Genomic DNA, 144,179 nt, shown 5'->3' with positions numbered 1-144,179 from the left:
ACCTGGCTTTTCCTGTGTGTTCCTCCTGCATAAGTCCTGGAATCCAACAGTGATCAGAGGATTTGCCGAAGTGAAACATACAAGTATAAGGTAATCCTATATTTTAAATTTTGTTACAACGATTAGGTAGTATAACTACCTAACACAGGGTTATATATTTGTATTCTGAAAGGTGTGAATCCCAGCTCATTTCCTAGCTGTGTGACCCCAGGCAAATTGCTCAATGTCTCTGAGCCTCAGTTTCTTCACCTGTAGATAGTAGAGATGATAATAGTAATTACCCTCATGAGCCTGTTGTAAGGATACCATCATAGGTGTTAAAATGCTCAGCTCTGTGCCAAATACATAGGAAGCACTCGGGGGAAGCTATTATAATATAGTCTCCACAGAGCAGATGGTAGAGCCGTGGTTTGCCCTGGATCCCAAGGCCGTGTTTGGCAGGAGAACACATGTGCACATCTTTACATAAAGCCTCGAAGGTGAGCAGAAAGATCCCACCCTCCATTTCCAGCTGGTTCTGGAGAAACAAAGCTGCTGACGTAACCAGGGAAGCGACCGTCTTCACAGCGGCATCAGGCGCATCACCTGTGGAAGTTTGCGTTGCCAACAGGAAATGATGACACTAATTACGTTCCACTGTGGTGGTCCAGGAAGTTTCCCCGAGCACTTTGCCTTCCATTTTCTCGTTTAATCACACTATGAAAACGAGGGACTCCTATCTCGGGAGCTCACAGCTGGGTACAAGGTTGGGGACCACCTCCCTCCCTACTATGGTCATTTTTTCCCCACAGGAAAGGGAGAGCATGACTTCTTTAGAAGGAAGCTTTCCCTCATGGCTCAGACGGTGAAGAATCCACCTGCAATGCAGGACACCCAGGTTCAATACCTAGGTCAGGAAGATCCCCTGGAGAAGGGAATGGCTACCCACTCCAGTATTCTTGCCCAAAAGATCCCATGGACAGAGGAGCCTGGCGGGCCATAGTCCATAGGGTCGCAAAGAGTCAGACACAACTCAGCAAGTAACACTTCCATTTTCACTTCCTGCACTGCAGTGGGAAGGCAGTTCTGCTCTGGATCTGGGGGGTAGGGCCCTGTCCTTAGGGCCTGGGGAGCAGAGTCCCTAAGCAGTCACCGTGTCTGTGTGACACCCGGAGCCTGGACATCATTCTCGGTGTTGGAAGACACTTCCTCCCAAAACGGGGCTGCTGGACCAGGCCCCACTAAGCAGGGGTTCCTGTGACTCATGCGATTTCGTCTCTCAAGTTTGCAAGGGGGGCCTGCCATTCTGCCCACAGCCCCTGAATTATTGGGATAAGACGAGGGCCTGAAGTATAACCACACCAGAAAGTGAAAGTGAAGTCACTCAGTCACGTCTGACTCTTTGCGACCCGATGGACCGTGGCCCACCAGGCTCCTCTGTCCATGGAATTCTCCAGGCAAGAATTCCAAAGTGGGTTGCCATTGCTTTCTCCAGGGAATCTCCCTGACCCCAGGGGATTGAACACGGGTCTCCTGCATCACAGGCAGATTCTTTATCATCGGAGTCACCAGTCAACTTCATCCTAATCTGAAACAAAGCCAGTTTCCTGCCAAGTATCTAGAATATTCTGCCAGGTCCTGTTGGTAGCAGAGGAAGCACCGTCTTCAAAATACCCAGATGGGGTGCCCCATCTCGGGTTCCATTTTGGTGTTTGAGAGTTCCCCTCTTCATTAAGAGAGAGATTTCATTTTAATGTTAATATATATCCTTTTTCCCTTAACAGTGAAAAAGAAGGGTCGGGAGCCTTCGCCTGATGAAGGTATAAATATTGCATTTCAGAGGTGGAATGGTTTGCCTCCCACTTTGCAGGATCCCCTTGGGTAAAATCTCCATAGCAGCAGTGGCCTTGCTCTCTTGACGGGCTCGTTTGCAAAAATCTCCCAAGAAGTAATGTTGGCCCTTTCATTTCAGATCCTGCAGCAGTTCTCAGGGTGTAATTGACTAGCCTCACCAAAGGACTGCTTAGCGAGGGCCCTCTGCTTCACCGTCACTCTTCACGTTCCCTTTCTGTGGGCACTCCGAGAAACCCTTTTTGACCTTTTCCTATTTGGGGGGAACAAAATATCTTACCAACAGATGAGGTACTCTTCTCAGGGAACATCCCCCCACCCCGTCTCTCAAGGAAGGCACTATATTCTTCATCCAAGAGATTTTTAAATGCTAGGCTTCCTCTTCCTCTTTCTCTCAATTTTCAACAGTCCACATGGCCTCTGAGAACAGCTCTTCCGGAAACCTCTCCCAGCCCTGATGGAGCCTACTTGCTCCTATTACCTTTAGCATGCTAAATGGCGCTTTTTCATTTTGTTCATTTATAGGGCTACTCTTTTATCTGAGGCATGTTTATTAACTGGTAGCTGTTAATTATATAAGAAGATAATTTCATGTAAATGTTGGATTTAAAAGCAGCTGTTCGAGCATGCTTAGTGTTTCACAAGAAGGCTTTGGGATTTGTTTTTTGTTGTTCCTATGTGAGTAAAGCAATTAATTGATTCAGTTGATTGAATGAAAAATGCATCGTAATTGCTTTACCCCATCAAGCAGCTACTAGAATGATTTAGCGCTGGCAGGGGGACAAGAGCCTCTATGATACACCATCTCTGTTTATTGCCCTAATAAGGCACAGGAGCTGGGCCCTTGGTGAACAAAAGGCTACTCAGATGAGCTTCTGGTGGTCCCTTCTCTGAGAGCAGGGAGAACAGCCCCAGTGACTTGGACTATTCAGGACCCAAAAAAAGAAGAAGAAGAAAAAAAAAATCTACTTTTGTTTCAATGATCCAGACAATCGGTGCCCCTCTTCTTGTAGATACAAGTCCACACTTCAGCCTCAGTCTTCTAGAGGTCTCAAGGCCAGAACCAAAGGAGAGAGTCTTGCCAGATCCATCAACATCACCCAAGGACCACGTAGCTGATTCACCCCCAAGTCCCCCATACCCAGTGGGGGTGCCGGCCCTCCACACTGGCTCAGGTTGGACTGGACTGAACAAAACCCACCAACCCAGACCCCCTGGTGCTACAGCTGCAGCGTATCAAGCTCAGGCCAAACCATGCTGCCAAAGCTGATCCAAGCTCTGAGTCCAGGCACATTCAGGGGTGGAATCTTGCAACATGCACAAACTGAGCTCCATTTGACATTGAGAATCAGCCCTCGTAGAGTCTCCCCATAGAGAAGAAAAGTCCCTAGTAGGCACCTGCTCTGTGCCAGGTGCTCTGGGATGAGCTTGGGACATGTCTTGGTCTCACATGCATGGACTTATATTTGACAATAAACTTACAAGGAAAATTTTAATCTCCATTTGTGGAGGAACAAACTGAGGCTCAGAGAAGTTGGGTGGTTTGCCAGTGAATGTGTTGATAGGAGGAGCAGAGCTGAAATATGAGCCCAGCTCCCCCTGTTCCAAAGGCCAAGTTCTCTCCATAGAAAGTGCCCAGTACTGACTGCGTGGGGCCACAGAGAAAGAGCCTCTTTCTTGTTAGTTGTTATTGTTGTAGTTGTTATCTTATCGTAGCTGTTTTCACTGTATATCCTGGTTGCCTCTACAGGGACCCACAACAGCATCTAAGATGTACTTATCCAGCCATTGTTTAGTTGCTCAGTCATGTCTGATTCTTTGTGACCCCATGGACTGCAGCACGCCCGGCTTCCCTGTCCTTCACTATCTCCCAGAGTTTGCTCAGATTCATGTCCATGAGTCAGTGATGACATCCAACCATCTCACCCTGTGCCGCCTTCTTCTTCTTTTGCCTTCAGTCTTTCCCAGCATCAGGATCTTTTCCAGTGAGTCGGCTCTTCACATCAGGTGGCCAAACTGCTGGATTTTCAGCTTCAGCATCAGTCCTTTCAGTGAATATTCAGAGTTGATTTCTTTTAGGATTGACTAGTTTGATCTCCTTGCTGTTCAAGGAGCTCTCGAGTCTTCTCCAGCACCACAATTCGAAAGCATCAATTCTTCAGCACTATCCAGCCATAGGTTGCTCCTATTCCATATAAGGCTTCTGACTTCCAGGTGGACCCCCAAGATGGTCCTCGTTTTCTTGGCCCTTTTATGATGGGTGTTCTGGCCAACTGATTCAGATCCACTCCTGAAAACTGTTAGGGAATGGCATCAGGGCAACTAAACTGGAACTTTCCCAACTCTAATGGCCTTTCTGGCCTCTCTATCTAGAAACTCTAAAGAAATATTCAAATAACCATCTTAGGACACCACCAATGAACTGCATACACATATATGCATAAATATAAGTAGTACTTTGAGAAATACTGACTCAAAAATTTTAATCTTTTCTTTTGTCTTGGACATGGAACAACAGACTGGTTCCAAATAGGAAAAGGAGTAAGTCAAGGCCTTATATTGTCATCCTGCTTATTTAACTTATATGCAGAGTACATCATGAGAAACTCTGGACTGGAAGAAACACAAGCTGGAATCCAGATTGCCGGGAGAAATATCAATAACCTCAGATATGTAGATGACACCACCCTTATGGCAGAAAGTGAAGAGGAACTAAAAAGCCACTTGATGAAAGTGAAAGTGGAGAGTGAAAAAGTTGGCTTAAAGTTCAACATTCAGAAAACGAAGATCATGGCATCTGGTCCCACCACTTCATGGGAAATAGATGGGGAAACAGTGAAAACAGTGTCAGACTTTATTTTTCTGGGCTACAAAATCACTGCAGGTGGTGACTGCAGCCATGAAATTAAAAGATGCTTACTCCTTGGAAGGAAAGTTATGACCAAACTAGATAGCATATTCAAAAGCAGAGACATTACTTTGCCAACAAAGGTCCATCTAGTCAAGGCTATGGTTTTTCCTGTGGTCATGTATGGATGTGAGAGTTGGGCTATGAAGAAGGCTGAGCGCCGAAGAATTGATGCTTTTGAACTGTGGCATTGGAGAAGACTCTTGAGAGTCCCTTGGACTGCAAGGAGATCAAACCAGTCCATTCTGAAGGAGATCAGCCCTGGGATTTCTTTGGAAGGAATGATGCTAAAGCTGAAACTCCAGTACTTTGGCCACTTCATGAGAAGAGCTGACTCATTGGAAAAGACTCTGAAGCTGGGAGGGATTGGGGGCAGGAGGAGAAGGGGACGACAGAGGATGAGATGGCTGGATGGCATCACTGACTCGATGGACGTGAGTCTGAGTGAACTCCGGAGTTGGTGATGGACAGGGAGGCCTGGCGTGCTGCGATTCATGGGGTCGCAAAGAGTCAGACACGACTGAGTGACTGAACTGAACTGAACTTAGAAAAAAACCCTGGGTTCTGCACTGGTGTTTTCCTGATTTGAACAGCAGTTTAGTCAGTCAGTGGGGTTGCAAAGAGCCAGGCACGACTGAGCGACTGAATGACAACAAGCACCATCACGAGGGGTCTCCTAATTTCTCACCTGCAGGAGAACAAACGAAAAACCATTCCACTGTTTTCCTCTAACGTTCCACAGCACCAGACAACCACAACAGTAATAAGTCAAAATTCACTTTGGGCAAATTAATACAGACTGGCCCTGAATTTTTTCTCAGTGGCCAATATGAATTATTTAGTGTTCCTAAAATTAGGGGGCATTTCCAATGCCTATAGTGATGACCTCCCAGATGAACGTCCATCACCATCACAGACATTTGGCCAACTGGGTGCCGTAACAGTGGCCATACATCACTAGACCACGCTCTCCGGGGGCCCACCACGCTGTTAGAATGCTGTTAGCATGAGATGAGCATGTACTGGTGAAATCCGTTTTAGACCTGGCCGTTCTGGGCTCCAGCCAATGCTCTCCTGTCGTTGCCAGAGACACATACCACCTATGCTCAGAGCCAGGGTCTTGGCAGCCAGGCATTCCTCGTCAAGTCTGCATATTTCTGTTCTGCAACGCATTTGCAAGAGAAAAGGTGAAAGGCCCCAGTTTCCAGATCAGACGATAACTATGTTCTAGCTGTGTAGCTTCAAAATCCACGTCTCAGCCACTAATGTACTGACTTGAGCTACGTTACGATTGTGCAGAGCCCATGAATTTTAAAAGGCTCTTATGTTTAGGGACTTTCCTGGGGGTCCGGCAGTTAAGACTCGACACTTCCACGGCAGGGGGGGTGGATTCAATCCCTGGTCAGGAAACTAAGATCCCACTCATTGTGTGGACAAAAATAAATGAATAAAAGACTCTCATGTTTAAATGTTTTAAGAAACACTGCATTCTCTATTCCTCTTGCAGACTCGCACTTCTTAGCAGTGTAAAGGCTCTGAGAAGTCCTGCAGTGAAGACGCTGGTTAAACAGCTTCTTTCATCCACCTTTTCCCGTTGCCATGACCACCAAATGCTTTTTCAAGAACTATCTTTTAAATCCCACGAGGCTGCTGTATAGGAGGCACAGCCCTGGTCCTTTCCAACAAGGATGCTCTAGAATCTTTGGAGCACTGTATCCCTTCTGAAGGTGTCTGTGACATGTTTCAAGTAAAAGACATTTTCTGTTTTGTGACTTCCCTCCTCAGATTAGTTAGTACTCCTTTGTTCTCAAGTGAGCACAGCCTTCTTCAAACGACTGTGCAAATAAAGGTCTATGAGAATACGGGAATATTCGGAGTAATATAAAAACTAAGTCTGGGCTAAAGAATCAGTACCTTGAGGGGGAGAAGGAAGGCGGGGGGATGAATATATATACACTATTGGTACTATGGGATTGGAATTGAGATATATATATACATATATACACACACTCTTGATACTATGTATAAAATAAATAACTAAAATGAGCATACTGCATAGCACAGGGAACTCTATTTAATGCATTGTGGTGACCAAAATGGGGAGGAAGTCCAAAGGGGAGGGCTATGTGTACATGTCTGGCTGATTCATTTCCCTGTACAGTAGAAACTAATACAACATTATAAAGCAACTACACTCCAATAAAAATTAATTTTTAAAAGTCACCAAGGGGGAAAAACATACAGCTTCCCAGGTGGTGCTAGTGGTAAAGAACCCACCTGCCAATGCAGGGGACATAGGAGACATGGGTTCGATCCCTGGATTGGGAAGTTCCCCTGGAGGAGGGCATGGCAACCCACTCCGGTATCCTTGCCTGGAGAATTCTATGGACAGAGGAAGCCTGGCAGGCTACAGTCCATGGGGTCACACAGAGTCCGACACGACTGAAGTGACTTAGCAGCAGCGGCATACTCAAATAAAAACAGAACTGGTACCTTGGGGACTGAATGTGCACCCCAGCTGAGTGCAACTGGAGGGGTGAGGACAGCTGGAGGGGCTTCCTCGGCTTCTGTGCGTCTTCCTTTGTACCTCTCTCCATCCTAACGCCCCCAGCCAGCCACAAGGCCTCTGCCTCTCCTTGCTCCCCCTCACTCCTGCCACAATGGCCCCTCCCCACAAGTGGGGAACATGACCCCCGGCAGCCCCAGCCAAGCTAGCCTGACAGAGAGAGACAGACAGAGTTTCTCTTTTCTCCCATTTTTATATCAGCGCTGGGGCAGGACCTTGGGGCAACCAGCCTTACTCACACGTCCCCTGCTGGGATTTATCACCTGTCAGAAAGGTCCGTCTAGTCAAGGCTATGGTTTTTCCTGTGGTCATGTATGGATGTGAGAGTTGGACTGTGAAGAAGGCTGAGCACTGAAGAATTGATGCTTTTGAACTGTGGTGTTGGAGAAGACTCTTGAGAGTCCCTTGGACTGCAAGGAGATCCAACCAGTCCATTCTGAAGGAGATCAGCCCTGGGATTTCTTTGGAAGGAATGATGCTAAAGCTGAAACTCCAGTACTTTGGCCACCTCATGCGAAGAGTTGACTCATTGGAGAAGACTCTAATGCTGGGAGGGATTGGGGGCAGGAGGAGAAGGGGACAACAGAGGATGAGATGGCTGGAGGGCATCACTGACTCGATGGGCGTGAGTCTGAGTGAACTCCGGGAGTTGGTGATGGACAGGGAGGCCTGGCGTGCTGCAATTCATGGGGTCAAGAGGAGTCGGACACGACTGAGCGACTGAACTGAACTGAGAAAGGTACATTGCCACAGCTGGACCTCCTGGGTCATGTACTTCCCCCCATGGCCAGGAGGGGGCAGCACTCAAGGGGTCCCAGCCCTACTAGGACTTCAGGGAGTGTGGAGAAGGGGATCCCTAAAGGAAAGACTGTTTCCACAAAAGGAAAGTGAAGGAAAGGAGGTGGACAGACAACCAATAATCACAGCTGACCACTACCCCTCTCAGGAAACATGTACAACGAAGCCTCATGGTGACTCATCACTTCCGTTTATCTTAGCTTTTATTCAAACAAGACAGCGAAAATCTTGAATTTGCACATAGTAGGCTATGGGAGTGGAGAACGCAATGGCACCCCACTCCAGTACTCTTGCCTGGAAAATCCCATGGACGGAGGAGCCTGGTAGGCTGCAGTCCATGGGGTCGCTAGGAGTCGGACATGACTGAGCAACTTCACTTTCACTTTTCACTTTCATGCATTAGACAAGGAAATGGCAACCCACTCCAGTGTTCTTGCCTGGAGAATCCCAGGGACAGTGGAGCCTTGTGGGCTGCTGTCTCTGAGGTCGCACAGAGTCGGACACGACTGAAGCGACTTAGCAGCAGCAGCAGGCTATGGGAAGGATTCTGTCCTTATGTCAAAGACATCTGCTGGTCTGCTTCCACCTATAGTATGTTCTCCTGTAAAAGGGGAATTTAGACAGTGGTCCATATTAACTCGGGCACCTGCTTGCAGTCCATGGGGTCGCAAAGATTGGGACACGACTAAGGACTGAACTGAGCTGAACTGAACTGGATCACCAGCTGCTAGCCTGAACAAACAGGTCCTTTTCCTGAGTCTTCCCCCGTGAGTATTTCTGTTTGGACAAGGAGGATTTATGATCAAACCAGCCATTCAACGGCACAGCCCAGAACCCTGAACTCACCAAGGCTGTTTGCATCAGGGCAGAAGGTCATTCAAGACTCAGTTCTTGCTTCTCCTGGAGTTTTGTCCATACCATGCCAAAACAGCTAATTTAAAAGTGAAAAATTAAGTTCATCACACAAAAGCATTGCCTCCTGAGTGCCAGTCAGCTGTGACCAAGGGTTTCCTAACTGTCATGGGTTGCTTAGGCATCAGGGTCTGAAAATATATCAAGTATATATGAAAAAAAAAAAAGATGATGATGCTCAGGTGGAAACAGTGGGACCACATGTATGTGAATGAGGGGATTTAACTACTCATGCTTAATTTCTCATTATTCTTAGAAAGAAAAGGGACTCAGTGCCACACATCAGCCTGGTAGTTCCCTAGCTCCCAAATGGCTTGGAAACATGGCTCAGAGCGGCCTTACCACTGTGAACCAGGCATTGCTGGAAGACATCAGCACACGTCTAACACTGGCCCTGACCAGACAGGGTGTGCACACCATGGGAAGTCGTGTCTTAAGAGCAGCTGTCTACAACAGATTCTCATAACATCCATGACACCTGGGGCAGGGTTCAGCGCACAGGTAGACAAGGGGAGGGGGTGACCTTTGGGCTGAGAATTGAAGGATTCTGAGGATCATCCAGGAGCAGGAGCTGGGATGAACGGAGAGAGGAACATTGTGGGTAAGGCTGTGGCATGCATGTGTGCTCAGTTGCTCAATTGCGTCCGACTCTTTGTGACCCCGTGGACTGTAGCCCCCAGGTTCCTCTGTCCATGGAATTCTCGATGGGTTGCCATTGCCTTCTCCAGGGGATCTTCTTGACCCAGGGATCAAACCCGCATCTCTTGTGTCCCCTGCGTTGGCAGGCGGGTTCTTTACCACTGCGCCCCCTGGGAAGCCCAAGCCTGTGGAGTTCTGAGCATCGCTGAGGAGCTGTAACCACAGGCATGTAGCTGAGGGCTTGTTTTTAGCCGCAAAGGCACCAGACAGCTTGGATCCAGTGGTAACACACACAGGAGAGGCCACGATGGAAGCACCCGAAGCCCTGAACTGACCCCTCCTTCCGGTCCCTGACGGGCTGAGCACTCTCTCCAGCAGTCTCTGCACCTCCTCTGAAGCAGGTCTGGTTTCTTTGGATTCTTGTCCAGTTCAGAGAAGGGAGAACTCCAGTAGAGACACGGGACTTAGAGTGGATGTGCCCTGTCCACATTCATGCCAGCTTTATTTTGAAAAATTAGCCACCTAATACGATCCTTTCAAAAACTATGTGTACAACAAGGCCTTCTGAAGTTAGGATCTAGATGGGGGTCACCCATCTGACTAAACTGAATTAATCTACTTTCAGCCTCCAACTTTTTTTTATAACATGTCCACCAGTGTGGGCCCCCTTAACAGCAGGAAATGTGGGCTGACCATTAGGGATTTAGAAATACTGGAATTACTCCCATCCTCCTCTTTCTCTCCCAACTTGGTTCAACGTCCTTGGCTCTGGATATCTGAGGGGCCAGGGGCAACTCTCAGGTCTGTGTGGAGCTCAGGATGGAGATGTGGCCATGCTCGCCCTGTACCCACACTTAGAGCTCAGCTTCTCCTACCACCAAGAAGCAACCCCAGGGTAGAGCCTGGGAGTCAGCAGGAGCTCAAAAAATAGCTTTGCAAAATGAATGAATGGCTGGTTGTGGTTGGTTGTGGTAGTGGTTCAGCCGTGTCTGACTCTTGCAACCATGGACTGTAGCCCTCCATACTCCTCTGTCCATGGGATTTTCCAGGCAAGAATACTGGAGTGGGCTGCCATTTCTTTCTCTGGGGATCTCCTGGACCAGAGATCAAACCCACGTCTCCTGCATTGCAGATGGATTCTTTACCACTGAGCCACCAGGGAAGCCCTGAATGAATGACTCTGTGTGTCAGTTGCTCAGTCATGTCCGACTTTTGCATCCCCATGGACTGTAGCACACCAGGCTCCTCCATTAATGGGATTTTTCCAGGCAAGAATACTGGAGTGGGTTGCCATCTCCTTCTCCAGGGGATCTTCCTGACCCAGGGATTGAAGCATGGTCTCCTGCACTGCAGGCAGACTCTTCACCACCTGAGCCACCAGGGAAAGCAGGGAATGAGTTGCTGGGCACTCTTCAAAAGCAGAGACACGTTGGAACATGTTTGCCCTTCAGCACCTGCAGGCATGAGTCACCAACACGGGCCCTGCTGCTGATTCCTGTCGTAGGATGAAGGAGTCCGCTGCCTGGCTTTGCAGGTGAGACCCAGGCAGAATGCCATTTATCATCACTCCCCTTTTACTAGAAAGAGGACACTGTGACTTAGAGATGCTCTCTAGCCTGGCAGTCAGGTGGTCTGTGGGGCAGCTACTCCTCCCCTCCAGGTGGTTAAGGACAATCAGTTAGAAATAACTGCCAAGGTCCCTCCACCAGCATAGTGTCATTGCTCATGACAGTCACAGAAAGAATCTAATTTTTCAAAACAGATGTTCTAAAGCCATTAATTACAGCATTATGCACTGTAATTACCCAGGTCAGGATTTTCACAACTCAGCCCTAACTAACTATATTATTAAATAATTAGCATACAGTTGGGATATTATATTTTACATATTAAAAGAGGCATGCTATGTTAGAAGCTCTAGAATGTCAATTCCATGCTCTATCACTAGGTCAGTAAAAGGGGTATTGTTGTGTCAGCCGTTGGCAGCTTTTAGTTTTCACACCTCCAGTACAATAACCCTTTAATTGAACATTTCCTCAAGAAATGAAGCAAAGTCGTCACTGGAGAGATTTCCAGAAGCTCTGGGCTGTGATGCAGAGACAGAAAGATATCCAGGGAGAGGATTCTGGCTACCAGTTCCTCCCTGCATAGAGCTTCCCAGCCACAAAGGGTCTAAGGAAGGCATGGAGTTCCAAAACGTGTCAAGAACATTCTGGAAGATTCAAACAGCCAAGTTCAGGAAGTGTGGGGAAAGGCAAGTCCATCTTCAAACCTCAGAGAAAGAAGCAGGAGTCTCCAACAAGGACCAGGCTTGAAGCGAGGAAGCAGTGGCTGTCTTTGCTTAATTCCTCAGTTATGCCAGGATACTTCTCATCTCTGGGCCTTCCCTTTATTCTGTTCCCTGTGCCTGAACAGCTCTCTCTCAACAGCCCCCTCCAAAATCAACCCCCCTCCATTTGCTGTTTCTCTTCCGAAAGTGAGGCTATCAATTCATTCAGAGAAGCCAAAGGGGTGGACTGCCCATGCCAACCGAGAGTTCAGAAGACCTGCGTGCCTGGAGCCCATCTTTTCCAGAGCCTTGGGGAGCTCCCAGCTGACTGCTTGGTGGCCTTTGACGGGTGAGCAGAGGAGGGAAGGGAAGGAACAGCGACTCAGTGCCTGCTTCCAGAGCATCCCAGAGGGAAACCTCCACATCAGGAAAGGCAATGAGAAAAGACCTCTTAAACAGAGGGGAAAGACCAGCAGCAGATGCTTCTGAAACTTCTAGAACTACAAATGGATGACATCAGCCCAAGAGAAGTCAGCTGTAGGCCTGCACAAGAGCCTCAGGGAACTGCTGAGTCACTCCCTACACCCACCTTCCATCCCTCCCACCTCCAATCAACCAGCCTTCCAGGTTCCTGAGCTTTCTAACTGGGAGCAGAGGAACGAGCTAGTCCACAGCGGAAATGAACCATCGGAGCCTTAACGACTGGTTTCTGGAATGATGTATCAGAGCAGCAAGGCCTTCAGTCAGAAGCATCTGCTTCATCTATGTTTTTCAAATCTGTGAACATTAAATTCACCAAGGAATTCACTGCTCCCTCTACCAGTCCTGATTTTGCTTCTGTGCAAGAGTGGCTGCTCTAGTCTGCAGACTCCTCTTCCCTGCCCTCCTAAAAGCCCAGTCTCTGAAATGAAAGATCTGGTGATCTGCCTTCCTATCAGGAGGCAGAAGCAGGTATAGAAAGTCAGCATGTTTCCCTGCCTCCCAGAATCATGGATTCCTATGGCCCCAGGCTCCCCTGTTTGGGACCAGCACCCTGGCACACACCTGTAGGCTGAAGGTCATGGACACACAGAGAAAGCCAAGGAGGCCAACCTCTCACTCTCTAGAGCAGCAGTCTCCGCACTCCGGGGTTCACCAACTGGTCGGCCTTGCCTTTGCCTGACCCCCTGCCCCAGACTCGCTGCTCACTCTGTCCTGAAGCTCTGACTCTCAGGTTGTGTGCAGACATCCTAGGCTACAGGACTGGCCTGAAGGCCCAAGCGCTGCTCAGAACTTAAACTCTGGACCCAAACCTCCCTGAGAGCCCTGCCTAGGGATCCAACCCAAGATCTAACCCCTGCTGCATGTGCAAAAGCACATTCCCCGTAAGTTCTCACCTACATCCTCTCTCAACACCCGTGAATCGTTCATGGCAGCCCCTTCTTTGCCTTCCCCTCCCCTGAGGCTCCTCCATCTTCCAAATGAATCTTGATATCAAATTGTTACCAAGGAGTAGAAAAAAAGAATAAAAACAATCAAAGTAAAACCCCACACTCCAAAGCAGCATACTATTCATGCTTCTTAATTGTAAGGTTCACGTAGATATCAGTTTCACTTTCCGCTGACTTTCTAGGAATATGGGACATGAAGGGTTTCGCCCTGTAAAGCACTTGTTTATATTAAAAATTATGTTGGGGTGGTAAAGAGCCCATCTGCCATGCAGGAGATGCAGGTTTGATCCCAGGGTTGGGAAGATTGCCAGGAGCAGGAAATAGCAACCCACTCCAGTATGCTTGCCTGGAGAATCCCATGGACACAGGAGCCTGGCCGGCTACAGTCCAAGGGGTTGCAAGAGTCAGACTCAACTGAGCGTGCACACACACACTGTGCATGTTGAGGCGAGGATGCATCAGGATGGCAGAGCAGGAAGACCCTGGGCTCATGCCATCCCACAGTCATACCTAAACTACAATGACATGTACATAGAACAACTGTGTCTGGAGCAACCTGGAGACGAGAAGGACAGATTCTCTGCAGCTAGGGGTACAAAGAAAAGGCCCCAGGAGATGGGTAGGGAGGGCAGAGAGGCAGCCTAGTCAGAACCCACATCCCCATGGTGGAAACCCACGACTGGGAGGGGTGTCAGAATCACGACGGTCCCTGATGAGCAGTGAGGGGTCCAAGCCCCGTGTCCGGATCCCCAGCTGGGGATGGTCGTATGAATACCCACCAAACTTGGGAGAAGAGTGGATGAACTCAGTGAGAACTTCATAAAAGAGACAGGAAATATTAAGAGAAAGTAATCGTAACTGAAGAATACATCACTGAAATGAAAGATACGCTAGAGGGAATCATCAGAAGATTATAGGATCTATCCAACACAGAGGAACAGATCAGTGATCTGGAAGACAGAGTAGCAGACATCACTCAATCAGAATAGTGGAAAGAAAAAAATAATTTTTAAAAACAAGGATAGTTTAAGAGCGCTATACAAGCGTACTAACATTCACATTATAAGGGTCCCAGAAGAAGAGAGAGAGAAAGGGACAGAAAACCTACTTGAAGAAATAATGGCTGAAAACTAACTTGGCAAAGGAAATGGACATGAAGTCCAGGAAGCACAGACAGTCCCCAACAAGATGAACCCAAAGAGACCAAAACATGGCAGGGTGAAAACGCCCAAAGTTAAAGATAAAGCATAAACAATAAAGTTAATGCTTAAAAACAGCAAGATTTAAAAAAAAAAACAGTTATGTACAAGGGAACCCTCATAAGACTATCAGCTGATTTTTTCAACAGAAATTTATCAGGCCAGAAGGGACTGGCATAATATATTCAAAGAACTAAAAGGAAAAACTTACAACCAAGAATATTCTACTTAGCAAGATTATCATGCAGAATTGAAGGAGAGATAGAGTTTCCCAGACAAGCAAATGCTAAAGGAGTTCATCACCACCAAACCAATCCTACAGGACATATGAAAGGGGCTAATTTAAACAGGCTTCCCCGATAGCTCGTTGGTAAAGAATCCGTCTGCAGTGCAGGAGACCCTGGTTCAATTTCTGGGTCAGGAAGATCCGCTGGAGAAGGGATGGGCTACCCACTCCAGTATCCTTGGGCTTCCCTGGTGGCTCATCTGATAAAGAATTTAAACATAAAAATAAAAGGCCACAGCTAGAAACAAGAAAACTATGAAAGAAAAAAAAAAGTCTTGCTAGTATGGGCAAAAATACAGTAAAGGGAGTGGATTAACAACCTATGAGACTAGCTTGAAGGTTAAAAGACAAAAGTGGTAAAATCATCTATATCTAAAACAGTCAGCTAAATGGTACACAAAATTAAAAGGCATAAAATATGATGTCAAAGACATAAAATATGGAGGCAGAGTTAAAATGTAGTGATTTTATGGTACACTCCAACTTAAGCAATCATCAATTTAAAATAGACAGTTACATACATGACTTGTTATATATGAAACTCAAGGTAACCACAAACTCATAACCTATAACAGAGATGCACCAAATAAAGATTAAGGAACACAAACATAACACTAAAGAAAGTCATCAAATCATAAGGGAAGAGAACAAGAGAAGAGAGGAACAGACAAGAATTAGAAAGCAACCAGTAAGTCAGTAAGTACAAGCACGTGTGTGCTCAGTCAGGTTCAACTCTGTGCGACCCTGCGGACTGTGGCCCACTAGGCTCCTCTGTCCATGGAGTTTCCAAGGCAAGACTACTGGAGGGGGTTACCGTTTCCTACTCCAGGGGATCTTCTGAACCCAGGGATTGAACCCATGTACCTTTGGTCTCCCGCATTGGCAGGCCATTTCTTTACCACTGCACCATTTGGGAAGCCTTAAATGGACTAGATGGTCCAATCAAAAAACACAAGGTGCTTGAATGGATTTTTAAAAAGTCAAGACTCATATACATGCTGCCTACAAGAGACTTACTCCAGACTTAAAGACACACACACAGAGACTGAAAGAGAGAGGGAACAATTATTCCATGCAAATAGAAATGAAAAGAAAGCCAGGTAGTAGTACCTGTATCTGACAAAACAGATTTTAAAACAAAGACTGTAACAAAAGGCAAAGAAGGGTCCTATGCAATGATAAAAAAATCAGTCCAACAGGAGGATATAACGCTTGTCTATGCACCCAACATAGGAGCACCTAAATATATAAATCAAATATTTAGAGACATAAAGGGAGAAATTGACAATAATATTAAGGGGACTTTAACACCCCACTTACATCAATGGACAGATCATCCGAACAGAAGATCAGTAAAGAAACATTGGCCTTAAGCATGTTAAATCAAGTGAATTTAATAGATATATACAAACCAATGGGTCAACAAAAAAATCAAAGAGGAAATCAAAAAATATCTTGAGACAAATGAAAATGAAAATACAAAGGAGGTAGCAAAAGCAGTTCTGAGAGGGAAGTTTATAGTGATGCAGGGCTATCCCAGCAAACAAGAAAAATCTCAAGTCAACAATCTAACCGTAACACCTACAAGTGTTAGCCATTCAGTCATGTCCGACTATGTGCGACCCTACGGACTGTAGCCCTCCAGGCTCCTCTGCCCATGGAATTATCCAGGCATACACTAGAGTGGGTTGCCATTTCCTCCTCCAGGGGATCTTCTCAATCCTGAGATCAAACCGGGGTCTCCTGCATTGCAGGCGGATTGTTTACCATCTGAGTCTTCAGGGAAGCCCCCATTGTCCAGAAAGTAACTAAAAAAAGAGCAAACAAAACCCAAAGTTAGATGGCACTAGTGGTAAAGAAACACCTACCAATGCAGGATGCAGGAGACATGGGTTCAATCCCTGGTCGGGAAGATCCCTTGGCGAAGGAAATGGTAATCCACTCCGGTATTCTTGCCTGGAAAATTCCATGGACAGAGGAGCCTGGCAGGCTACAGTCCATGGCGTCCCAAAGAGTAGGACACGACTGAGCAACTGAACACATAGTAGAAAGAAGGAAATGATAAAGATCAATTCAGTTCAGTCGCTCAGTTGTGTCTGATTCTTTGCAATCCCATGAATCACAGCACACCAGGCCTCCCTGTCCATCACCAACTCCCAGAGTTCACTCAAACTCATGTCCATCGAGTCAGTGATGCCATCCAGCCATCTCATCCTCTGTCGTCCTCTTCTTCTCCCGCCCTCAATCCCTCCCAGCATCAGGGTCTTTTCCAATGAGTCAACTCTTCCCATGAGGTGGTGGCCAAAGTATTGGAGTTTCAGCTTCAGCATCAGTCCTTCCAATGAATACCCAGGACTGATCTCCTTTAGGATGGACTGGTTGGATCTCCTTGCAGTCCAAGGGACTCTCAAGAGTATTCTACAACACCACAGTTCAAAAGCATCAATTCTTCGGTGCTCAGCTTTCTTCACAGTCCAACTCTCACATCCATACATGACCACTGGAAAAACCACAGCCTTGACTAGACGGACCTTTGTTGGCAAAGGGATATCTCTGCTTTTCAATATACTATCTAGGTTGGTCTCTATTTCATTTATTTTCATTGATTTTCAGAGAGGAAATAAATGAAATAGAGACTTTAAAAACAATAGAAAAGATCAATCAAACTAAGCTAATTCTTTGGAAAGATAAACAAAATTGATAAAATGTTAGCCAGACTCATCAAGAAAAACGAGAGTGGGACCAAATAAATAAAATCAGAAATTGAAATAGGAGAAACCAGTGGTAGCCAGAGGGGAAAGGGTGATGGTTGGGCAAAGGAGATGAAGGGGATTAAGATGTAAAAACTTCCAGTTACAGAATAAATAAGTCATGAGAATGTAATGAACAGCATAAGGAATGCAGTCAATAATATTGTAATAACTTCGTATGGTGACAGATGGTTGCTAGACTTATCGTGGTGATCAATTTGTAATGTACATAAATGTCAAATCACCATGTCGTACACCTAAAACTAACATAATATCGCATTCCAACTCAACTTCGATTTTAAAAGGACCATTTTACACAACGTCCTCAGTCCATTCACATTGCTAATTGGCTTAACACACTTTGCCAAAATTATAATCTTTTTTTAGTAAAAGGATATTTCATGTCTGCAGAAGCCAGATTGCCACAAACTATTGGCCATACTCGGAACTGTCCAGAGAGCCCCCACCCCAGCCCCAGATTTTGCCCCTGGATTGCCATCCTGGTCTTGCCACACCTGGAGTAGGGACTGCAAGCAAGAATGATGGCAGTGAGGGGCGTGTGAACCTCAGTTATCCAAAAGGTTCTCGGAGTCACACTCTTCCCAGGATTAAGATGTCTTGCTTATGTGACACCTTTTAGAGACAGACAAAAAGAAATCTTCCCAAACTGGGAGCAAGAAATGTTTGAATTTTCTTAACTTGTTGTTGAGGGTTAAAGGGAGATCATATCTGGAAAGTCTTTTGCACATAGTAAAGCTCAACCAATCATGGCCAAGATGATCATGACTGAGTTAGGACAGTTCTGATGACAAGGGAAGCAGTACAGATGCTAATTCCAGGGGCAGGGGAGTGGCAGGGTTGACACGTCCAGGTGGGTGAAGGGCAGGGAGAAGGCTCTCCTCTGCACGAGCGATGGTGCTGGCTGTGCTGGGTGCTGGGCCCATGGCACAGGGAGCATCAAAGCTGAGGTATGCCAGCCCAGTTCCTGGGCCCAGCTTCTAGGAAGCAGGCGCCTGATCGACATACGACAAGCTCTACTTTCCCACCACTCTGGAAAATAGGGAAGCGAACTCACCTGCAGACATGAACATTCGATCGAACACCTCGCTATTTCACAAGCGCCTCGCTCGCAATGACCCAACAGCAGCAAGACACATCATTGTCACCAGTCCTCAGGAAGTGAAGGGACTTGCCCAAAGTCATGCGGTCCAAATTCAAACTCAAAATCATAGGTTCCTTTCACCATGCAGCTAAGAAACAGGTTGCCTCTAAAATCAAGGTCATTCTGTGACTTCCCTTCCCAGTGGTTAAGACTCTGACCTTCCACTGCGAGGGGCACGGGTTTAATCCCTGGTTGGGGACCTAAGATCCCACACGCTATCCGGTGCAGCCAAAAATAAGTAAAATAAAAAATAAAATGGAGGTTATTCTTACTATTTGATGACATTTTTTTAATAGATGAGCATCGGATGGATTCTATTAAAGCCATGGGGATAATGAGAGTCATCTCATGGCCATTGGTCTCTCTGAGAAGCAGACGGGGGCCCCCCCAGGCTGTGTCCCCGCCCTGTCTCCCAGCCCCAGCACACCACGTGTACCATTCATCCATCTCCAGGCACAGGCTCTTCAGCTCTGGTTTCCAATGGCGCCGTGCACAGCTTGCCTGTAGCCCTGATCATCCCCACATGTTATCCTTTGCCTTTATCTTGTTAGCATAATGTGCAGCTTCATTAACCAGCCAGATGAATCATTTAGTAATTGGAGCAAATGAATTTAATTTTCCACTTTCTATTTTTTATAATAAAACAAAGTCATAATTTGCCCACAGGTCAAGGAAGGCTCCGAGTTGCTGTTTTTGAGTCAGTGTTCGGCCAAGAGTACAAAATGGGAGACAAGGATGGAGTCGATCCCTCTCAATAATCCCACCAATGTTACTGCTGTTTCTCGAGCACTAAACCCAGCTGGATCACTTTCTCAGTTCTACAGAGAATGCAACTCAGTGCCTGGACAAGAATTCATTTTTCTTTTTACCCATGAGATATTACCACGGCGGTAGCATTGCCAATAGGTCAACACGAAGAACAGGAGTAGCTCATACAAAAGAATGTGTAAAGTTATCAAGGTGACGTCATAGAATCAGTTAGATGTGGAAGTATAAGAGAATCAATTTGTCTCGGAAAAGTTTCCTCCCAAGAACTGTACTCCCCTCAGTCAAGTGACCTGGATTGATAATACACACCTGCCTTCTCACTACCCTGTTATTGACAGACACGAACCCCAAGGATGAAGCAGTATTCGGAAATATCAAACGCAGAAGGAAGACTAATTAGTGTGGACCCCTACCCTCCTTCCGACATAGCTGAGATGCACCAGTTGAAGGCTCCTCGTAACTTGACTACCCGCTGCCTCATCCCTGATTAAAGCCTGGCTGCAAACTAGAATGCAGTTAATTTATTATAAGTTTTATTAGGCATATAAAAGGAAGCAGGAATGACTAGCCCTTCGTTGCTCGAGATACATTTCATCCATGACTCAGAGCAGATTCCTCGCAGATTAAGCTTGTTAATTTCCCTCCCCGCCAACATTCTTCTCTGCATTGCTGAAGCAAAAGCTACGGGGCTCTTGTCTGAAATGGATGGGATGAAAAGGGCTGGGCCCCACCCCCACCCCCACCCCCACAACAGTTACATTAACCACTTTGTCCTTTTAATTCATCTAATTACATGCAGGGAGAAAGCTGCCGCCTTAGAGGCTCAGCTCCTCTGCAGAGCACGAAGCTGCTGGGCCATTGCTTGGGGCTTTTTGTTGTCTTATTAGGGGTGCTTTTGTTCAGAGAGATGGTTAAAGCCATTTTCAGCAGTCAGCGAGATGAAGCAGTTTCAATAAGGATACAATGTACTTGTTTAAATTACCTTTCAAAATGCTCAAAACCATTAAGGGGGAGGTGCTGCAAATAAAAGTTGGATTTTTTGTTATAATGTTTTACCCTAATAACAGCTTTTATTTTATTATAATCCATTAGTTGACAATATTATTCTATAGATTATTAGGCAGCAATTTTGTTATTTTATCACACTTTCAGCACTCACTCACCCGGCCAGGATCCACAAATCTCAGTATAATATGCTTTCAATTTTGTTAAAATCTCTATTTAACTGGTTTGGCTGCGGAACATCTTGGCAAATGTGTTTTTAATTTCGTTCTAATTAACTTGACAGTTGACAGAACTCGACAGTGGCATGATGGTGTCCCCTTTTTCCAAGGTCTCTGCAGCTCTGTTCCTGGGGTCCATTTTTTTCTCTCTCCGGTCCTAACAAGCAAGATGTCAGAGGTAACACCCAAGAGAAGGGTCTTTCGTCTCTGTCAAAAGTACATGCAATTTTTTAAAAACCAATTAAAAAATCTGGCTTTCTTCTTTATCTGTAAAAAAGAAGGTCTCTGGCTCTGAGGGGTTTTCAGAAATGGCTTGTTCCTAGTGGATTCTGAAAGATGAAATCAAGGCAGAGCAAGCAGAGCAAGGGTTTGTTTTGCCCATGTCGGGCTCTTTCCGAATAGATGTTATGAAAGAGAAGCCACGTTCCTTCCATTTCACCCATACTTAGTGGGGAAGCAGCCTTAAATGCTCTGCTTTTGTTGGGGGGTCAGCCCTGGAATAGCAGCTTTAAGACAACTTACCCTTGTTTTTTAAATAATTCCAAATTTCCTCTCTTTGGGGAAATTTTTCCCCGGTGACCACTCTCAAGGTACCATCTGCTTCTTTACTTCCAGAATCTTGCAACATCTCAGAACCAGGCATCTTCCCGAGCCTGTGCAGAGCTGGCAGGGATGTGGGTGACCATAAAGAAATAACGCATTGTTTTGTTTATTTGTTTGTTTTCTGAACAAGTTATGCCTTCCTGACAGAGCAGTAAAGTGAATCTCTGTAAAGTGAACCCCATCATCTGTACGACATTTTTTATGCAGAGAGATGTGGGCATCTAGGAGTCTGCATGGAAATCTTGAGATGATTGGAGCCCAGGTTCTTGAGTGAATACTCATAATTTGTAGTGAGTCTGTGATGCAGCTTCTCCCATCAGTGAAGTCCATCTCTCTCCTGCCCTTCCCCCACCTCTCTCCCTCCTTCCCTACCTCTCTCAGACCTTATGAATCTTGCCCCTAGTTGCAAATTCCCTGATTCTACATTTATCCTACCCATATGCTTCTGTTCAGTTCTTAAGGATGTCAGTCCTACCAGGACCCTCAGGGATGAATCACTACAACATCCTCCTCCTCTCATGAATGACAAAAACTCATGGCACCAGCAACTCGGGACTCAATCCCAACCAGCTGGCGATGGAGCAAACAAAGGCTGCACAAGGCTTCCAACACTTGGTCCGTGCTCTTCCCCGAACATTTCCTTGGAGAAGCTCCTCTGTGCGTGCTTGCTAAGTCCCTTCAGTTGTGTCCGATTCTTTGTGACCCCATGGACTGTAGCCTGCCTGTCTCCTCTGTCCATCAGATTCTCCATGCAAGAATACTGGAGTGGGTTGCCATGCCTTCCTCCAGGGGATATTACCAACCCAGGGATAGAACCCATATCTCATTACATCTCCTGCAGGATTCTTTACCACCTGGGAAGCCCAGAAGAAGCTCCCAAGGTCCATCCCCCCCAAAAAATCAGAGTGGTCTTCTTTATAGTCTTTAAATCTGAATTTTGACTTTCCATTTTTATTTAAAACAAGGATGTTGCTCCACAATTATTTGGCATAGGCCATTAGATGAAAACAAAGCACTTGCTGTGCATGTTTTTAAGTGGTCCTGTGTTTCAAGCAAATGAAACATAGATGTCTAGACCAGTGATTTTCAAGGGGGAGCTCTTTTCTTCCCCTGGGAGACATCTGGCAACGTCTGGGACATCTCTATTGTCATGTTGGAGGGTGTGCTCCTGGCATCTAATGGGTTGAAGCCTGGAGTGTGGCTCCTGCTGCAGCCTACAGAACAGCAAATGCCCCCCCGACCACCGAAATCTAGCCCCCCAACCCTGCCTCAGCTTACCCTCAGGGGGCTTACATCTTACTCACGAGAGGAGAGGACTACATTGTAAGAGAGAAAGGGCTGGGCCATGTCACCAATGCCTGGAGAGCAACCGGCTTATACCCTCTTTCCTGGCCTCTGCTGCAGAGCTTTAATAACTGTGTCGACTTCCCTTGGCCTGTTCACTCTTCTGTTTACTAGTCTAAACAGTAAACAGTGGAGGTGTAGTAAATAGTAAATCAGTTCAGTTCAGTCGCTCAGTCGTGTCCGACTCTTTGCAACCCCATGGACTGCGGCACGCCAGGCCTTCCTGTCCATCACCAACTCCCAGAGTTTATTCAAACTCATGTCCATCCAGTCTGTGAAGTCATCCAACCATCTCATCCTCTGTCGTCCCCTTCTCTTCCTGCCTTCAGTCTTTCCCAGCATCAGGGCCTTTTCAAATGAGTCAGCTCTTTGCATCAGGTGGCCAAAGTATTGGAGTTTCAGCTTCAACATCAGTCCTTCCAATGTATAGTAAATAATAAATAGTAAATAAATAATAAATAAATCTAAATAGTAAATAATAGTGGAGGTGTAATGGGAACACAGTGAGATAACCTAGCCAGGACCCAGCACACAAGGGGCAGTCACTGAATTGGAATCTGATGATGACAAGGCTGCCACCTGCTGCTTCAGCCAAGATGAGGAGACCGTGAGTCTCACGATCCAGCAGCTCTTGGTCAGGACACCTAGCATCTGTCTACTCAAAGTCGCTAGGAATCTCCAGCAACTGTCCCATTATGGGAAGAAGTTCAGAGACCTGCGAGAATCTGATGGGAAGAGGCACAAGAGAAGGAGAAAAGAAGATACAGGTTGTCAGGGTGTGGGGGCCTCCTCCAGGCTCCATGTGGTCCCCACCCAGAGAGGCATCAACAAAGCTGATGGGAACCAGCTCATGGGGCCATGCAAGGGGTGAGTTTTGCTTGCAGTTGCCTGAATCTGGCCCATAAGCCTGAGCAATGACCCTGATCCATCAGCAACTTTGGGCTCTTTCGAAAACACAGCCTCATGCTTCTATTCAAGACTTGCGTGGTGAACTCTGTTGCTAAGTGTAGAAAACCACCACTATCTGAAATCATTGTTTCTGATCAGAATATTAGTTTGCACCCTTAAACAATAAGCTCTCAATTCCCGATACCCTCCCCCATTTTATTTGCATTAATTCTACAGATTCGGTGGGCTTCCCTGGTGGCTCAGCGGTAAAGAATCCACCTGCCAATGCAGGAGACACAGGTTCAATCCCCGGGTCAGAAAGATCCCCTGGAGAAGGAAATGGCAACCCACTCCAGTATTCTTGCCTGGGAAATCCCATGGACAGAGGAGCCTGGCCAGCTACAGTCCATGGGGTTGCAAAGAACTGGGCATGACTGAGCGACTGAACAACAACAGTGAAGGATACACTGCAAGGGTGGGGGGTACCCGAAAGAACCATCGCAGAAACACACTTCCTGAAAAACTTCTGTCTCAAATTAATGCCAAAGAGAAGTAATTCTTCCAATACTTCGTCTCTCAAACTGCTCTCTGGCTTGTGAGCATCTTGTCAAGAATATATATTTCCAGGGCTCCAAATCACTCAGAGTTTAACACCCAGCTTAGTTAGCCTCTAGAGTTTAACTAACATGCTGCTTCCTGTGGAAACAGCACTAGAAGGATGGACATCAGAGCTCCCCGCGAAGGCCTTTCCTCCTTCCGGATGGATGGTCAGAGCTGTGGGTATTTCTTCTCCGAGTGCAGGCTCCCACGTGGAGCCTTGCACACAGAGTAAAGGCCCCCATCTTACCAGGCCAAAATCAAATTTGGGGACACTACAGCAGGGCATGTGTTTGACCATGGAGCGCCACGTGTGGCCATTAGAAAGAAAAGAAAAATCAATAGGGCTTCATTAAAACAGCAGGCAATCAGGGCCCAGCCCTGGCTTAATTACAGTTTCAGTAGCATTTGCTTTAATTGGAAAGAATAAAAGAAGTGGAGTGGAGTGAATGAAGAAATTAGCATATCTGTCACTGTTGTCACATTGTGCCGTGGCCTTAAAACAAGGTTCGCTCTGTCCTCTCTGAAGCCGCGCCGAGCACTGGAAAAAAATCTGGAATGGCAATTAGCAAACCCTCAGACTCCACCTTTGTGAGATTCTAATTACAGTCTTTTACCATCTTTGGGTGGTATTTTTAAAAGTCTGCTAGATAGGCTACATACACCTTGCAACAACTCTTAATTATGCCAACACGGCACTGGCCAGGCCAGAACTTCAACCATCTCATGCCATCTGTCCAAGGCTGTTCTCAGCCAGCTGGGGCAGCCCAGAAAAGTCACAGAACCTGGTTTCTGTTTAGACAGTGGGTCCCAAGTGCAGCTTCTGCCGACTGGAATTTTACTAGACTTCCCAACAGTCACTGATACAGGAAATGTCAGAGCTTCAAGATCCCTAGGTCTCAAATAGTCTACCGATTTTATGGATAGGGAAACTGAGGCCCAAGGTCCCCAGCTTAGAAGAGAGTACAGCAAGGACTTTTTCCAGATCTACTTTTTTGGCAAATTCCAGTCTACTCTGTCATAATACTTCATACCGTGGCAAATCATGGAAACCATTACCATTGAAAGAAAATATTGTCATACGGGATTAAATTTCACTACAAGTTATTTCCTGTAACCCAGCTATTCAAGTAACCCAGGTAATGATTTCACATGCCCCACAGTAATACATTACATTTAACATTTAATACAAAGAGGCTCCTCCCCTCAAAAACCAGTTGATGACTATGAGTTTGGTTAGGATGTGGCCAAGGAAAGTTTTTCCAGATCACGCCTTCTGTGGAAGGAACAATAGTGGAGGCAGAGATGACCTTCCCATTAGCTTGGATTCTGGGAGGAAAAAGTCAAATAATGACAACCCACCCCAGTATTCGTGCTTGGAAAATTCCATGGGCAGAGGAGCCTGGTGGGCTACAGTCCACGGGGTCACAAAGAGTTGAATGCAACTGAGAACACATGCATTAAAATGCCAAGAATCTCAGGGAGGTGGCTCACAATAAGAGCTCCATTTGGTGAGATCCTGTTTTATGCTGAGTTGTCTGTCACATGGTGGTTCTATTATCCCCACTTTGAAGATGAAAAGACTGAGGCTCAGAAGAAGTCATGTGCCCGTGGTCAAATAAGCCACGAGCTGGCCTTTAAACTCAAATTCAGTGCCAAAGAGTTTCTCCCACCAGCTGTAGGGCCCTACTAAAGCAAATGACCAGTTCCAGAGCAGAAAGAGAGAGAAGGCCTGTGCACCCCACCCTGTGAGTCCAGTCTCTTCCTGGCAAAGCCCTGGCCCAGGTGGAGGCCCAGGCCGGGTCCTTCCAGGCATTTACCCAGACCAGGCCCTTCCTCCTCGCCCCTGTGGACAGCACTGCTCTTTGGTGACAAACCCTCAGGACAGCAGCTCCTTGTGCAGCTGAGCGGAGGTGCCGCATGGCACTGGTGCAGAGTCACCTCCGGGGTCAGAGGGGAGTGGCCAGGGGACAGTAGGGAGACCTCCAAGCAGAAAATTACAGGGAGGAGACGATTCATGATCCCTTCACAAAGTGCTCATCGCTGGAGCGTGGCAGGGCCCTGTCCAGGGTCAATCCTCAGGGCGACTCCACAGGGCCCCCCCTGTGCCCCAGCCACAGGGTGCATGAGCTGAACACCGGAAGCTCTTAATCACCTTCAACCCTCATTGCCCAGGAGGGGCTGAGAAATGTGTTTCACACAAAGGCACATAAGAACCTCCCAGATAAAAGACGGCCAGGGGCCAACTGAAGGCTCTGGTCACCTGGGCCTAGTGAGGGTCAGTGCCTGGAGTGCCAGGAAACGCCTCTCCGACTCGCCTGCCTCTGGTATCTCCTTCGGGGGTTGTTTTGAACTCTTAGTCCTGGCTCAGGGGCAGGGACGTCGCTGCCTCCAGAAAGGACTGTGGGAGGGACCAAGATGCATCGGCCTACACTCCAGAGATGAGAAAGAAGCTGCTCCCCCAGCCGAGGGGAACCCTGCTGACCTGGCAACTGGGCATCTTGCTGAGGACCTCGGGGACTCAGGCCGTGTGGGCCACAGAGAGCAGCAGACGCAGCCCCGGCTCCACAAGGACCCCCACCGGCCACTCTCTACATGCTGGCAGGAAGAGGTCCAGGGCTGGACACTTCCCCAGTGACCACAATGCCCAGGCACGCTCATCCGTGGTCCCCTTTTGTCCTCATGACACCTGGAGAGGGGGGGCAGGGTGGGGGGGGAAGGTTGGGGCCCTCTCTGCAGGACCTGGAGTGAGCCACCTCTACTCTGGACCTCAGTTTCCTCATCTGGATAATGGTTTCCATGACACCTTCTGACACCTGAGACATGCTCCTTGTGCAGGGCTGGGATCTGAACTCAGACTAGTAACTGATTCCACAGTCAGTGGGCTCTATCCTGTCTCCTCCTGATCCTGGGCTCAGGCCAGGGATCCGGAGTCAAACCAGGGAGGACCTCAAATAGGAAAGAAAGAAAGGTATTGAGTCACCAAAAGGCACGGAAGATTAACATAGGATCCAAGGAGCCAGGGGTTGGGGGCGGGGTGGGGGGGGTGGCAAGAAATGGAGGGCACGCTAGCAGAGGCAAGCATCCCCAACCCCAAGAGGGGCCGTCGGAAGCCAAGACGGTCATCCCAGCCAAGGGTGGTCACAGCAGCTGGGCCATACCCTCAGAGCCCCTGCTCTGGGCGGGGTATTGTTCTGACTCCCTGAGCTCCTAAACTATCCCCACAGACCCCACAGAGGAGTCCACTCCATTACGAACTATCAGGACCCTGCCCACATCCTGCTCATGAACTGTGGGGGTCACCACCTCTCTCCTCCTCTGCTGTTAGGAGTGGGGACCCCAGTCAGCCCCTCTCTGCAGACGAGGCCTCAGAGGTGGAGGCGAGGGCAGAAGGGACCACTGTGGGCCAGTAGCCTAATCCGACCCAGGCGGGCAGGCCCTAACCTCCTCTCTCAATCCTCTGTTCCCTTAGTGTTCCCACGGCCTCTTCTCCCGCCAGCCCGCACACTCGGCTTCTGCATTAACTGACACCTTGATGCAGAAAAACAAAAAAGTCAGTGAACTAAGGGCTAGTCTCTCTACCCGGCAGGATAGGCCCCCAGGGTGGCCTGCCCTTGACCCCAGGTTTAACTCCACCTTGTTCTGTTTTGCTTTTTCTAGGAGAACAGAAGCACAGAGGCCCAGCTCTGCAAAGGCAGTATTGCTAAGAGGTTGGGCCCACCGACTGTGGAATCAGTTACTAGTCTGAGTTCAGATCCCAGCCCTGCAGCTTCACAGGAGCCCGGGCAACTGATTTCACCCTGGGGTCCTGTGGCTTCCTCACCTGGAAAGGGGGATCAGAGACATTCACCTGCCCGGACCGGCTGCAGGATTCAGTGAAAAAACACATGTGCGGTTCTCAGGATGGGGCCAGGGAAGCTCGGGGTGCTGCCATCTTTTTTACCCTTGGGTGCCCCGAGGCAGCACCCACAGTGCCTGGCAGGGCAGAGGGACCCCCGTGGGGCAAGAGAAACACCACAGCTGGCAATAGAGGACTGTGGTGAGCATCCTAGCCCCGCCACCCCAAGACCGACTCAAGTCCCTTCTGCCCCAGGCCTTCTGGACCTCCGGTTCCCATCCGTGAATGGTGGGGGCGGAGCTTATCAAGGATGGAGTCCCGCCCACATCCAAGACCTCCTTCTCCGGGGATTGGAGAATCGCGGACCACATACACTTAACGTGAGCAAGCATCCCCTCTGTGCTCAGCTGCTTTTCACCCGGCTCACCCACCGCTTCTAAACCCCTGATGGACCCGCTTCATCGTGGCCTTTCCGACGGGAGGTGAAGGATCTTAGCGAGGAGACTGGTCTCCACGCAGCTGAAATGCAGCCGCCACCATTAACTAGGACAAACACGGCCTTGCGCGTGGCTTGGCCCCGGGCCCGCAGTCACCCGGGTGGTAATTAGCGAGGGAAGTATCCTTCAGGCAGCTTAGCCGCAGAAAACCATTTTCATTGAAAATATACATTTTGTAATTGTAAATGGAAAGATTACCTGTAATAGCGGTAACAGGCCCATTTCCTAATAAGATGAACACTATAGCTGATGAGTGAAGCATCTGGGTATAGCTCCTGTACACCATTTCTGTACTGCAGCCTGCCAATTTGTTTCAGCGGCGAAAAGCGTGATTTAGTGCTTGTAGCATTACCATCTGTTGTCGTTATTACAGAAATTATATATAAACCAGTTAGTAAACACTTTGCCGAGTTGTCTGTTGTTTTGATAATCACCCATAATAACATCTAGCATCAATATGGTCTTTAAACCCGATTTGGGAGTTAATGGAATAAGAGGAGGCAGTCTGTATATGCACCGGGGTAATGTCATTAGGAATGTTTGTGAAGAACAAATTAAATCAGTTGTAAATTGTGCTCTCAAGTCAGCCAGAAAACCAGTCTTGTTCAGGAGAAGGGATTTATATTTTAACCTCGTGCAGAAAATGCACTTACACAGATTAAAATAAAATAGGGACTTCGCCGATGGATGGAAGTGGTAATTGCTAGCGCCTTAATGGCTTCCTGTTGGCTGTGTCATGCAGTAGGCACAGCTATTTTAAAAGTTAACCGGCACTCGGGGTCATACTTTCACTGATTCAGTCATTAAACCAGGCTAGACATGTCACTAAATGGCTGATTATTCAAATCACCAGCCTGCTCCATGGTTCCCCGGTGTCGTCTTTCGAACATGGGGATTTTTCCGGGGATGGTTCTCATAAAATCGAGATGAGTTGGATTCAAGTATGAGTCAATGGTACCCCTGGGCTGGGGTCTGGCCCAAGTGGAGCGGCAGAGGGATGCCCTCGCCTGCTTTCTCAGATTGGAGGGGGGGTGGGTGGGGATGGGTAGGTGGGAGTCTGTGGAGGCTCCACTTGGTGGCTTGGATGTCTCCAGAGTTCCAGGGGAATCCAAAGAGGAGCCATGTTTAGCCAAAGAAGTGCCCTGGGGGAAAGGAAGATGGCAAAGGAGGTGTTGGGGCATCTATTAGTCCATTGTCAGACCATCATCAACATTATCACCCGCAGGTTACATCGCTGGAGGGGCAGGCAGTGGGTAGGAAGGGGGTGGGGAGTGGATCCCACTACTGTCTCCAGAGCCTCAGCGTTTTATTAATCTGCAGTGCTTCCTCTTACTTCCAGAGCACTTTCAAGCATTTTTCTCTTGTGTTCTCATGATATCTCCGGGAAATAGGTATTACTAATACCCTCTCCATTAATACCCCAGTTGAACAGGCTGAGGCTTCGAGGAGGTTGGGCTTGCATTGAGTGAGACCCCATAGCTGGCAAGAGGCCAGGTGGGATCAGAACACAGGTTTCAGTGGAAATCTGGACATCTTTCCATGGCACAAACTGGAACCAAACACAGTCCTCCGCCACTCAGAAGTCAAGAACTTCCTGTCTGGACTGTGTATTGTGTGTGCGTTGGGGATGGGGGTAGGGGTGGGAAGGATGGCAGGACCAGTTCTAGAATCTAGCCTGGTGACAAGGGATCTCATCTAACTGGCAGCTGTAGAAGCTGGCTTTGGGGACAGGCCAGTGAGAACATAGAGGAAGCCCTCTGACAAGTGCTTGTCCCAGCACAAGACAGACATGAATTGGGAGAGGCAGCTGAGGTCATAGGAAGGTATGGGCCACCCAAAGGGCCGGCCAGATGCCAAGCCTCTGGCCACATTTAGCCAAGAGCACAGAAGCCTTGTGCAATGTTTTCTAAAGAGCACACATATACGACTGACTGTCCTTAAGATGATTTTTTTCCAACGGTCCACATCGCGAACTCATTTTTACCTTATTTATTTTAATGTTTACTAATAAAGCTATAAATAGCACATCAAATCCATAGTACAAAATAGATTTGGTTTTAAAGAAAGTCTTTTAAAAGGAAACCTAAGTAAAACTAGTCTATTTTTTAAAATATTAAGTAAGTTTTCCCTGATAGCTCAGTTGGTAAAGAATCTGCCTGCAGTGCAGGGGACCCCAGTTCAGTTCCTGGGTCGGGAAGATCCACTGGAGAAGGGATAGGCTACCCACTCCAGTACACTTGGGCTTCCCTTGTGGCTCAGCTGGTAAAGAATCTGGCTGCAATGTGGGAGACCTAGGTTCGATCCCTGGGTTGGGAAGATTCCCTGGAGAAAGGAAAGGCTACCCACGCCTGTATTCATGCCTGTATTCTACCCACGCCTGTATTCATGGACTATATCCATGGGGTCGGAAAGAGTCAGACATGACTGAGACTTTCACTTTCACTTTCAAGTCGCAGTACAGATGGTATAGAGGTGACAGTCATAAAACGAATGATGAAAGCTTGGGTTTTAGAGTCGGGACAACCTTGGTTCAAATTCCCACCTGCTTTGGGGTAGGTCTTTATCTCTCTGAGTTTATTTCCTCGTGCATCACCCAGGGCTGGGATGACGGCAAGGGAGACATTCGAATACCTGCATGGCTGGGGACGCTCAGCAAACAGGGCCAGTTACAAACACAGAGACCCCAGGGCTTTCTCCCAAGAGCGTCCCGGAGATGTCAGGTCAGGACTCAGTGTCTGGTGTTTGGGGCGTATTTGATCAACAGTGGCAGAATTGGAACACATCTTGAAGCAAAGCTCCCCACGGACCACCATTCTGATGCCACTAACTCATCCAAAGGGATTAGGTCCCCTGGGGCCGGATGTGACCCCCCAAATGTTCTAGTCCCAGCCTGGGATTTTGGTTTGGGGTCTTTGGTTTGTTTTAATGAATATGAAATCCAAGGTCCAGAAACATCTGGTCACTTATTCAAGGTCACACAGCAAGTTAAAGCCAGAGTAAGATGAGATGTCCTCTCAGTGAGCCCTCTGGTTGCTTTAGGACATGCTGGGCCATGTGCTGCCGGACTGTCCTTACGTCATCACATCAAAAGATCAAACCCAGACTGCCAGGTTTCACCATCATAAGCACAGCCAGGTTCTATAGGAGCATGCCAAGGCACAGAGAGGGCTAACCCCTGGTCCTTCGTCGCCCAGCGAGAAGCTTAGAACAGCCAAGCAGTCTGACCCCTGATGAAGTTCAAAAATAAATCAAGCTAGTACCCGCAGAGGGTCAGCAAACTACAGTCCAAGGGCCACATTCCATCTGCTGTATATTGCATAATGGCTAGTGGGCAAAGAATAGTTTTTACATTTGTAAATGGTTGAAAGAATATTGCATGAATATTTTAAAAAGAATATTGCACGACAAGTAAAAATTACATGAAATTCAAATGCCCAAGTCTGTGAATAGATTGGAACACAGTCAGGCTCATTCATTTATGTATAGTCTATGTCTGATTCTGTGCTGGGGCAACAGGGTTCAGTGGGAACCCATAAAGTTTATAACCTTTCCTATCTGGCCCTTTACAGAGAAAGTCTATGATCCCTACACTGCCTCGGAAGTTCTGTTAGCAAAGTGATGAAGGGAAAAGAAAGGGCTTTTGTCTCCAGAGTATCATCCCAGGAGAGTAAAAGAAGTGAGAATAAAAGCGAAAGAGAAACAAACAGAGACAGAAAAGGACCTATCTATGTTGAACAAGACAAGAAGGCCAGTTGTGGACACGTCATTCCTAACACCAAAATTTCAGATGTAAAGGAAGAAGAAGGTCACAGTTTCCTAACTAGAGGACCAGGGTGATGTTGCCTGCCAAGTCACTTCAGTCATGTCTGACTCTTTGTGACCCTGTGGACTGCAGCCCGCCAGGCTCCTCTGTCCATGGGATTCTCCAGGCAAGAATACTGAGTAGCATGGATGCATACACACTAACATACATAAATAGATAGCCAATGGGAATTTGCTGTATGACTCAGGGAACTCAAACTGGGGCTCTGTAATAACCTAGCAGGGTGGGGATGGGCGGGAGGTGGAGGGGAGATTCAAGAGGAGGGGACAAATGTACACCTAAGGTTAATTCATGTTGATGTATGACAGAAATCAAACCAATATTATAAACCAATCGTCAATCAATTAAAAATAAATAAATGTATTCTTTTAAGTAAAAAAAAAAATACTGGAGTGGGTTGCCATGCCCTCCTTCAGCGGATCTTCCCAACCCAGGAATTGCTCCTGCATTGGCAGGCACGTTCTTTACCACTAATATGTATGATGTTGTTGATTTGCTTACCATGTCCGACTCTTTTGAGACCCCATGGACTATATAGTCCGCCAAAGCTCCTCTGTCCATGGGATTCTCCAGGCAAGAATACTGGAGCGGGTTGCTATGCCCTCCTCCAGGGGATCTTCCCGACCCAAGAATCGAACCCGCCTCTCTAACGTATCATTCTTTGGCAGGCGGGTTCTTTACCACTAGCGCCACCTGGGAAGCCAGGGTAATATTGATAAGGAAAGGGAGCCACAGAGACTGGGGCGATGTAAAACTAGTTTAGGAGCTTGAGTATTTTTCATAAATTCATGTAATTATTTTAATTAAAAATCTTTAAAATATTAATGGGGGAGGGGAATCTGAAACAGAGTTAATTATAGCAGCTCCACTAGCCACATGTACTTGAGACTCCGTCAGCTTTTCCATTAGGAACCGCTGCTCTTCCGGGGGACTATAATTCAACCAAATAAATTGGCCATGGGCTGAAGCTTGACATGCAGGTTTGCAGGGTGGGAATTAATTGTTTAATTGATTTGAATATTCAAGACCTAAACGCAGAGGGGAAAGAAAAATATGTTGCCATTTTAGGAACGATTGGCCTGAAGACACCTGCCCTTTTCATAGCTCGCTGGTGATCACTGACCCTATTAAAACCCTACCATCCATCCTTACCGTTCAAAAATACAGACCTATCTATGGCTTTGCACCAAAAGGTTCTAAGTACCTTACTTAGCTCTTAAATTTGTGCCTCAGTTTTCCCTCAAATGAGCTTCATTCATCTGGAAAGGAATCTGTTCATGTGAATGTGTTTTAAAATAAGCCTTTTCATTTTGGGTAGCTTCAATATACAACCAGCAGCAATCACAGGCTTACCTTCCTTTGGCTGAAATTTGATCATTAAACCAACTTGACTATTAGGGGGAATATCTGGCTGGAAAATGCATTTTAGCCCTGAAGAATATGCCATATTAGTGAGAAAATTACTCTAAATGGGAACAAAGCTGACAACTGCTGCTTGCAGACTAATGGCCTAGTGTATATATCGTACCCAAAAAGCATGTCATCACCCAGCTCTTGAGCAAATCACTGGCATGAGATTCTGGTTGGCAGAAATGGGACATTACGGATGTCGCAAAGGTTTTAGGCATTTTGGTGGGTTTCTCCCCTCTGCTTTTACTTAAAGCCAAGAGACCCGGTATCCGCGTAACCCAAAAATCCCGGTAAGCCCAATGCTATGAGTAGACATGGCCACCTGCACCTAAAAACTCATCCTGTCCTTGCTTCTTTGTGGGATTATTCAGTAGCCATTTAATGCAAAGTCGCATCCCAGGAATGGCAGAGTGTTTTCTTACCCACTGCAGAGTTATTCAACTTGGAGGATGCCCTGAGGCCTCCCAGACACAGGAGATGTCAGGGCAATGACAAGAGAGAAAAACTGTATCATTGCATCGCATGGTAAACGCAGTGACTGGGAGAAAGGAAGGAACGACAGGACCCTAAGATGTCCTCAAGATGAAAATGTGAACCCTGGGATGAGGGGGAGAAAAGTTTGTTCCATTTTCAGAGCTTGATACAAGCTTCCTGATGAGAATAGATTCAAATTTAGGTCATTTTCTATTCTTATCAAGGGGAAAGTGGTATCAATTTTAATAAAGTCCAAGAACAGTCGTTAATAGGATGCATTTTTCATCCACCTGCAAACATAGTGAAATCATGTAGGTGACTCGGAGCATTCAAATAAAGGCCAGCCCCACTCCGTGTCTCTTGATAGGGGATCTGGAAAGGGTGGGATCTGAACAATACCAACCATCTCAACTTTATTCTCCTTTTTGTGTGCTTCTTCAAAGCTCCTAATCCAGATATTATTCCCCATCAACTTTTTGTGAGACCTAATTCATTTACTGAGATTGCTGCTTTTGAAAACTTTTGGCTATAGGCTCTCTTTGGTTGAACATTCATCTATACAGGAAAAGAACCTCAAAAAAAGAGTAGCTATATGTATATGTATACCTGCTTCACTTTTCTGTACTGAAACTAACACAATATTGTACATCAACCGTACTCCAATAAAAATATTATTTAAAAAAGAAAATTCATGGTCAAGAACATAGAAATTTGGCTTGACAGTGCCCAGAAACCCATAGATAGTCCTTTAGAGCCTGAAACACCTACACACTGAGCTCAGAAGGCAGGTGAGTGGACCAGGGAAAATGGCCAGGGAGCAGAGGTCACCACCCTGCATGTGTGGAGGCAGAGGGGTGATGCCAGCTACTACTCAAAGTTCCCATGCAGTTCCTCAAACAGAACAGACAGCACCTCCAATCAACACCATTTTTGTGCTTTTCTTCACATGTTTCTCTGGGTTCCAGAAACAAGCATTTTGCCTGTATTGGCCCTGAGAATATAGATAAGATAGATATAGATATAGATATATCAGACTCTTCAAGTTCAAAACTTCACATTCTTTTCAGTCAGGTAAAGAACATATTCAGTCTGTTTTAAAAGCTGAAGTTTGACATATGCCTTAGGAAATCTTTAAACAGGAACCCTCCTACACAGTTGGTGGGAATGTAAGCTCGTACAGCTACTATGCAAAACAGTTTGAAGGGTCTTCAAAAAGACTAAAAACAAAGCTACCATACAATTCAGCAATCCCACTCCTGGGCATATATCCAGACAAGACTGAAATGCAAAAAGATGCTTGCACCCCTGTGTTCATAGCAGCACTATTTACAATAGCCAAGACATGGAGACAAACGAAATGTCCATGGACACATGAATGGATCAAGAAGACGTGGTGCAGATATACAATGAAATATTACTCAGCCATTAAAAGGTCTGTAGCGACATGGACGGACCTAGAGATTGTCATACTAAGTGAAGTCAGAAAGACAAACATATCATGCGATATGACTTATACAGACAATCTAAACCATGACACAATTTAACTTATCTACAAAACAGTCTCATATACATAGAGCACACACTGCTGGTTGCCAAGAGGGGGAAGGGAGGAAGGATGGATTGGAAGTTGGGACGAACAGATGCAAACGATGGGCTTCCCAGGTGACGCTGGTAGTAAAGAACACGCCTGCCAATGCAGGAGCCTTAAGCGATGTGGGTTCAATCCCTAGGTTGGGAAGAGTCCCTGGAGGAGGGCATGGCAACCCACTCCAGTATTCTTGCCTGGAGAATCCCACAGACAGAGGAGCCTGGCAGGCTACAGACCATAGTGTGTGCGTGCTCAATCATGTCCGACTCTTTGCAACCCCACGGACTGTAGCCTGCTGGGCTCTTCTGTCTATGGAATTTTCCAGGCAAGAATACTGGAATGGTTTGCCATTTCCTACTCCAGGGAATCTTCCCAACCCAAAGACCAAATCCACATCTCCTGTGTTTCTTGCATTGGCAGGTGGGTTCTTTACCACTGTGCCCCCTGGGAAGCCCAGCTGTGGAGTAATCATCATAGTGTGTGCCTGAGCTGCAAAGAGTCCACAGGGCTGCAAAGAATCAGACATGATTGAATCGACTGGGCACACATGCACAATACAAACTATTATATACAATATGGATAAACAACAAGGTCCTATTGTATAGCACAGGGAGCTATATTCAGTATCTTGTAATAAACTATAATGGAAAAGAATATGAAAAAGAATTATATTTATCAGTTCAGTTCAGTTCATTTCAGTCGCTCAGTCATGTCCGACTCTTTGCAGCCCCATGAACTGCAGCACGTCAGGCCTCCCTGTCCATCACCAACTCCCGGATTCCACCCAAACCCATGTCCATTGAGTTGGTGATGCCATCCAACCATCTCATCCTCTGTTGTCCCCTTCTCCTCCTGCCCTCAATCTTTCCCAGCATCAGGGTCTTTTCAGATGAGTCAGCTCTTCGCATCAGGTAGCCAAAGTATTGGAGTTTCAGCTTCAGCATCAGTCCTTCCAATGAACACCCAGGACTGATCTCCTTTAGGATGGACTGGTTGGATCTCCTTGAAGTCCAAGGGACTCTCAAGAGTCTGCTCTAACACCACAGTTCAAAAGCATCAATTCTTCAGCGCTCAGCTTTCTTCACAGTCCAACTCTTACATCCATACATGACTACTGGAAAAACCACAGCCTTGACTAGATGGACCTTTGTCGACAAAGTAATATCTCTGCTTTTTAATATGCTGTCTAGGTTGGTCATAACTTTCCTTCCAAGGAGTAAGCATCTTTTAATTTCATGGCTGCAGTCACCATCTGCAGTGATTTTGGAACCCCCAAAAATAAAGTGTTGTTTCCCCATCTATTTGCCATGAAGTGATGGGACCAGATGCCATGATCTTCGTTTTCTGAATGTTGAGCTTTAAGCCAACTTTTTCACTCCTCTTTCATTTTCACCAAGAGACTCTTTAGTTCTTCTTTACTTTCTGCCATAAGAGTGGTCTCATCTGCATATCTGAGGTAATTGGTATTTCTCCCAGCAATCTTGATTCCAGCTTGTGCTTCATCCAGCCCAGCGTTTCTCATGATGTACTCTGCATAGAAGTTAAGTAAGCAGGGTGACAATATACAGCCTTGATGTACTCCTTTGCCTATTTGGAACCAGTCTGTTGTTTCATGTCCAGTTCTAACTGTTGCTTCCTGACCTGCATACAGGTTTCTCAAGAGGCAGGTCAGGTGGTCTGGTATTTATCTCTTTCAGAATTTTCCAGTTTATTGTGATCCACACAATCAAAGGCTTTGGCATAGTCAATAAAGCAGAAATAGATGTTTTTCTGGAACTCTCTTGCTTTTCCAGTGATCCAGCGGATATTGGCAATTTGATCTCTGGTTCCTCTGCCTTTTCTAAAACCAGCTTGAACATCTACAGGTTCACGGTTCACGTATTGCTGAAGCCTGGCTTGGAGAATTTTGAGCATTACTTTACTAGCGTGTGAGGTGAGTGCAATTGTGCAGTAGTTTGAGCATTCTTTGGCATTGCTTTTCTTTGGGATTGGAATGAAAACTGACCTTTTCCAGTCCTGTGGCCACTGCTGAGTTTTCCCAATTTGCTGACATATTGAGTGCAGCACTTTCACAGCATCATCTTTTAGGATTTGAGATAGCTCAACTGGAATTCCCTCACCTCCACTAGCTTTGTTCGTAGTGATGCTTTCTAAGGCCCACTTGACTTCACATCCCAGGATGTCTGGCTCTAGGTGAGTGATCACACTACCGTGATTATCTGGGTCATGAAGATCTTTTTGGTACAGTTCTTCTGTGTATTTTTGTCACTTCTTCTTAATATCTTCTGCTTCTGTTAGGTCCATACCATTTCTGTCCTTTATTGAGCCCATCTTTGCATGAAATGTTCCCTTGGTATCTCTAATTTTCTTGAAGAGATCTCTAGCCTTTCCCATTCTATTATTTTCCTCTATTTCTTTGCACTGATCACTGAGGAAGGCTTTCTTGTCTCGCCTTGCTATTCTTTGGTACTCTGTATTCAAATGGGTATATCTTTTCTTTTATCCTTTGCTTTTCATTTCTCTTCTTTTCACAGCTATTTGTAAGGCCTCCTCAGACAGCCATTTTGCTTTTTTGCATTTCTTTTTCTTGGGGATGGTCTTGATCCCTGTCTCCTGTACAAGGTCACGAACCTGCCTGCGACGGCACAGGAGCAGCCAAGAGGAGCTACCCCGCGTCCAAGGTCAGGGGCGGTGGCTGAGAAGAGCTACCCCACATCCAAGGTAAGAGAAACCCCACAAAGACAGTAGGTGCTGAGAGAGGACATCAGAGGGCAGACAGACTGAAACCACAATCACAGACAACTAGCCACTCTGATCACACAGACCACAGCCCCGTCTAAGTCAATGAAACTAAGCCACACTGTGCGGGGCCAGCCAAGACGGACGGGTCATGGTGGAGAGGTCTGACAGAATGTGGTCCACTGGAGAAGGGAATGGCAAACCACTTCAGTGTTCTTGCCTTGAGAACCCCATGAACAGTATGAACAGTATGATATTTACATGTATAACTGAATCACTAACCTGTACACCAGAAATTAACACAGCATTATAAATCAACTATGTTTGATAAAATAAATGTTAAAAATTACAGAAACTCTTAAACAAGAACAATGTTTATGATCTTGGGTATTTAAGCAAATAGCAAATTTGTGATAATTACTCAACTCATATTTATTAAGCTGCGATTGTGAGCAAGGCACTGTACTAGGCTCAAACAAAGGCTCATAGAGCTTCTTGGAGAGAAAGATTCTACAGAAGAAGATAATTAGTAATGCAAAGCAATACGTCGTAAGACGTTCAAGCTGAAAGAAGCTTGAAGGTCATTTACTCTAATATGCCCATTTTACAGATGAGGAATCAGATTCAAAGTGACTTGCTTGGACTGTGGGGTAATCAGAGCCACAGCTCTTCCATCGACCATGTACTATGATGCTGTGTGCTGTTTGTTGTAGTTCAAGTTCCAGAGTCTTTGAAACGACCCGACGGCAACCAATCTACAGGTGAGAAAACTAAAGTTCAGAGGGTTAAGTCATTTGTCTGAGGTCACACAGCTAGTGACAGAGGCCCCCACAGATTCCAACCCACCTCCATCTGCTTCCAGAGGAATGTCTTTCATCCGTTAGCTCTGCAAAGTTAAAGAAGTGTGTCCCACGTCCCCATCTGCATGGGGAACACCAGTTTATCCTTACAGACTTGCTGACTTAGTCCTGTCTTTCATAGCGCCTCCCCCAAGTCCCCCAGGCCACCTCTATCTCACTGTGCTAGATTCGTGTCTGTGCCCCACCCGAGGCTCTCGTGTTGTATACCCCTAGCCTGCTGCAGGGCAGATGCCCCAAAATCTCAGTGGAAAGAATCCAGTGGATCTGCCAAACCCTAACTCCAGGGGCTAATTCTGGGGGTGTGGAGCGGCCCTTGCCTTTAGATTCCATCCAGACCTTCCACGCACACAGCACTCCGGGCAGGTGGGGACTTGAGACAGGCTTCCCGGCGCTCTTGCACTCACAGCCCCTTGGGGGGTGTAGGCTATTCCGTCTCAGGCCCCCTGCCCAACACACCTATGCAGTCACTAGAAACCAAACGCCCTCCTCCAGGAGACTCTCTTCTCCTTGTCCCCTTCCCCTCCTCTCCCTGGACCCCACCCCTTTCTTTTTCCCAGCCCCTGATGCACACCAGATGCCTTGACTCCTCTCCAACCCTTCCCATGCTGAGGGGAGGGAAGGAGACCCAGCAGAGAGGGGATGGGGCTCTTTGAAGGTCAGTGTTGGCACACCTGCCAGACCATCAGATTTTAACACCACAAGGATGGCTCCCATGAACACCTCTGTTGAGTCCTAGGATGCATCTTGCTCTGCCTTGAGTGGCATTACTAAATGCCCTTTTGTTATCCTGACTTCAGTGAGTTCCCAAGAGGTAAGTGGATGTGTGTTGGGGGGAGGGGATGTGGCCAGCAGGAAGTACCGTTCTTCCACTTAATGAAGGCAATTTAAGGGCACAACGTGGGTCAGTTGAATGATTAAAAAGACAGTATTTTAGAAAAAGTAACTTGCCTGGGGTTTCAAGAAAACTAAATGCAATTACTCTTAGTAGTGATAAGTCATCTCCTGAAAATTCCAGCAGATTTGGAACAAATATTGATATGTCTACTTTTATCCACGATGGCGAAATTGAAAGCTCCTGAGAATATAAAATTCTAATATCAGTGTCTCACCAATTTGCTCAAGTATCAAAATACAGTGAAGATATTTAGACTTAAATTACAAAGGTACAATGGGCTCCTTTTATTTCTTTTTTTGATAATTCGGTGTGTGTGTGCGCGTGCGCGCCCTCAGTCACTCAGTCGTGAACAACTCTTTGCGATCCCATGGACTATAGCCCACCAGGTTCCTCTGTCCATGGGATTTTCCAGGCAAGAATATTCCAGCGGGTTGTCATTTCCTTCTCCAGGACATCTTCCCAATCCAGGGATCGAAACAGAGTCTCCTATGTCTCCTGCAGTGGCTGGTCGATTCTTCACCATTTGAGCCACCTGGGAAGCCCCTTAGACAAATCAGAACACAGTTCAAAACTTATCATTCGTCCAGGCAACCACTGTTAACACCACAAAACCCTGGACCTGAAATTGTTTTAAAGAGCCTGTCAATTGAATGCCTACATGCGCTAGCCTTGGTTTTAACCATTTAATGAAGGTTGTTTGACCTAATTACCCAAAGCCCTGACAGGAAGGGTCATCAGCCTGTTTACAATTGCAGAGTCTGGGTTCAGGTCAAATAACCAGTCCCGGTGTATGCAACTCAGTGGTGGAAGCATCAGGATTCTAACCCAGGTCCGTCTATACATCCTGCTGCTGCTGCTAAGTCTCTTCAGTCATGTCTGATTCTGTGAGACCCCATAGACAGCAGCCCACCAGGCTCCCCTGTCCCTGGGATTCTCCTCCAACCCACTCTATCTCCTTAGAAAATGCTGATGTTTAGGAAGAAGTCATACCAACCCTTACACAGCCTGAAATAGTGAGTTTTTTCTATCACAGGAGGATTTTTTTAATTTTGTTTTCATAAATCTTCATCAGCCTACGTATCTGTCACTTCTGCTCATTCACCCGTTGCTGTCTCACCTCTTCATCACAGGATACCAAAAAAGTGTGGTTTGAAATGTCTACTTTTGAGACTCTAGGTGAACAGGCAAAGGTCATGACCACTTACTGGTGATATGAAACATGGTGAAGCCAAAGGTAGCTCCCTGCATTCCTGGTATCTTCCCATGAGTCCACATTTCTACCCAGTTACTAAGACAAACCCCAAGCTCCTGGCCTGAAAAGCCCAGCAAGGACCCATAGCACTAGCATATATTGAGGAAAAAAAGTGCAAACTTGAGGGGAAAGGGTCAGCCACAGTAGTAATAAAAAATGCAAATTAAAAAACTGAAAATAGGATTTTTGCCTATCTATCAAATCAGTAAAAATTTCATAAATAATAGGACTACATACTGAAAGGAAATGATAAACTTTGCTTGTGGGAAAATAAATTAGTACATCTCTTTTAGAGACTAGTTTGGCGATACATAAGTGTGTCAGTTGCTCAGTCATGTCCAACTCTTTGCAACCCCATGGACTGTAGCCCACCAGGCTCCTCTGTCCATGGAATTCTGCAGGTAAGAAGACTGGTGTGGGTTGCCATTCCCTTTTCCAGGGGATCTTCCAGACCCAGGGATCAAACCCGAGTGTCCTGCATTGCAGGTGGATTCTTTACCATCTGAACCACCCCGGAAGTAATACATAGAAGAAACTTAAAAATGCTCACCTTTTGAATCAACAATTCATTTGGGGCCCTAACCCAACCAAATAATCTGAATTTTTTTTTTATTTTATTTTTTAAGTTTACAATATTATATTGGTTTTGCCATATATCAAAATGACAAGCCACCTATACAAACCCACACAGCGAATAATCTGAAATTTTTTAAATGCTTTGTTTACAACTTTGTTTAATGAAATCATATTTACAGCAATATATATACACAAAACATGAAATAACCCCAAGCCACAATAATAGATAATGGTTAAGTAATATATGATATAACACATAAAAAATAGAATATAATAAAATATTAGGCAACCATGAAAACAGTAACTGTAAAATGGTGTGTGAGATTCAGTTTTTTAGTTACATGTGTTTACTATAAATACACAAATATAAGAAAAAAGAACACAAAGAAAAAGAAATACATTAAAATTCTAGCAATGGCAGTCACTAAGATCTTGTATCAGTTTTATTTCTTATATTCTTATTTGACCTTTTTACATTTCATCCTTACCGTCAAAAAAGAAATAAGCCTTTAATACTATATTTACAGAGCACTTATGATATGTAAAAATAGGTGTGCAGTTATATATTGTGGAAAAAACAAAAAGATGATTTCGATTTTTGTATTTAAAAGAAAGGAATTCAGATATTAGAGTGGGTGGTCTTATGAATGATTATATTTCTATTTTTTCTATACTTTTCATTTTCTCTAAAATATCAACACTATTTTCATATGTATAAAAAAATCTATAATTTTGAAAAGTGGTTTTATTAATCACAGGTAGCCATAAAGTGAAAATGAAAGTGTTAGTTGCTCAATCGTGTCTGACTCTTTACGACCCCATGAACTGCAGCCTCCCAGGCTCCTTTCCATGGAATTCTTCAGGCAAGAAGACTGGAGTGGGTAGCCATTCCCTTCTTCAGGGAATCTTCCCAACCCAGGGATTGAACCTGGGTCTCCTGCATTGGAGGCAGATTCTTTACAGTCTGAGCCATCAGGGAAGCCCAGAAAGCCATAAAACTGACTGAAAATTCTAGCTCGAGGGGAATACCGGAGGCAGGGTCTGACCTGAGGCTTCTTTCTTTGTTTAAAAGCAAGAACAACAAACAAAATGGTGCCGGGAAAACTAGAGACACGTTGAAGACACGGCAGCCCAAACTGAGCCTTTCTGCTTAAGCTGATCAGAAAATTTGAGAGAAAAGTAAGAAGGGAACAACTTTTCCCCACGTATGCATGTATTTGGGACGCTTGCAAACCCCACTGTCCTGCCCGCACCCACTCTCTGGGGACCCTGGCAGGACCAGCAGCTAGGTGTCTCTTGCAGCGTGTCCATGTGTCCAGCCTGACCTCATGGACTGACCATTCTTGCAGGAGCTAAGCAAGCAGGGCATAGAATCACCTTCTCTCTCTTCAGGGTGAAAGTGGGATTCCCATCCCAAAGGGCAGTTATTCTCCCATGAGGAGGAGGGACAATAATAATATTTTGCTTTGAAAATAATCTTATGATTGCAGCAAGTTGGAGTGCGTTTCCGTCTGTGAGATGCAATGAAAATGCTGTCTGTGTGATGGCAATGAAAATGCAGGAGACTGTAAGAGACTCGGGTTCGATCTCTGGGTTGGGAAGATCCCCTAGAGAAGGCCATGGCAACCCATTCAGTATTCTTGCCTGGAGAATCCCATAGACAGAGGAGCCTGAAGGGTTGTAATCCATAGAGTCACAAAGAGTCAGACACAACTGAAGTGACTTAGCATGCAGAAAGCACTTGGCAGGAAAGACAAACAGCCCAGGGGATAAAAACAAACAAGATGAAAGAAAAAATAGATTTTTAATAAAAAAGAAAAAGAGGAAATTCTCTATTTCTCACTGTAGTAGGAGAAAGAATTATGTCTCCATACAATCCCAGATGCATCCTCCTCCCTGCCTGGGTCCCCTTCAGCCCGTTGCACGGAGTCACCGAACTTCTGAGCCCCAAACCCAAAGGGAGACTTTGATTAGGGTTTACACTGAGCAGTGGGAGCTTCCCTGGTGCCTTAGACAGTAAAGAATCTGCCTGCAAAGTGGGAGACCAGGGTTCGATCCCAGGGTCGGGAAGATCCCATGGCAAAGGGAATTGCAACCCACTCCAGTATTCTTGCCCAGGAAATCCCATGGACAGTGGAGCCTGGCGGGCTACAGCCCATGGGGTTGCAAAGAGTCAGACATGACTGAGCAACCAGCACTTTCAACACTACATTGAGGAGTTTGACCCAGAGGTCATTATGACATCACTGTTATCCAATGATATCACTGTTATCTGCACAAGATTAATTTGCTTAAAAAATAATCTTATGACTGCAGCAAATCAGAGTGCATTTCTGTCTGAATAAAGAGTGTGTTATGGGACTCCCCTGGCAAATCCAGTGGTTAAAACTTCTTGCTTCCAGAGCAGGGGGTGAGGGTTTGATCCCTGGTCAAGAAACCAAGATCCTGCATGCCATACGGAGGCCAAAAAAACAGAGTGTGCTATATATTGAATGATCAAGCATGTGGTCCCTGGGGCTCAAATCCAGCATCCACCACCACCACCACCACACCCCTAGCTGTGGGATGACTGGGAGTAGCTATTTAGCATCTCTGAACTTCAATATCCTGGTCTACAAAGTGGGATTTGAGGACCGAAAGCCATCAGGCCACATGAAGCACTCAGAGATGGTGTGCCCAGCTACACGTAGTCATGAGCTGGTAGAAGGGAGTCGCAGTTCTTGTGTCTGAATAAGGGCGTCCAAAGAGAAGTTCGTCAGTAGCCCACAGGTTCGTCATCACCTGGCTGAGGACCTGATTTCTCCGCAGCACCTTAAGGATGGGTCTGGGACAAATGGAAAGCCAAATGACTCATCACCCAAACCAGAAACAGTTGAGAGCGTGAAACAGCACTTTTACTTTTAAGGCAGAGACAACAGAGGAAAGCAAGACCATCCCAGACCAACCAAGCCTGTGTGTTCACCCTGGCCAGCCAGATAATGCTCCCAAAACTCTGCTCTTTCTTTCTTTTAACTCTTATGTTGGGCTTCCCTGGTGGCTCAGATGGTAAAGAATCTGCCTGCAAATGCAGGAGACCCAGCTTCAATCCCTGGGTTGGAAAGATTCCCTGGAAAAGGAAATGACTACCCCCCCGCCAAGTATTCTTGCCTGAAGAATTCCATGGACAGAGGAGCCTGGCAGAGGTACTGTCAGTGTTAGACACGACTGAGTGACTAATAAAAATTAAACAACTCACATTAAGGGATTGACTGACTGAGTTAACCATTTACCACTCTCTCCTACAGTAAGAGTTCAGGTGAATTGAGATATGGGGGATGTAAGAGTTTTTTTGCATCTTTATCAAGGCATAATTTACATATAATAAAATACACCCGTATTAACTGTACCCTGGAATGAATTTTGATAAGTATATACACCCAAATAACCATCATCAAAATCTAAAGCTAGAACATTTTCATCAGCCCAAAATGTTTCCTTTTGTGACCTTGCAGTTGGTCTGAACACAAAGCCCCAGCCCTAGGCAACCACTGACCAGACTAGCTTTGCCTAATCTAGAATTTCAAGTGCATGGAATCACACATTAGGTACTATTTGTGTCTGGCTTCTTCTGTTCGGCATCATCCATGTTGCCTGGACCAACGGTACTTTTATTGCTAAACAGTATTCCTTTGTGTGGATCCAGCACAATTTGTTTATCCATTTACCTTTGATGGATATTTGAATCTATTATGAATAAAGCTTCTGTGCATATTCTTGGAAAAGTCATCTTGTGGGCATACGATTTCATTTCTCCTTCATAAATACTAAGAAGTGGAATTTGAGGTCATAAGGTAAATGTTTGTTGAAGATATTTTATAAAGTGGTTGTCCCAGGTGGCACTGGTGGTAAAAAATCAACCTGCCAATGCAGGAGATGCAAGCGATGCCAGTTTGATCCCTGGGTTGGAAAAATCCCCTGAAGTATGAAATGGCAACCCACTCCAGTATTCTTGCCTGGGAAATTTCATGGATGGAGGAAGCTAGCGAGCCAGAGTCCACGGGGTGGCAAAGAGTTCATTATTCACTCCCACCAAAAATGTGTGAGAGTTCCAGTCGCTTTTGTATTCTCACCAATACATATTAGTAATATTATTAGTAATACTGTCAGTCATTTTCATTTCAGCCACTCTAGTGAATGAGTAGGGTGGCTCATGACTTTAATTTGCACTTCCCTGGGGACTAATGAAGCTGCACTGCTTCTGATGCACTTACTGACGGTTCACTCATCTGCTTCTGTCAAATAGCTTTTCAAAGAGTTTTAATAGTAAGTTGTGGGACTTCCGTGATGGTCCAGTGGTTAAGACTCTGCACTCCCATTGCAGGGGGTACAGGTTTAACCCCTAGTCAGGGAACTAAGATCCCCCGTACCACGTGGTAAGGCCAAAAAATTGAAAAACTAATAATAAATTTATTTTTCTTCTTATTATTGAGTTGTAAGAGTTCTTTGTATATTCTGAATATTAGACCTTTGTCAAACACATATGCTGCAAATATTTTCTGTCTAGGACTTGTCTATTCATTTTCTTAATGGTGTCTTTCAAAGAGCAGAAGTTTCACATTTTAATGAGGTTCAATTTATCAAATATTTTTTAAAGTCTGCACTTTGTGTGGCCCAAGAAACTTTGCCTACTTCCAAATAACAAAGTTTTTTTGTATTTTTTTTCTAGAAGTTTTATCTTTTCCATTTAGATAGATCCACTTGAGTTAATAATTTGTCATGGTATGAGTTAGGGTTGAAGTCCATTTTTTCCGTGTGAATATCAGGCTCTTCCAACACCATTGTTGAAAAAGACTGCCATTACCCTGCTGAATTTTTTAGGTATCTTTGCCAAATCAGTTGACTATAAATATGTGGGTGTATTTCTGGACTCTTTATTCTGTTAATACTGACATTATTTTTACACTTGTGCTGATACTGCAGTCTGCTGTTTACTGTAGGCTTATGATAAGTCCTGAAATTAAATAATGCAAGTTCTCCAACTTTTTTCTTTAAAAAATATATATATTGGACTGTCCATTTCTTTAAAAAAGAAAAAAAGAACTGTGAGCCTTTATGACTCCACTGAATCATTAGATTTATTTGGGGAGAATTGGCAATGTTGAGTTTCTATCCATAAGCATGGTATATCTCCCCACTTATTTAGAGTTTTTAAAAATTTATCAGTAATGTCATACTGAATTTTTCATCATTAATGGGTGTTCAATTTTTTAAAAATATTTTCCCTGCATCTTCTGAGAGAATCCTATGACTTTTCTACTTTATGCAATGTAAAAGGTGAGTTCCAGTTTAACATATTTTTAATGTTAAACTAATCCTATATTTTGGTATAAATCCCAATTGATTGTAATGCATTATCCTCTCTATATATTGCTAAATTCAATTTGTTAATATTTTGTTAAGGATTTTTGCCTCTATATTCATAAAGATTACTGAATTGTAGTTTTGGTTTGTTCTTATAATGTCTTCGTCTGATTTTTAATCAGGATAACCACAGTTTAATGAGAGATAAATCTGGATAATGAGAGTGAAAGTGAAAGTTGTTCAGTCGTGTCCGACTCTTTGCGACCCCATGGACTATATAGTCCATGGAATTCTCCAGGCCAGAATACTGAAGTGGGTAGCCTTTTCCTTCCCCAAGGGGTCTTCCCAACCCAGGTCTCCCGCATTGCAGGCAGATTCTTTACCAGCTGAGCCACAAGGGAAGCCCAAGAATACTGGAGTGGGTAGCCTATCCCTTCTCCAGGGGATTTTCCCATCCCAGGAATCAAACTGGGATCTCCATTGCAGGCGGATTCTTTACCAACTGAGCTATCAGGGAGTGATAAGGGCAGAAACAGGGACGGGAAAGCAAGGTGAAATGAGCACATTTATAAAATGAGACCCAACTGAATGGCCACATATAAACAGAAACTTCACTTAGTTATAATTTCAATTTGAGTTTTAAAATATGAACTCAATATTGGACTGGTTTTACTTTAAAACAAAACAAAAAGCATCCATAACTAAGAAGGCAATAATTAACTCCCCTCTCCTCTAAAACAGTTGAATCTCTCCACGGTCCAGAGTTCAGATCTGTACACTACACTTAAAGACAAATTGGACTGAATTCCAGGGTACCACCACCAGGATGACAAATGGCCTTGAAATTATGAAAGGATCAGAAATGTTCCCACAGTAAAGGGCAAGAGAGTGAGGAGGAAGGACAGGCTGGCTGTCTTCAGGTTTGTGAAGGGTGGTCATGAAGGCAAGGAATTAAACTTGTTTCCTATGGCCCTAGAGGGTAGATCAAGGGCTTTGTAACCACTATGGCCACCCCAAAACTCAGTCTCAGGTGTAGTAAGTCTCCCTTCACTGCCCGATTTCAGAAAGAGGTAGCCCAGCCAATGGTGGATGCCGAATAGAGAATTTGAATCTGCTTTGGCTAAATACTTCACGCGCTGCCCCAGCCCTGTTCTTGACAGCCTCACGCCTGTCAACCACTCCTTGAACAAAAGCATTTCTGTGCAGCTTCCACACTGTTTGCCCAGGAAAGAAAAATGGCCCAAATCCTTACAGCTGTGGTTGCCAAACACCAGGACGAATGTTTGATAAAGTTTTGGTAAATTTTTAAAAATAGAACTATCCCATCTGTCTTTCATAAAATCAAATTTGTTCACTTAAAGGATTCTCCTTTATGCCAAGATTATGCCCTTACTGCTTTCACTTGGTATTGAAATGTCTTTTATGGAATGTTGGTGATAGTAGATGATCTTGTCCTTATGTGTTTACCCAACAAAATTAAAATTGGCGACTCTTTCTCAAACTTTCATGTTTTACAGTTATTAATTAATTTTTATTTTATTATTATTTTTGGTCGCACTGGGTCTTTGTTGCTGCTTGCAGGTCTTCTCCAGTTGCAGTAAGTGGAAAATACTCTCTAGCTGTGAGGCGGGGGCTTCTCATTGCAGTGGCTTTTCTCGTTGCGGAGCACACCTAGGCGCACAGGTTTCAGCAGCTGTGGCCTGTGGGTGCAGCAGTCGCGGCTTGCTGGCTCTGGAGAACAGGCTCAGTAGGGGTAGCACACGGGCTTTGTGGCTCTGAGCCACGTGGAATCTTCCCAGATCAGGGATCGAACCCACGTCCCCTGCACTGACAGGCAGATTCTTATCCACACCGCACCAGGGAAGTCCCAGTTATTGCTCTGTAAAATACAAAGTGTACAGCAGGCCACTTAGCTAGGTCACCATGAGGACCTTGTATTTGTATCAACCAACTTGTATACAACTTATGGAGGAGGAAATGGCAACCCACTCGGGTATTCTTGCCTGAAGAATCTCATGGACAGGGGAGCCTGGCAGGCTACAGTCCATGGGGTCACCAAGAGTGGGACATGACTTAGCAACTATACAGATACAAATTATATTTACCTGAACTAGATCTTCTTGAAGTGTATTCCATGGGGTAGTGGGGTGTTGGGGGGGAGGAACTGAAACAGTTTATGTCTAGATTGCTGCCTGTCTGTGAAATACCTAAACCAGGGAATAGTTTTCATAGTTTTTATCAGATCTTCAAAGATGACCAACCCCTAATTTAGTCTGAGAATATGGAAGTTAAGTTGAATGATTGAACTGAAATGACCTCTAAGATCTCTTCCCAGGTCTACAATTCCAACTGTTTTCAAAACCTGAAGTATGGATGGCTCTCTGTGCATGGACAGTTATCTGAATACACTTAGGGAGCCCTGGACAGTCAGAGAACATTCATGAAGTCACTGAGAAGCCAAGGGTATAAAGGAGATCCACCTCTCTCTAACTTCCTCCCACCTAAGACTCTCCCTGAAAACTCCAAACTCCAGAGTAATCTCTTAAATTCCTAGAGTGAATGAGGTCATCGCAGAACAGAAACTCTCCCACACTTCATTTATTAAGTCACAATTATTCTTACTCTAATGAGACATTAAAATGTGATGGCATCAGTGTATAAATATTTGAGTTGCCAACTCACGGTCTCTGCTTAAATTCTTCTTTTCTGGAACACACTTAGACCCAGTTAGAAAATGTGCTTTCAGATTCTGCAGTGTAGAGAAGTACTGCCAGTTCTGGGGAAGAAGTTTTCACGATAGGACAGCTTTAAACACGCCGGCCAGTTCTACTCTGAGACGCTAGAGCAGCCACAACGCTATACAATGTGGCTTTCGTTCAAGTGGCAATTAGCAGAAATTATAGACCAGGGGCAGTGTCATTGTGCAAAGGATTCAGTCAAAGTAGACCCAGACCAGTGTTCATTAGACCAGCCAAAAGCTGGAGAACCCTCTTTTAAAAAATTAAACAAGCTCTCAGCCTATTTGCTCCAGTTATAACCATGCTGAGGAGTACGCTTCCTCTCACTTACAGATAGTACCTGGAGGACATTCTTGGGAGGGGGAGCTCTCTAAGTGTTGGGTCTTTGATCGACAAATGCATTCAAGGGGAAATTGCCGGTGTGATTTTATTCATTATTAGGAAAATGAACGAGCTGGATTGTGCTGTCTTGTAGCTCCTGTGCCAGTTATAATAGCATCTCTGGTTATTTTATTTTAAATCAGACATTAGAGGATGAGGATCCATGCTGGTTTCTATGGGGTGGGAGGGAGAGAGTCTGAAGAAGAAGAACAGAGTAATTAAAGGGAAGATATGGAAATTGTGCAAAGCACAAGTCACAGTCTCAGACGTGAGAGGTAGTTCAAGGCTCACCTGGTCTACAAGGGGCCCCAGTTCAGTCCCTTAAATGGCCATTAAGTAATAAACCAAGTCCCCTGAATTGCAGTATCCACTCATGTACTTGAAGAGAACCACTGTGTCCAGCCAGCTACCCCGAGTTGTTGCCACACAGGGCAATCTCTGTTTTTATGTGTTTCTGGGTTCCTGGATTCTTCACCATCCCCTTTCTTTCCTCTGGCATGTTCCGTGTCTCTCATCATTCCACCCTCATCTAAAATATGGAAACTTAACCCTGGAGAAGGAAAGCCTAGAAGCCTCTGGTAACCACTCTCAAGGCTTTCAAGAGTCAACAAAAGGAGGATGCTCTTGACTCTTCCAAACTCACAAGCAAACAAGTAACCCCTATGTTGTCTTTGAAGGAGCTCCCAATTCTGCAGGAACTCAGGTATGTGAGCTCCTTCCTAGTTGTCTGCTGTGCTTATTAGGTGTCCATGTGATATTGCAGAAAGCCCACAAACCAGGCATGGAAAGCCAGCTCTGCCCACACTTTCTTGAGTGGCTCTAAGGATGGCATCCCCTGGCCCTGAGCCAGTCCCTCCCCTGGACTCTCAGAAGGACTGGACTCCTGAGGCTCCCAATGGGTTGGGGCATCTGCAGAGTTACTGCTGGTAGGGCTCAGGAACCACTAACTCATGGAGCCTTGTCTAGAGACTAAATGAAACGGCAGCTGTCATCCCAGGAAAAAGCTGATGCTAAAGGGCATCTCTGAGCTGAAAACCTTGGGACCCACAGGACAAGATGATTCCCAAGGTTCTGAAGCTCCTTGCAGCTTAGCTGCCTCTTAGAAGGAGGAGTCCTGATGGGATGAGTTATCTTCTCCAGGTCTACTCTGCCTCTAGACGAGAATTTAGAGAATCTGCTACTGTGGGTGAAACCTTTCCACCTTCGGCAGAATTGTTGTGTTGTGTTGTTTTGTTTTTAATTTAAATTGGGGACTTCCCTGGTGGTCCAGTGGCTAGGCTCTGAACGCAGCGGGCCCAGGTTCAATCCTGGTCAGGGAGCTAGATCCCACAGGCTGCAACTGAGAGTTCACCTGATGTAGCTAAAGATCCTGCATGCCGCAACTAAGACCCAAGGAAGCCAAATAATGTAATAAATTAAAATCTAAAAATTAGAAGTCAAATGTAAACTCTTAACTCTTAAATGCACTTCATAATGGTGATTTTTAGAGATTCCACCTCAAGCAGAGCCCTGCATATTTTGTCAAATCAACCTCTGCACCTTTTTTAATGTGGTTTACTACAGTGATAAAGAGCTTGAGTTTAGGAACCAAACAGACTTGAGTTTCTAACCTGGCTTCATTACTTACTTAGCCGTGTGATCTTGAGAAAGTTACTTGATCCTCTGAGCCTTAGTTCCCTCACCCATAAAATGGACATAAGCATCTGGGTCTTCAGAGGTGTGGTGAGAAGTGAGATGCCTCCTGTGAAGCACTGAGCAGGTCTAGCCCCCACTATCAGCGTGACCTCTTTGGAATTCCATTGGATCATGTTTATTAAGCCAGATGCATACCTTGGGTTTTCGGATTACATAGAACCATGTCTTCTATAGGAGGTTTATACCTGACAGAGGAATCTAGCCAACTTCTCACATTTCCAAGTGAGGAGTCACACTCTCACAATTAATTGCATAGACAGAAATGGCCCCTGGGTAAAATCTGTGAACCCAGCACCCCCTCTCCAAATCTCCAAGGACTCCTCTCTCCTCCCCTCTGTCCTCCCCTAGCTGGATACCTGCACCTCATCTCCTCTCAGCTGGAAGCTCTTTCTGGAGGAAGGGTCCCCTCCTTCACTTGAGCCTGACCTCTGGTAGCTTCAGAAGTAAGTCCTCTTTGCCTTCTCAGAGCACACAGGTCAGCTCCCCTTGAGGAGACAGAGGGAAAGCCTGCTAATGTGATATGGGGAAGAGATTCCTTCAGCTCAGCCCAGGATCACCCCTTCCTCATCCCATGAATGTCCAAGAGCAGATGTGATGAGAGCATCCCAGGCCAGGGGACCGACCTGTGCAAAGGCCCTGCCTGGAGGCGGAAGTCCATGCTGTCCAGCTTAAGAGAGGTGAAGGGCCCAAGGCAAGACCAGACCTTCAGGTCCTGGCCCCATTAGCACTATTCTTGGCTTTATTATTACCTCCTCAAAATGGAAGACATGGCTTCATTTGCACCACTAGAGTCCTTGAGAATGAGGCAATCCATCCCTGAGGCAATACATCCCTGAGGCAATGCAATGTTTCACAAGCTCAAGTTGGTATGCAAATAAATGCAAATGTGGCACCAGTTATCCTTAAAGATGCAAAGTACACACCCCAGGAGAGACCTATTAGCACACTGTATGTCTGTCATGGTTCACAAGGATCGTTATGTTTCATTACAGCTTTCTTCCTTAAATCAGAGTCCAACTCCATGAAAGTATTTGCCAGGTCTGATTCAAGAAATTCAACCTGTGTGTGAAATACAAATAGGCTTTCATCTCCTGGAGCTGGTCATCAAGTCAACACTCTTGACTTCACAGCTCTTTGTTCTTAACGGTCCTAGGAGAAAAGTATCAACATCAGAAAGACCATTTGAATTTTCCCCTACTTGTGAGCAGGCTGAAGATACAGGTGAGACAAGGGGGCTTTGGAGCCAGAGTCTTGGGTTCTAGCACCAGCTCTGCTGCTGGTGATCATGGGACTGACAGGTCCTAGCAGCAACTCTCTGAGCCTCAGTTTCCTCATCTGTAAAACACAAAGATAATGATCACTTTGTCTCTCTTTCAGAGCCTTAGAAGATGAATCATTCTTCCCTTCCCTTGTCTCCCAACCCAACTCTACTTCCCAAAGAGGAAAGACAAAGAAACCAGGCTGGTGCTCTGTGGATTGTTGTGTGATGGCTGTTGTTTTGGGAAGAGGAGAAAACACGTGCAGAGTGCCTTCTTTTGTTGTCAGTCGCTCAGTCATGTCCGAGTCTTTGCGATCCCATGGACTGCAGTGACGTACTGGAACAGTACAAAGTCAGCCGGGCACAGGGAAGCCTTTGCTGGTCCCATCTCCGTGCTAACGATTTGTGGTGTGTGGCCCTCGGCCTTGGTGCCTTTTCAGGCTGCTCCACCAGGATCTATTTGCATGGCTGCCCCCTGGCATCAGCATCTGTTTCCAGGCATTCTTCAGCAGGAGAAAATTCTTGCCTTTGGTGCAGAGGGGTGGTAATGATTCAGACACTCCTCTACCCTAAACAGATTGCAAATTTTTCCTCAATGGGAAAGAGGATACACTATAAAATATAACATTTCCTTAAGGGTTTGTGGGTTTTCTTTCTTACAGTTAATCATGTTTTGAAGCATTTAGGAAAGAAATACAATGCATCTATTTTTTTTCTTTTTCTTAATCATGACCTAGTAAGTTCCCCTCCAGATGGAAAAACTCTAGATTTGTAAATTAAGACCATCGTATCTGCCTTCTTTCCAATGTTTCATTCAGTTTTAGAGCTGGAAAGGGCCTTGGAAACCATCTCGCTCAATGCCTTAACTTTCAGATCCAAAGAACCAGAGCCCAAAAGGATGAAGTGACCTACCTAAGGTCACATAGCTTGTTAGAGATGCACCTGAGTTGAACCACAGGCTTCCAGATCCACCATATACTGTCTCATTTCTTACTGTGTTGCCAGAAAGAAAAAAAAAAAAAGCACCTTGGGAAGGAAAATGAAATAAGGCTTCTTTCTGAATGTTTGTGTATCACCCACAATTGGCAGGCTGGACTTTTAGTATGTTTGCAATCGTCTGACTTAATAGGTGGACTATGTGAGACTGAAATTTACTCAGGGGGAAGTGTTGAGGAAACCCCAATTCCTGCTATCCACTGAGCAGGAGTCCCACAGGATGTCAGGGGAACACCAACCCAGGCAGTGAGGTCAAACCTATGAAGTCAAACATATTAAGTCATATGCAGCAAGTTTCCAGGTGTAGCAAGTTGTACATGAAATATACATATACTAAAAAACAGTATTCGTGGTTTTGCCAAAATTCAAATGTAACTGGGAGTTCTACATTTCATCTGACAACCCTAACCAAATAGGTTTTAAAAATACAACATTCAAATGTAAATCCCAAATTGAAAGCTACAAAAATAGCTGCTCCAAACTGTCATTTTGAAACCAAACTGCTTCTCACATGGGCAACCCTACATAAGATGCTTCGGGTAATTCTTGATAGGAACTTAGTTATATGCTCAAGGTGAAACAGTCTCCAAAGTGACATAAAAATCTACTAAGAAAGCTAAATTTCAGGTTTGTCTCTCAGTTCAACAAAGAGGCGCTGCCCACGTGTAGACAATCTCTCTAGTCTCCCTGTCTCCCTCCTGCTTCTTGGAGCCTGTGTCTACACTTGCCATTCAATCCTCAAAACACCATCGTCTGGTCCCTACTCTTACTGTGTGACCAGGACCGTTCTTGCCAAGGTACATGACAACTGAATACAGTATACACTCATTATTTGTGACAGTTATGTTCCATGAAGTCACTATGAATACTGAATTAGCAAATACTGAATCACAGCTCCTATGGGAAATACAGAGTTAGGTTCCTGCAAGCCTCTGGGCACATTTTCAAATATCAGTATAAACACAGCCTTGTTGTATGTGTGTTTCTGATTAAAAGCATATTATTTAATACATATGGTTTATTCATTAACACTGAACTCATGGCCGGCAGCATTATAACTCGTGCCTGAATGCAATGTACCGTACGTGTGTACTTTCATAGTAAGGCCCATCATAGCTTTCCTGCGCTTAGGAACCCTACACACACTTCAGCACAAACTCACAGGCTGTTTTACGATCGCCAACCAAAGCAAAAACAATGTAAAAATCATGGCACTAAATAGATGGAAAAGGACACTTATTACAAGTGACCATGGACTCCACCAAGCCGGGCAGCAGTCCTGGGAGCAGCCTCACTGTTCCACGTTTCCAGCTCCAGCTTCTCCAGCCCCAGACCACTGGCCCTGAGACTTCCCCTACTTCACCTCCTATTAACTAAAGCAGATGAAAGAAAGGGAGGAAGCACGAGAAAAGAGACACAGGTGAGAATATGAGTGATGACTACAGAGGTGTGCCTGATTCTGTGCTGAGGGCTCCCCCCATCGCTTGATCTAATCACCTCTAGCCTTGCGCTGGATACACAAAAGTGAGAAGTGATGTACTTTGTCCAAGGTCACCTTTGATAGTTGAGTGTCAGGCAGATTCCAAATTACCTTTGTTTGGTCATTCCAATTACCAAATTCCAATTCCAAACTATCTTTGTTGATCTGGAACCTCACTCTAGATCAAGGCTTACCAAACTACGACCTGTGAACTAAACGTAGGCCTGTTCATCTATGTATCATCTATGCTGCTTCTGTGCTACCAGGGCAGAGTTGAGTCACTGCAACAGAGAACTCATGGCCTGCAGAGTCTAAAATGATTACTTTCCAGCTCTTCTCAGTAAAGCTTGGGCATCCCTGCTCTCGATCACTCTGAGATGTTGCCTCTTGGTGATGAAACCAGAGAGAAACTGTACTGTGGGGGAGTCCAGCAGGCTGTAACCAACCCCCGACACAGGTATCAGTTTCCCTGTTTACAAATGAGGAAACCGGGGTGTTAATCATTCAAGTGCTGCCCAAGATCCCAACGCCTAAGTGGCCAGGCTGGGATTTGAGACCACATAGTATTTCCTCTAAAGCGAATCCTCAGGCCGCCAAGACCTAGAGATGAAGCCAGGGCATGTTTGGGCCCCAGGACTTTCACTTCTGACCTATCTTCATGCATTCACGACAGATCTACAGCATGGTGCAAAGAGCCCAATCTCTGTCTTGTACATTAATTGTTCCTAAAAGAATGCCCCAATTCACAAATGCTGATTTTGATTAAAATCATCAAGATGATTTCCTACTTCCAAAATACTGACAAAATAGCTTTTTTATCTATGTAGACAAAAAACTAAGCGAGGATTATTTAAATCAAGATTATGTACAACACACATCCTAATTACTACACGATTACCTAGCTAAAGAGTGGATGTTAGTGGATGTTGTTTTCGGCTGGCAGTCAAATCCAAATTAATAGCATTCTAGGCTGATCTGGATCACAGATAAAATTAAATTAATGTGACTCCAAGCCAGCTCTATTTACAAGCAAAGCCCAACTACAAAGAGAAAAGAAACATTTTAAGATGCAAAAATATGCCTCTGAACACAAGCCAAACATGGATTTTTAATTAAAGCACCAAGATTTTTTTTTCCCTACCAATTGTTCCTTTTGGGTGTCAGCTAGACATGTCAGGGCTATCCTGGAAATCGGGCCTGAGATTCTGAGGACAGCTGAAGGTCAGAGAGCAGTGCGGACAGATTTTCCCAAAGTTCAAACAAAGGAGACTTACACGATGGGAATCTGAGCCCCAGCTTCCAAAAACTCCCTGTGCGCCAAGATGAAAGAACTCTAGGAGGAAAAGAGAAAGAACTGAGACTTTTATTTTGAAACAAGTTATCTCACTCCCAGCCCCACCTTATCGCTCCAACCACACCCAGGAATGAACAAGAGAAATAAATGATGGTCTGACCCAAGAACACTCATCCCTCACCGGTACCCAGAGTTGCTTTCCACTCTGCCCCTGGAGGAGGGCTTGGCAACCCACTCCAGTATTCTTGCCTGGAGAATCCCCATGGACAGAAGAGCCTGGGGGGTTACAGTCCATGGAGTCGCAAAGAGTCAGACACACTGATCGACTAAACAACAATAAAAAAAGCAGTCTCTATAGACTGAATATGTTATTGTTGATCAACCACTAAGTTGTGTCTGACTCTTTGCAACCCCATGGACTGTAGGATGCCAGGCTCCTCTGTCCTCCACTATCTTCTGGAGTTTCCTCAGATTCATGTCCATTGAGGTGGTGATGTTATCTAATCATCTCATCCTCTGTCATCCCCTTCTCTTTACTCTTTCCCAGCATCAGGGTTTTTTCCAAAGAGTCAGCTCTTCACATCAGGTGGCCAAAGTACTGGAGCTTTAGCTTCAGCATCAGTCCTTCCAATGAATATTCAGGACTGACTTCCTTTAGGATTGACTGCTGTGATTTCCTTGTAGTCCAAGGGACTCTCAAGAGTCTTCTCCAGCACCACAATTTGAAAGCATCAGTTCTTCAATGCTCAGTCTGCTTTATGGTCCAACTCTCACATCTGTGCATGACTGCTAGAAAAACCATAGTTTTGATTATAAGGATCCTTTTTGGCAAAGTGATGTCTCTGCTTTTGAATATTCTGTCTAGTTTTGTCATAGCTTTTCTTCTAAGGAGCAAGCATCTTTTGATTCCATGGCTGCAGTCACCATCCATGGTAACTTTGGAGCCCAAGAAAACAAAACAGACTGAGTATATGAGGAAATTTATCATAGCATCTTCCCAACAAGCAATTCAGACCCTGGGATCCCTAGGGCACTCCGTGCTGCTCACAGAACGTTGGAAGAGCTCAAGAATGACTCTTGACTTGACTGAGTGGTCCTGCCTGAAAATACACAGGCCCTCTTCTACTTGGGAAACCTATAGCCAAAGATAAACAGCATGAAGATGGGAGACCTGTTTCTCTGAAAAGCAATGCAGCAATCCAGCAGAATCCCTGAGGTTTCCCTCTGTACCTTGGTTGATGGATGATCACAGGAGAGTTGAGATATTCTTCAGGCTGATGCTGAAACTCAGTGTAAAAATTCTGACCCATATTCTTTCTTCCATAAACCATATGGCCTATGGAGGTTCTACCTTCTGAGGCTACATGTCTTTTCAGATACTGAGGTTGTACATGGCCACCCAAGGGAGTGGATACATTAAGGTTCCTCTCAGAGGACCCTTTCATCTAAAACCAAGAGACCGGTGGCTAAGAAGGACCCCTTTCATTCTGGTCACCATGAGACAGTCGCCTAGCATGGCCTCACACCTCTGGTTTTTCTAGATTGTAGGAAGACTAAAGATCTGGCCTTCCAGCCTCTAGTGCATGAGATTTTAATTTGCCGAGTGCAGCCTTGAAAAACAGAGTAATTTCCCTTCCTTCAGTGCTCAGAACCATCAAACGAGAAAACCTTTTCAGTTTTAACAGCTTCATCCCCTTGGCTGGTGATGGTACATGCAGACTTCCTTGCCAGTTCATCTGGAATCAGGCTCTTTGGAGCATCAGACCAGACCGGAAAGCTATAAAATGAATACAGATCTCTGAATGACAAATTGGCATGCAATCTTTTTCCAGCCCGGCATCCAGGGATGGGGTTGGCTTTTGTTGAGTGCATGGTGGGGAGAGTTTTGCGGTTGCTTTTAATTCGAGAGTTTTGCTTTTGCTTGTTTGCTTGCTTGCTTATTTGCAGGACTAGTTTATTTATTTTTTGCTTTTCAAGGTTTCCAATCTCCTTTGTGAAGAAAAGACTGGCTCTGTCATCTCTTGTCAGCAAGATCGGGGACAGCTTCTATATTCGATGTTGAAAGATGTAACGGAAATCTAGCACTTGAAAAACCTAAGTGATTTAGACAAAGAACGACCATTTCTGCTTGTGAAGAATCTGTGGTTAGCCCAAACTTTTCAACAAGACATTATTGATTGAGAACTGAAGTCAATATACCCAAATATATAAGCCACTGGACAAGGACTTAAAAATGAGAGACATTTCAGAGGTTTTCCTCAGCCCTGCCTTTCACAGCTGCCATCCAACAACAACTTTAAGAACAAACTTAACTTTTCTAAACAAAAATAATTTCATCATTTTGTGTGGCATTAACACCCCGCTACTTCAATATGTTATCTATATTTTTCTTGTTGACATCCAACCAATTCAGAGCTAAAAATCCATCCTCTGGTTTTTCTGTGGGTCGTAAATCATAGAAAGGTTATATTTTATGAAAGCTGAAGCTGGGAAGTAAACAGCATATTTATATCCAAAGAGTTTCATCCATTAAGCAGCAGTGACAGGGCCCTGTGGGCCAGAATCTAGTTTTCTTACTTAAAAAGCTTAGTTCTTCTGTAGACTCCTGCAGGGACCTATAACAGTTGGAATTGGGTTTTTTATGCCTTTGAGGCCTCCGAATGAATGTTACACTTTTCCATTATTTTCTTTTTTCTTTTGAGAAAACTAGGCTACCTGCTTATTGCCTAAAACCTACACCCCATGATCATACTGTTGTAAAATCTGTCTTCTGCTCCTTCCTCCCACATCTGATCAACATCCCCAAACTTTGTTTAGAGAAAGTCTGAGTGTCCTGTGAGGTTATGCTGCATTTGTTGAGATGGGGGAGGGTTCCCTGAGACGATTTAAGCCAATGGGGGGCACACCGAATAAACTTCAGCCCAAGGGGCACCTGCCAACTTTGACCTCCTCTACCTCTACAGAAAAATAAAAATAAAAAAGCTTAAATCTTAATATCTGCCTTGTTCTAGCTTGTAAATGCCTTAAAGTCTTCCAACTATTTCACACGATGGTACATGGCTGAAATACAAAGACATAAGTCCAGATCTTGCATTTCGTAATACTGTCTGCTGTTAAAATGTTACTGCATCTGCCCCTTGGGCTATTAAAGATGATGCACCTGACCTGTCTACAAACTTGTGATTTGTGGGCAGGATTCCAAATTGAGATCTATGCAGATAAGCATGTAGATTTCACACCATTATTACATCAGGCAAGGAAGTATGGTTCAGAATCGGCAGTGATCGCCCTGAAACTAGCCAAATAATCACTGACAATTAAGAAAATGTAGTATCTGAGTCTCAGTGCTCTTTTTAGCCACTTTGAACATATATTTGTTCTTTTGATGTCCGGTGTGAATAGGGCTGCTTTATCTGACTGCTGATGGGCTAAACAATGCATCTGAGTTGTAATATAGAACTCAATTTGCTGGGACTGTCATCTGAAAGGCCTGGACAATTTATCGAACACTACAGATGAAAGAAAGAGAGGGGAAGAAAATTTAAAACTGACCACTTCTAAAATGAAGAAAATAGGGCAGTAAAGGGTATTGTAATATACTTTAATCTTCCTTAATGTAGAAAAATATGAAATGCCATTAAATCTTCCTTTGAAATGGATGTGGTCGCATGGCTTGAGCACCCAAATCTAGTTAATGAATCTATTTTTAAGGCAAATAAACAGGAAAGAAGCAGTGAAGGAGTGATCTGTGCATTATATGACTAATTCAGAAGATGAAAGGCAGAAAAATTAAAGTTAAATTCACACAAATATTAGAGGTAAGGAAAATGTTGCAGGTGTAAAAAAGGAAAGCCTGCATTTCCCGTGGGTGGGTGTTGGAAACAAGCAGACACTTTCCTCTCAACAGCAAATTCGGGAGAGATAAAAGTGTTTCAGGAGGCCCAATAATTAACATTTTAAAAGGTTTTCTTAATAAAAAAATGATTCCACAATAATAGCAATTTAATCATTTTACTTGAAAAATTAAATCGATTGCAAGCATTCATTTGTGAGGAAGTGGCGTTTACAGAATTTGGATGACCTTATCCAATCAGATCTCTACTTTAATCACTTTAACTGGAGCCGATATACAAAAAGAAAGCTGGCAACAGTCTGAGATTCAAAGGACAATAATCTGGGGAGATTAACAGTCCTCCACAAAGGGCCCACACCACCTACTTATCCTTCATTCTTTGTTACAGCCAGAACATTACTAATGGAACTCAGACCACGTGCCGAAGAGTCTGTTGGGGAGACAGGCTTTATTAGGAAGTCTCATTGGTGTCCGCACCCACCCCATGTGGCAAAATGGCCTTGGGGGCATACTATCCCCTCAATAAAATAAAGAAATTTTTAGCACATTAATGCAGTCCTGAGGGTTGATCTTGGCCAAACTTAAATTATAAAGGATGCCAAGGTTTAATACCTATTAACTTGTAAAGCATTATAAATGATATTTTGTCGCAAGACCAGAGTATACAAAACATTTTTCACAGACATTGTTTAATGTGGTCTTCACATCACAGCCCCTTTTCTCGAAAGAAAAAGATACCCACTCTCTCCTTTCTCTGCTTTGGACACCTCCTAGGCAAGCAGCTGACTGTACAGCTGACAGCCCACCACCTGACTGTACATGTTGAAGGAGACAATGGACATCAACACATCTCTCAGAATCCCAGCTCCTAATTGTAGGGAACCTGAAGACCCAGCTTGGTCTAATGTCCACTTTGGTCCAATCCATGGTCAGGGAACAGATCACATTACATAAATGTGGCTGCAAGATGGGGGTAATCCTCAGAGAAGGGGAGAAGGGCCTGGAAGACATCTCAAAAGTATCTTTTGCCCAGAGCTGGGGAACACAAAAATTAAGAGCATGACTTCAGATGCCAGATTTCCCAGCTGTGTGATCATGAGCAAGGGTCTTAACCCCTGTGTACCTCTGTTTCCTCATCTGTAAATCGGGGTGATAAAGTCACCTATCTCGTGTACTGTACTAAGTCGCTTCAGTCTTATCTGACTCTTTGTGACCAGTGGACCAAAGCCCACCAGGCTCCTCTGTCCATGGGGTTCTCCAGGCAGGAATACTAGAGTAGCAGGTTGCCCTCCTCCAGGGGATCTTCCCAACCCGGGGACTGAACCCACATCTCTTAGGTCTCTTGCACTGGCAGGTGGGTTTTTACCACTCAGTTCAGTTCAGTTCAGCCGCCCAGTCGTGTCCAACTCTGCAACCCCATGAATCCCAGCATGCCAGGCCTCCCTGTCCATCACCAACTCCCAGAGTTCACTCAGACTCACGTCCATCGAGTCAGTGATGCCATCCAGCCATCTCATCCTCTGTCGTCCCCTTCTCCTCCTGCCCCCAATCCCTCCCAGCATCAGAGTCTTTTCCAATGAGTCAACTCTTCGTGTGAGGTGGCCAAAGTACTGGAGTTTCAGCTTTAGCATCATTCCTTCCAAAGAAATCCCAGGGCTGATCTCCTTCAGAATGGACTGGTTGGACCTCCTTGCAGTCCAAGGGACTCTCAACAGTCTTCTCCAACACCACAGTTCAAAAGCATCAATTCTTCGGTGCTCAGCCTTCTTCACAGTCCAACTCCCACATCCATACATGACCACAGGAAAAACCATAGCCTTTTACCACCAGTGCCCCCTTATTTTACAGGGAAGGTTAACGTGGGGATTAAATGAGCTAATAGAGGAAACTCTTTTAGAACTACATCTAAATAGATAGCATTGGGAATGTATTCCTTACAACTGTTGACTATCATCACCATTATTTTTGTTTACCCCATTTTTTTTAACTTGAATAAAGTGAATTTAGAAAGGTTACATGCCAAGCTCACAGCCATGAGGGGTGGCCTCTAACATCAATCTTCTTCAAGCTACTGCCCTGCTTATGCCCTATTAGGGCTGGACTGTGTGTGTATGCACCCTGGCAGGCTAATGTTTTACCCCATTCATTCATCCCTCAACAACTGTGCCCAGAGGTCCGTCGTGGCCAGGGAGAGAAGGGAGGTCATGAGACAGCATCACACCCTGCACTGGATGAGTTGCTGTTTAGTTGCTCAGCCGTGTCTGACTTTTTATGATGCCACGGACTGTAGCCCGTCAGGCTCCTCTGTCCATGGAAGTCTCCAGGCAAGAATACTCGAGTGGGTTGGCATTTGCTTCTCCAGGGGATCTTCTTGACTCAGGGATCAAACTCACATCTCCTAAATTGGCAGGTGGATTCTTTCCCACTAGGTCACCTGGGAAGCCCATGCACTGGACTAGCCCATTGTCAAAGCCAAGGCTGTGTGGTCTGCCAGACCCATCCTCCCAGAAAGTTCATTAGCTCTGGTCACTCAGATTTGCCACCCCCCCCACACACACACACTGGACCCCAGCAGGCTTTCCAGAGTGTTCCTTCCAGCTGCATTCACTCCTCTGCCTGGGAGCAGTGTAAGAACCCTGAATTTCTCTTTCACGGTATGTTCCCATCAGTGTGAAGTCGCCTCACAGGGCCCAGCCTTAGTGGTTTCTCAATCAATGGCAGCTATTACAGTTCCGAAAGGTCTGAAAGTGTTAGTCACTCAGCCATGTCTGACTCTTTGTGACCCCATGGACTGTAGCCCACCGTGTCCTCTATTCATAGAATTCTCCAGGCAAGAATACTGGAGTGAGTAGCCATTCCCTCCTCTAGGGGATCTTTCCGACCCAGGGATCGAACCCAGGTCTCCCACGTTGCAGGCAGAGTCTTTACCAGCTGAGTCAGCAGAGAAGACCCATTACTGTTACAAAGGGGAAAACAAACACTGTCGGAGCAACCTACAGGCTCCTAGCAGTCGGGGCCAAAGTGGGGCCCGTGTTGATGCCTTCACACCAAGCCTTGGGCTCAGGCTCCAACAAGAGCCTCTTGGTGCCAACATGACCAACCACTGTGGCCTGGGCACTGGCCAGCCTGACTCACAACACACTCTTGTTGTCTAAGAGGGAGGGACAGGGCCAGGATATCCCCAGCTTTGCTCTAGCTCAGGGCTCTTCTGTGTTCTCAGGGGGCCTTCCAATATTTGACTCAAACTAAGCTTTTTATCATATATAGTTTTTTAGCATAACCACACGCCTTCCAAAATTGAATGCAGTCTGTGTGTGTACTCAGTTGTGTCCAACTCTTTGTGACCCCATGGACTTCAGCCCTCTAGGCCTCTCTGTCCATGGAACTTTCCAAGCAAGAACACTGGAATGGGCTGCCATTTCCTCCTCCAGGGGATCTTCCCAGCCCAGGGATCAAACCCACGTCTCTTGAATCTCCTGCATTGCAGGCAGATTCTTTCATCACTGGGCCACCTGGGAAATGCAGTGGAGACACTAATACATCAACTAGGGTTGCAACTTGTTTCTGAACACATCTCAGAAAAAAGGTTCTCTTTCATTACTGTTTAATTGATTCAATTCAGTTCAGTTCAGTCCCTCAGTCGTGTCCAGCTCTTTGCAACCTCATGGACTGCAGCACGTCAGGACTCCCTGTCCATCACCAACTCCCGGAGTTCACTCACACTCATGTTCATTGAGTTGGTGATGCCATCCAACCACCTCATCCTCTGTCGTCCCCTTCTCCTCCTGCCCTCAATCTTTTCCAGCATCAGGGTCTTTTCCAATGAGTCAGCTCTTCGCATTAGGTGGCCAAAGTATTGGAGTTTCAGCTTCAGCATCAGTCCTTCCAATGAACATTCAGGACCGATCTCCTTTAGGATGGACTGGTTGGATCTCCCTGCAATCCCAGGGATTCTCAAGAGTCTTCTTCAACACCACAGTTCAAAAGCATCAATTCTTCAGTGCTCAGCTTTCTTTACAGTCCAAATCTCACATCCATATGTGAATATTGGAAAAACCATAGCCTTGACTAGACGGACCTTTGTTGGCAAAGTAATGTCTCTGCTTTTTCATATTCTGTCTAGGTTGGTCATAACTTTCCTTCCAAGGAGTTCAGTTCAATTTAGTCATGCAGTCATGTCCAACTCTTTGTGACCCCATGAACCGCAGCAGGCCAGGCCTCCCTGTTCATCACCAACTCCCGAAGTCCACCAAACCCATGTCCATTGAGTTGGTGATGCCATCCAACCATCTCATCCTCTGTTGTCCCCTTTTCCTCCTGCCCTCAATCTTTCCCAGCATCAGGGTCTTTTCAGATGAGTCAGCTCTTCACATCAGGTGGCCAAAGTATTGGAGTTTCAGCTTCAGCATCAGTCCTTCCAATGAACACCCATTGGACTATAAACACTATTTATCGTCCAACTCTCACATCCATACATGACCACTGGGAAAACCATAGCCTTGACTAGATGGACCTTTGTTGGAAAAGTAATGTCTCTGCTTTTTCATATTCTGTCTAGGTTGGTCATAACTTTCCTTCCAAGGAGTAAGCATCTTTTAATTTTAATGGCTGCAATCACCATCTGCAGTGATTTGGAGCCCAGAAAAATAAAGTCAACCACTGTTTCCACTGTTTCCCCATCTATTTGTCATAAAGTGATGGGACCAGATGCCATGATCTTTGTTTTCTGAATGTTGAGCTTTAAGCCAACTTTTTCACTCTCCTCTTTCACTTTCATCAAGAGGCTCTTTAGTTCTTCTTCACTTTCTGCCATAAGAGTGGTGTTATCTGCATATCTGAGGTCATTGATATTTCTCCCAGCAATCTTGATTCCAGCTTGTGCTTCTTCCAGCCCAGCATTTCTCATGATGTACTCTGTATAGAAGTTAAATAAGCAGGGTGACAGTACACAGCCTTGACATACTCCTTTTCCTATTTGGAACCAGTCTGTTGTTCCATGTCCAGTTCTAACTGTTGCTTCCCAACCTGCATACAGGTTTCTCAAGAAGCAGGTCAGGTGGTCTGGTATTCCCATTTCTTTCAGAATTTTCCAGTTTTTTGTGACCTGCACAGTCAAAGGCTATGGCATAGTCAATAAAGCAGAAGTATATGTTTTTCTGGAACTCTCTTGCTTTTTAGATGATCCAGAGGATACTGGCAATTTGATCTCTGGTTCCTCTGCCTTTTCTAAAACCAGCTTGAACATCTGCAGGTTCACGGTTCACGTATTGCTGAAGCCTGACTTGGAGAATTTTGAGCATTACTTTACTAGCGTGTGAGGTGAGTGCAATTGTGCGGTAGTTTGAGCATTCTTTGCACTGCTTTTCTTTGGGATTGGAATGAAAACTGACCTTTTCCAGTCCTGTGGCCACTGCTGAGTTTTCCAAACTTGCTGACATATTGAATGCAGCACTTTCACAGCATCATCTTTCAGGATTTGAGATAGGTCCACTGGAATTCCATAACCTCCACTAGCTTTGTTTGTAGTGATGCTTTGTAAGGCTCCCTTGACTTCACATTCCAGGATGTCTGGCTCTAGGTGAGTGATCACACCGTCATGATTATCTGGGTCATGAAGATCTTTTTTGTACAGTTCTTCTGTGTATTCTTGCCACCTCTTCTTAATATCTTCTGCTTCTGTTAGGTCCATACCATGTCTGTCCTTTATTGTGCCCATCTTTGCATGAAATATCCCCTTGGTATCTCTAATTTTCTTGAAGAGATCTCTAGTCTTTCCCATTCTATTGTATTCCTCCATTTCTTAGCATTGATCGCTGAGGAAGGCTTTCTTATCTCTCCTTGGTATTCTTTGGAACTCTGCATTCAAATGGGTATATCTTTCCTTTTCTCCTTTGCTTTTCACTTCTCTTCATTTCACAGCTATTTGTAAGGCCTCCTCAGACAGCCATCTTGCTTTTTTGCATTTCTTTTCTTGGGGATGGTCTTGATCCCCATCTCTTGTACAATATCACAAAACTCCATTCATCATTCATCAGGCACTCTATCAGATCTAGTCCCTTAAATCTATTTGTCACTTCCACTGTATAATCATAAGGGATTTGATTTAGGTCATACCTGACTGGTCTAGTGGTTTTTCCCACTTTCTTCAATTTAAGCTGAATTTGGCAATAAGGAGTTCATGATCTGAGCCACAGTCTGCTCCCAGTCTTGTTTTTGCTGACTGTATAGAGCTCCTCCATTCTTATATACAAGAATATAATCAGTCTGATTTCTATTTTGGCCATCTGGTGATGTCCATGTGTAGAGTCCTCTCTGGTGTTGTTGGAGGAGGGTGTTTGCTATGACCAGTGTGTTCTCTTGGCAAAACTATTAGCCTTTGCCCTGCTTCATTCTGTACTCCAAGGCCAAATTTGCCTGTTACTCCAGGTGTTTCTTGACTTCCTACTTTTGCATTCCAGTCCCCTATAATGAAAAGGACATCTTTTGGGGGTCTTAGTTCTAAAAGGTCTTGTAGATCTTCATAGAACCATTCAACTTCAGCTTCTTCAGCATTACTGGTTGGGGTATAGACTTGGATTACTGTGATATTGAATGGTTTGCCTTGGAAAAATGAACAGAGATCATTCTGTCGTTTTTGAGATTGCATCCAAGTATTGCATTTTGGACTCTTTTGTTGACTACGATGGCTACTCCATTTCTTCCAAGAGATTCCTGCCCACAGTAGTAGATATAATGGTCATCTGAATTAAATTTACCCATTTCAGTCCATTCAGCTTGCTGATTCCTAGAATAAGCAATGTTGATGTTCATTCTTGCCATCTCCTGTTTGACCACTTCCAACTTGCCCTGACTCATGGACCTAATATTCCAGGTTCCTATGCAATATTGCTTTTTACAGCATCAGACTTTGCTTCTATCACCAGTCACATCCACAACTGGGTTTTGTTTTTGCTTTGGCTCCATCCCTTCATTCTTTCTGCAGTTATTTCTCCACTGATCTCCAGTAGCATATTGGGCACCTACCCACCTGGGGAGTTCATCTTTCAGTGTCCTATTTTTTTGCCTTTTCATACTGTTCATGAGGTTCGCAAGCCAAGAACACTGAAGTGGTTTGCCATTCCCTTCTCCAGTGGACCACATTCTGTCAGACCTCTCCACCAAGACCCGTCCATCTTGGCTGGCCCTATATGGCATAGCTGTTTCATTGAGTTAGACAGGGCTGTGGTCTGTGTGATCAGATTGGCTAGTTGTCTGTGATTGTGGTTTCAGTCTGTCTGCCCTCTGATGCCCTCTCTCAGCGCCTACTGTCTTTGTGGGGTTTCTCTTACCTTGGATGTGGGGTATCTCTTCACAGCTGCTCCAGCAAAGTGCAGCTGCTGCTCCTTACCTTGGACGTGGGGTATATCCTCTCGGCCGTTTCACCACTATGCTTAAATCTTAAGGTATGCCTTTTTTTTTTTTTTTTACCATTTGCAAGCAGGATTTATTCACTGCTACAAATAAATAAATAAATAACCTAACCTGAACTGGAGCTGAGGCTGCTGTAGGTTGCAAAGGTAACTCATAAACTCAAATTCAAAACAGTTTTATGGTTCATATTGATTGATTTTAAATATTGTTCACTTGAACTTCTAAAATAAGTTTATACTGCTAAACTGTCCTTTCTATCTATATAACAGATGTTAGTTATCCCAATAAAATTAGGTTTGAAAAAAGACTAAAAGCCTCCTAAGAAATTTCTAACAAAAAATAATTTGGGGGAATAAGTATGTTCCAAACAGTGCATAGGACATTTTTTAAAAATATTTTTAGTAATTTTAGTGTTATGTATCTGAAATTCATTTATCTGGGCATTTTATATTTTACCTGGCAACTCCACCCCAAATCCAAACGGACTGACTCACCATGTTGGGATATTTGTTCAGCTTGGTTTGATTTGGTCTGGTTTTACTAATGCTGGTTTAGGTTTTGTTTTTTATCAGCGTCCCTGACGTCTCTCCTACCCGGGGAAGTCCTCAGCTTTCTCAAACGAGTAAGACGACGAACAGCCATCATTCCACCCACCTTCCAAAGGGTGGAGACATCAGAAGACAACGAAAGGGGAGAAACCTGGAAGCAGAGCCACCAAGAGGTGACTCTGAATGAAGACAAAACGGGGAGAGCAGTGGGTTGCTTAGGGGAGCCATTTCCCCTTCTTTGATGGGAACCCTGGGCCATGAGCCCTCTGTTTAAAAGACCATGCCGGTGCTCTCTTCCCCAGCACATATACTAAAATGGGAATGATGCAGTGAAGATTAGCATGGCTCCTGCACAAGGATGACACGCAAACTTGTGAAGTGTTCATATTTTTTATGGTTACCAAAGGGGAAAGAAGAGGGGGGAAATAAATTAGGAGCTTAGGATTAACAGATACACACTACTATATATAAAACAGATAATCACAAGGAGTTACTATATAACATAGGGAACACTGCTCAATATTTGTAATAACTTACAGGGAAAAGAACCTGAAATAGAATATATATATATATATACGTGCAGGCTCAGTCGTGTCTGACTGTGACCCTGTGGACTGTGGCTCACCAGGCTCCTCTGTCCATGGGATTCTCCAGACAAGAATACTGGAGTGGGTTGCTTTCCTCCTCCAAGGGGCCTTCCCAACCCAGGGATCTAACCTGCATCTCCTGCATTGGCAGGTGAATTCTTTACCATGGCACCACCTGGGAAACCTCTATATATACATATATATATAACCGAATCACTCTGCTGTATACCCAAAACTAACACAGCATTGTAAATCAACTATACTTCATTAAAAGAGAAAAAGCCTATAGGTACACGGACAATGAATTAAACACTCAATATGCAAACAGCTCCCGTAAGTTAAAGAGGAAGCTGTCAGCCCCCAGTAGAAAAATGAAAGGACGTGCCTGCAGTGCAGCAGGATCCAGCGCCTACTAACCATGCACCTCAGGGGGGCTCCTCAACGTCACCAAAGCTCGCACAGACCATAGGGTCTATGAACGGGGTTAATATGAAGGTGAAATGAAACAATGCACCCCATAAGACATTCAGTGATGACACTGCTCCCTTGTCAGTGAAGCTGTACTTAATCATTCCGGAGAAAAACTATACATAAATAAGCAAAAAAAAAAAAGAGAGAGAGAGAGAAATTTTACTTTACCAGAAATAAACTGAAATTAAAATAATAATGAAGCATCATACTATACTTATGAAATTGGCAAAGATTTTAAGGACTTTAACAACATTATTTAAAGGAGCAAAAAATATTCATAAGTACTCAATGAATGAAGAATGATTCAATAAACAATAAGAGAATAAACATATAGAGAATGGTTAAATAAACAGGAATTTTTAAACAAATAAGGAATGGTTAAATAAATTATGAAATTCTTTATGCTGCACATTATAAAAATGACCATATAGTATTTTTGTAACAAGAAAAAAAAATGTTGGTTAAAGAAAAATGACACTGAAATACTGGGAAATGAACGTGGGTTGGGAAGAGATTTACAGAACGTTCCTTGCGCGTGTGTACAACAAGCTTTTTCCTCCCCTCCTCTTCCTCTTCTCTGTCTCTGTGTTTCCTTGCCTCTGTCTCTGTTTCTGTCTCTCTCCCCCTCCTCCTTCTTTCCCAGAAAGAACAGTGAGTCCCAGTTTCCTACAATAAACTGCCTTCAGTGAGGGTCTTACAAAATCCTGGGTGAGGGGAGGACGGTTATGAACTCAACATTCTATTTTGAAACACCCCACATGGAACTTGCAGTCTTCCTGTTAGACCTGCTCCTTCTCCAGCTCCTTACAGACAATCGTCATTCGTACCAAGAGCTGGGGGCCGCCCAGAGAAAAGGGAGACCTGGCCTAATTGTAGAAATGCCAAGAGAGCTCACGCTGGACCCTCCCAGGCCACTGTCCTTAATCCTACACCAACATGCAGTGGCTGCATCTCCCAAAACAAGATGTAGCAAAGCACCACACCTGAGGGTCTGCTCAGGGAGCCCTGAGTCTGACAGGTACATGGACACTAACTTACAGTACCCCAGAGACGCGATGAGACAGCTGCTGTCATGGTGAGGTGCGCGTAGCATGATGAGCACCAGGGGAATAGGGAAAGGGGTCCAGGAGTCTGGGGCAGCTTCACAAGGGACATGCAGGAGCAACTGGAATCTTTGAAACAGGGAAGAATATTCCAGGTCAAGAGAACCACATACTCAGAGCCACCAAACTCGAGATCATGGCAGATCTGGGACCCTGCGGGTGTTTATTGTGGGGGTGGGGGAGATGCGGTTGGGCCAGGCCAGGCAGAGCCCTGAATGCTCAGTAAGGGGCACCGGCTTCATCCTGGTCATGCCCATGATACAAGGACAGGAGGAGAGACAGGATCAGCTGGACAGGACAGGATACAAGGACAGCCAGGATTAACTCCATCACTGGCCCCTTCCCTGCCTCTCCGTGCTCAGGAAAGCTCTGCCTCAACAGATGCTCCCTTCAGAGGGGTTGGTTCAAACACCAGGCAAGGAGGTTTCCAAGTAACAATCATCACTTCAGCCATCAGGATAACCATCCTTCCCAAGCACAAGGCCACAGACCTTTACTAGACCTGCCTGGAGCTCCCAGCCGTGGGCCCCAAGAAGATGCTCATCTGAACAGTGGCTGAAAGCTGTGTCCCTGCTCTCACCAGGTCCAGCGTGCAGCCCAGGCGCTCTGGTGGACTGGCAGTGGCCTCTCTCCCCCATCTTGATCTCAGGGGTCAGTTGCAGAGGCCTGGAGCCCCTCTGTCCTCCACCCGGGACAAGGCGTGCCTCCAGCCGTGTACAGCAGGTCCGAGGAAACAAAACAAAGCACCACCATTAACTCCTTGCCAGCACCGGCCCTGCTTCCTTTAAATCCAATTGCAATCTCAGAAGCCCGACATCGCCTGAAACAAAAGCCTCACTGATGCCTGGAAGATGGCTTTGGCGAAAGTAGAGCTCATTTCAGAAAATCAAAGCAAAGAAAAATATTGAATACAATTCAGGGGCATAATGCATTATTATGGGCTTTTATGGATTTTATGTATAATTTCGTGTAAAGTTAAGAGGCTGAAGCGATCTCTTACATTCACTGTATTATCAGCCCAGCTCCAAACAATGTTCCACATCTTATTATGTTCACAGTTGACACACTCTCAGACAAATGTGCAGCTGTCTTACTCTGCTATTCATTTCCTCATTACTATTTTATAAATATATGATTAACAGTTATTGCAGCTGCCTAATTCACATTTATTGCAAATGCAACCCCACAAATGAATGCTCAAAGCAAAGAGATGTGGTTTTAGAGTAATTTAAATTTTACAGTTCCATTTACCCTGCTTTTTAATTTACTGCATAATGACCCCATTAGAATAAAGCACATCTGGAAGTTCTTTGGGGAACATTTAATTTTCTGTGGCTTCAGTACTAACAGAACTTGTACCATAAAGCCCACAGATGCCTGGAAGACTGTACAAATTTCCACATTTTATGCCAAGATGCTGGTTAATTGTACAGACGAGACAACTATAGCAAAGAGTGAAGATTTTCTTCCCCGGGTTGAAAACTGAAGATGACGACCCAGGATCCTGCCCTTGGCAAAGTTTGTACCCCAGAAACATGAAAACAGCTCCCTGCTTTTTGATGTCCACTTAGCCTGGTTCCTTTGCAGGAAAGGAGGCCACGTGGGGCTGTGAGTTCTCCAGAGTTTCTGTTGCTTCCCCGCACCAGCCGCACGACTTTTTCCCCAATCCTCTTTGACCCTCATTGTGTGAAAGGGAAAGCAAGGTAGTTTGCAGAGCTCCGGATGCCTGAGCGGCTGGGGTATGAGCTGGGCTCAGCCTGGTCTTCCTCTGCTCCCAAGGAGGCTACGCATGCAGCCAGATTCCAGCAGGTCACCTTAACGGAGTCGTTCAAAGTATCCGAAATTGATTTGAATATTCAGTACAGATCACTGCAGCAGAACTCATGTATGAGAAATAATGCGAATCCATTGCCATTGATTAGCTAATTTATGTTCTACAACTAATCGAAGCACAAATCTCATTAGCCACAGGTCAGTAAGGCTCGGAGAGAAAAAGATAATCATTTTGGTAGCCTAGTTGGCTGTAAAGACACAATTAGAAGCCAGCCGGTTTTTCAGGCTTCTCTGCCCATCCTCCCAGCTCCTAGGCCATCTGCGAAGGGAATGAGAGGTGGCTCTTCCCCTCGGTTCTGCTGGCCACTGGGAAGAGATCTTTGTCTGTAATCATCCAAGGTGCTTCTTTCATTTCATGCAATAACAACGAACACGGCTTCACTGCTTCTAGACATCCATAGAGCCTGTAAGCTATTTAGAGCCATCACCTGCAGTGAGAGCACAATGTTAATTATTACCTTTTCCATATTTAAGCATTGGGTAAATGGAAAGTTTCAAGACTGGGACAGGGAAGTAGGCAGTGGGGGATGGCCAAGGCTTTCCAGATTCTGATGTGACAGGTATTTTAAAAACCTGTCTTTGTAAAGCACAGGGAAGCCAGGCACTATCCAGTTAGGACTTGCAATTTGAACCTTGAGTTCTGCTCAGTCAATTTTGGGCAGAAATTTTTAACCAGTCTTAAATATGGAAGAGACTCCTCTGGTGGCCCAGTGGTTATGATGCCACACTTCCAGGGCAGGGGGCACAGGTTCAATCCCTGGTTGAGAAACTAAGATCCCACATGCCATGCATGTGGCACTGCCAAAGGAAAATTTTTAAATTTTAAAATAAATAATATGAAACATAGGAAAATGACAGAGGGAGGGAGCAGAATTCTCCTTTAACTTCACAGTATTAAGCAAAATTCCCAATATTGATAAAAATAGGAAGGTCAGCAGCAAATTACTCCTGCTGCTCCCTGCTGGCAATGTCCACAGGATGGCAATTTTTTTTTAAAGGACGTGGTTTCAACAGTGTTGGAATAAGCAGAAAACCGAGACTCCCGACAGACTAGCCTTCTGCTGGTCACACAGACTCTCTACAAGTCTTTTGGCATATAAGACAATGGCTCGTACTGGGGACCTTTGCTAAATGACCAGGGACAGAATCCGAAGTGAGGGCTTTTGAATAAACAAATAGGAAAACAACACACCAAAATCCAGATGTTTTCACCGACCCATGATTTCCGGGTCATTGCAATGTCTTTCTGGCATTATAAAAGGAATTACTGTCGGCTGGCCATAGCATCTTTCCACAGTGTTAATCCATGTTCTCTTGAAACAGGACCATCCACATTCCTTCAGGTCTACTGTACTGAGAAGCAAGGCATTTTTAAAGAAGAGAGTTGGGAGCAGAAGAAACAGGCATCTCATCTTCCCCCACGGGGCATGTGTGGTCAGTCATGTTTGACTCTTTGTGACCCCATGGGCTGTAACCCACCAGGCCCCTCTGTCCATGGGATTCTCCAGGCAAGAATACTGGAGTGGGTTGCCATGTCCTATTCCCGCTAAGACCTGGACCTAATTGCACAGGGCAAAGAGCCTTTACACATGCCTTGAAATTGAAAGAATACTCTGCACTTCCATTCTTTAATTTTACTTCCTTGAAAATTTTCCAGAACTATTGCCGTTTTGATAGACTAGCTCCCTCCCACTCAAAGCCACCGTATCCCCAGACATGTAGGAATTAGAATGGCCCATAGTTGATTCTGACAGCACCACATTCTCGCAGAAAAGTTAACTGTCTTGGGACTGAAACTTGCTGACGTTACCCCATGGCAGCGCTTTTATTTTTATGTTAAAGAGTCTAATAACAGCCTACACTGTACAACACTACCATCAGACATCACGTGGGAAGAGAAATCCCAAGAGATCACAGTTGGCCAAACCAGTTCCGATTCCCCGGAATTCCAGGCTCTTATCTTTCATATATGACCATGCCTGCAGGGCACCAACTCCCATGTGGGGTGGTTTACTCACTAAGTCATGTCCAACTGTTGTGACCCCATAGACTGTAGCTATGGGGCAGGCTCCTCTGTCCATGGGATTTCCCAGGCTTTAAGAATACTGGAATGGGTTGCCATTTCCTCCTGCAGGGGATCTTCCCGACCCAGGGATCAAACCCTGGTCTCCTGCATTGCAGGTGGTCTCCTGCATTGCAGGCGGATTCTTTACTGACTAAGCCACCCTGTGTAATCCCCCACCTTCCCAGGATGTCACCAAATGTTACACAACCTTGGCAGGAGCCTGGAACCCCTGTCAGGCTTTACTCTTATGAGAGTCACCTCTTCTCTCCCTCCAGCATGAGCTCAGCCTGTCTGGGTACATTGCACAGTGGCCTCCTCACTCTTCACCTTCCAGGGAGTCTACCAGCAACAGTAACTGCAGCCAGTCAAGTCCCAGTCCTTCCATACATTCTTGTTATTTCTGTTTTTAATTTCACAATACTCAACACACAAAAGAATAGATGGAGCATGTGTGTGAGTTATGAAGCATAATAATAACATACACATTGTGAAACCAGCACCCACCAGGAGACAGAATGTTACCAACACAGGCAATGTTATCAATTTGCTCCATGCCCGTTCATCCCCTTGCCTCTTTCAAAGGGGTAGCCAGGATCTTGAATTGTCTGCTTATCATTTTGTCATTCAAACAATATTCTTCAGTGTTAATTGGTTTTTACATTTTATAAAAATGGCATTTTACTCTATATGCTCTTCTGCAAGATGTTTGGTTCACTCAGCAAATCATTTCTAAGATTCATGCAGGTGTTTGTGGGTAGCTGGAGCACGTTCATTTTCATATGCCTATAATGCTCACAGTCTATTTAACCATTTTCTTATCAAAGGATGTTAAAATGGTTTACGATATTTTGTTTTTACCCACAGTGCTGCTGTGAGAGTGCTCAGGGCGCAGGTCCTGCTGCACACCAACAGGAGTTTCTCTGAGGTCCAGCGGACACCAATGAGTCAGGTGCTGGGTTGTACGTACTTAGCTTTACAAGATGATGTCAATTTATTTTCCAAAATAGTTTTCCAATTTACGCTGTCCAGCAACATGTAAGTGTTCCCATTCGCCACGTCCTCATGTATGCATGGTGTCAGACTTCTTGGGTTTTTGTCAACCCAGTGAGAACAAATGGTAGGTTTCTGTGAGGGGTGTGTGTATGTATCGGTGTGTGTGTCTAAATAGAGATATATCTTTGTTATCTTGATGTGATGAGGAATAGTCAGGAAAAAAATCAAAGAAAACTTCAGTTAAGTGATCATATGGAAAAAGCAAGACTACTCATAGTAGGCTACTGGTGGCTTGATAAGTTTTTTTAAGCTGTATTGAGATATAATTCACATATAACAAATATTTCAAATGTTTGTGATGAATGGATTTATGTATATATTGTGAAATGACCACAATAAGGTTAGTTAATCCATCCTTCATGTCATGTTGTTTCTTTGTGATTTTAATTTGCATTTTCCTAATTACAAATGAAGTTGAACATCTTTTTGCATGTAACTGGCCAAACTTTTCTACTATTTCATAAAATGTCTTTATAAATAAGTCTTTTTCCCATGTTTCTATCACATTGTGTCTTATTATTTCCCATTTGTCTATACTCTGAATACTTATCTTTTGTTGTTTATGTGGTAAATATCTTATCCAGCTTTTTGTTGAAAGAAGTTCTGAATTTTAAGGTAGTCTAACTTATCAACCTTTTCGCATTTTGCTAAGAAACCCTAGCCTACCTTGAGGTCACAAAGAGATCTCCTTATTTTCTTCTTAAAATACTCAAATGTTGCCTTTCACATTTCATCTACCTGAGAGCGATTCTGTATATGGAGGTAGGAAGCCCATTTCATTTCTCTCGTGTGGCTAACCAGTGCTCACACACTTTTTACTGAGTAGTTCATGCTTCCCCACAATGGCCTGCAGCGTCATCTGTGCGTGGTTTGCATCCAGGCTTCCTATTCAATTCCATTAGACATCTGTCTATTGCTGGGCCAGTACCACACTATCACAATGATTACAGCTGTACAATCTATCCTGATGCTTGATTGAGCAGGCATTCCCCACTCCCTTCACACACACGCAACATGTATTTAGCTATTTTCAGTTTGGTCGACCCATTTTCCAATCGGGAAAAGAAGGAGGAGGAGGAAAAAAGGAAAAAATAATGGAAGCTGATTTCTATGTGCCAAGCTCTGTGCTAAGAATCTGACATATACGATCCCATTTAAACCACAACACTCTGCAAGATACTTATTTTTGTAAATAAGAAAAGCGAGGTTCAGAATGGCTTCATGACTTACCAGATTCAAACACCAAATAAGCAGCAGAGATGCAAATCCTAACTCAAATCCATCGGACTCTCAAGCCAGTGCTCTTTCAGTTTCACTGGGAAGCCGAGGTTCCCGGAATCGTGTTGAGAATCTCCGCTTTAGATGCCACCAGACTGTCACCTTCTCTCTGCCCGGCTTGGAAACCGCATCTGGGTGTCTGAGGGCTTGGTGAAGCTGACTTGGCTCCTCTGAATTACTGCCCAGACACACCTCACCGCCTCCCCCTACCCCAAGACTATGCTGTGAGCCTGGTTAATTGTCCTTTGTTGAGCATTTCTCTCTAATTGTGAAGCCTTTTCTGCTCAACCTGGATTGTGGAAGGAAGAGAAGGAGGCAAAGTGGAAACTATTCCAGATGAGCTTCAACTTTCCGCCTACAGCTTTTGCCAAGAAACTCAAGAAAATGCCCGGCACTGCCCTTTTCAGATGAGAACAGCTGAGCTCCCTGAGCACATAATAAACCCAACCAGCCTGGTGGATTCACTAGCGTTAATTACATGGTTGAGGTTAAATATATTTTATGGACAAAAGAAATGATAGACGGGGTCTTTGCACAAAAGATTTCAGCTCATTTGAGGTTTAACCATTTTTAAATTTAATAATTTTTTTAAAAGCCACGATTGAAAAGGTCAGATCTAATTCTGCTGCCAAACCCGAGGCTGCAGCTCGGAGCCAGCGAAGGATGACTCAGGCTGGCGGGACGAGACAGCTGGACGAGGCAGGGGCCGGCCCCCATGTGCGACTGCGGGTTCGTGCAGAGATCCGCTGCATCAATTAGGGCCGGTCTCGTTTCCTGGCAGGTCTCGTGGCAAATGTCTCATTTGCTTTTCCACTTTTATCACGGTATTTTCCCTTTCAGCGTTCATTCACAGTCCTGATCTCCTTTGCCAACTGCCCTGCCTGTACCTGTGAATTTATTTTTAAATAGTGTTAAGAGGCCTGCCCTTACATTTCAAAACCAGTCCAGAACACAACAGGATGCTGTCTGGACCAGTGAGGCATGGTGGTGAGTGATACACATGTTGACTTGCTGGCCACTCAGCCATCGGAGAAAAGTCAGTCCATGAGTCAGGAAGAGATAGCAGGAGACTCTGCTCTAAAACCCACCACTCCGGGAGTTCTTTCCACAGCTGTTCAGGTTCCATGCCGGGACCCATAGCACAGGTGCATAGCCTCAGCCCCTCCCACACCCCATTGGGTTCACCTAGAGCCCCGGGTCGCTGGGCCAGGTGAGGGGTCTGCAGAGGAGGTGGGAGGGGCCCGCACACCCAGGACTCTGATTACAATCTGGGCCATAGCCCCCAGGGCCCCAGCTCTAGGGGACCATATTCCATCCCTTGCCCAAAATGGGCACATGCATGGAAAGTGCAGCCTGAAGCTTAATTCTCCAAAAGCGCCCTTAAAAAAAAAACTGTAAAACATCATCCATGAGACAACAAAATCCATCAAACTGTAACTACCACCAAGGTCCTCTTTGGAATTGCTGTCAACCACCCAGGCTCTCGTCTTGCCCTGAGTTTGAGGGGTCCAGTCTCCACTCTGTGGCCAGATGATGTTTCTAAAGCACCCGTCTGATCATCCCCCTCTCCCCTGCCTCCCTCTCCATAAGGCTCCCCGTGGCGTTGGGGCAAAGTCCACCATCTTAACCTGGCTCACAGGCGGATCTAGGATCAGGCCTCTGCTGCTGCCCCTGCCTCTCCTCTGTGGTCCAACCACGCTCAATGCTCTATCGCTGCGCTGGATCTTAGGACAGGCTGAGCCCTTGCCCTGGAACACATTTCCCATCCCCACCCCTAGCAAAGCCCTACCAGCTACCTATGAGCCCCTGGTAGACAACCAGATGCCAAGCTCTGTACTAAGCACATGGATGATATTACCTGCTTTTGTTGTCCATGGCCCCAGGAAGCTGATTTAAAGGTGGAAAAGCTGAGGCCCAGAGATGCTCGGTGATTCATCCGCTGCCCCACAGACAAGGCCGGGCTAGGAGGCTGAGGGCCGGCAGGGTCTTCCTAGTCCACTCTCCACCCCAGGAGGTAGGCAGAGATTAGGGCACTCCTCTGTACCCCCAAAGCCTTCTGTGCTGATCTCTAGAAAGCAGACTTCTTGAAGGTATTTGTCTTTGTGTCACCAGCTCCTAACCAATGCCTAGCACATCACAGGGGCTCAATTAACATGTACCAAAAGAAAAAAAAAAAAAAAAAATGATGAACCATTAAGAAAGGTATTTATTGGTAAATGGAGTTGTTATGTAACAGCCACAGAAGAACATTGCAGAGCTGTGTGCCAGGAAGTCATTGTGGAGAATGCCATCAGTACACAGTGTCTATGGGGACATAGCCACTCAGGAGTCCAACGATGGCTTGAGAATTGGAGGGCTGACCTTGGCAAGTTTTGGTCCCCAGTCTCTCCTCTGGTGACACCCAGCACACTTCCTGGCCAGCTTTCAGTGAGATTAGCTGTATAATCAGGGCCCCAGTTTGAGTATTCTCAATTAAACATGTTATTAGAAAGATAAATCAGTTGCCTGATTCAATGTATTTTTGAGGCACATGCATGTAAATTACATTTGTCCAGATGTTTAGCAGGTCCGTGCCAAACCATTTAAAACATAAAACAGATAAGTTCCTTAAGCCTAATTTTCAGCTTCCCAAGGATCAGTCCTCGGCAGATGGCCGGGCAGATGAATGCTGGAGAAAAATTAAGGGCTGTCTGTATCTTTCAAATTGACATGGAGAGCAGTTGGGTTCTGCTAGAAACTAAGAATGACCACAAAATGTAATTATGATTGTAATGAGAATGGGTTAAGCTTAAACTATTTCTCATTTTCATTGCAGTCACTGCCACAAGATGGAGTGGAGATTAATGCCAGGCCATTTCCTGTGCTTGTTATACTCTTTGTCATTAGAATAAAACATCATCATTTGAGCATCTCATGTATACTGAGAAGGATGGCCAGGGAGGGGTGGCCACACTGAGCACCAGTCAAATCTCTGTGCTCCAGTGGCTCCCCAGCAGTTGGCACAGGGAATGGGGTAGATTCACGGTAGCCCAGGGCACCTGCCCCATGTCAGTGTTCTGCAACCCAGACTAAGACTCGAAGCCTCATTCTCTTCAACTGCAGAAGGGGGATAACTGTGCAGTTCTTCTTCCAAGGGCTGCTACAGCTCTCCACAGAGAAATGGCTTGTGAAGGGCTTTGCAAACTGTAAAGCACTGTTCGAGCACAAGGGAGGAAGATAACACGGGCACCAGCTTCTGAACTAAAAAGATCATTTCCCAGATCAACAGGCCTAATTGTGTGAACTCAATTAAGACACTTGACACGGAGGGTCTCCTCACCTGTATAATGAGATTAAGACTATACACCGCATTTGGGTTTTGTGAAAAGTAAATCAGATGACGAATATCACATGCCTAGAGTGGAGCCTGATGTACGCTTATTGTCCCCTGGATGGTGGCTGTGATTGTGAGTGATGCTCGTTGCCAATGTCATCTTCTTCATTATTAGATGCAGACTCACTAATATTCTAATGGAATACGTGACAGTGCTGAGAAGTGTTCACTCAAGTCAGGGGTTTTGCATCGCAGAATTCTTCGTTGGAACAAAGTCTTACCTAGAAGTCTCACCTGTGAACAGGTGGGAGCAGAGCTGCTTTGGTTGGAGAGGAAGTGAGGGGCCCAGGGCCCATCGCCCAGCTGCTGTCCGTAGCAGCTCCTATGAGGGCAGCTCTGGAGAGCCCGAGTACTAAGTAAACATGTGGCTTGGTCTGGATCTTGCAATCTGTACCTGCTGCCTGGCTCTCTTGAGCTCCTCCCCATCCTCTGTGGGCATCCTCCAGGGTCATTTCTATTTGACACCCCCAAGCAGAGTTAGTCCCTGTCCCTTGTGGGTTGAACTGGTATTTAGCAGTTGGGAAAGACCTTGGCAGCCACTTATTTTTGCAAAGTTGTATAGCAACCATGATCAATTCCCCCAAATTTATCATCACCCCAAAAAGAAACCTGTGCCCATTAGCTGCTGCTCTCCACTCCCCTCCCCTCCATCGGCACCTGTCAAGCGCCAGTCTATTTCCCATCTCTGTGGATTTGCCTATTCTGGGCAGTTCACACAAATGGTACAGGGCCTGACTAGTAGTAATAAGCATCTAAGTGGATGTAAGGATATAAGAGTAAGAATTCCCATTTAAAAATATGAAGTATTTAAAAAGATGTCCTCAGCAAATATCAAGTGCTTTTTGATGTGATAAAATACAAAGTACCAAACACTCCCTGTGCAGTATCCTTGGCCCCCAGCTATTCACTAAGCCTAACTTCTGGCCCGCAGGAAATACAGCACACAACGATGCAAGTGGAAGGACATACAAGGAGCAAACAGACAAACTCAGGACGCAGAAAACTCCAGATGACAACAGATCACTTTCTCCAATGGGTCAATAACCTGCGAAAAATAAGGTCTGTGAGTGAGCATATTCTAGAATAAAAGATACTTAAGAGATAACTGGGAGGTTTCATTATTTGCTTTAACGTAGACCCCCAGCCAAACCTTTCCTAATGGCCTTCCTCTCTGTAGAAGGACTGGACTCCTAGCCCCTGGGGAGTAGGACAAGCAAAGGAAAGGTAAGAATATGGGCCGCGGACACATCACAGATGAAGCTTGACATGCCTTTGCATGTCATTCCATCTCTTTTCCCAGAAATGGGCTGTTCTTTCAAGCTGGGCCTGAGGATAAAGTGCTGAAACCAATTTGTGACACAGGTGGAATGTGAGCCAAGAAAGAAACCTTTGTGGTTGGAAGTCACTGAGATTGCGGTGGGCGGCGGGGAGGAGGGGGCTGTAACTTGTTATGACAGCATAACATGTCCTAAACTGAGTAACAGCAATCCCTATCAAATATTAACATGAAATTGTAGTTATTAAAGAATGCCCATAATTTGTAGAAGTGCATATTTAAGATGGTAGGGATGAAATGCCCACACAAGAGGCAAAATTCCAAGATGGCCCCCAAGATCCATACCCCCTGCTGGTTCCACTCTGAATGACGCCCTCCCCCTGAGGTTTGATAGCACTCATGGACTCAATGAACAAGAGCTCGAGCAAACTCTGGGAGAAAGTGAAGAACAGGAAATCCTGGCATGCTGCAATCTATGGGGTTCCAAAGAGTCAGACATGACTTAGCAACCGAACAAAAACAATCTGAGTGGGAAGAAAACCTGTGAATATGATGCCGTAGCACTCCCATGAGACGGTGTAAATCAGCTGACTTTGAGTTAATCAAAAGCAAAATTACCCTGGGTGGGCCTGGTCTAATCAAGTGAGCCCTTAGCCAAGGGTAAAGTGTCAAAGAAATACTCCTGCTGGCCTCAAAGGAGATGCAATCAGCAGTGCAGTGAGCTGCCTATGGGACTGCCTCTCGTTGCTGAGGGCCTCAGCCCTACAACCACAAGGAACTGAATTCTGCCAACAACCACACTAGGCCCAGGCCACCTCAGGCCAGGCTGACATCTGGATTGCAGCTTTGTGAAACAGAGCAGAAGATCCAGCCAAGTTGTGTTCCAATTCCTAAACCTTGGAAAGTGTGAGATAACAAATGTGTGTTGTTCAAACAGCTGAATCTGTGGCTGTTTATCATATAGCAATGGACAAGGAACACAGTGTCTATGATTTGCTTTAAAATAATTCAGTAAAAAACACGGGAGACTGGCAAAGCAAACGTAGCAAAATCTTTCTTGGGCTTGAGTCTGAGTGATGGGTAGATGAAGCTCATTATCTGTTCTGCCCACTCTCCTGAAGGTCTGAATTTTTTCATAATAAAACATTTTAAAGGATGCCAGGACGTAATTTCCCTTACAATAAAGATCCTGACAATTCTATCCATCACTGTAACCCCAGCAACTAGCACAGTGCCCAGCACATAGTAGGTGCTCCATAAATCATTGTTAGATGGGTACATTACAGTGTATGAACTCACAACTTTTTTTTTGCATTAACTCCATTTTACAGATACAAGAACTGAGGCCCAGAAAGTTTGTGACTCAAAGTAATGTGTAATGGATGAGAATAGGATTCCAGTCTTCCCGTTCCTGACCCAACACCCATCAGGTCTCTCTTTGGACTATAATATCTGCCATCCAGATTTTCTTTGGGATTTAAATAGCTGCTGTTTCATTCTGGTTTATCGGGAGAATTTACGCACGCTGCCTCAGTCATATTGAGACATCCCTTAGAAAACCCAGCCAGGCAGGTTAAATGTTAATTTCCTTTCTACCGTACCATTGTCTAACCTCCTTCCATGAATCAAAGTGAGTAAAAAGGTTCTTCACTTACTGACATAAAACAAATTGAACAAATTATGTTACTTAACTGAGGAAGAACTAGTCCCGCCAGTGATTCCAGTCCAACCTGAGCTAAGCCTTTTCTCCTTATTAACATTCACTTGCAAATGAGGTTTGGGTTTTTTAACCTAATGTCGCATTGATCTCATTAGCATATCTGACGCATCTCATCAGTGATCCTATTCCCAGGCACCGCTTCTAGGTAACACAGCCGCCTCTGCCTGCTTCTTAGCAGCCTATGAATCACACTCGTAACCAGGCCATGAATCAGAGCCGTAGGTGGAAGCCATTTCTAACGATGATATCAGTAACTTGGGAGCACACAGAGGGCTCAGAGTGAGCAAGAACCTTCCCAGATGTTAAATAACCTGCACGGACTGCTGCATATTTCTTTTCCTTGAAAAATGCTGACCACAGAGAGCGGGAATTTTAAGCTCTCATCCAGGGCTATTTTGGCTTCCACCGGAAGGACCATCAGGGGGACCCTGGGGGAGCCGTGTCTCTGAACTCAGGTCATGCACAGACACACACTGGTTGGTTATTGTTGGAAGGGCTGCTCTCCACATGGGAGTGGATGTGAACAGCCTGGTGCTCTCCTGGTGAGGCTGGAAGGCAGGATACCATCTCTCTGGGGACTTGATGGCCCCAGAGAGGGTTGTAGTCTGTCCACTCACTGTGTATTTGGGCCCTCTCTAAATATTATTTTCTTATTTTTGCAAAATGAGGATGGCAATAATCATTGTTGTTAACCCTATTTCATGTTTTTTTGGAGATTTCTTTTTGTTTTTGACTGATGCACAGCATGCAGGATCTCAGTTCCCCAACCAGGAATTGAACTTGTGCTCCTTGCGGTAGAAGCATGGAGTCCTAACCACTGAACCACCAGGGAAGTCCATCTTATGAACCCTGTTTTGTAAATGAGGAAATTGAGGCTCACAAAGGAAGAAGTGATAGGGCTGACCCTGGAGCTCAGATCTGCCCACCTCCCAAGCCCGAGATTCCTCTCGCGAGGTCTCAGGAGCATCCTGTCACAGGAGGAATGGGCTTCTGGGAGGAGTCAAGGAGCTAACAAATGACATTCCCAGCTCCCATCAGTAACTTGCTCCCTCGGCCTCTCACGACGCTGCATGACCTGGGGAGCAATCAAAGGAGAGGACTTAAAAGCCACTTTAAATTTCAGACCCATTCAATTTTGGACTATCACTCGTGAGGTGTAGCTTCTAGATGAAGTTTCTAAATGACTAATCCTCTTCTTTGTCCATTTCAGGGGAAAATGAATGTTGCAGCTAACATTTGACATCAATCGCCCAATCACATGTTGTCACATCATTACTCAGCTCTGTGACAAAGGCAGAGGAGAGAGTTCTGAGGCTGAGAGTGTGCAGCGGGGCAAGGAACCAATTCAGGGACCCTGGCCATGATGGAAGAGGGAGCAGGATAAAATTTGGGTAAAGAAGTGCCGTGTAATGGGTCATGTTGAGGAGGAAATGGGAAGAAGAGGTTTTTGCTTTATCTGGATGGCTCTTCATTTCACATCTGATTTTTTAAATTCTGTCTGTATATCTACTTGATTCCAGGATGCCATTGATGAGCCTCTCTGTAAAGGCAACTGGTCACCAGGGCAGAAATGGTAAAGTGTCCGTTACTAAAGTTCAAGGGCAGGCCAGGTTCACCACCTGCAACTTCAAAATCAGGTCTACCCTCCTGTTCAATGCCTATGAGGAATAGTTAGGGAATTTGGGATCGACATTTACACACTGCTATATTTTAAATATAGCAAGAGAAAGGAAAGGAACCCTCTGAATCTAAATCAAGACGAGTGGAGCTGAAGTGGAACTGCCATGGCTCAGAAACACTTTTGACATCTTCTCCTGATGGGATAACAGGTGAGAGGCTCTGAAGATCATTGTGAGAGGTGTGGGACCAGTGGCTTCCGTTGGCCTCCATGTACACATTTTGCTATAATGGTTTATCTATATAGGCCCCATTCCTTTGTGGCTCAGCTGGTAAAGAATCCGCCTGCAATGTGGGAGACCTGGGTTCTCTCCCTGGGTTGGGAAGATCCCCTGGAGTAGGGAAAGGCTACCCACTTCAGTATTCTGGCCTGGAGAATTCCACGGACTGTACTGTCCATGGGGTCGCAAAGAGTCAGACACAACTGAGCGACCTTCACTTTCTCCATCGTGACCCAACTTGGCGATGATATTGTTAGTTAGGGCATGGGCAGCTTTGGCCAGGAGAGAGCAGGCGTATAATGGATATTAGTATTCACAGAACAGTCAATGCTTCATTCCTTCTTTACTCTCTAAAGAAGAACACAGCGAACCCAGGGCTTTTAGACCCTTGACAAGCTCTTCATTCGTACAGGGCTTCCAGAGGCAAGTGTGAAGGTGACCAAGGTGGACAGTTGGATAAGCCCACCCTCTCCCTGGACTCCACCCCAGGGATATCCTTTTATGGCCATGACTTTGGTGAAACAGCTTGGCTAGTCCCCACGGTCCTTATTTCATGGAAAGCATGAACATGGAAGGCATGTTCTATATGATGGACTGTCAGAGGTAGTATTAATAGGGAACAGGGCCCTAGTCATAGACTAAGGTTTTCTACACTAATTCTCATAGACATACTTTCTCTTTAGAAGTCCTTTTTCCATAGGTTGCAGTTTCCTGGGATGCAGTCTTAATAGATCCTATTGAGCCCCTGGAATGAGTGGCAGCAGTGGGGGTGGGGGGGTGGGGGAGTAGGGGGGAGTGGGGGGCGGGGAGTGGGCTGCAAAGGCAGCAGAGGCCTGAAGGTAGATGTGACAGTCTGATAACAGATGAGGAGGTTTGGGACAAAGTGGGAAGACCAGAAAAATACTGACATCTCGAGTCTGGGAAAATGATGGTCCCATCTCCTAAGGAACAGAGGAAAACCACAGAAATGGACATGCTGCTGATGGACATCCCAGGGGAGAACTGGCCCAGAGAGAAAAGTCTAGGCGGGAGCCGCAGTTGTGATGATGACCCTGTAGAGGAGCCCTGGGATCCCACGGGCTGACCAAACGAGGCACACACACGTAAATATTTACTTGGAACCATTTCTAAGTCTGCATAAAGGGGGAAAACTTTAATTACACACAGAAATGAATGGAAATGTGACCAAGACCCTTAGGAAAAGGAGACCTCTTGCCCTATAGGTTCTTATCAAAACACATTGGCTGTTCCCTCATCATTTAATTGGGGGAAGCAAATTTCCTCTCAGATATAAAATATTGACATGAATTGCTTATTTCCCTGAAAGCTCTAACTTCAAATGTGTAGGTTTGTGTTTTCCCATAATTAGCATGCTGTATCTATTCAGAATAACTACAACATCCCTTCCTGGTAATGAAAAGTGATTAATTACCAATTACAGCAAGTATCCAATTTCGTGCCATTTACCACTGGTCTGTACCACTGAATTGCTAGCGTTCTAATTGCAGACATTAAAAGTTCTAGGTAATTATTGCTGAAAGATCAGTAATATTAAAAAATATTGGTTGTGGCTATTATTACATTTGCTCTCAACGCAATCACGACTTAAATTTATGCCTGAGCTACCAGCCGTTTCATCAGGCTATTTCTCTGACTAGTTTGGAACAACTGGGTTTTTTTCACCCTTTTCTCAGAGTCTATTACAACAAGTCTATTAACAGCTCTGGGCTCCCCACTTTGTAAAGCTTTCGTTAAGTGAAACAAGCTAAAAAATCACTAGTAGGTACCTTTAGTGAAGTAGGCAGGTAATTATCTCATTTACAGATAACCGCATGCGCTTCATTTTTCAAAGCACAAAGAGAAGACTAGCTCTAAATGACACTTTTCCATCCTCATTACAGTCACTAGAGAAATATCAAATTAGGAATTTTGTGCAAATGCCAACGTGAACTCTGACAGCAGCCATCAACAACGGGGACATTTGGAGGAAATGTCTTCGTGCCCAAAGTGGAAACCAAGGACGAGTCCTGGGAGCTTGAAAGGGGGATTTTTTTTTTTTTAGTATTGCTTCGTTTCAGTCCTTCAAACACCTGAGTTGTACCTCTGCATGCCTTGTGTGTCTGTGAGCATGCCAGACACAGCTCAGGAAACTGGAGGATCCATGCAAGCCAGGCGGGCCTGGGCTGCCAAGTGTGCCAGAATCACCAAAGCCAACAACTTAGCTCGCTCTGTGCCTCCACAGACCCACAGAGGGAGACCAGAGAGAAGGCTAAATACCATTCAGGGAGTCCTGCATGAGCTAACACAGAGGACAACACAGGAAAGAGGGGGGGCAATTCCATGAGGAGGGAGAATCAGGCATTTACAGATAGAGGCTGCTTCAGCTAGGCATTGAAGGATGAACAGGAGTTCATCAGCTCCACACAGAAGAGTAGGAAAGGTTCCCCTAGTGAGAGTTCATATCCAGAGGGCACTGGGACTTGCTCTCCTCAGAATAAGAGACGCTATATGGAGACCAGGAAGTATCCAGTTCAATAGGTCATTAAATTTGGAATTGTTTCAGAAAGGTTCTCAATCTGGCCTGTTTTGTTGCTAACAACAAAATATGATCAACTATTAAAACACTCAACACAAAGAACTGACCAAATAAACTACTAATGGGATCAAACACATAACATTAAAATGCTCAGAGAATTGTTTCAGAGCAAGAGACACAAGGATATAGACAGAATATCTCATGTATGTAAAATCACATGCACAGAAAGCAGGAAATACAATACCTGCTACCAGAGTGAGCCCCGCATAGACAAGAAGGCTCTTCTCTTTTCCATACTTCTCTGTATTTTTCAAGTTTTTCTATAATGAACTTGCATTTATGATTTTTTTAAGTGAAAAAGATGCGCATAAGACAAACCCTAGCCAAGGCATAGAATCCAGAAGAAACACAGAAAGAATATAGGAAGGAGCCCCCACCTTATCAAGTGACCCACCCCTGACAAACATACTCAGGAAAACAGGCCAGGACCTGAAGGCACTTCAGATCTGCAAAGAGGTTTCATTAATTACTGAGTAGATACTTAGATTCTGTACTCACAAAGATTTTTTAAAACTTCCATCCCGTTAGAGTTGAACTTTGCCCCCACCTGCCATACCTCCTCACCACGTGCTGGCCTTCAGAGACGCTCTTTTGAGATGACCTCATTATAATAATAATGGGAAGCAATAAGCTTGAAATAACGGGGTACCCCAGGGTGAGGACATCCCTCCCAAGGGATCCAAGAACTTCTGGCTGTCATCACAAGGACGAGGGGTGGAGATTTATTGGTGCATGAAGCATCCTACGGCCCTCCAGGAAGGGGTGTATTTCAGGGTACTCTGTATTCATTTTGGGCACATCTACTGTGTATGTGGTTTTCTTCTTTACCTGCTGTATACAGCAGGCAGGCCCGCTTCGAGGGAAAGGAGGGCTGTAAAACCCAATTGATTGATATGATCCATCACCATTTTTAGGGTCCGTTGCACAAACTATTTTGACAGTCGAAGCTCATAAATTAACGAGCAAACCCAAAGTGACACCATGAAGATGTCGTGGCCGCTCCAATTTAACCGCTGGGTGATAACTCAGAAACTCGGGGTGCGGGAGGTGCAGACGGCTGCCTCCCTCTTTTGTTCCTGCTTAGCTAGAAGATAAATGTCTGAAACTAAGGACCCCGGGCACTCAATAATAAAAACCTTTTAGAGAGGAGAGCCTTGCACTAGTTAAAAGAAACCTGTTCCATTTTTCTGGGGGGGAAAATGGAAGTAAGGTTTCCCAATGGCAGACATCAGCCCTTTTATTGAGACTAAAAAGTTTGAATCCACACAGGAAGAGAAGGAAGGAAAGAAAATGGAGAGAGGGGGGAGAGAGAGATAAGAGTGGAAAACAAAGCCGACAGAATCATAATTTAAGGCAGCGGGAGAAATTGCTGAGAAATTAAAGCGAATGAAGCTTTTGCATCTGGGAGTCATCATGTAATTTCTAGGGTGTTCACGAGATTAATAAGAAAATCTGTGGCTCCAAATCCCCCAATGAGCTATTACAGGACTTCACAACACTCTGTTTGCTCAAAACAAATAGTGGCTGCAGTGTTCTAATCTCTAAAGAGAAGGAAACTCGTATGTGAGTGGGAGGCTTAGATTTTAAAAGGGTTTTATATATATATACACAGACATCACAGAACAGAGCGCCCAAAATGGACCTTTTGTTCACATCCAAAAGTAATTATTGCCAAAGACAAGCGATGGTATAAGAGATCGCCCTTCCCAGAGGCCCGGTGGAAGGTAGAACTGATTAGAAATAGAATCACAAGTCAAATCCCAACATCCATTTAATAATTGAGTAAAATGTACTTGTCTTCCTTCTCCTTATGAAAGTAATTCCCTGAAAAAAAAAAAAAAAATCAAGTGGACAGAATTACCTGCGTACAAATGGCACCCTTTCAGCTGAATGGATAGCACTCCGTATTTCAGTTGGAGCAACTTTTAAATTACTTGGAGAATTCATGGAATGTTTTTCAGTTTGACAGCTGTCGAGCCGAAAAGCATACTGTTATGTAGGAAGCAAACCTTCCAAAGATTTTTTTTTTTAATGGATTGGAAATTAAAAGGGCTTCAAAATGCCCTTTAGAGACCCAGCTTGGGGTCTGTGTTACAAGGAGACTTTTTCTTACAAGTGCTGAGAATTGGGACTGCAAGGGCAGGTCAGAGGCACTTGGATTGTGTCTACATGAAGCCAAAACAAGTGTTTGAGAAGTGAAAGATGCAATCAAGCTAGCGGGTTATTGTGTCTACACCATACCAAAATGCCGGGTTGGCCGGATGTCTTCTACCAACCCTGAAGTCAAAGAAAAGAAACCAGAAAGGACCACGGAGAGATCACCCAGTGGGGAGGAGGAAGCCAAAGGGCCAGAACGGGGGAGGGGAGGACTTGTCCAGGGTCCCAGGACCAGGGAAGGGACAGAGCAAAGTCAGATGCTAGGCACCAACCTAGGTTTGAGGGATTCTCCCAAACCAATGGTGGTGACCCCAACGTGGCATTTTCATGGAGCAGGAGAAGCCATTGAGTTGTCAGATTTAGTGAATAAAAATTTAGGGTGATTGGTTACATTCTAATTTAGATAAACAATGAATGCACATGTGCTCAGTCACATCTGACTCTCTGCAACCCCATGGACTCCAGGCTTCTCTGTGCATGGAATTTCCCAGGTCAGAATACTGAAGTGGGTTGCCAATTCCTCTTCTAGGGGATCTTCCCAACCCAGGGATTGAACCCCAGTCTCCTGCAGCTCCTCCACTGTAGGCAGATTCATTATAATGGAGCCACTTGGGAGGCCCAAAACAGTGAATATTTTCTTAGTATAAGGATGTCTCACATGGTTTGGGGGGCAGAGTTAAACTATAAAACATGCTCGTTGAGTATCTGAAATCCCTTGGGGACAGGGACAGAGTCTGATGATACCTCTCTCCCCCCATCCCATAGCCCTGAACCCATGGTAGATGGAGTCAGTGGGCTTAAACAGCCTAAGAGATCAAGACTGGAGACAGACAAATTCGCTGAAAGAGCAAATCTCCTTAAGTTATAGAAGGCAGGGAGAGACGGAAGGAGGTGACCATGTGGTAAGGAGCTGAATGATTCAGATACTTTCTACAAAGGGTCCCATCAACCTTCAAGACAGGCCTCATTACCTGCCATGGTTCACGGATGAGGACACAGCAGTGCAGACAGGGCCTCACGGAGTGGCGGGAATGGGCCTCGTCCCAGGTCTGTGACTCAGAACTTCTCTGTCCACAGAATTCATAACAGCAGCAAACCTGGCTGGAATATGACTACGCGTGCCAGACACCACTCCGGGCACAGTGGGAGTTTATCAAAGTTCAGCTTCTCAACGACCGTATGTGATCAATAGATTCTTCTGCCCACTTTCCAGTAGAGAAAGCGCAGCACAGAGCAGTGAAGACATTTGCCTTGGGTCACACAGCCCTGAGCCTCCCTCTGCAGCACCTCACCATCCAGACACCCGCCTAGGGCTTGCAGTTCATACAAACACCACCAAGCCCCTTCCAGGGCTCTGAGCAGAAGGCAGGACTCAGATAATGCTGTTCTGGCCTCCCTTCTGGCCTTGTTCTCTTGCCTGGACTTGCAGGATAGCGAGAACCCTCCTCAGAACAAGCCTGCTGTGGAGCAGAGGCATCAAGGGAGGGACTTTCTTGTGAACCAGGAGCTAAGACACCAAGCTCCCAATGCAGGGGGCCCGAGTTCAATCCCTGGTCAAGAAACTAGGTCCCACATGCTACAGCTAAAGATCCTGCAAGGCCCAATGAAGATGGGAGACCTGGCCCAGTCAAATAAATAAATATTGGGTTTTATTTATTTTTAAAAAGACAGGGAGGGCCCCGGATGTGGTGGATTACAGCCCACAAGCTCCCTCCTAACTATAGAAATCCTCTCTCGCCCCTTCTCCATTCTGAAAACATTCAGGTTTGCTAGGAATTTTGACACAACTGCCATAAGCCATAATGTCCATTAGATGAACATTAACCTTTTTGATTATCTTGCTTCTAGAACAAATGGACAGTTCTCCTTATAGGAGCTAAAAGAATATGCTTCTTGCCTCCAAGACCTGCCAAACTGGACTCCTGCTTGTGTTCAGAGATGCTTCCTAAGAGGTCACATTTAGCAGGAGTTCTCTGGTGCCTTTCTAATTCCCGGTGATAATTCAACACAGAACTGCTAGTACTCCTTCAGGCCCACGTGCCCAGCATGCTGCCCAGACTGGGCAGAGAAGACATAGCTGGGCCCCAGGCAGGCCCAGGAAGGGTGTCGTCTGCACAGGTCTCCACAAAACATCGCAGTCCAAGGTGTGGTTCTCACCCTTAGCTTCCGAGAGCAGGGGAGGCCAGAGATCAAGCCTGCAGGCAGGGGGCTGTGCGTGCTCACCACCTGGTGCCACCACTTTGGGTGTCTTGGGCAAGGTTCTTGTCTAGAGGAGGCACAGTCTCTTTTTCATCGTCATAACCCATATCAGTTCAGTTCATTTCAGTTCAGTCGCTCAGTCATGTCCGACTGCAACCCCATGAATCACAGCACGCCAAGCCTCCCTGTCCATCACCAACTCCCAGAGTCCACTCAAACTCATGTCCATAGAGTTGGTGATGCCATCCAGCCATCTCATCCTCTGTCGTCCCCTTCTCCTCCTGCCCCCAATCCCTCCCAGCATCAGGGTCTTTTCCAATGAGTCAACTCTTCACATCAGGTGGCCAAAGTATTGGAGTTTCAGCTTCAACATCAGTCCTTCCAATGAACACCCAGGACTGATCTTCAGAATGGACTGGTTGGATCTCCTTGCAGTCCAAGGGACTCTCAAGAGTCTTCTCCAACACCACAGTTCAAAAGCATCAATTCTTCGGTGCTGAGCCTTCTTCATAATCCAACTCTCACATCCATACATGACCACAGGAAAAACCATAGCCTTGACTAGACGAACCTTTGTTGGCAAATATCTCCGCTTTTCAATATGCTATCTAGGTTGGTCATAACTTTCCTTCCAAGGAGTGAGTATCTTTTAATTTCATGGCTGCAGTCACCATCTGCAGTGATTTTGGACCCCAAAAAAATAAAGTCTGACACTGTTTCCACTGTTTCCCCATCTATTTCCCATGAAATGATGGGACCAGATGCCATGATCTTTGTTTTCTGAGTGAAAAAGCCAACTTTTTCACTCTCCTCTTTCACTTTCATCAAAAGGCTTTTTAGTTCCTCTTCACTTTCTGCCATAAGGGTGGTATCATCTGCATATCTGAGGTTATTGATATTTCTCCCGACAATCTTGATTCCAGCTTGTGCTTCTTCCAGCCCAGTGTTTCTCATGATGTACTCTGCATAGAAGTTAACTAAGCAGGGTGACAATATACAGCCTTGACGTACTCCTTTTCCTATTTGGAACCAGTCTGTAGTTCCATGTCCAGTTCTAACTGTTGCTTCCTGACCTGCATACAGATTTCTTAAGAGGCAGGTCAGGTGGTCTGGTATTACCATCTCTTTCAGAATTTTCCACAGTTTATTGTGATCCACACAGTCAAAGGCTTTGGCATAGTCAATAAAGCAGAAATAGATGTTTTTCTGGAACTCTCTCGCTTTTTCCATGATCCAGCGGATGTTGGCAACTTGATCTCTGGTTCCTCTGTGTTTTCTAAAACCAGCTTGAACATCTGGAAGTTCACAATTCACGTAATGCTGAAGCCTGGCTTGGAGAATTTTGAGCATTACCTTACTAGCGTGTGAGGTGAGTGCAATTGTGTGGTAGTTTGAGCATTCTTTGGCATTGCCTTTCTTTGGGATTGGAATGAAAACTGACCTTTTCCAATCCTGTGGCCACTGCTGAGTTCTCCAAATTTGCTGGCATACTGAGTGCAGCGCTTTCACAGCATCATCTTTCAGGATTTGAGATAGGTCAACTGGAATTCCATCACCTCCACTAGCTTTGTTTGTAGTGATGCTTTGTAAGGCCCACTTGACTTCACATTCCAGGATGTCTGGCTCTAGGTGAGTGATCACACCATCATGATTATCTGGGTCATGAAGCCCTTTTTTGTACAGTTCTTCTGTGTATTCTTGCCACCTCTTCTTAATATCCTCTGCTTCTGTTAGGTCCATACCATTTCTGTCCTTTATTGTGCCCATCTTTGCATGAAATGTTCCCTTGGTATCTCTAATTTTCTTGAAGAGATCTCTAGTCTTTCCCATTCTGTTGTTTTCCTCTATTTCTTTGCACTGATCGCTGAGGAAGGCTTTCTTATCTCTCCTTGCTATTCTTTGGAACTCTGCAGTCAGATGCTTATATCTTTCCTTTTCTCCTTTGCTTCTCACTTCTCTTCTTTTCACAGCTATTTGTAAGGCCTCCTCAGACAGCCATTTTGCTTTTTTGCATTTCTTTTCCATGGGGATGGTCTTGATCCATGTCTCCTGTACAATGTCACGAACCTCCATCCATAGTTCATCAGGCACTCTGTCTATCAGATCTAGTCCCTTAAATCTATTTTTTAACAGATAATCAGTCAAGAAGTAAACCCAAACTGAACTGCAAACTCCGTTGGACTATCAATTAGACTCAACATCCAGATATGAAAAAGTTGCATTTACAACTGACAGTGGAAACAATCTGCCCTGTAACCTAAAAAATGTATGCCACAGTAGAGAGGCTATTGTGTAAAGAAATGAGATCTACAAAAATAGTGCTGAGCAGACGAGTGACAACATTTCTTTATAAGACATGAGGAAACATACTCAGTTGTGCATACAAAATTGCCCACAAAGAGGTTGCTAGATATTCTGCTGCGTTTTTCCATATGTCCTTTTCACTAAACGGAGTGAGGCATCCCAGGTCTAAGCCCTGCAGCCCACAGCCCCTCTGCAGCTGAGCCACTGAGAACCAGGGCTGGCAGAGCTCTGCTCCAGAAACTCTGAAGTCACCTAGCGCCCCCTCCCCAGGGTCATCCATGCCTGCCAGCATCCCGTTCCCTGGGGGCTGGAGTGCAACGCACCCCACAGTCAGTGTCCCTGAGGGACACCACCACACAATTCCACAGGTATCAGGACACCAGCCACACACCTGGACCCCCAGGTCACCTTGCCTTCCTGGCCAGGAGGGCCAGAGCACAGGATCCTTCCTCCTTCTCTTCAAGTGTTCAGTTGACTCATTTATGGCAAAGGACCTTCCACAAGGAATCTGTGTTAGTTTCCTATAGCTGCTATATTAATTACCACAAACTGGGGGGCTTAAAACAAGATTAAATCTAGCCTGTCACAGTTTTAGAGGCCAGAAAGCCAAGACCAAGGGATCAGCAGGACTGCGCCCCCTCTGCAGACTCCAAGGAGTCCATTCCTCACCTCTTCCAGCTCCTGAAGGCTGCTGGCACTCCTTGGCTTGTGGCAGCATCACCCTAATCTCAGCCTCCATCTCCACACTGTCTTCGGCTCTTCTGTCTTGCTTGACTCTTCCCCTGCCCCTCTAATTAAGACACACTTGGTTGTATTTAGGGTCCACCCAGATAATCCAGAATAATCTCCCTATCTGGAAGTCCTTAACTTAACCGCATCTGAAAAGACTCTTTTTCACCTTACACCTGTCAGAATGGCTGTAATCGAAAAGAAAAGGGACTCCCTGATGGTCCAGTGGTTAAGAATCTACCTTCCAAGTGAAGGGGCACAGGTTCAGTCCTTGACTGAGATCTAAGGTCTCACATGCCTTGCAGCCAAAAACACAAAACATAAAACAGAAGCAATATTATAGCAAATTCAATAAAGACTTAAAAAAGGGTCCACATCAAAAAAAAAAAATTTTTTTTAAGCAAAGAGATAACAAATGCTGGTGAGGATGTGAAGAAAAGATAACAAATGCTTGGGCACTGTTGGTGGGAATGTACATTGGTGTAACCACTATGGAGAAAAGTATGGAGCATCCTCAAAAAGCTATAAAGAGGACTACCTTAGGATCCCACTTCAAGGAAAACAAAGTTGCTGTTCCAAAGAGACATCTGCACTCCCACAATTCATTGCAGCATTACTTACAATACATAAGACATGGAAATAGTCTAAGTGTCTGTTGACAGATGAATGGATAAAGAAAAAGTGGTGTATATATACAAGGGAATACTATTCAGCCGTGAAAAAAGAACATTTTGCTATTTGTGCCAACATGAATAGACCACTGAGTGAAGTACTGTTTGGTCTCACACATGTAAAATTTTAAAACACCAAACTCAGAGAAATAGAGAACAGATTAGTAGTTGACAGAGGTAAGGGGAGGAAAATGGGTAAAGGTGATCAAAAGATGCAAACTTCAGTTAAAAGATGAGTAAACTCTGAGGATGTAATATGCAGCCTGGTGACTATAGCTGACAACACTGTATTATATATCTGAAAAGTGCTGAGAGTAGGCAGTAAAAGTTCTTCTCACAGGGGAAAAAAATTCTTGTAACTTTGTGAGGGGATGGATGTTAACTAAAGTTATGGTAATCGTTTCACAATAGATACACATACCAAATCACTATCTTATACACCTTAAACTTACACAAATGTTATATGTCGATTATCTCTCAATGAAACTAGTGGGGAAAGACTTTTTTTTTTGGCAAGGTTGAGCCTGCACTTGGAACCAGCCCATCCTAAATCCCTCCCCAACCCAGAGGAGTGTATGAAACCCTTCAAGCTCATCTGGCAGAAAGACCTCACCAATCAGCACCCTTTGGGACGGCTCTTAAATATGTGTGTTGGATTGGAAGTGGGGAGCGGGGAGGTGTCTAGTATAGCCACAAAACCAATTTCAATCTCTTTTAATTAACCAAATCCAAGTCCATTGTTAATAGTGGTCAAACGGATTTTTGTCTTCCACCTTGCAGGCATGGGTATTTAAAACTGACTCCCGGCCCTCCCCTCCCAAGAAGCCCCTTGGATGTCCCCAAGCTCTGGACCTGGCATTCAAGCCCCACCATCCACACCCTCAGAGCCTTCCTGCTCCCTTGGCCTGCCACCCACTCCCTTTCCAGCCAGCAGTGACTACCCAGCCAGCCATAATTGCTAAAGGAGACAGGCGCTTGTTTGCCGCCTCATCCGGGAATGATTAAAGGTAGAAGTTTTTCAGACATTAGCGACAGAAAGAGTATAGTTAAAGCTGCTTTAGAAAGGGAGAGGCGTATAAAGAGATGGTGCTCAAAGCACTATTAAAAGCATCATGCTTGTTAAGACCAGTAAAAAGGCAGGGAATCGGCGAGGGAAAGGCAGCTTCCTCTCCAATTACTATGAGGGGCACACACCTCGAAGGTCTCTTTGAATTGCGGCCGCCAGCCCCTGCCCTCTCCCCTCCCTCGCCACCCCCTCCACCGGGCCATTCAGCGGTACATTAGGGAGGAGGGTGACGGTGCTCCCCCAAGTTCACTTCTCGCTTGTTACAGGCGACCCATTTAGAGCTGAATGACTATGTTCAGAGACAGCTCTAAATGACACCCTCCTCCTCTTCACGAAGCCACTTGGTTTTGTCTTTTTTTTTTTTTTTTTTCGCCTGTATCCTGGAGAAATAATTGATAAACCGAATGGCTGTCCACCTTAAAGCGGGCGCCTCCCTGCCACCTGGTTAAAATTCCTCCTCCTCTCCCCACCTCCCTACATCCATTTTGCTCCTGTGCTGTTTAAACAATACTTCATCAAATGCAGCCTGGAGCAAATAAGAAAGCTCAGTAGAGTAAATAAAAAGTCAAAAAAAAAATCACCGGCTGGAGGGTAAGTACTTTTATTCCTGTACTTTCATTGCCTGGGGAATTATTATTCCACTGCCCGATCTGGGAGGGAGGGAGGCCGGGGAGGACTGTGTTATTCACAAAATGGATTGCTTCTCTCCCTTTTCACTCCTCTGGCTCTCGAGAGCCCACTGATTACAACCAAGTGTGGCCATCTATTCCGTCTTATTGACAAAGGTCCTTAATTACCGCGGCAGCAGTAATACCTGCTATTAAATTCTGCTAAACAGAGGCTGCAAATTAGCTGTGGATCTCGGGCACCTTTTGTGTGTGATTACGGGGAGGGAGGCGGGAGAACTGACCCTAGCCAGAGCAGCGGGGAAACCTTTGTTTATCACCTGCGGTGGGGGCCAAAATGTGAAATTAAAAGCTCTCCATCAGCTGAAGGCCTTTGGAAGGCCCAAGGGAAGAAGAAACGAAAAAAAAATGCAACAGGCCAAGCAAACTGTGCTTACCGGTATTTATAAGCATTTTGCTCAACCACAATTTACACTGACAGTTGATTAACCGAAAGCTCTGCTAATTCTGTAGGTAACTAATGCAAAGACCAAAATGGCAAAAATTTAGGCCACGTTTTCAGGTATATTCTGTATTTCACGGAGGCCTTTAACCTGCGTTTAAGAGCCTGTTTAATGCAATTGCGGACCATAAACACCTGTCACTTATATTCTGAACCTTTCACATCACTCGTTCTGGAGACCCTGGATTAATGAAAACCATTCCAAACATGGTAGCTCTCATCGGCAGCCACCTGATTTATACATTCAGTCCTGATGCCTGCTTGGTGTTTCATTGAAGGCAATTATTTGGGGGAAATTTCATTTAAACATATTCAGTTTTCTTTTCCATTAAGGTTCAGGTAGGTGAGCTGCCCTGAGCTTGCAGCGAACAATGAGTGGTCAGAATGCAATAACTTAACACAAAATGCTTAACATCAAGATAATTAAATTTCATTAAGGTTTTAATCACTCTGAATGGAGGCTATTAAAATTCATGGGGTTCCTGGCACACGGCAGACAATGGGCCCTGAGCCCAGAACAAGCCTGGAAAGGCCACTTCTAGCCTTGTCCAGGAAACAAGTAACTGGGGGCAGAGAGCTTTTCCTCTAACTACCCACAGGCAGTAACCAGTTCTTAGAATGAGGGTCCTCTCAAGACAGGGTGCCCCCATCCCAGCAAGTACTGAACTGACTCTAACTCCCCACTAGCCCTCCAGGCCTCTCGTTGGTGCTCAGTACAAAACTCCACCCCTGCCGCTCGTGATACAAGGAAATCTTTAGATGGATGCCACTGGGCCCCATGCCATCCCTGCACAGGTGAGGCGAAACTGGGCAACTTCTTGCTCAAGTCTGGACTCAAACACTACTTCCTCTGGGAAGTGCCTGATTCTAGACAAACGAAGGTGCTCTCACTCCCAGCATGGAGGCAAGAGGGCTCCTCTGAAGTCATTATCTTATTACACAGTAATTATTTGTGTGGTATTCTTCCCATAACACACCAGGTCCCATGAAGCAAGAGACAGTGTCTTTCTCATATTTCTAGGTTTCTAGACTCTAGTAATTTTAGGTGTTTGGTAATGATGGATATACGGACAGGGGAACAGAGGATGGATGGATGGATGGATGAATGGACAGGCAGATGAATGTTTAGATGGATGGATGGATAGATAAATTGATGGAAGGATAGATAAGTTGATGGAAGGATAGATGGGTGTTTAAATGGATAGATAAATGGCTGAATAGATGGATAGATAGACAAATGAACGGGCAGCTAGATTGTTAGGTACCAAAGACCTAAGATCACAATGGAGCAAAGCCCAGGCTCCTTGACTCCATCCCTAATAAATGCAGTTGTCTCTTTTGCACACATAACTCAGCTCAATCTCTTTCCTTAGACTGAGGTAATCTCATATTTCCCTGCTTATTCATACTGGGTCCTTGGGTCCTTTCCAGAAGCTCCCATAGATTGCTTTTTTCATCATGGTAATGGATTTTCTCACTGCTTCACATTGATTCATCCATCAACTTCCTCAACATCTTCTCTGATAGGAACAGTTCCCCTTACAGAGTATTGAAAAGTTCCAGTCTCTGCAGTCTGATACTTCCAGTCTCAGCAAGTACTGAACTGACTCTAACTCCCCACTAGCCCTCATGGCTAAGCCTCATGGCACAGCCGGCCAGAGTGAGGGCAATAAACTGATAATAACATAATGAGACCTACCCCTTGTTCACACACTAGGATGGGGCCCCACCACATACTCTGGTCCAATATCCTTCAGACAACATGTACCTAACTGAAAACATCTGTTTGAACCTATACTTTCATCTCACCGATTAAAATCCCCTCTTACCAGGCAAGATGCATCTTCCGACATGGATCCCAAGCAAAAATTGGAGAAGGCTTACAATTCTAACGTTGCAAATGCTCAGGAAGAGAAATATGGATGACATGCTCTGGGAGGCAGAGCAACAAGTGCAGAGGGTAGGTAGGAATGTGATAGGCAGAGTTGAGAAGTCCAGTCCCAGCAGAGGGCCACAGCAAGCTGGAAGAGCCACGCAAGTGTATACACAGGAGAGGTGAAGCCACAGAGCCATCACAGGGGCTCAAAGCCTGTGACCAGGACTCCTGGCACAGCTGTCCTTGGGGTCCCACGTGTCAAGGATAATTTGCACGGCCTCTGATGGGGAGGAGGTCACAGGCCCAGGGAATAGCGACTACAAGCTGATCCTGGAAGAAATGAAAGAACTTGGGGCATCTGGGGCTGCCAACCAGGGGTTGCGGGAGGAGAATTCCATCCAGTTTCATTCAAGAGCCTGGAGAACCAGGCCTGGAGACTGGACTTGATTCTTCAGGGGACTCATTAAAGGATTTTTAGCAGAGAAGTGATATGATCAGGTCTTTGTTTAGAAAATCCTGTGCATTGAGCATGTAGCAAGTATCAGTTCAGTTCAGTTCAGTTGCTCAGTCGTGTCCAACTCTGCAACTCCATGGACTGCAGTGTGCCAGGCTTCCCTGTCCATCACCAACTCCTGGAGCCTGCTCAAACTCATGTTCATCAAGTCGGTGATGCCATCCAACCATCTCCTACTGTGTCATCCCCTTCTCCTCCCACCTTCAATCTTTCTCAGCATCAGGGTCTTTTCCAAGGACTCAGTTATTCGCCTCACATAGCCAAAGTATTGGAGCTTCAGCTTCAGCATCAGTCCTTCCAATGAATATTCAGGACTGATTTCCCTTAGGATGGACTCATTTGATCTCCTTGCAAGTATGAGAGAAATCAAAGGAAAGAAGTCCAGTTAGGAGTTATGCAGACTAGAGACGATTTCCAAAAACTCTTCTTAAAAAGAGAGGATTAAAAAAGTTCCATGCCTAACAGGACACATACTGGCAGGTTAGGGGGCCCAACAGGTAACACCGAAACCTATTCTTCTCTGTTTATAAAAGGAATCATCTGTGAGCCGCCACTCTTGCTGGCGCTCGAGGTTCATCACCATACAAGCTGAGCCTATCTTGCATCATGGCAAACCTTAGCATATTGTATTCTATTCTCCACCATCTGGGCTAATTCCAATCTAATGTGATTTCCGTCATAAAACCACAGCCAACAGACCCCAGCATTTAGAAATATCTGGAGTTGCAATAGAGGAACCAAAGACCCACCCCTTTCAAAGGGGAAAGGTCAGCTCTAGGTCTTTTCAGAAATTATCAGAAGGCACTGATTATGTTGCTAGCAAATGGCACCCACTCCAGTTCTCTCACCTGGAGAATCCCAGGGATGGGGGAGCCTGGTGGGCTGCCGTCTATGGGGTTACACAGAGTCGGACATGACTGAAGCAACTTAGCAGCAGTAGCAGCAGCAGGGCAACTAGGAACTTGAAAGGAAATTAAACAGGATTGACTAAAAGATTTTCCTAATTATCCCATTAGGGATAATCCTGGTTTCTTTTCTCTTCATGATCTATTCCTCCCAGAAGCCTACCTGATACAGTATGTTTTGTGGGTGTTTGGACTCTGAACTTTGGAATAAGGCCAAAAGGATAATTTAGTGATTTTTTTTTCCCCCTCTGATCAGGCCTACACAGCAAAAATGTATAACCCATGATCCAGTGCCTCACATCTGAGACAGAGACAACAACTTTGTGTAACACATATACCCGGTTTGGGGCAATATTTACAAACTCAATTTGCTTACAGATAAAAGTTCAGTTTCAACACACTAAGAGAAGTCTACTCGTAAAGGATACTTCTGCATAGCAAATAATGACTTCATTCCCAATTTCCATTTTACCTCCCTGCTTTGGAATAACTTTTATAAAAATCTGCATTGAGTTTCCTCCAGCAACATGAAGACTTAAGATTCTGAAGAACTTTCTCCCTTTATTATATATAGAAATATGTACATAAAATGTAACCAGAAAATCCAACACACAGATGGACTGTAAAAAAAAAGAAAGGGAAATATCCACATAGAAGAATTAAAGAGGGCCTTCAAAACCATAGCTGTTTTTCAGTCGCTAAGTTCTGTCTAACTCTGTGTGACCCCATGGACTGCAACACGCCAGGCTCCTCTGTCCTCCACTATCTCCCAGAGTTTGCTAAAATTCATGCCCATTGAGTCGGTGATGCTCTCTAACCATCTCATCCTCTGTTGCTCTCTTTTCCTCCTGCCCTCATCTTTCCCAGCATCAGGGATTTTCCCAGTGAGTCGGCTCTTTGCATCAAGTGGCCAAAGTACTGGAGATTCAGCTTCAGCTTCAGTCCTCCCAGTGGGTTGATTTCCTTTAGAATTCACTGGTTTCACCTCTTTGCAGTCCAAGGGACTCTTAAGAGTCTTATCTAGAACCACATTTTAAAAGCATCAACTTTTTAGCACTCAGCCTTCTTTATGGTGCAGCTCTCACATCCATATATGACTATTGGAAAAACCACAGCTTTGACTATGTGGACCTTTGTCGGAAAAGTGACGTCTCTGTTTTTTAATATGCTGTCTAGGTTTGTCAGAGTTTTCCTTCCAAGGAGCAAGCGTCTTTTAAATTCATGGCTGCAGTCACCATCCACAGTGATTGTGGAGCCCAAGAATATAAAGTCTGTCACTGCATCTACGTTTTCCTCTTCTATTTGCATGAAGTGATGGGACCAGATTCCATGATCTTAGTTTTTTGCATGTTGAGTTTCAAGCCAGTTTTTTCACTCTCCTGTTTCACCCTCATCAAGAGGCTCTTTAGTTCTTCTTCACTGTCTGCCATTAGAGTGGTATCAGCTTCATATCTGAGGATGTCGATATTTCTCCCAGCAATCTTGATTCCAGCTTGTGATGCATCCAGCCCAGCATTTCACATGATGTACTCTGTGTATAAGTTAAATAAGCAGGATGACAATATACAGCCTTGTAAGCCCTTCCCAATTTTGAACCAGTTTGTTGTTCCATGTAACGTTCTAACTATTGCTTCTTGATTCAAATACAAGTTTCTCAGGAGATAGGTAAGGTGGTCTGGAATTCGTCTCTTTAAGAATTTTCCACAGTTTATCATGATCCACACAGTCAAAGGCTTTCACATAGTCAATGAAGCAGAAGTAGACATTTTTCTGAAACTCCCTTGCTTTCTCCATGGTCCAATGAAGGGTGGTAATTTGACCTCTGCTTCTTCTGCCTTTCCTAAATCCAGCTTGTATATCTGGGCGTTCTCAGTGCACACACTGCTGATGCCTAGCTTGAAGGATTTTGAGCATAACCTTGCTAGTATGTGAAATGAGTGCAAGTGTGCAGTAGTTTTAACATTCTTTGGCATTATCCTTCTTTGAGATTGGAATGAAGAGTGACCTTTTCCAGTCCTGTGGCCACTGCTGAGTTTTCCAAATTTGTTGACACACTGAGTGTAGCACTTCCACAGCATCATCTTTCAGGATTTGAAATAGCTCAACTGGAATTCCACCACCTCCACTAGTTTTGTTCATAGGAATCCTTCCTAAGGCCCACTTGACTTCATATTCCAGGATGTCTGGCTCTAGGTGAGTGACCACACCACTGTAGTTATCCGGGTCATTAAGACCATTCTTGTATAGTTCTTCCGTGTATTCTTGCCACCTCTTCTTAACTTCTTCTGCTTCTGTTGGATCCTTGCTGTTTTTGTCCTTTATTGTGCCCATCTTTGCATGAAATGTTCCTTTGGTATCTCCAGTTTTCTTAAAGAGATCTCTAGTCTTTCCCATTCTATTGTTTTCCTCTATTTCTTTGCAGTGTTCACTTAAGAAAGCTTTCTTATCTCTTCTGGCTATTCTTTGTAACTCTGCATTCAGTTGGGTATATCTTTATCTTTCTCCCTGCCTTTTGCTTCTCTTTTTCCCTGCCTTTTGCTTCTCTTTTTCCCTCAGCTATTTGTAAAACTTCCTGAGACAACCACTTTGCCTTCTTGCATTTATTTTTCTTTGGAATGGTCTTGGTCACTGCTTCCTGTACAATGTTCTTAGCTCTTCAGGCACTCTGTCTACCAGATCTAATCCCCCGAGTCTATTTGTCACCTCCACTGTATAATCATGAGGGATTTGATTTAGGTCATAACTGAATGACCTGGTGGTTTTCCTACTTTCTTCAATTGAAGCCTGAATTTTGCAATAAGGAGTTCATAATCTGAGCAACAGTCAGCTCCAGGTCTTGTTTTTATTGACTGTCATAGAGCTTCTCCATCTTTGGCTTCAAAGAATATATATAATCAATCTGATTTTGGTATTGACGATTTGGTAATGTCCATGTGTAGAGTTGTCTCTTGTGTTGTTGGAAAACGGTGTTTGATATGATCAGTGTGTTCTCTTAACAAAACCCTTAGCCTTTGCCTTGCTTCACTCTGTATTCAAAGGTCAAACTTGACTGTTACTCCAGGTATCTCTTGACTTCCTACTTTTGCATTCCAATCCCCTATGATGCAAAGGACATCTCTTTTGGTATTAGTTCTAGAAGGTCTTGTAGGACTTCATAGAAGAGTTTAGCTTCTTTGGCATCAGTGGTTGGGACATAGACTTGGATTGCTGTGAGGTTGAGTGGTTTACCTCAGAAATGAACCAAGATCATCTTGTTATTTTTGAGATTACACCCAAGTACTGCATTTTGGACTCTTTTGTTGACTATGAGGGTTACTCCATTTCTTCTAAAGGATTCTTGCCCACATTAGTAGATATAATGGTCATCTGAATTAAATGTGCCCATTCCCATCCATTTTAGTTCCCTGATTCCTAAAATGTTGATATTCAATCTTGCAGTCTCCTGCTTGACCATGTCTAATTTACCTTGATTCGTGGACCTAATGTTCCAGATTTCTAAGCAATATTGTTCTTTACAGCATCAGACTTTACTTTCACCACCAGACATATCCACAACTGAGCATCATTTCCACTTTGGCCCAGCCACTTCATTCTTTCTGAAGCTGTTAGTATGCTAACAGCTGCTCTTCACCAGTAGCGTATTGGACACCTTCTGACCTGGGGGGGCTCATCTTCCGGTGTCATACCTTTTTGCCTTTTCATACTGTCCATGGGGTTCTCATGGCAAGAATACTGGGTTGCCACTTCCTCCTCCAGTGGATCATGTTCTGTCAGAATTCTTCACTGTGACCCGTTGTCGGTCTTGGGTGGCCCTGCACAGCTTCACTGAGCTACACAAGCCCCTTTGACATGACAAGGCTGTGATCCATGAAGAGCGAGTGGTGTGATAATGTGATTTATAATAAGAAATATATATTGTCTCATCCTCATTCCTGGCACAGAGTTCCTAAAGGCCTTGGAACGTCCTAAGTGAAAAGAATTATAAAGGTGAAAAGAGTATCTTTTGTTATTCTTAACAAACTTCTTTCAACCATACCTGAACTTGTATTAATGAGGTGTTTTTTAAAAGTTCCCCAGATAACCACAGGATAGAGGTTTGTCACCAGAGGAACCAACCATGTGATTTGGGGTTGAGACTTTCAGCTTCACCCCAACAATGGCCAATCGTGCCTACATAAGAAACTGCCCCTGAAAATCCCTCAAGTACAGGACTTGGTGAGTTCCTTGCGTGGCAAGCACATGGAGGTACCGGGGGTGGGTGGCCTGCCCGCCTCAAGAGGACGTGGACGCTAATGCTCCTCCCCCACGCTCTGCCTCGTGCCTCTCTCTCACCTGGCTGTTTCTGAATTACATCCTTTACAACCAACAGACAAACATAAAGGTTTCCCTGAGTTCTGGAAGCCATTCTAGTCAACACTGAACATGAGGAAGGGTGAGGAGAACCTCCAGGCTCCAGTTTATAGCCAGTCAGAGGCACAGGTGACAAGCTGGCCTGGCCGTTGGTGTCTGAAGTGGGAGAAGGGAGGGGCAGCCTTGTGGGACTGGGAGACCTAATGCCATCTCCAGGTAGGTAGTGTCAGAACTGAATTAAATTGTAGGACACTCAGACAGTATCCACAGAGAATTGGAGAACTGTTTGGTGTGGGAAAATGCACACACTTGCTGTCCAGAAGTGAAGAATTGAGGGCAGAGTCATGAGTACGACAGAGAAAAGGAGATTTTTTTCCCCCCTTCAGATAGGAAATGTATGAGTCCGGGACACCTTGTTGTTCCAGAAATAAAAAAAGTAGCAAAAGACTACTAGAGCTTTGTCAAAGGACACAAGCACTAACTTGAGGAGTTATAAAAAAAAAAAAGTTGGCTTTAGGAAAAAATAAAAACCAAACACTTCACTGGTCACTTTTGTGGGATACTGATACATTAAATCATTATTCTGAAAATTGGTACATAAACAGAAAATACTAGAAAATCACCATTGTCCAACATATAAAACATAGACATATCTCCGAGAGACTACAAGTTTAGTTCCAAACTACCACTGCAAAGCAAATATTGCAATAAAGTGAGTCACATGAATTTTTTGGTTTACCACCACAAGTAAAAGTTATGTTTACACTATACTGTAGTCTACTAAATGTGCAACTGTGTTAGCTCTAAACAACAATGTACGTACTTTAAATCCAAAAAAAAAATGGCAATTGTGACACCAAAGATCACAGATCACCGTAACAAATATAATGATATTGAAAAAGTTGAAAATATTCTGAGAATTAACAAAATGTGACACAGTGTTACAAAGTGACCAAATATTGCCCAACTTCAGTTTGTGAATTTGCAGCATCTGAAAAGTGCAACAAAGTGAAGCACAATAAAGTGAGGCATGCCCGTAGTGGATCTAGACAAATATCAGTGAGCCCAAAACGCATTAAGTGAGGTCAGCCATGTTCACCGCAGCAGTATTCACAACGGCCAAAAGCAAGCCCAGTGTCCATGAATAGATGAATGGCTAGGCAGAATGCGTTCCATCTGTACAATGGAATAGTATTCAGCCGTGTAAAGGAAGGAAATTCCGACACACGCTACAACACAGGAGGCATTATGCTAAGGGAAACAAGCCAGTCACGTACATGCGGTACCTAGAAGAGGGAAATTCACAGAGACAGAAAGGAGAATGCTGGCTGTCAGGAGCCAGTGGGGGGCAGGGGGACGAGGGAGACATGGGAGGTTACTGTTTAATGAGTACATAGTCTCAGTTTCAAATGATGAAAAGTTTCTGAAAACAGGTAATGGCGATGGTTATACAACATTGTGGATCTGCTTAGTGCCACAAAGCTATACACTTAAAAATAGTTAAGGGCTTTCCTGGTAGTCCAGTGGTTAAGACTCTGTCCTTCCACTGCAGGGGGCATAGGTTCAATTCCTGGTCACAGAACTAAGATTCTAATTGCTGCACAGCACAGCCAAAAATAAATTAAAAATAAAGATAGTGAAAAGTCAAGGTGGGATGTTAAAAGGTTAAAATGACAGGTTTTATGTGTATTTTATAATTTCAGAAAAAAAATTTTACATGAAAAGCTTTCTGGAAAACTTAATGGTGAGAGATGTTGCTGTTACCATATGAACTCTGATCAGTCTTGGTATCAATAAAACCACGGGATACCAGCTACCTCTGCATCTCTTGAGGTGATCCAGTCAGTACACACCAACATCTCTGAAGTGTTATCGTACAAGAAGTCCTGAATTTCAAATAGTCACTGAGTTTAAACACAAGTTTATAATACTTCAGAGAATAAAATATCAAATTATAGGACACCTAGCAAAAGCAGCTAGCAAAGTCCAGGCCATAGGGCATTTTACCTTTTCTTCAAAATGTCAGTGTGACATGCAAACTTTATTTGGCCACTTATTCAAAAAAACTTTGGTAAAAAGAGATTTTTTGAGGCAACTAGGTCCATCTAGTTAAAGCTATGGTTTTTCCAGCCGTCATGTATGGATATGAGAGTTGGACCACAAAGAAAGCTGAGCGCCAAAGAATTGATACTTTGGAACTGTGGTGTTGGGACTCAAGAGCCCCTTGAACTGCAAGGAGATCCAACCAGTCAATCCTAAAGGAAATCAGTTCTGAGTATTCACTGGAAGGACTGATGCTGAAACTGAAGCTCCAATACTTTGGCAACCTGATGCGAAGAACTGACTCATCAGAAAAGACCCCGATTCTGGGAAAGATCGAAGGCAGGAGGAGAAGGGGATGACGGAGGATGAGATGCTTGGATGGCATCACCGACTCGATGGACATGAGTTTGAGCAGGCTTTGGGAGTTGGTGATGGACAGGGAAGCCTGGTGTGCTGCAGTCTATAGGGTTGCAAACAGTTACTGAGGGAAATTTAAGTATGGAAGGGATAGGTGATCATATTAAGAAATTATTGCTAATTTTGTTTGCACAGTGATTATATTAAGAAGGGAAAAGCTTTTGTCAGCCAAAGTATTTCTAAGTGGTAAGACATGATATCCGGGATTTGCTATAAAATATTCCATATGTCCCCAAGGACTATATATATATATATATATATAGTCACACACGCAGCTTGCGGGATCTTAGTTCTCTGACTAAGGATTGAACCCGAAGCCTTAGCAATGAAAGTGCTGAGTCCTAATCACTGGACTGCCAGGAAGCTCCCTTATTCACCCACCCTCAATTTGCTTCCTTGCTCATGCTTAATGTTAAGAGAAAAAATTTACAGATGGGCTGGCAACTTATTTCCCTATACTCACTGGTCCATCCCATGAATTAAGACCAAGCCTTGGCAAATGTGCTGAGTGAGGAAGAACAATTACCAAGTTCATGACTCCAGGTTCTGTTTACCCTGATACTGTCCAGGATAATCATTTATTTCCTGCTGCCTTCTAAGTTTTATTAAGCTGTTCAGAAAAGTTTCAGCTATGCTTTATGGCTGCGTGAACTGCCCGTGTATCCATTTCACAACTTGATTCATTCTGATTAAATTGTTCGACTGTTAATGAGTTTTAGATTGCAATATGGAGAGGCAAACAATTCAGAACATTAAGGCAGTAAAATATCTTAATATTTCACAAGTTCTCACTGAAAACATAAAACAAAAGGCTCATTCCTGGAAGGAGAGACTGTAATAATTACTCTCTGTAAAAATAAATGTGCTTGGCTCCCTATATATTATCCGGGCATCTGTGTAGACACACTCGCATGTAGGGAGCCAGATGGTACATGGTAATCTCATAAATATCCATAGGAATTCTGAGATTTTCAAGCCAACTGCAACAGACGAGATAACCATTTTGACATATTATTTCAAAGAACTTCTGGGGTTAGGCAAAAAACTGATTCCTACTCGGCTTACTTCACAGTCTAATGAGTTTTGCAATCTGGAGGCAATGGTGCAGGTGAAGTGTTGAAGGTCTCCGGTACGGAGGGCTTCAGAGCCAGATGGGAATTATGAATCAGGTGACCAAATGCTGCTCTTCCACAGCTCAGGACTCCTCCTTCTCCCCGCTCCCACCTCCTGTGGGTTCCTGGCCCACCATCTGCTTCTCTTGTCATGCAGTGTTTGTTTTGATGGAAACTGAGTAAAGATGCATGCATGCACTGGCTCTCCCACCTTTCAACATTTTCCTGGGAACTGCCCCCCCTCTGGTGACTCCCTTGGGAAAATTAACATACAGCAGGTAGAGGCTACCAAAATACTGAAGGTGGTGAGGCCTTGCACTGGTGCTTAAGCTCCTGAAAATTCAATCGTTTCATTTGTAAAATGGGAATTAAAACACATTATCAGCCTCAAGGCAAAAAGCTCAAATGGATGTCTTCCGTTCCTTCCAGCCCAAAAGCCATGCCTGTAATATACACAAGGCTTCGTGCCAAACCGACTTTTCAGTTGAGCAGCTCTTCAAACTCAGGAAGAGAAGAGGAATTTGCATTTAGCCATGAAGAATCAAAAGACTCTTTGCACACATTTCTTAAGGAAAGGACATTTAGGAACCTGGAAAAGCTTATGCCATATAATCTCAGAGTATAAGAAACAGCAGGGCATCTCTGAGGCCAGCAGGGCATCTCTGAGGATGACAGGGCCAATGATGCCATTTTGCAGAGGAGAAAACTGAGGCCAGAGAAAGCAAATGAGTTGCCTGCATCTGGGACTGGACAAAACAGATGTGCAGTTAAGGAACAGCTGTTGAGAGACGGAGGTCATAGCCAGAAGCTCAGTCAGTGTTCCAGCTTCATCGGGTCCCCACTGATCAGGTAGCCATTGTCAAGAGCATTTTACAAGTGAGAAATAACCATGGATTACTTCCCTTAGGCCCCAATCCTAGGACACAGCAGAACCGTGATGAGAACATAGGGTTCCTGGCTTCAAAGACAATGCTTCTTCTATTCTGTGTCATCTTTTGGAGGGAAGCTTGCACATAGATTTGTGCTAAGGGGAGTGTGAAGTGAAGAGGATGCAGATGGAGGCACCTTGGTGCGTTCAGGCTTGTTTCCATCACCACCGTCATCTGGGGCTGGTGGGACTCGACCTCTGTATTTCCCCTTCTGAAGAATCCCCTATTCCATTCCCAGAGAAAAAGGCCCTAATCGACATGAGTTCTTCAGTTAAATTAATTTAATTAATATAAACCAATGCTGCTTTAAGAATTTGAAAGGTCTGTAAACTTAAATAATTGTTTTTAATACAAAGCTTCCTGAAGGAGGAAATGGCAACCCACTTCAGCCCATAGGGTCGCAGAGAGCCTGAATGGCCTGGAAGCATCTGAGTTTGCCCAAACCAGTTTTGCAAGTGAGGATATACAGCAGTGACAGGTAGAGCAACTATTGGGTGAATTGCCATGGCATCAGCGACCAGACCCCCAAATCCAAACTGGGACCTGAGTCACTGGGGTCTGTGTGCCAGCTTCCCGCTGCAGCAGAGTGGCACTTGCACCCTTTGCTGTGTTCTCTGCCGCCTCTCCGTCAGCTGCAGCCTTAGATGTGAGACAACTGTATTTCATCTATCACAAGTCCCCTTCGAGACATAGTCACTGTCTCCAGAAAGGACCTCAAATGCTTTTTAAAAATCGCACTAACTACAAAATACCCATAAAGCATAGCATTAAATCTGTAATACCACACCCTCTGGCAGCATCTGCCCGGCCCTGAATTCTCGAACATTCTTGGCCTTTGAGTTCAACTTCATCTGACCCATGTTGGCCTACATCTCATCGCCAGCCATTCCTAACCACAGAATCCTCCCCCAGCAGCATCCAAGACAGCAGCCAGGGCGCTTTCAGAGACTCCGCCAGGACTGGGCTTTTAAAGGGGCATCTCAGTGAGGAAAACGCCAGTAACAACAAACCAACCTAAGGGCTGTGTATTATAATCACAGATGCCCACTTCATCCTAAATAAACAGCAAAATAGAAAAAATAAAATGGTTATGAGAAACATTCCCTTCTTGTCATGTCTGTGTGCTCCTGGAAATCTTTTTTTTTTTTCTTATTCCAGTAAAGTACAAGATATCTCAATAGCAACATAAACAGCATATTACCTACTAGTTACTATAGCAACTACATTCATGTAATTTGCTCATGCCTAAATTAAAGCTGCCTAGGGTAGCTTTAACTTACATCTCTCACATATGACTTTTTTGTCCGTGTTTTTCATTAGTGAGAATCATGTCTCTCAGATGGTAATCAGCATGTTGTAACCCTCTACCTTACTCAGAGCTAACTTTTGCAGTGACCTGACTTTGTTTCCCCCGTGATTTGTAGGTATTCCTCAAAGAAAGAACATGCACTCTTTTATCCTAACATTTTAATCTCTCTCTCTTAATTTTTATTGGAGTATAGTGGCTTTACAATGTTGTCTTAGTTTCTACTGTACAGCAACATAAATTAGCTATAATAGACACGTATCCCCTCTTTTTTGGATTTCCTTCCCATTTAGGTCACCACAGAGCACTGGACAGATTTCCCTGCGCTATAGGGTAGGTGCTCATTCGTTATCTGAGAACATGCTCTCTTAATGGCATATTTATTCCAAGAGGGTGGAGGAGGGGTTATGAAGGAGAAACAACTTTTCCATCCAAAAGGAACGGGAGCATCTACCCAGCAATGAACTTCACTGCTCTTGAAATCGTCCATTTTTTCCTAACTCTTGATGCAACGCAGTATAAAAGGCATAACCTAAAAAAGGGTGTGATGGAAAGAGGTACCGAGACCCACTCAAGGAAAAGGCACAATAGTTAATCATCTCTTCTCTCACATCCTTCCTTCAACCCTACAAAATAAACAAGTTGAGAAGCTCTTTGATTTTTGTGACTGCAAGCAATACGGTGGATTAATGTTCCTAAATGCTAGCACTGAATACATGAATTCATTGTTCAGAATGTTCCAGATGAGTCAGTAGCTAAGTCCTATTAATTCTGTTATATATTCTTATTTGTGTCTGCTCTGGAATAGAGCCAGGAGAGAAACGTTGTCATGAAGAAACCCATGAAATATACCTACCTTTGTAAAATAATGCATTTCAAACTAAAGATTGGCTATGCTTCTCTTAACCCAAAATTCTCAGTGGCCCCACCGAGACATGCAACAAGTTTCTCAAAAATCACATTGGCACATCAATCACATGGCTGCTTACAATTGTTCAGTGAATGTTTAACCAAGATATATTCACCTGGAATTAAACCAGGATGGATTCCTTAGAAGAGCCGTCAAGATCACTGTCCAACATAAGAACCCTCAGGACAGTGGGAAAGTCTGTAAATGTCCCATCGCAGGGCTTTTAAAGGGCTCTGGATTTGGCGGCGGGGAGACCTGTCTTTAATATCCTCATTACTGCTTCCGACGCATTTCCAGTGTCATTAATTCACATTGGCATTTCATTAAATGGGATTCTCTTTGCAAATACTACTTTATATTCTTTATTTTTCCCTGTAAATCTTTAAATCTGAGCACATTTTGAGCTGGTTGTTCACGTCAGTGTGGACCCTTGGAAAAGCAGTCACAAAATGACCATGTGCCTCTGGTCTGCAGCACGCCTTTCCATTTGCTGGTTTAATCCTCCAGACTTGAGCCATTTCCCATTCGGTCCTTCACATCATCTCAGGTTAATCTGTCAAACATTTCAAACAGCCAAGCCAGTTTCCAATTGCTAAGGACTTTGCCACAAGCACCATGTCTGTTAATAAGATTTTCATTTGGAAAGATGCCAGGGCGTCTATGTTTTCTATTGTATATAAATACTGAGATTTAATAGCTTCAGGTTTTGTTTAATGTTAGCGTCAACTATTTAAAAAAAAAAAGGTTCGCAAATGCCTGGCCCGACAGTGAAAGGCCCCACTGACAGCTATTTGCAAGGGTAATGTTGTGGAAAACAACATCCATCTTGGAAACAGTTTCATTAGCCCCATCTAGCTGACCTCTCCACATAATGTTGTCAAATGTGACGGGCATCAGATTATTGGGAATATGGAGATCAATAAATATGCAACACCGGCGCTTAGAATGCTTCTGGCATCGGAGCCATACAAATGCCATCTAACACGGCTTGGAGTCACTGTCATCTGTCACATCAGCTAGTAAATAGACAAGCTTAAGGGGAAGGCTATCTGTAATGGTAAAATATATGGGTGAAGAATTAGACGGGCATTGTATAGTTAGGATTCTGATGCATGAAGGCTCCAAAAGAAAAACATCAGGCACATGCTGGAGCAGCAGCCTGCCTTCTGTGGGGAATCGATGCAAATTCTTGCCACATGGTCAAAAGCTGCCCGGTGGTCCTGCTTCTGTGTGTTTGACGTCAGCTGCCAAGGGAGCGTTGTCTGCCTTTGGGATGCTCGCTAGAAACTTGGAGCATCCCGAGTCCGTTTCTGACACCCTGAGGCAGCCAGATCACGCATCCCCACAAATTTCTGTGTGTGTGAATCACACGATGTCTTTTCAGTGTGGTGGCAACCCAAGGCCAAAGAAAGCGCCTGCACTGTCCGATTATGTTTGCCGCAAATGCCTACAACGTTGGGTTCACAAAAGAACAACCTGGTTGAACTGCTAAAGGAAACTCTCACCCCAGCTGGTGCTCATCAAATTACCCACATCATCAGACCTTTGGGAACTGCTACTGGTGACACCTTCTCCATCAGGCCACCCTCTTCTAAGATCCCCACCTGCCCAGCCTGCTGGAAGCTGAACCCCACTGCCCACTCTTTGCGCTTATCACTACCTGACGATCCCAGCTGAGGCACTTGGTCCGTCCTCAGTAGTGTTTTCCGAAGTCCCCAGAACAGGCAGCCCTGTTCATAAACCCTTGTACCCCTCCAAAAACTGCTTGGAGCAACTTAAAGAAAGAATCTGTCTGCCAGTGCAGGAAATGCAAGAGATGCAAGTTCGATCCCTGATGGGGCGGGAAGATCCCCTGGAGGAGGGCATGGCAACCCACTCCAGTATTCTTGCCTGGACAATCCCATGGACAGAGGAGCCTGGCGGGCTACAATCCACAGGGTCTCAAAGAGTCGGACATAACTGAGCATGGCACAAAAAGAAAAGCTAGTTCTTGAAAGATCAAAACACAGAGGATGTGAGCCATACAAAGGCATATACCCGGACACCCCATGCCAGAACAAACACGTTCCTCAAACCCAAGTCATGTCGCTGACCAATGATGAGCAGCATGCTTCTGCCCCTCTAGGTTTTAAGAAATGCCATTCATCTCTATGGAAAAGAGAACAAACAAGAGGCATAAAGGTATTTTTGAAGTACACTGTTATGAGGTACTTGGCTAGTAATTTGCAGCCTAGGTACACAACATACCTTTTAGCACGGCTATTTATCTCTCAGGGAGAATGCTGCCGTACTTACGATAAAGGCTCTGTTGGACCTCTTCATCAATAGCAAACCTTTAAGCACAGCACATCTCATAAATAGGAGTTCCACTAACACAGACTTCAAAAGGATAGAACTTGATAATTCAAAAATAGAGCTATATTAAGTGTTCCAGCAGTCCATCCGTAAAAGCCGTCGTATATTCCAAACGCCAGAGTCCTTCAAGCAACATGACAGGTCTATTAGAATAATAGCAGGGGAAAGCATAATTACAAGTAATCATTGGCTGGAAAGGAGCTAGTTGTTTTTGTAGAGCAAAATGCCGCTCTGAGCCCCGTGGAAAATGTAGCCAGAGCAGCGACAGCGAGAGCAGATAACCATCGAAAATAACCACGGCGCAAACCCTGCACTATTTATTTCTACTTATTAAGAACTCTTTGTATACCTTAATGTTTTCCTGGTGAAATCATCTTAATTTGAGCCCACATTTTCTTTGGATAAGATTATTACGTAATTGCTACTTACCGGCCACTATTTTCTATACATTTGTTGGTCAAACAGTTAGGGTGTCTGTCTTTTCCAGCCCGACAGAGATCATTCCGTCAAGCAGGGGCTGCTGGCTGGCTCTGTGGAGCCATATTGAAAATACACCATGTGCCCGAAAGGATAAAGAAAGTTTGGCTGGGCGTTATGTTTTAATCCATAGATTGATGACTCTAGCTCTGTCAAAGGATGGGGCTGTTTCTCATTAGGGATGGCAAAAGAGGAGACATCTGGGCCCATTTCCCCATGGACGGGACTTCACCACCCCCCTCCAACCATCAGGAAGCCCATTCATCTGGTGGATTTGTGTTTATCCTCCTCCTTAATTAGATGGCTGTCAAGCACTTTAAAGTTTCCAAAATGCACGGAGAATAACACACCCCAGCTGAGTCTTGTCAACAAGTCCAGGAAGGAGTCAGGGCAGGAGTCTTTAGCTCCAGTTTGCAGATGTGCAAATGGAGGTTCAGGAAAGAAAGGGGCTCCCCAAAGGTCCCACAGCTGACCTTCTCCCCGTGCCATCATCCTGCCCTGACAAAATGCTTGCTTTGCACCTGGTTCTCCATCTCACTGGCTCTGTGGGACATGCCCATGGAGACAAAAGTCACTCACCAGGTGCTGCTGCGCAGGTGCCAACCAGGTCTCAACACACGGAAGCAGGTCACACACTCAGCCTCTGGACCGCAGGGAGGTGGGGTAGAAGTTCACACCTGGTGTGGAAGGCAACCAGGCTACTTGTGTAAAGAAGGACACAATCAAGTCACCTAGGTCTTGGCATCATTCACTTCCCTAACACCGACTGATCTGCAGACTGGGTACCAGGCATGGAAAGAGGCGGCAGGGGAAGGGAGTGGAGAATGGCGGAAATAAAATGAAACCTAATTTTTAGCCCAGATATGAGAAAAATGCAACTGTGAATGACTCGACCTCATAATAGTAGGTAGAGTCGACATGAAACACCCAGGACAGACACCAGGCAGCCAGGGAACCAGTGTCTCCAGGAAGCACGTATACTGACTTTCTAGCAATCTGACACTGAGCCACTGACTTAACCTCACTAAGCCTCAGTGTCCTCATCTGGAAAATGGGAGTAACAAGACTGCCTGTATCCAAGGGCTGTTGTAAAAGTAGTTGCCCCACGGATGCCACCAGCAGAGTGCAGGGCGCACAGAAGCACTATTAGGTGCCCCCCTTTTGATACCCCATAGGAAGCCAGAGGACAGAGTGATCCATGGTCTCTGGTTCTTAGGAAAGGTCTCCTGGAGATGGCGGGAGACTAGCTGGTCCTTGGAGGACAGAAGGCAATTCTCCACAAAGCAGCATCCCAGGCCTTGTCCTGGGAGTACAGAAACTCAAGAGGCCTCCTGCCAGGGGCTCATTTCTAATAAAAAGCCTTACAGAAGACCCTCTAGGTTTATTGATATGTTTGCTTCCCACTTAGTCTCTTAGCAACATGGTGTGAGTCTGGACTTTTGGATTTCATTGGTATAACCCATGTTGGTTATAAAGTTGTAATGCACAATCTGGCTCCTTCCCCCACTCAAAATATTCAACTTTAAAATTAATTTGGTTTTGAAATACAATACCAGGATATATCATTAAAGCAAAGTTAGAAATCCCAGTCCCGTGAATATATTTAGAATTTAAGCTATTAAGGGATTTCAGCTTGAGAAGAGCTGGATCTTTCAATGGTGGTGGTGGTTTAGTCGCTAAGTCGTGTCCAACTCTTGCAACCCCATGGACTATAGCCCACCAGGCTCCTCTGTCATGGGATTCTCCAGGTAAGAATACTGGAGTGGGTTGCCATTTCCTTCTCCAGGATCTTTCCATATTGTGGAATAAACTTCCAATAATGCTTCACAAGACCGTATCACACATTGAATGTACATGCTGCAGAGATAAGACATCAAGAAAGAGGATGGTGATGATGGTGGTGGTCGTGGCGATGTAATGGTAACCATGACAACTGTGCAAGAGGAGGATGCTCAGGGTTGGTTCTGAGAAAGAGATCCAGGCAGGTGAAGGACAATGATCTGTCAATCCACATGAAGGTGAGTCATGAATGTGGGCCTGGAACCTGAGACAATGCACTTTCCAGCTTCTTCAGAATGAAGAGCTCCGTCTAGGCTAGCTGTGGATCGCCAGACCCAGAGATCTGTCAAAAGGATAAGCTCTGAAGATCATCCACCCCAACATAACCATTTTAGGCATGTCTTGGACTTGGGAAAGGTTCCGACAGAAGCTAACCCAAGTAAGCAAGAACCTGTAACAGTACTAAAAATCCACACACCTCCTGTTTTACTGAAGGCCACACGTGTCCCTGCCACTTGATCTTTGGAAACTGGCCGGGCACGCGTCCTGGCCCTCCCCTCCTCACCCCACCATCGGGTTCCCGGGATGATTTCTGAAATCACTTCTCAAAGGAAAGCCTCATTACCCAGTGACATGTTGTAATCCCAACCAATGCTTCCAGAAAAGTTTCAATGTCCATTACATTAGCTAGCCTTAAAATTGAATACAAATCCATTTTAATCAATACGTTGTAATAAATAGATATGAAGGCACATGGCACTAATGTACAGGTAGGCTAATTAAAGCACCAGCATTTGCAGCACTCACATACCTCAATTTTCTCTACAAAATCCTTATTGAACCACTACCTTAAAAAAAATAATTGCATTTGCAATTAGAAACACTGAAGTTACATTATCGATTTTCTGCTAAAAACCTTTTTAGTAAACAAGCACAAACTACATTCATTAAATGTAAGTGCTTGGAGCTATGGTGTGAAATTCAATTCAGCCATTATCATGAATTACACTGATTATTGCTGTAATTATTTTCTCTTGGATACAACTGCATTTCTGTCCCTTGCTAGTTCTGTTGGACATATAACCATGTTCATTTTATAGCTAATAATACTCAACTGTAGTCCCAGCAATTACTATCACTTATACAAATCATTAAGTTAAGCTACGGGTACCTAGTAAGATTCAAAAAAATGAAGTAAAACATCCTTTTTTTTACCCTTTAAATAACTAATAGCATTAGAGAACAAGGGAAATTATAGATGTTAACTGATTTACATTGCAATCTCTAATCACCTGTACTTGACTTGTCAGAAATTTCTGCTGTCCTAAGCACACCTTTTGAGAAGAAACCCACCAACGGACTCTTTTTTTTTCCAGAAATGAACAGTTGATGGATAGGATTACATATCTGAAGCATTCTCGGGAAGGAAAAAAGCCATGATCATTTGGTGTGTTCAAAAAAAGAGATTTTGTATTTTAGTCAGAGCGAAAAAACGATCTTGCCTTGTATGTGCTTGCTTATTTAGGTGTCTTATTAACTAAACAGATTTTTAAGAGAGAAAACTCCACTTTCCTTTTTCCTCCAGAGGCAGCTGTAGCTTTCCACCATTTTTAATGTGAATCCTCTAGGGAAAACAAGTGTTTTCAAAGGAGACTTCCCATTCTTCCCTGAGGCAAGGGCACTGCACTGCCCTGGTTGAAGGTAGATGCTTCTGGGCATATTCCCTCAAAGTGAATATATTCTCCAGGGACTCTGGTGGGGAACCACCCCCATAGGAAAACTGGTGGGAAAGAAGGGAAGTCAGAGAGACGACACTTTTAACATTTGTACTTGCGTATGCCGTCTGATGTGAAGAGCTGACTCATTGAAAAAGACCCTGATGCTGGGAAAGATTGAGGGCAGGAGGAGAAGGGGGCAACAGAGGATGAGATGGTGGGATGGCATCACTGACTCAATAGACATGAATTTTAGCAAGCTCCAGGAGATGGTGAAGGGCAGGGAAGCCTGGTGTGCTGCAGTCCATGGAGTCACAAAGAGTTGGACATGACTGAGCAACTGAACAACATCAACAATTATATAAAGATGGAAACAGCACATTTCACCACAAGAGGATTTGCAGACTATGATCTCTAGACTGAGGACAGAATCCTAACCCACCAACAGAAAGGGCCCTGTCCCACATGCCAAGGCCATGCTCCAGAGCCCTGATGAAAAGATGTCACTCACAAATAGCAGAAAGGCTCCCTCCCATTCACTTTAAGAGCCCTTTCAGAAGTGGTCCCCCCAAAAAAAATTATAATAAAAAAAAGAAGTGGTCCCAACTCTGGGTGAAAGCCTGGGGTGAGATGTAAAGGAAGCAGAGATGCTCCCATGGGAGACCCCAGTGGACGAATGGGAGATGCCTTCTCAGGGGCGTCACCATTTTCTCAATAAACAATGTTTTTTATTTATATGTCAGATATTTTGTGGTTGCTGTTTAGTCGCTAAGTCATGCCTGTCCGAACCTTTTGCAACCCCACAGACCATAGCCTACCAGGCTCCTGTGTCCATAGCATTTTCCAGGCAAGAATACAGGAGAGGGTAGTCATTTCCTTCTCCAGGTCTTCCTGATCCAGGGATAGAACCCACATCTCTTGGGTCTCCTGCATTGACAGGCAGAGCCCCCAAGGAAGTCCCACGTTATATATTGGACTGGCCAAAAGTTCATTCAGGTTTTTCCTTAACCTCTTACAGAAACCCAAATGAACTTTTTAGCCAACTCAATAATTCATTTCATTTTTTTAGAAGTGGAGGAAGGAGGTATATGACTTATCTCAGGCATGTGTACTCAACTGTGTCCAACTCTTGCAACCCCATGGACTGTTTCCCACCAGACTCCTCTGTAAGTAGGATTTCTCCAGGCAAGAATACTGGAGTGGGGTGCCACTTCCTCCTCTAAGGGATCTTCCCAACCCAGAGATCAAACCCTTGTCTCCTGTGTCTCTTGCTTGGCAGGTGGATTCTTTACCACTAGTGCCACCTGGGAAGCCCCATATAGCTTATAGGAATCCACAAACAAATTTTACCAATTAAAAGAGAAAAGGTTAAGTGGGTGTGACCTAGAGGGGAACTGGGTTCCCACACCCCTCCAAATTGCTGGAACCTATTTTGGCACAGAGCTTCCTAGTGGCCAAAGCAAAATGAAAAACACGATCTTATAAACATAAGATTCACTGTTAGCAAAAGAAATGTAAATTCATGAAAAATAAGTAAAAACAAATCTTTTCATTTGAAAAGAAAAATATAAGCAAAATCTGATGTTAGGATTCAGAAATCAAGAATTAAAGGCATCTATTTTTTAAAAAATCAGGTATTACTTCTTTCCTAATTTTGTTGTTGTTGTTTTTTCATGTAATATAAACCACTGAAGCACATCAGTTGAAGTTCTGATGCTAACTTTAACTATACAGAGAATAAAAAAACAAAGAAAATAGAACAAAATCATATTGTTAACATATCGTAAAAGCCGAGCCGCTGGAATATACCGTGTGTGCACTGTGTTAAAGCCAGGCTTCCCAGGTGGCTCAGCGGTAAAGAATCCGCCTGCACTGCAGGAGCCGCTGGTTCGATCCCTGGGTCAGGAAAATGCCCTAGAGGAGCAAATGGCAGCTCATTCCTGTATTCTTGGCTGGGAAATCCCATGGACAGAGGAGCCTACTGGGCTACAGTCCATGGGGTTCAAAAGAGTTGGACACCACAGAGCGACTGATCACACACACACACACAAGACATATACTAGGTTAAAGGACATTTGCTGCTGCTGCTAAGTCGATTCAGTCGTGTCCGACCGACTCTGTGCGAACCCATAGAGGGCAGCCTACCAGGCTCTCCCGTTCCAGGGATTCTCCAGGCAAGAACACTGGAGTGGGTTGCCATTTCCTTCTCCAATGCATGAAAGTGAAAATTGAGTGAAGTCGCTCAGTCGTGTCCGACTCTTCGAGACCCTGGGTGGAGGTAGCCCACCAGGCTCCTCCATCCATGGGATTTTCCAGGCAAGAGTACTGGAGTGGGGTGCCATTGCCTTCTCTGAAAGCACATTTAAGCAACTCTAAATTAGCTGATTTATACCATCATTTTGGAGTCATTAGAATTTTCCCAAAGCTGCTAAATGAATTTTCTGACCGTTTTTGGCCATTTAAAGTGTTAATTGGTATCAGGCATTCAGTATAAGAAGTCACTTTGCTATTTTAAAAATGTCTTTAAGAATCTTTTTTTAAAAGAATATTTCTTGCTACTTCTTCTATCTGGGAAATTACCTACAATAATTGAATACAGTTTCAAAATGTTCAGAACTCAGAATTCTCAGCATCCTCCTTGCATTTATTTTGAATAAATAGGCATATTTTTTTAAACCAATGCGATTGATAGTAATGATACACATATATCAAAGGAACCAGCAGAAGAGATAAGTGCCACTCTAAAACAAGCAGGGACATGTACTCTTGACTTCTGCCCCCAAGGAAGAAAAGATTTTTAAAATGCTAACAATTTGGCTATATCCGGTTGTCTGCCTGGCTTGGGTTCTTCTTGGGGAATCACATTAAAGAATTCAATAGACAGGCTTGAAAATTCAGAAAAGGGAAAATTAAATTCCTAGAGATAGTCAAGAATATCTTATTCATAAAGGGCCCTTTCCACAGGAGCTTGGAAATGTGTAATATAACCTTCAAAGTAAAAACGGTTTGTTGCATTAGTTCTGCTTAGCTGACCATGAATACTAATTGCAGGAAGAATTAACTGTGCCCAATACCTGGGGGCAGGAGCACACAAAAGTGACTGGGAAAGACAAACAATGGAAAAGGTAAAAATGAACATCCACTTCCGTATTCAACTCAACACGATCTGCAGCAAAACCCTAAATTACAATGAAGCCAGTATGTGCCTCCTGCCCCCCAGAGACTCGAAGAAAAAAGAGAGGCAGCCACAAAGATATTGGGTTTGGGGGCAAAAATAATACATGCTTTTGCTCTCATTTGTCTTATTCAACCAGTCTTCTTTCACCCCCTCTTTCTCTATCTCAACTGTGGCAGTTCCTTCACAGGGTCAGGAACTTTAGTCTGTGGGTCAAGTGTCCCATTTTGCAGGATATTTCCACATGAGAGCCAGCTGGCTGGTGGAAAGAAGGCTTTGGAGTAAGGATAGGCTTGAATGTGAATTTCAGCTCTGTAATCTATCTGTGTGACCTTAAGCAAGTCACAAACCTCTCTGGGCCTCAGTTTCCTCATTCTTAAAATGGGAACAATTAGTGTCCAGATCACAGAATTCTGAAGAGAGAGTGAAAAAATATTTGTAAAGTGTGTGGTACTTAAGAAATCCCGAATGCTACCTTCTGAATATTTCCCACAGACATGGGAGCTGCTGGAAATATTTTTTTTCTTTAACTTTTTTTAAAATTTAAATTTATTTAGTTTAATTGGAGGGTAACTACTTTACAATATTGTATTGGTTTTGCCACATCAACATGAATCTGCCACAAATGTACACGTCTTCCCCATCCTGAACACCCCTCCCACCTCCTTCCCCATACCATCCCTCTGGGTCATCCCAGTGCACCAGCCCCAAGCATCCTGTATCCTGCATCGAACCTGGACTGGTGATTCGTTTCATATATGATATTACACATGTTTCAATGCCATTCTCCCAAATCATCCCACCCTCTCCCTCTCCCACAGAGTCCAAAAGAGTGTTCTATACTTGCAGCACACTCAGCATCCTTGCCCCATCTTAGGAAGAAGAGCCTCTGTCCCACCCCCAACCAGAACCAATTGGCCGAGTAAGAATACCTGGCTGGGGCTCAACCAATCAGATCCTCTCTCCCTGGAATGTGAAATTGGGCCTGAGGTTGTTAGGGATGGAAGCTATGTGGTGGCCATTAGTGCTTTATGTCACGACAGAGGATGAGCTGGTTGGATGGCATCACCGACTCAATGGACATGAGTTTGAGTAAACTCCAGGAGTTGGTGATGGACAGGGAGGCCTGGCATGCCACAGTCCATGCGGTCGCAAAGAGTTGGACATGACTGAGCAACTGAACTGAGAAGGAAGAAAAACCAATGTGTGCTCATCTGTACCATTAATAATCCCCATGGGCTGATTATTAAATCATAGGGCATTTTTTGAGCCAAGATTGTTAACACAACCATTATTAAAAATTAAATTATGTAAACTTACAAGTAAATAAATTGTATTAATAACAAAGGTAGTGAATACGCAACACTCATCACTTCCTCATGATTTCCTATTATTTTACAGTACTGTGATGATTTTTTATCTTATTTTAAGTATGGTCTTGAGATTACTGACATCCCTGCATCTGCAGGATGGAAACGCTGCTCAAAGGTATGCTCCCAGGCATCTCTGCCCACTCCACCTTCACGTCGGCAGCTTCAAACCAGAATATGCATGTATGCTTAATCGCTCAGTCGTGTCCAACTCTTTGTGACCCCAAGGACTGCAGCCCACCAGGCTCCTCTGTCCATGGGATTCTCCAGGCAAGAATACTGGAGTGGGTTGCCATTTACTCCCCCAGGGAATCTTCCCAACCCAGGGATCAAACCTGCATCTCCTACATTACAAGCAAATTCTTTACCACTGAACTACAGCGGAAGCCCCACAGTGGGAATATTTATACCACTAGCAAACACTCCAACTCGAAGTGTTTCTCCCCAGCTAGAAAGCTGGTTGTTAGAACAGCCTTGGACAGCAAGGAGATCAAACCAATGAATCCTAAAGGAAATCAACCTTGAATATTCATTGGAAGGACTGATGCTGAAGCTGAAGCTCCAATACTTTGGCCACCAGATGCAAAGTGCCGACTCATTGGAAAAGATCCTGATGCTGGGAAAGGCTGAGGGCAGGAGGAGAAGGAGATGACAGAAGATGAAATGGTTGGATGGTATCATCAACTCAATGGACATGAGTTTGAGCAAACTCCAGGAGATAGTGAAGGACAGGGAAGCCTGGCACGGTACAGTCCATGAAATCTCAAAGAGTCAGACACAAGTGAGCAAATGAACAAGACAGAACAGCAATGAAGAAAACTTCTAAGTGGGGGCAAGGAGTGGGGAGGGAATGAGGCAGGGGCTACAGGGAACAGAGACAGGTGTGGAGAGAGTACGCAAGTTCTCCTAGTCTCAGGCTGTTCCTTTCCAGGGGTGGAGCTGTACTGATCTCAGATTCCAACAAAACACCCCCACAGCCTTACACTAAATTCCTTTGTTAGGCGGAAACTAGCTCATGTTGGCTTCTGCATTCCAGCCTCCACCAATGAACAGGACATAAAAATCAATGAGAACGCTGCACTCTCTCTTTGGGGGTCATTTTAATCTATTCTTAGCCAAGCATAGAAATAAACCCCTAATCGCTGGTCAGCCATTGTTGAGATTTTTTTTTTTCCCCTAATCTCTGTGTAACATTCCATGTATCCTGGAGATATTCCTGCTATTTCTACCTCATCCCCAAGAACAATTGTGTGCTAGTCTGGTTGGCTGGACCCCACGGGCTCTCTGACTCCCCAGCGGCTCTTGGTGCTGCTCAGACTGACTTTTATGTAACTACTCCAAGCTGTGTGTTAATTACCGTGACACCACACCAATGATCCAATTAGCCTTTAAATGTTTGTTTAAGAAAAAGCTCTGTTCCTCACAAAGATTGGGTGGCTGGTAGGAAACTAGAACATTTGGTGTGCTAAGTGATCCGAGAGCTGGCTTTTCACATATCAGGCAGGCCCATTAGATTTTCCATGAAGATAAAAATGCTTTTAATCTTGAAATTTCCTTCAAAGAAGCAGAAACTCCAGCTGCTTGCTGGTTACCCCGTTTTCTGCCTCCCCGTATCCCCACTTCCTCCATACTTCTCTTGGCTAAATTTTCTTTCCTTTTAATAATGGTCTTCTGTCTTCTGTCTTCTCTTCAAATCTGCTGGTGTTCAAGGTATTGAAATGACAGATTGTCCCTAAACGGAAAAGAAAGAGTAGAGACAGAAATGAATCCAGAGTGGTTCTCCCCACTGTGTTTGGCAGGTGAGATATCCTGGCATCTGCACAGAAAGGTAAACTTAAATACAAACAGCCCATGAAGTACACGTGGAGATTTAAATTTTTATCACCAGCTCACACACGTCTCCCACCGTTAACTAACGCCTTCTGGAATCCATGTAATGACTACAACGTGCATCTCGACAGCTGGCTGACAGATTCAAGCTCAACTTCCTGTCTCATCAAAATCCTAAACATATTCAAAGAGCCATTTGCACATATGTCTGAATTAGGACTTGAAAAACAAGTTATTCAACCTGCCCTCTGATCCAACTAATAATCTGAAAACAATTCAGTCAATATGGAAATTGTACATAAATATTTGACTTCATAGAGGATGGTCCATTTCCCAAGAGTCACGAGGAGATGTTGTTGTTGTTGTTGTTCAGTCGCTCAGTTGTGTCCGACTCTTTGCGACCCCATGGACTGCAGCATGCCAGGCTTCCCTGTCCTTCACTGTCTTCCGGAGTTTGCTCAAACTGAAGTCCATTGAGTCAGTGATGCCATCCAACCATCTCATCCTCTGTCGTCCCCTTCTGCCTTCAATCTTTCCCAGCATCAAGGTCTTTCCCAATGAGTCGACTCTTCACATCAAGTGACCAAAGTATTGGAGCTTCAGCTTCAGCATCAGTCCTTCCAATGAACATTCAGGGTTGATTTCCTTTAGGATTCACTGGTTTGATCTCCTTGCAGTCCAAGGAATTCTCAAAAGTCTTTTCCAACACCATAGTTCAAAACATCAATTATTCAGTGCTCAGCCTTCTTTATAGTCCAATTCTCATATCTGTCCATGACTACTGGAAAACCCATAGCTTTGACTATATGGACCAGAGTTACAAAAATGTATTTAAAAGCTCACTTTTTCCTTTCAAGGCTTATTATTACTCACAGTTGATTTCTACCCAGATAAAATTTAGATTTTCTTTATGACAACGTTCAGCAAACCAGCCAAAATCTAAATGTAGCTTGTCACCTATTTTTATAGGTGCTGCTAGCTCAGAATGGTTTTCAGTTTTACATTTTTAAAAGTTTTTTAAAATCAAAAGAACAGTTTTTCACGATGTTTGAAAATTTTTTGAAATGCAAACTTCACAGTCCAAATATGATGTTTTATGAAAACACTCCCCCAGGCATACTGTTATGTGATGTGTGGCTGCTCCCACCCTTCAATGCAGAACTGAGTAGTTGCAACAGAAACTGTTCAGCAAGACCTCAAATATTTACTATCTGCCCTTTACGTAAAAAGTTTGCCACCCCCTACTATGGTGCTGGAGAAGACTCTTGAGAGTCCATTGGACTGCAAGGAGATCAAAAATCAGTCAATCCTAGAGGAAATCAACCTTGAATATTCACTGGTAGGACTGGTGCTGAAGCTGAAGCTCCAATACTTTGGCCACCTGATGTGAAGAGCTGACTTATTGGAAAAGACCCTGATGCTAGGAAAGACAGGAGGATGCTAGGCAGGAGGAGAAGGGGACGACAGAGCATGAGATGGCTAGATGGCATCACCAACTCAATGGACATGAGTTTGAGCAAACTCTGGGAAATAGCGCAGGACAGGGAAGCCTGGCGTGCTACAGCCCATGGGGGTCACAGAGTCAGACATGACTGAGCAAATGAACACACACACTTTAGGAAAGAGAAATTGGCTGAGCAAACCAAATTTGTAAAGTACACTGTTTTGCAGAATTTCATTTCTTAGTTGAGAAATGCTTCTGAACACAGAGTGGCAAAGTGGTTTTTTGTGTAGGGAATTTTGTCACCAGTTACTCTACTAGATAACACATGCCAGGGGTCTTGCACAGTGCTGGTATACAGCAGGTACTAAATAAATACTCTCACTGTTCCCTTGGTGCCTGCCTTCCTTCACATGGGACCATCTGCACTTATTGCTTGTTGGTTTCTTTTTATTTTTGTTTCTGTCCTGAGGCAGCACTTCTTGCCCTGAAGCCTGTCCCTCCCCAGGGTCTAATTGCTCTTGAATTTCCCAGGACCTTGCCTTGAGCCCGGCAAATCTCTCTTTAAAAGCTAGTTTCTCTGAAAACAATTCGGCACAATAATGTGGCCATCATGTGCTGATGGGGGATTGCAAGCATATCTATCACCAATGAAAAGGCTGTATTTATATCCCGGCAAAATCCATTCATCCTTTGAAGTGCCCAGAATCCTCCAGCAAGCATCACAAATCCACCTAATGTGCCCAGTTCTCAACTTTGTATCTGAGTCTCTGGTTTAGCTGACAGATGTTTAAATTCCCAGAAGGTCCACACAGCCAGACAAATCCCAAGTGGGCTGTCCAGAAGCCCATGGGTGTTAAGTTAGCTCTATCAGCCGAGGGCAGTGGAACCCAGACTCACAAGTTGCCCCTGGAGATCCTTTCTCTGGCTTTGGAAGATAATCATAGTGACCATGATGCAGAAATGTGGACGGTCCACAGCCTCGCCTCCTGAGCATCTCGTGGAAGGGGGTCCATCGGACGTCTTCTTTCCAGACACCCAGCCATTGTCACCCAACCTGGCCACCGTCCCCACACCACACATGAGGTCTTCCCTCCACACCTCAGATCCTGCTGGTTCACTCGCTGAGAATACACTTGCCTCCCTCCCTTCTCTTCTCTTTGGTTGTTTCATGGCAGCATCTCTCCTTGGCAGCTATTATCACAGATTGATGGTCACCTCCTATGAGCAGCCTTCCTTGATTCCCAGAAATCTTAGCAGAGCTACTTCTTCAGAACATTGGGTGTAAACCTCTATTACAGCAAATACTGGCCCATCTTGTGATTATTTATATACCTGCCCTTTCTCTCCAGAGAAGGCAATGGCACCCACTCCTGTACTCTTGCCTGGAAAATTCCATGGACGGAGGAGCCTCGTAGGCTGCAGTCCATGGGGTCGCTAAGAGTCGGACGCGACTGAGCGACTTCACTTTCCCTTTTCACTTTCATGCATTGGAGAAGGAAATGGCAACCCACTCCAGTGTTCTTGCCTGGAGAATCCCAGGGACAGGGGAGCCTGGTGGGCTGCCATCTATAGGGTTGCACAAAGTCAGACACGACTGAAGTGACTTGGCGGCGGCAGCAGCCCTGTGTCTCAGTACCTTACCCCTGGAGCCCGCTCTGAGCCTAGCACATGGGGGACATTCAGCCATTATGTGCTCAGTGGATTCAAGTCCACAGCCTGGGACTGCCCTGTTGGTCCAGTGGCTAAGATTCTGTGTTGCCAATGCAGCGGGCCCAGGTTCGATCCCTGGTCTAGGAACTAGGCCCCACATGCTTCAACTAAGACACAGCTTAGCCAAACAAATAAACAAATATTATAAATAAATGAAGTCCACAGCCTCCCTGGACTTCATTTACCTATGACTCCTCTATAAGCACTTGCTAACCTCTTAAATAGCAGATGCTCATGTATGCCACCCATTGGACTGGACCACAGGTTCCTCCAAGAAAGGACTATGTCTTACTGAATTGTATCCACTGCCCTCTCTACCACAGAGTATGTGCCCCATAAATAAGCAACTCCATGCCAATTATAGTCTTTAAACCAAGACTTTAAGTTTAAAAAAAAATTTTTTAAGTTATTGAGGCAAATAAACTGAATTTATTTTTTTATTTTTACCAATTATCTGTCAGTTTGCCTAGGAAGCTGTTCCCAGGAATCAAGAATGTATGAAGCACTCACCCTGGTCCCTCAACAAGTCAGGGGCGAAACATAACCAAAAACAGAAACAGAACAATTTTCCAAGATTACTTTTTACCACTCAATTACGTTGCCTTTTGAGAAAGCATTGGCCTTGGATGGTCTGTTTAATTAATGCCCTTTGTGTTAACTCCATTTGTTTCTGCTTAAACCACTCACCCCATAGAGATGGAAAAATGTTCACTCTCAATTTTCTCATTTGGAAACAAAAGGATACATTTCTTTGGAACCGTGTCTCCTTTGGAAAATTGAACCATGCTAAGGGCAACTGCAGCCATGAAATTAAAAGACGCTCACTCCTTGGAAGGAAAGTTATGACCAACCTAGATAGCATATTCAAAAGCAGAGACATTACTTTGCCAACAAAGGTCCGTCTAGTCAAGGCTATGGTTTTTCCTGTGGTCATGTATGGATGTGAGAGTTGGACTGTGAAGAAGGCTGAGCGCCGAAGAATTGATGCTTTTGAACTGTGGTGTTGGAGAAGACTCTTGAGAGTCCCTTGGACTGCAAGGAGATCCAACCTGTCCATTCTGAAGGAGATCAGCCCTGAGATTTCTTTGGAGGGAATGATGCTGAAGCTGAAACTCCAGTACTTTGGCCACTTCACGCGAAGAGCTGACTCATTGGAAAAGACTCTGATGCTGGGAGGGATTGGGGGCAGGAGGAGAAGGGGACGACAGAGGATGAGATGGCTGGTTGGCATCACTGACTCGATGGACGTGAGTCTGAGTGAACTCCGGGAGTTGGTGATGGACAGGGAGGCCTGGCATGCTGCGGTTCATGGGGTCGAAAAGAGTCAGACACGACTGAACTGAACTGAACTGAAGGGCAACTGGGATGGAGCACACCAACCAATAAAATGAGGAAGGGGTCCAGAATATTATATTTTGTCACATCCCTTCCAGGTCTTCAGAATCTAGAGGAGGAAAAGCATCGAATTTAGCTTTTGTGTGGTCAAGTAGCAAGCAGGGAGGAGGGCGTGGTACCCACAGCACGCTGGACACCCACCTCATGTTGTGGGTGATCCCTGGGCAGAGACCGGGTGAAGGGCAGGTGGGCCTTGGGGGCTGTGCCAAGGCTCTTACAGGTTGGAGAGGGAACGGGGTGGGTCAGCAGGCAGCATGCCCAGAGACGTGCTGGGTAACTGGTCCTCTGGGAACAAACACACAAACAAAAAGGCCCTAATGGGTAGCACTCACAATAAGTACCTGCACCGTGCCGATCTCAAGCTGTCCGTGTGAGAGCGCTGGACTTGGAGCTGGGGAGATGCCTGGTGCTAGTTCTCACAAGCCAGCATGAGCCAGCGTGAGCCAGCACACACTGAATGTCACTGGCCGGAGGGGACTCTTAGCATGACAGAGGGCCCTTGGGGAAAGCACCAAACCCGAACCTGGAGCAGGGACCTGGCAAGTCAAAGTCGCTCAGTCGTGTCCAACTCTTTGCGATCCCATGTACCGTACAGTCCATGGAATTCTCCAGGCCAGGATACTGGAGTGGGTAACCTTTCCCTTCTCCAGGGATGGAAGAGACCTCTCTTAAGAGAAACTGAGACCTGAATATCAAACAAGGTTACCAAAGAAGGAGGTGGGAAGGGCACTCCAGTCAAAGGCCTGGGTGCTGAGGTCATGGAGAGCAGGGCTTGCTTATGGCAACATGTCTGGCGGCTCAAGCCAGGGTGTGGGAGGAACAAGCAGGAAGAGACCCTGAAGCCGGGTCTCAGCCATATCACGAGGGGCCCTGTGGATTCTCTGGGAAGTTGGGACTTTAAGCAAGAGAGGGACATCATGCCTTACTTTGGGAGGGCCCCCTCTGGCTCTTAGATAAATGGGGTGACTATAGCCTAGACAGTAGGACTACTGAGCAGGTTCAGTGATTGTGCAACTCCAACTTAAGCCAGCGGTAAAAAGGGGCAGAGACGGACACTCTTGAGAGACAACAGGAGGTGGGAGAAAAAGACTGGCCAAACTTGACAAATGATTTCAGGGGCAGGGTGAGGAGCGGGGGAGAGGTGGGGACAAGGATTCACCAAGTTCCAGCTCGAGCAACCAGGAGGGTGGCAATGCCACTCATCACGAGAAGACGAGAGGACAAGGATCTGCAGGTGAACGTGAGTCCTCGTCACCTGGGGACCTGTTAGGGTAGCAGTGCTACCTGGACAGCCATGTGGCCACGTGCAGAAGGCACCTGGGTTTGCAGGTGGTGAGCTCAAGAGACAGATGTGATTTCAAGCCATAGTTTAACTGTAATCTTACTATAATTTGAGTCATAAAGGAGAACCAAAGGGCCCAGAGGAGGTGTGCAAGTGAGAAGAAAAGAACTGATGATAACACCCTGCAGAGCACCAGCCTCCATGCGATGGAAGAGAAGCAAGCATTGCTGAGGGTGCTTTCGGGTACTAGTGACGGGATGGTCAACTCAAACAATAAAATCAGTTCATGAAACTGGAAAGCCCAGAGGGAATCTCTGGCCTGGGCCAAGGATGCAGCCAGGTCTTCAGGGACCCATTTTCCTTCCAGTTCTTTGCTCAGCTTCTGCCAGCATTGTCTTCATCCCAAGGCTGACTCCCAGAGCTACACTCTCCTCAAAAATAAGTGCCTCTCTGCCCTGGTACAAGTCCTGAGCTTCCTTCCCTGAGGACGGGCTCAGATGGAGGCCCACTTATGAATCTGTCTCCCTGGCCAGGGGTATGGAATGTGCCGATTCACTTAACCCAGGTCATGGGCCCTACCCTGGGAGCCTGGGGTGCTATCAGCTTTCCTGAACTGCAAGGACCAATGAGGTTAGAGTTGGGAGAGAGAGAAAGGGGCCACCAACAAGTGTCCGTGGTCAGCGGACCCTCAGAAAGGAGGCTAGGAGATGAACCACCCAAGAGCCAGGAAGAAAACCAGCAGACAACAATGGTTATCTGAAACCAGGAAGGAATGAGCTTCAAAACAGAGGTGGTTACCAGCGTTAAGTGCCACATAACAGTCAAATAAAACTAGAGATTAGAAAGTATCTTGGGCCTTATGACGAGGAAGGTAAGTACCTGCTTGCATGCGTGCATGCTAAGTTGCTTCAGTTGTATCTGATTTTTGTGACTCTATAAACTGTAGCCCTCCAGGTTCCTCTGTCCACGGAATTCTCCAGGCAAGAATACTGGAGTGGGTTGTCTTTGCCTTCTCCAGGGGATCTTCCGACCTAGGAATTGAATCCGAGTCTCTTATGTCTCCTGCATTGGCAAGCAGGTTCTTTACCAATCAACAAATACTTATCAAGACCCCAGCCCTGTCAGGCCAGGTACTAGATCCTGGGATAGAGTGGCAACCCTATCCTGGGGCAACCTAGCCCCAGGTCGGGCTAGAGGCTGGAGTCTAGTGGGACAGCCGACAGCCAAGTGGGCACGTGTGTAAGTACCATGATAAGGGAGACTTGGGAACAAGCTGCAGGGACACTAACACAGACTTGAGGGCTCAGGGGAAGCTCTCAGGGGAAGTAGCAGGTAACCTGACACTGGAAGGAGGCACAGGAGCTGGGCAGGCAGGTGGCGGGCTGGAAAGCGAGCCGAGTTCCAGACAGAGGGAGGCACATGCAGAGCTCAGGGATAAGAGGTGCTGCGTGAAGCTGGGTGTGGCCGGAGCCCAGAGGACGGCTCAACCGTGCCCTCATCCTGGACAAAACAGGTCAGAGCCCTTGGCACACCTCCGGAGGCCTCACCCACCCAGGCCATGAATCGCTGCTCTTCGAGTGGGGTTATAACTCAACCCAGGGTGTCCCCATTGTCTCGAAGATCCCAAAGGAGGCCTGAACTAACATCTTCCTGAAGGAAGGATATGAAACACCATTTGACTATAAACTCCCAGAGGACAGGGGTTGTCATCTGTTTTCATTCACTCCTATCTCCCAGGCTTTCAACAAATAACTGTGGAATAAATAAAGGAAGCAAGCAAGGAGGAAGGAAACCGCTGACTTCCCTGCCTGAGTCCCCTTTGTGGACATCTCATCAAAAAACAACAAATAGGGACTCCCCTGGCAGTCGAGTGGTTAGGACTCCGCACTCCCCATGCCAGGGGCACGGGTTCCATCCCTGGTCGGGGAACTTAGATCCCCCATGCTGCACCGAGCAACCTGAAAAACAAAAACTAAAAAAAAAAAACAAAAACAATAAATAACACAGATTCGTAAACACACCTGGCACTTACATTATTCCTAAAAGGTCACCAAGGTACCCTTAAAATGGCCTGCTTGAGAATCAATGTCAATCTTTTTGTTGTGAGTGTGGGCATTGCTTGCCTGCCTTCATTTGTAATTCAGCCTCCGAGGAGGCAGGCAACGGGACTGGGAGAAGATGAAGTTCTCATCTCTAAGTGCCATTCAGTATCTACTATTTCCAAGTGCTTTTTTCTACCTAATAGGTAGACTGTATCTTGAAATGGAGCTGGTCAGGATCTTTTCACCTCCCATTTCAATGAGGCTGTAGTTTAATTGGAGATAGAATAACATTTACATATATAATCATTACATCTCAACAAGAGGCAACTAAAAGCTCCTTATGAATGCATATCCTGCCACCTTGTTTCATGAAACATCCTTAACACTGGCTAATTTTCTGTTTGGGTGATATTGATAGATTATATCAATGAAAACTTTGTTAGAGTATGTGTCTGAGGATTAAAACAGACCCTGTTATAAAATGTCAGTTTTCTCATATTTAGAATAAAACTGATCACGATCCTATGCATAGTAATAATTTATGTGCACACAAATATTTAGTGCTTTTCATGCTCTTTCAATCAGTACTTTCTCCTTTGAACCCTGGAACAGCTCCTCGAGGTACATAAAGGGAGACATCACCCCTCATTTATCAGCAAGGAAAACAGAGGCACTGCGAGGTGAGGTGACTTATCCAAGATTAATGGGGTGACAAAAACCAGTTCTTACTCCCATGCTCTTTCTATCCTTTCATGTGATAAAACGATACATACTATGGTTTTCTAGAATTATTGTTTGCCCAAAGTTTACACCACTTAGGTGCAGAGTGACACTGTTAGCAAAGAAACCACAAGAGATGTGCATAAGCTATTCATTGCAAGACTTCAAGAGTGAGAGAATGCTAGAGGGTCCATGACTCAGAGAAGGCGCTCTTAACTACGGTTGCCTGGGTTCAGACTCAGGCTCTGTCACTAAAACCTGCGTGAACCATGGGCCAGTTCCTTCATGGCCCTGCCCCTGGTGGACATGAGGGGTTGTCTCTGTTTCCCCAGCCTTCTATTTTGAGGTCCTCATGAATACAAGAACACTGCCTCTAACTGCCAGCTCCCAGGGTAGCAAAAGTGATCTCGCTCACTGTGGTATGAGCGACCCCATCAGCGAACCCTATGGACTATAACTCGCCAGGCTCCTCTGTCCGTGGGATTTTCCCCGGCAAGAATACTGGAGTGAGTGGCCATATCCTTCTGCAGGGGTATCTTTTCCCATCCAAGGACTGAACTCGCGTCTCCTGTGTTGCAGGCGGATTCTTGGCCACTGGACCACTGGGGAAGCCCAGCAAAAGCACTCTAAGCTAAGCCAATCAATTCATTCCATCCCTCAGGCCATGTCATGGAGTCAGTCAAGGCCACGTGACCCACGTTAGTCCAATCAGAGGGAACCCCAGGACTCTCTCAGGGAATGCTGGGACAAAACCCTCCCACCGTGTGTGAACCAGGAAGCACAAAGTCCTAGGAGCTGCCGGCAGCCATCTTGGGTCCACGACGGGATTCAACCTTAGGAAGAAGGGGACATTCTGAAAGGCAGAGTGACACATGGAGAGACCCTGGATCCCCGCCCCCCCCGCCCATATCGCTGTTGAAACTCTGACTCAAACCTGCCCTTAACTCTGACTCTCAATTACTTGAAATAATAGATTATTGTTTCTGCCAATTTGACTCGGGTTTCCCAGTACAACCAAAAACACCCCAACCAATCTGCCCAAACTTCTCAGCTGTAGGACAGCAATAATAATCACCCTCCTAAGTCTGCTGTGAGGCTCAAAGGAGATATCACACATGATTCCTGGCTCTGTCCTATTCCTGACCAGCCCTCTACCCCACCTATGGCTGGGTGGGATCATCTCATCCTCTTGGTCTCACTGTAAAGTCTGGTTCTTTGTGCTAACAAAAAAAGCCAAGTCTTTCAAAAATAAATATCACATTTAGCCTCAGGGCTCTAGATGAACCACACTTAAATGCAGGGGCTCAGTGAGGATGTGCTACTTGGAAATCTTGTTCTATTAGAAACCGCTGTAGCGGGAGGGCAGGGCTATTTTGTCATCATCATACTGCTCGTCACTTCCAGGCATTTGGCGATTTTACTACCTTTTCCCCAGTGTCCCCTGGGTGGGTGTCCTTAACCTATTATGTAATGATATTTCAGGGTCTGGAAGATAAATTGCTCTCTGCGTAAAATATGGCAGTGGATCTATACCCCTAAGCTCCGATAATTAGTTTTTAATGTAACTACAGTTCTTTCAAGGAGATGTTTCCATGCTCTAAAATCTTCTTAAAAGCATCCCTTAGGCTGAAATTAAGTTGGAAGGAGTGTCATGGAGGCCTGTGGCGAGGGGCGAGCCGGGCTCAGGTTACCAGGCAGCCTGCCGTGATTCATGGGCCTCAGGCAGAGGGAGGCTGGCCCTCCGCTCACCTCCGTGGCCAGGCCTGCTCCAGCCTGTAGCCACCAAAGCAAAGGGCGAGAATGCACTTCATCACCCAACGTGACACCAGAAATAATGGTTACAGATGGGTTTTCAAGAGGGGGAAGAATGAGGAAGGCACAGGCTGGGGGCAAGTAGGGGAGGAGGGGGTGGGAATGAACTGGGAGTGGCGGGGGGCACCTCCCAAGGCCTCCCTTTTCACGATATCAAAGAGTTTTCTTTATCCAGACAATCGTGGATTTCTTTTCTATTAGGTCAAAAATATCTAGTTCAGCTAAGGCATTTAAGATTCATAAGGGACCACAGCCAGCCTGTTCCTTTGGAAGAAACACCAGATTCCTTCTGGAAATGCTTCGCTTCCCAGCTGTGGAGTCCCAGCCTGTTCCAGGTCCTTCCCCATCCTGTGGGCACAGGCGCTCCCCGCCTTCCTCCTGGTTATCTCAGCACGAAGGTTGTCCCGGCTCTGCAAAGACAAACTGTCACCATCCTGTCTGGAGGTGGCACACCTGTACAGCCTTCATCTGGGGTATGACTATTCGCCTGGAGGGAATTAACTGTTCATGTGCTTAACTGGTTACATAAAGAACAGCAAATGAGAACCCGCATAAACCTGAGGATCCAGAAGGGACAGGATACCATAAAATGCCAAATTCTCCACAGATCCCAAAGAAATTCCAAGTCCCCAGATATCCAGCAGATGTATGAAAACATGTCCTTTCCTTCTACCTGAAGCTAACCTAAGAAAAAAAAGCAGTTTAAAAATAATGCAAGTGGGCGATTTACTTCCATCACCGGATATACAAGGAAGCCCTGGACAGCTCCCGTCAGGGTGTGCTCTGGCTGTCGGGTCAGGGAGCCTACCTGGTGCATGAGCCAAGGGGGCACTGAAGGCTTAGTGCCTTCTCGTGGTGGGAGGTTTCCATGGTCTTGAGCAGATTCCTAGAGGAAATGACCAGTCTGTCCATTTCCTCCAATGACTCGGGCTGAAGGCTATCGCTGGGGCTCACTGCTGAGGCCCCAGAGGAGTTCCCGGACTCCCCCATCACATCGGCCAGTGGGGCTCACAGCTCTCCCATTCTTCCCTGGCCTGTTCAGTGCAGCAACGCTCCCCTCCCCCAGGAGAGGCCCAACAGCCATGACCTCCAGAGGAAGCCAAATAGCCACGAAAACCTTCAGAGGCAAACATTCCAAAAATCATATATATCCCGTGTCCATAAATGAAGGAGGGTGGAGGTGAGGCCTCTCTTATAGATGGATGGTTGAGGTGATGGGTGGAATGTTCCAGAACTGGAAGCTACAGAACAGGGGCAGAGCCTGGCTCCAAGCGCTTACCAGCTATGTGACCGCATGTGAATGACTCTCCCCACCCCCCCGCCCCAGCCTCAGTTTCCTCCTCAGGGGAATGGGCAGTGGCGATGGAACCACTTGGTCTCACTGTGGAGGGGCTCGGCAGAGGGCCTGACAGAGTAGCTGCATCTCTCCTTACTTCTGGGGACCAGTTAGCCAGGCCCATCCTCCTGACTCAGTCATTCCTCTTCTAGGACTGTTTCCCAAGGAAACAACCAGAAATGTCCCATAAAGACTCATGTGCAGGGGTATGCATCCAAGCACTATTTAAAGCAGGAATAAGTGGAAACAAACTGAACACCCGGGAGTCACAACTGGCTAAGTAATCATGGTGAATCCACATTTCGGGGTCCGTGCAGGATGGAGCCCCCAGAGCCACACCAAGTGCAGTCAACTAAGGAAAGAGTCAGCTTGCACTCACAGGATTACGGGAGCTCTCCGCACCTACACCCAGGAGATATTTCAATATCTGGTCATCGTAACCATTAATATTTAAAGTCAGCATTGATGTATATGCACTGCTGTGTATAAAATAGATAACTAATGAGAACCTACTCTGCAGCACAGGGACCTCTACTCAATGCTCTTGGTGACCTAAATGGGAAAGAAATCCAAAAAAAGAGGGGTATGTGTACATGTATGATTGATTCACGATTTTTCTGCTATACAGTAGAAACTAACACAACATTGTAAGACAATTATGTTCTAATAAAAATTAATCAGAAATAAAATGAAGAAAAACAATTTTAAGTCAGAAGTAATAACAATAAAAATTATTAGACCCCGAGTGTCCTAGACTAGTGGTCAGTAAGCCTGGGTGCACCTTAGAATCACCTAAAGAACCTTTAAAAATACAAACACCCAAACCACACCCCAGAGCCATAAATTCAAAACCCTCAGGATGGAGCCAAGGCAACGAGCATTACTTTTTTATAATTCCAACTGACAGCCCAAATTGAGACCCACTAAAACCTATTAAAGTGGAATTCAAAAAGTTCTCAGAAAAGATGAGTTTGACAATCAGTTCAGGACATATGAGAGGCCCTGAAGAAGTCAGTTCTATTTCTGCAGTCAAATTGTTCCTGAAGGGGAATTCGCTGGCTGTCCAGTGGTTAGGAGTTGGCACTATCGCTGATGTGGCCCAGGTTCAGTCCCTGGTCAGGAAACTAAGATCCTGAAAGCCATGTGGCATGGCCAAAAAAAATTACCCAAAAGAAAAAAACCAATTATTCCCAAAGAGAAGGGAGGGAAACGTAACCAAAAAAAAAAAAAAACAAAACCCAGCAACAACAAAAGAGGTAGAGAGCCAAGGAGAAAAACATGAACTTAAAATATGTCCTAAGCTTATAAGAAAGACTTGCTGATGGTCATTAAATATAAAATGAGTGATGCTTATAAAGTTGTGAGGCAGTGACCTTTCTGTTGACCCCTAGAGGTGGATAGAGCTGTGGAATTCATCCAGTCTCTCTGCCAATAAGGCCCAGTCTCATATTCCCCCACCATGGAAAGAATTCCCCTCAAAAGAAAAAAGATACCACATGTGTTTTTAACTCTATTTGGAACCTACGGGAGGAAAGGAGATGGACAAAGGGACTGTTTTCCAACTTAAAGAAAAACAGAGATTTTAAAAAAGGAACAGTAAATTATTCATGGTAAACAAGAAACTGAGACCCAACATAACTGAGATCATAGAAGAGCTCAGGATCATTCAAATGGGTTCAAGTGTTTAAGCCCAAATAGAAACATCCTGAGATGAAAGAAGAGTTTGTGCATTTAATCTAAGGACAGCTATCAGCATTCCCTGGAAACCAGGTTAAAATGGGAAACCTAGAAAGCGACAAATACCACTGCCATTCTCGAATAAGGTTGTATCCCGGAAACTTGGGGTTGCTGAATTTACACCTTCACAAAATTCATACATGAATTAATAAACAGATGGTGTGTCCAAATTGAGAAAAGAAAGGAAGGAAGGAAGCATTGATTACCAGCAATCAACATGAACTTACTCAAGAATTCACTCCAGACACAGGGTAGCTAGACAAGTAGATTAGGAAGAAACACAGAAATGGTCCTATGCTATCTCTAATCTTCCTTTGTAGCCTTATGATGAGAACATGCATCACGTGCCTTGATGATGGTAGATGGTGAGGTGAACACCCAAGGCCAGAATCTTGGTCCCTCTGTCATTCCCAGCCTCGAAAGGCCCTGGTGGTAAATGTGGGAAGGCTTGATCACCTGGGCCCACCCTCATCAAAATGGCATCATGTTTTAAAATTTGGCATGTCTGTCTGTCTGTCTGTTTACCTATGTATTTGAGGCAACTTTAAAAGATATGCCGAACTGGGATGACCCAGAGGGGTGGGGTAGGTAGGGAGGTGAGAGGGGGTTTCAGGATGGGGAACACATGTACACCCATGGCTGATTCATGTCAATGTATGGCAAAACCACTACAATATTGTAAAGTAATTAGCCTCCAACTGAAATAAACAAATTTAAAAAAATAATAAATAAATAAAAGGTATGTTAAGCAGGTTATTAAAAATAGAATCAGAAAATCAAGACTGTAAAAAGGAAGAAGAGATGGACATTCAAACCAGAAATGTTTCCAAGAGTGAGTGTTACAGTTGACTCTGTGTTTCTCAGCAGCCAGGGCCTCCCTGGTGGCTCAGAGGTTAAAGCGTCTGCCTCCAATGCGGGAGACCTGGGTTCGATCCCTGGATGGGGAAGATCCCCTGGAGAAGGAAATGGTAACCCACTCCAGTATTCTTGCCTGGAGAATCCCATGGACGGAGAAGCCTGGTAGGCTACAGTCCACGGGGTCGCAAATAGTCGGACACGACTGAGAGACTTCACCTTCACCTTCTCAGCAGCCAAGGCAAGAAGGGAAGCATGATTAGTTTCACTTCTGCTCCTAGAAAGATGATGCATTTTTATCTTGGTACCAAACCAAGAGAGAAATCTATCAGTTGGGACCTCACACAGGATACATTGACCAAGCCTATCACAGCAATGTCTTCAGTGACGGCGCATGCATGCTAAGTTGCTTCCGGCGTGTCCGTCTCTTTGTGACCTGGTGGACTGTAGCCCACCAGGCTCTTCTGTCCATGGGATTCTCCAGGCAAGAGTACTGGAGTGGGTTGCCATGCCCTCCTCCAGGGGATGTTCCCGACCTCGGGATCATTTTCGTCTCCTGCATTGACAGGTGGGTTCCTTCACATTAGGGCCACGTGGGAAGCCCTCAGTGAGGATACCAGCAAGAAATGCTCAGTACACTCCGTTTAGGATAATTTGAAGAGTTTCATGAAGGGGCTCCTTACAAAGGGAAGAGCAGGGTGCAGGAAGCCACAGGACCAGTGCTGTATCCTGGAGGCTGCTGGCGCTGGGGCCATTACACCCTGGGCTGGCAGAGACAACAGTGAGATGCAATCAGCCCAGAATGGGGCTCTGTCTCCTCCCACTCTCCAGTCCCCTGCCAAGGCCCCCTCTGAGCCCAGGGAGAAGTCAGAAGGAGCCCCCTGGATGCAGTCCTCACAGAGCAGCCTCCTGGGATACAGGGGAGTGGGGAGAAAGACAAGGAGTGAATCTGGAGGGGTAAAGAGCAGAGAACTATTGTAAGTGGCTTTGTGATTTCAGAGAAAGTATAAATAGAATTTGATAATACTGCTTTTCATATAAAAAAGAGAGATAAATGGACTTTCAACATAATTCAGAAAGGACATTCTACAAAGTAGATGCTAATGTCACTTTCTGATGATGTGAAAGTGAAAGTTGCTCAGTCGTGTCCGACTCTTTGCGACCCCGTGGACTATACAGTCCATGGAGTTCTCTACGCCAAAATACTGGAGTAGGTAGCCTTTCCCTTCTCCAGGGGATCTTCCCAACCCGGGGATCGAACTCTGGTCTCCTGCATTGCAGGCAGATTCTTTACCAGCTGAGCCACAAGAGAAGCCCAAAAGTACTGGAGTGGGTAGCCTATCCCTTCTCCAGAGGATCTTCCCAACCCAGAAATCAAACTGGGGTCTCCTGCATTGTAGGTGGATTCTTTACCAACTGAGCTATCAGGGAGCCATTCTGATGATGCAACACGATACAGAAAGAATTTAGAAGTCCCCGAGGGTTAAACGGACCATGTGTCCTTTATGTGGTATTCTAAAATTGACACTTCCCTTTTTGCAGGGGGAAGGCAATCAAAGAGCACCTAGTGTGCTGATGTGTTCTTTTAGTGGCTGAAGAAAGATCTGCTGAGTTTTAAATCCCAAAGGAACGAGAAGCAGAGTGGAGAGGATAGTCTGTTCTGACTCAGGTTTTGCCCAGAGGGAAGACCAGGGATTGAAGAGCCATTCATTTGAGCAGCCATGAAGGGAAACAGGAGTTGTTCCTGGAGAAGACATAACAACTACCTTCAGTATTTGAAAGACTGTCCTTCAGCAAAGAGATTATCCAGTTCTCTGTGTCATTTCAGAGGACAGAGCAAGGACCAGTGGGAGAAGTAGATAAGTTGCAGCTCCATAAAGGAGATGGTTAGACAGCATCACTGACTCAACGCACATGAACTTGAGCAAACTCCGGAGACAGTGAAGGACAGGAGTCTGGTGTGCTGCAGTCCATGGGGTCACAAAGAGCCGGACACAGCTGAGAGACTGAACAACAAAGTAAGAACTTTCCAGGAATTCAGGCTACCAAAACAAGGAGTGAGCTACTGCAAAACAGGAGTCGACCTCATATCACTCCAGCAGCGGCTACAGGTAAAACAAGGAGTGAGCTACTGCAAAACAGGAGTCGACCTCATATCACTCCAGCAGCGGCTACAGGTAGATGACAAAGGGATGAAGACAGTGGCCTGTGTTGAGTTTACTTGCTTCCAAGTAACTTTGCTATGTACTTGACAGGCATAGATTCATTTACTCTTCTAAGGATGTAGTGACATCATCCCCAACTTCAAAAGAGGAAATAAAGGACACGGTTGGTAACTGACTGACAGAGCCCAGATTTGGTCCTGTTCATCCAAGTCCAAGTGCATGTGTTTAAGTAGGCGGCCCAGCCACTTCTGCCCTAGAAGGGATTCCTACTTTCAGTGGAGGGTGAAACTCATGATGCTATTCAGCTTCTAAATTTCTCCTATTCCCAAACTGAACGTAATTATGCTAAAATCCAGGGATCCTCTTGAAAGAATTATGAAAGGTGAGATCCGTGTGGCCTGGGATGGCAGGAAAGAATGACAGTCTTGTGGGAGGGGTTGATGTGAATGCAGGTGAGAGGGGAGGATGCTCTGTGTAAGGGAACAGGGGAGAGAAAAGAGCTGCAACCAGAACAAGGACTGGAGAGGAATCTGCAGTGGCTACAAGACCAGTAGAGTTGGAGCCATAAATTCAGAGCAGTTGGCTGGGCCACGGCATGGAAAGCCCTGGATGCCAGGTTGGGACTTCAGATCTTATTGGTGGATAAAAGGAAATCATTGAAAGTGTGAGGGCAGGAGAGTGGCACAATGAAAGCACCATTTTAGAAAGATTAGCCTGGCAATAGGGCTTAGGTGGTGCTAGTGGTAAAGAATCCGCCTGCCAATGCAGGAGACTCAAGAGACAAGGGTTTGACCTCTAGGTCAGGAAGATCCCCTGGAGTAGTAAATGGCAACCCACTCCAGTATTCTTGCCTGGAAAATTTCATGGACAGAGAATGGTGGGCCCCAGTCCATGGGGTTGCAAACAGTTGGACGTGACTGAGCAGCTGAGCACACACACAGCCTGGCAGTGAGGTAGAGGACAGATTACAACAAAGATACACCGGAAGCGGGAGGCCACCAGGTGGGAGGCCTAGGCAAGATACAGGAAGACCAACATAAGCAACTCAGCGTCATTTCAAGGTGGGGATTTGCCTTCTGGGCTAAGAACAGGACTACAGATTAGTGCTGGTCTCCAGGATCAAGGCAGTTAGCTAAATGTGATGCGCTGGGAATTCCCTGGTGGTCCAGTGGTTGAGAATCTGCCTTGCAATGCAGTGGACATGGGTTCGATCCCTGGTTGGGGAACTAAGATCCCACATGCCATGGAGCAGCTAAGCTCATGTGCTACAGCTAGAGAGTCCATGCACCACAATGAAAAGACCCGTCCTGCCACCACTAAGACCCAACGCAGCCAAAATAGATAAATAAATAAATGTTCTATGTTTAGTATGTGCACACCTTCTTGCAACAGCTGGTTAACTAAATACCCGTATTAATAAGCAACCTGATCATTTTCTGTGGCAGAGCTCTTGAGTCATCCTGGAAATCCCCTATGAACCACACCTCCAGGGGCCTTGCATGTATGAAGTCACCTCCCCTTGGCTCCGGGCGAGCTGCCACTGCTGTAACCTATCCAGTTCGGTCACTCGGTCGTGTCCAGCTCTTTGTGACCCCATGGACGGGAGCACACCAGGCCTCCCTGTCCATCAAACCCATGTCCATTGAGTCGGTGATGCCATCCAACCATCTCATCCTCTGTCATCTACTGCTCCTGCCTTCAATCTTTCCCAGCATCGGGGTCTTTTCCAATGAGCCAGTTCTTCACATCAGGTGGCCAAAGTATTGGAGCTTCAGCTTCATCATTAGTCCTTCCAATGAATATTCAAAACTGATATCCTTTAGGATTGACTGGCTTGATCTTCTTGCAGTCCAAGGGACTCTCAAGAGTCTTCTCCAACACCACAGTTCAAAAGTATCAGTTCTTCAGTGCTCAGTTTTCTTTATGGTCCAACTCTCACATTCATACATGACTACTGGAAAAACCATAGTTTTAACTAGACAGGGCTTTGTCAG

The 144,179-nt window shown here is 45.1% G+C and overlaps 2 long non-coding RNA genes and 1 other non-coding gene across 5 annotated transcripts in view; 2 read left to right on the top strand and 1 right to left on the bottom strand.

Moving 5' to 3' along the window:
• Positions 1–6,598, top strand: part of LOC147344485 (uncharacterized) — a 6,996-nt gene extending 398 nt beyond the window's left edge. Inside the window, exons 2-3 of the long non-coding RNA XR_015155457.1 lie at positions 1–90; positions 6,246–6,598. The exon at positions 1–90 is cut by the window's left edge and continues 27 nt beyond it. This is a non-coding gene — a long non-coding RNA (uncharacterized LOC147344485). The remainder of the gene's footprint in view (positions 91–6,245) is intronic.
• A 42,375-nt stretch (positions 6,599–48,973) lies between these two features.
• LOC147344483 (uncharacterized) lies at positions 48,974–115,962 on the bottom strand. 3 transcript variants are annotated; one of them, XR_015155436.1, is made up of 5 exons: positions 79,366–79,651; positions 77,460–78,394; positions 57,287–57,345; positions 53,477–53,613; positions 48,974–49,343 (listed from the first exon to the last, which is right to left on the bottom strand). It is a non-coding gene; the product is annotated as an uncharacterized LOC147344483 (long non-coding RNA). The 3 variants fall into 3 exon arrangements; XR_015155437.1 differs by lacking the exons at positions 77,460–78,394; positions 79,366–79,651 and adding an exon at positions 115,771–115,962; XR_015155438.1 differs by lacking the exons at positions 48,974–49,343; positions 53,477–53,613; positions 57,287–57,345 and adding an exon at positions 72,791–73,539.
• Positions 69,404–69,510, top strand: LOC147344484 (U6 spliceosomal RNA). The gene has a single exon (XR_015155903.1). It is a non-coding gene; the product is annotated as a U6 spliceosomal RNA (small nuclear RNA).
• Positions 115,963–144,179: the final 28,217 nt, after the last annotated feature.

Source organism: Bos grunniens, chromosome 26 (genome assembly GCF_055505025.1).
Source record: "Bos grunniens cultivar Pamir isolate PY7600 chromosome 26, Bosgru_T2T1.0, whole genome shotgun sequence".
Lineage (NCBI taxonomy): Eukaryota > Metazoa > Chordata > Mammalia > Artiodactyla > Bovidae > Bos > Bos grunniens.
This window is presented reverse-complemented; position numbering and strand designations above follow the sequence as displayed.